Source organism: Salvelinus fontinalis, unplaced genomic scaffold, assembly GCF_029448725.1.
Source record: "Salvelinus fontinalis isolate EN_2023a unplaced genomic scaffold, ASM2944872v1 scaffold_0001, whole genome shotgun sequence".
NCBI lineage: Eukaryota > Metazoa > Chordata > Actinopteri > Salmoniformes > Salmonidae > Salvelinus > Salvelinus fontinalis.
This window is the reverse complement of record NW_026600210.1, coordinates 2,041,862-2,186,040: the sequence shown is the minus strand read 5'-3', so window position 1 is coordinate 2,186,040 and position 144,179 is coordinate 2,041,862. Positions and strand designations below refer to the sequence as shown.

At 46.3% G+C, this 144,179-nt stretch overlaps 1 protein-coding gene across 50 annotated transcripts; it reads left to right on the top strand.

Moving 5' to 3' along the window:
* The first annotated feature begins 27,443 nt into the window (after positions 1–27,443).
* dapk2b (death-associated protein kinase 2b) lies at positions 27,444–136,039 on the top strand. Of its 50 annotated transcripts, none has more exons than XM_055910063.1 (15): positions 27,444–27,593; positions 33,671–33,800; positions 67,857–68,078; positions 109,399–109,537; positions 119,301–119,433; positions 122,103–122,151; positions 126,267–126,293; positions 126,382–126,534; positions 129,012–129,057; positions 130,831–130,920; positions 131,100–131,183; positions 132,283–132,768; positions 132,899–132,936; positions 132,975–133,499; positions 133,674–136,039. In XM_055910063.1, the coding sequence occupies exons 2-12, from the start codon at positions 33,739–33,741 to the stop codon at positions 132,361–132,363; spliced, it is 1,086 nt and encodes a 361-aa protein (XP_055766038.1). In that variant the 5' UTR covers positions 27,444–27,593; positions 33,671–33,738; the 3' UTR covers positions 132,364–132,768; positions 132,899–132,936; positions 132,975–133,499; positions 133,674–136,039. The 50 variants fall into 50 exon arrangements, with proteins under 50 accessions (XP_055766038.1, XP_055766024.1, XP_055766061.1 ...); XM_055910049.1 differs by having other exon boundaries at positions 132,283–132,841; XM_055910086.1 differs by having other exon boundaries at positions 132,283–133,499; positions 133,674–133,706; positions 133,970–134,008; positions 134,071–136,039.
* Positions 136,040–144,179: the final 8,140 nt, after the last annotated feature.

Here is a 144,179-nt window from a genome sequence, read left to right as displayed (position 1 = left end):
AACGCTGGACCTGTCACCTCCATGTTCTCCACATACTCCCCACTCTCTGCAGCGCTGGACCTGTCACCTCCATGTTCTCCACATACTCCCCACTCTCTGCAACGCTGGACCTGTCACCTCCATGTTCTCCACATACTCCCCACTCTCTGCAACGCTGGACCTGTCACCTCCATGTCTCCACATACTCCCCACTCTCTGCAACGCTGGACCTGTCTCCTCCATGTTCTCCACATACTCCCCACTCTCTGCAGCGCTGGACCTGTCACCTCCATGTTCTCCACATACTCCCCACTCTCTGCAACGCTGGACCTGTCACCTCCATGCTCTCCACATACTCCCCACTCTCTGCAACGCTGGACCTGTCACCTCCATGTTCTCCACATACTCCCCACTCTCTGCAACGCTGGACCTGTCACCTCCACATACTCCCCACTCTCTGCAACGCTGGACCCGTCACCTCCATGTTCTCCACATACTCCCCACTCTCTGCAACGCTGGACCTGTCACCTCCACATACTCCCCACTCTCTGCAACGCTGGACCTGTCACCTCCACATACTCCCCACTCTCTGCAACGCTGGACCTGTCACCTCCACATACTCCCCACTCTCTGCAACGCTGGACCCGTCACCTCCATGTTCTCCACATACTCCCCACTCTCTGCAACGCTGGACCTGTCACCTCCACATACTCCCCACTCTCTGCAACGCTGGACCTGTCACCTCCACATACTCCCCACTCTCTGCAGCGCTGGACCTGTCTCCTCCACATACTCCCCACTCTCTGCAACGCTGGACCTGTCACCTCCATGTCTCCACATACTCCCCACTCTCTGCAACGCTGGACCTGTCTCCTCCATGTTCTCCACATACTCCCCACTCTCTGCAGCGCTGGACCTGTCACCTCCATGTTCTCCACATACTCCCCACTCTCTGCAGCGCTGGACCTGTCACCTCCATGTTCTCCACATGCTGAGCCCTGTGGCTTGGACCCGTCACCTCCATGTCTCCACATGCTGAGCCCTGTGACTTGGACCCGTCACCTCCATGTCTCCACATGCTGAGCCCTGTGGCTTGGACCCGTCACCTCCATGTCTCCACATGCTGAGCCCTGTGGCTTGGACCCGTCACCTCCATGTCTCCACATGCTGAGCCCTGTGGCTTGGACCCGTCACCTCCATGTCTCCACATGCTGAGCCCTGTGGCTTGGACCCGTCACCTCCATGTTCTCCACATGCTGAGCCCTGTGGCTTGGACCCGTCATCTCCATGTCTCCACATGCTGAGCCCTGTGGCTTGAACCCGTCACCTCCATGTCTCCACATGCTGAGCCCTGTGGCTTGGACCCGTCACCTCCATGTCTCCACATGCTGAGCCCTGTGGCTTGGACCCGTCACCTCCATGTTCTCCACATGCTGAGCCCTGTGGCTTGGACCCGTCACCTCCATGTCTCCACATGCTGAGCCCTGTGGCTTGGACCCGTCACCTCCATGTTCTCCACATGCTGAGCCCTGTGGCTTGGACCCGTCACCTCCATGTCTCCACATGCTGAGCCCTGTGGCTTGGACCCGTCACCTCCATGTCTCCACATGCTGAGCCCTGTGGCTTGAACCCGTCACCTCCATGTCTCCACATGCTGAGCCCTGTGGCTTGGACCCGTCACCTCCATGTTCTCCACATGCTGAGCCCTGTGGCTTGGACCCGGCACCTCCATGTCTCCACATGCTGAGCCCTGTGGCTTGGACCCGTCACCTCCATGTTCTCCACATGCTGAGCCCTGTGGCTTGGACCCGGCACCTCCATGTCTCCACATGCTGAGCCCTGTGGCTTGGACCCGTCACCTCCATGTTCTCCACATGCTGAGCCCTGTGGCTTGGACCCGTCACCTCCATGTTCTCCACATGCTGAGCCCTGTGGCTTGGACCCGGCACCTCCATGTCTCCACATGCTGAGCCCTGTGGCTTGGACCCGTCACCTCCATGTTCTCCACATGCTGAGTCCTGTGGCTTGGACCCGTCACCTCCATGTTCTCCACATGCTGAGCCCTGTGGCTTGTTGAGGACCAGTCACCTCCATGTTCTCCACATGCTGAGCCCTGTGGCTTGTTGTGGACCCAGGACCTCCATGTTCTCCACATGCTGAGACCTGTGGCTTGTACCCGTCACCTCCATGTTCTCCACATGCTGAGCCCTGTGGCTTGTTGTGGACCCAGGACCTCCATGTTCTCCACATGCTGAGCCCTGTGGCTTGTACCCGTCACCTCCATGTTCTCCACATGCTGAGCCCTGTGGCTTATTGTGGACCCAGGACCTCCATGTTCTCCACATGCTGAGCCCTGTGGCTTGTTGTGGACCCAGGACCTCCATGTTCTCCACATGCTGAGCCCTGTGGCTTGTTGAGGACCAGTCACCTCCATGTTCTCCACATGCTGAGCCCTGTGGCTTGTTGTGGACCCAGGACCTCCATGTTCTCCACATGCTGAGCCCTGTGGCTTGTACCCGTCACCTCCATGTTCTCCACATGCTGAGCCCTGTGGCTTGTTGAGGACCAGTCACCTCCATGTTCTCCACATGCTGAGCCCTGTGGCTTGTTGTGGACCCAGGACCTCCATGTTCTCCACATGCTGAGCCCTGTGGCTTGTACCCGTCACCTCCATGTTCTCCACATGCTGAGCCCTGTGGCTTGTTGTGGACCCAGGACCTCCATGTTCTCCACATGCTGAGCCCTGTGGCTTGTTGTGGACCCATCACCTCCATGTCTCCACATGCTGAGCCCTGTGGCTTGTTGTGGACCCATCACCTCCATGTCTCCACATGCTGAGCCCTGTGGCTTGTTGAGGACCAGTCACCTCCATGTTCTCCACATGCTGAGCCCTGTGGCTTGTTGTGGACCCAGGACCTCCATGTTCTCCACATGCTGAGCCCTGTGGCTTGTTGTGGACCCAGGACCTCCATGTTCTCCACATGCTGAGCCCTGTGGCTTGGACCCGTCACCTCCATGTTCTCCACATGCTGAGCCCTGTGGCTTGTTGTGGACCAAAACACTCTTGGCCAAATGTTCTTTCAATTACTTCCAATCTTTTGTAAAGGTGTTAATCTGTTTGTTGTGGCTGAGGGACATTGAGCTGAGAGGTTGCCATGACAACCACAGTGTTATTCTGTTTGTTGTGGCTGAGGGACATTGAGCTGAGAGGTTGCCATGACAACCACAGTGGTATTCTGTTTGTTGTGGCTGAGGGACATTGAGCTGAGAGGTTGCCATGACAACCACAGTGTTAATCTGTTTGTTGTGGCTGAGGGACATTGAGCTGAGAGGTTGACATGACAACCACAGTGTTAATCTGTTTGTTGTGGCTGAGGGACATTGAGCTGAGAGGTTGACATGACAACCACAGTGTTAATCTGTTTGTTGTGGCTGAGGGACATTGAGCTGAGAGGTTGACATGACAACCACAGTGTTAATCTGTTTGTTGTGGCTGAGGGACATTGAGCTGAGAGGTTGACATGACAACCACAGTGTTAATCTGTTTGTTGTGGCTGAGGGACATTGAGCTGAGAGGTTGACATGACAACCACAGTGTTAATCTGTTTGTTGTGGCTGAGGGACATTGAGCTGAGAGGTTGCCATGACAACCACAGTGTTATTCTGTCCCGTAGCCAGACAGCTGGGAATGCAGAGCTGGATCAATCTGAATCAGTATTTTTCTAATAAATCATTGTGCTCTTTTGGAGAGGAGGGACTGATTTTGTATTCGTAGATAACCTGACTGCTATAGCCCTCTCAAATTAAAGGTAGGTGGGTTTCTTGTTTCCAGATTAGCTGCTGCAATATACTATACAGTAACCAGCAGACCTTGTTGGTAGCCCCTGTCTGTCTACGAAGCACCCCTTTTTTTACCAAAACGTCTATTGATTGGCGCTTTACATAGAAACCTTGGACCAATAATAGTCCATCATTCCAGACTCCAGTACATTTCCAGAAATGCTGTCCCTCCCGTCCCGCTGAAGGAAGGATGAGGAACAGAGGCAGAACCCGGATTCACCTCAACCCTGTCACAGGGCAGGAGTTACTCTGCAGTTAACATACTGTCATATCACATCACGTGGTGTTAATAAGGGAATCTACTAGTCTGAGTATCACCTGTCTCTACCAGTCTATTTCTCTTCCTGTTTACATTTCCCCTTGACTTTTTCTTCACTTATTTTTGATGTGCTTTCCAGACCCGTCAAATGTTTCTTTGATATTTGTTCTGAAATGTTTCGTCACATCTACACTGACTAGACCAAACATTAGGAACCCGGTTCTAATATTCAGTCGCACCCCCACCCCCCTTTTTGCCCTCACAACAGCCTCAGTTCGTCGGGGCATGGACTCTACAAGGTGTCGAAAGCGTTCCACAGGGATGCTGGCCCATGTTGACTCCAATGCTTCCCACAGTTGTGTCCAGTTGGCTGGATGTCCTTTGGGTGGTGGACCATTCCTGATACACACGGGAAACTGTTGAGCGTGAAAAACCCAGCAGCGTTGCAGTTCTTGACACAAACCGGTGCGCCTGGCACCTACTACCAAACCCCGTTCAAAGGCACTTAAATATTTTGTCTTCCCTATTGACCCTCTGAATGGCACACATACACAATCCATGTCTCAATTGTCAAGGCTTAAAAAATCCTTCCTTCAATCCGTCTCCTCCTCTTCTTCATCTACACTGATTTAAAGTAGGTTTAACAAGTGACGTCAGTAAGGGATCGTAGCTTTCACCTGGATTGTCTGTCACGGAAAGATCAGGTGTTCTTAATGTTTTGTCCACTCAGTAACTGTTTCCACTTCATTTAGTATTAGATTATTGAGAGTGGCCGACTATATTCTTATATTGGCCGACTATATTGAATGTAACTTTTTTATTAAATACACATGGAGACTTGTGTCGCACAATGCCATATAAACAATGAAACGTTGTCTTTATAGTTATACTGTGAGAAGTGTTTTCTCTGAGAGCCGGTCTCTCTAGGAACCTTCTGATGCCGAGTGCTGTACCCATCCCATCGCGTTACCATGGTTTCACTCACCTATATAGGTTTATTATTAGACAGGATTGCACCCAACATTAAAAACACAAGTTATACTCACTTTAACTTCACACCTGTTGACCAATCACTTTTTTGTATTTGTTCCCATTTGTTTATTTGTTAATTTCTTTGAATCAAGTATCGTATCACCTTGTATCTCAGCTGGTTTCTTTCTGTATTCAATAAGCACTCCCGTTGTTATTGCTGTTGTAAGCTGTGTCTAACCCTGTGCATCACCACTCCTCAATCCTAACAATCTTTTCAAAGCAACACCTTGCACAATCATCTATGTCTAGTTCCATTGCAACCTTCCACAACATCTATCAATATTGAATAGCATTTCACACAGAATTCTTATTCAACTGATCGTGACAGAAATGGACCACTATCAACACAAATGAATATTTTATATGAGCTTTGTATGATCACCTAATAAACATTGTTATAGCTGTGCACATCTGTCTTAATCCTGTTATTGTTAATTACACGTTATAAACTTTCTACAGAGAAAGGATCCACTTCCCTGGACTTTCTCCACATTTTGTCTCTGGCCTAAACACAATGTCAAAGTGGAATTGTGTTTTTTTTTACAAATTAATAAAAAATGAAAAACTGAAATGTCTTGAGTCAATAAGTATTCAACCCCTTTGTCATGGCAAGGAGCCTAAATAAATTCAGGAGTAAACATGTCCTTAACAAGTCACATAATAAGTTGCATGGACTCACTCTGTGTGCAATAATAGTGTTTAACATGATTTATGAATGACTACATAGTCTCTGTAAGGTCCCTCAGTCCAGCAGTGAATTTCAAGCACAGATTCAACCACAAAGACCAGGGAGGTTTTCCAATGCCTCACAAAGAATGGCACTTATTGGTAGATGGTTAAATATATTTTTAAAACAGACATTGAATATCCCTTTGAGCATGGTGAAGTTATTAATTACACTTTGGATGGTGTATCAATACACCCAGACACTACAAAGATACAGCCATCCTTCCTAACTCAGTTGCCGGAGAGGAAAGAAACTGCTCAGGGATTTCACCATGAGGCCAATTGTGACTTTAAAACAGTTTACAGGAGCAAACTTAGGATGGATGAACAACATTGTAGTCAATTGACAGAGTGAAAAGAAGAAAGTCTGTACAGAATAAACATGCATTCTGTTTACAAGGCACCAAAGTAATTCACTTTATGTTCTGAATACAAAGTGTTATGTTTGCTGCAAATCCAACAACATCACTGAGTACCACTTCATATTTTCAAGCATAGTGGTGGCTGCAGCATGTTACGGGTATGCTTGTCATCGTTAAGGATGGGAGTTTTTCAGGATAAAAATAAAACAGAATGGCGCCAAGCACCGGGAAATCCTAAAACCTCAGCATGACAACGCCCCATACACAAAGCGAGGTCCAGAGAAATGGTTTGTCGAGATCGGTGTGGACGAACTTCACTGGCCTGCACAGAGCACTGACCTCAACCCCATCGAAAACATTTGGGATGAATTGGAACGCCGACTGTGAGCCAGACCTAATTGCCCAACATCAGTGCCCAACCTCACTAATGCTTCCATTCAGCCACAACAAATCCCCACAGCAATGTTCCCAGAAGAGTGGAGGCTGTTATAACAGCAAAGGGGGGACCAACTCCAAATGAATGCCCATGATTTTGGAATGAGATGTTCGACGAGCAGGTGTCCACATCATTTTGGTAATGTAGTGTATCAGAGGTGTGGACTGTAGTAGCTTGATGCATCGCTACAGTACCACAACAACGCCAGAATATACAGTAGTATGATCCATTGCAGTCATAAGCGGCAGGTTGCCTCGCTGTTAAGAGCTTTGGGCCAGTAACCGAAAGGTTGCTGGATGGAATCCTTGAGGCGACTAGGTGAGAAAAGTGTCAATGTGCCCTTGATCCTGTAAGTGGAGCTGGATAAGTCATGGATAAGGTATGTAAGTGGAGCTGGATAAGTCATGGATAAGGTATGTAAGTGGAGCTGGATAAGTCATGGATAAGGTATGTAAGTGGAGCTGGATAAGTCATGGATAAGGTATGTAAGTGGAGCTGGATAAGTCATGGATAAGGTATGTAAGTGGAGCTGGATAAGTCATGGATAAGGTATGTAAGTGGAGCTGGATAAGTCATGGATAAGGTATGTAAGTGGAGCTGGATAAGTCATGGATAAGGTATGTAAGTGGAGCTGGATAAGTCATGGATAAGGTATGTAAGTGGAGCTGGATAAGTCATGGATAAGCCATTCCAGTTCTAGTCGTTGTAACTCTGTCCATCTCTTCAGCCGTGGCGCAGGAAGTACAGCGTTGTCAAATAAGGTTGTGTTGCAGCACTGTTCAGCGCCGATAATGACATGTGGTGGTGCTACTACCCTGCTAGCCATGTGGTGGTGCTACTACCCTGCTAGCCATGTGGTGGTACTACTGCTCTGCTAGCCATGTGGTGGTGCTACTACCCTGCTAGCCATGTGGTGGTGCTACTGCTCTGCTAGCCATGTGGTGGTGCTACTACCCTGCTAGCCATGTGGTGGTGCTACTGCTCTGCTAGCCATGTGGTGGTGCTACTGCTCTGCTAGCCATGTGGTGGTGCTACTACCCTGCTAGCCATGTGGTGGTGCTACTACCCTGCTAGCCATGTGGTGGTGCTACTACTACTCTAATAGCCATGTGGTGGTGCTACTACCCTGCTAGCCATGTGGTGGTACTACTGTTCTGCTAGCCATGTGGTGGTGCTACTACCCTGCTAGCCATGTGGTGGTGCTACTACTACTCTAATAGCCATGTGGTGGTGCTACTACCCTGCTAGCCATGTGGTGGTACTACTGTTCTGCTAGCCATGTGGTGGTGCTACTACCCTGCTAGCCATGTGGTGGTGCTACTGCTCTGCTAGCCATGTGGTGGTGCTACTACTACTCTGATAGCCATGTGGTGGTGCTACTACCCTGCTAGCCATGTGGTGGTGCTACTGCTCTGCAAGCCTTGTGGTGGTGCTACTACTACTCTAATAGCCATGTGGTGGTGCTACTGCTCTGCTAGCCATGTGGTGGTGCTACTGCTCTGCTAGGCATGTGGTGGTGCAACTGCTCTGCTAGCCATGTGGTGGTGCTACTACTACTCTAATAGACATGTGGTGGTGCTACTACCCTGCTAGCCATGTGGTGGTGCTACTACCCTGCTAGCCATGTGGTGGTGCTACTGCTCTGCTAGCCAGGTGGTGCTACTGCTCTGCTAGCCATGTGGTGGTGCTACTGCTCTGCTAGCCATGTGGTGGTGCTACTACCCTGCTAGCCATGTGGTGGTGCTACTACTCTGCTAGCCATGTGGTGGTGCTACTGCTCTGCTAGCCATGTGGTGGTGCTACTACTGCTCTGCTAGCCATGTGGTGCTGCTACTGCTCTGCTAGCCATGTGGTGGTGCTACTGCTCTGCTAGCCATGTGGTGGTGCTACTACTGCTCTGCTAGCCATGTGGTGGTGCTACTCCTGCTCTAATAGCCATGTGGTTGTGCAACTACTACTTTGCTAGCCATGTGGTGGTGCTACTCCTGCTCTAATAGCCATGTGGTGGTGCTTCTACTGCTCTGATAGCCATGTGGTGGTACTACTACTGCTCTGCTAGCCAGCCATGTGGTGGTGCTACTACTACTCTGCTAGCCATGTGGTGGTGCTACTACTGCTCTGCTAGCCATGTGGTGGTGCTACTACTGCTCTGCTAGCCATGTGGTGGTGCTACTACTGCTCTGCTAGCCATGTGGTGCTACTACTGCTCTGCTAGCCATGTGGTGGTGCTACTACTACTCTGATAGCCATGTGGTGGTGCTACTACCCTGCTAGCCATGTGGTGGTGCTACTGCTACTCTAATAGCCATGTGGTGGTGCTACTACTACTCTGCTAGCCATGTGGTGGTGCTACTACTGCTCTGCTAGCCATGTGGGGGTGCTACTACTGCTCTGCTAGCCAGGTGGTGCTACTACTGCTCTGCTAGCCAGGTGGTGGTGCTGCTACTGCTCTGCTAGCCAGGTGGTGCTACTACTACTCTGCTAGCCATGTGGTGGTGCTACTGCTCTGCTAGCCATGTGGTGGTGCTACTACTGCTCTGCTAGCCAGGTGGTGCTACTACTGCTCTGCTAGCCAGGTGGTGCTACTACTGCTCTGCTAGCCAGGTGGTGCTACTACTGCTCTGCTAGCCAGGTGGTGGTGCTGCTACTGCCCTGCTAGCCAGGTAGTGCTACTACTGCTCTGCTAGCCAGCCATGTGGTGGTGCTACTACTGCTCTGCTAGCCATGTGGTGGTGCTACTGCTCTGCTAGCCATGTGGTGGTGCTACTACTGCTCTGCTAGCCATGTGGTGGTGCTACTGCTCTGCTAGCCATGTGGTGGTGCTACTACTACTCTGCTAGCCAGGTGGTGGTGCTACTACTACTCTGCTAGCCAGGTGGTGCTACTACTGCTCTGCCAGCCAGGTGGTGGTGCTACTGCTCTGCTAGCCATGTGGTGGTGCTACTACTGCTCTGCTAGCCATGTGGTGGTGCTACTACTGCTCTGCTAGCCATGTGGTGGTGCTACTACTGCTCTGCTAGCCATGTGGTGGTGCTACTACTGCTCTGCTAGCCATGTGGTGGTGCTACTACTGCTCTGCTAGCCATGTGGTGGTGCTGCTACTACTGCTCTGCTAGCCATGTGGTGGTGCTACTACTACTGCTCTAATAGCCATGTGGTGGTGCTACTAGTACTCTGCTAGCCATGTGGTGGTGCTACTCCTGCTCTAATAGCCATGTGGTGGTGCTACTACTGCTCTGCTAGCCAGGTGGTGCTACTACTGCTCTGCCAGCCATGTGGTGGTGCTACTACTGCTCTGCTAGCCAGGTGGTGCTACTACTGCTCTGCTAGCCAGGTGGTGGTGCTACTGCTCTGCTAGCCATGTGGTGGTGCTACTACTACTGCTCTAATAGCCATGTGGTGGTGCTACTGGTGCTACTCTGCTAGCCATGTGGTGGTGCTACTGCTCTGCTAGCCATGTGGTGGTGCTACTGCTCTGCTAGCCATGTGGTGGTGCTACTACTACTGCTCTAATAGCCATGTGGTGGTGCTACTCCTGCTCTGCTAGCCATGTGGTTGTGCTACTACTGCTCTGCTAGCCATGTGGTGGTGCTACTCCTGCTCTAATAGCCATGTGGTTGTGCTACTGCTCTGCTAGCCATGTGGTGGTGCTACTACTACTCTGCTAGCCAGGTGGTGCTACTACTACTCTGCTAGCCAGGTGGTGCTACTACTACTCTGCTAGCCAGGTGGTGGTGCTACTACTGCTCTGCTAGCCAGGTGGTGCTACTACTGCTCTGCCAGCCAGGTGGTGGTGCTACTGCTCTGCTAGCCATGTGGTGGTGCTACTACTGCTCTGCTAGCCATGTCTTGGTGCTACTACTACTGCTCTAATAGCCATGTGGTGGTGCTACTCCTGCTCTAATAGCCATGTGGTGGTGCTACTCCTGCTCTGCTAGCCATGTGGTGGTGCTACTCCTGCTCTGCTAGCCATGTGGTTGTGCTACTACTACTCTGCTAGCCATGTGGTGGTGCTACTCCTGCTCTAATAGCCATGTGGTGGTGCTACTGCTCTGCTAGCCAGGTGGTGGTGCTACTACTGCTCTGCCAGCCAGGTGGTGCTACTACTGCTCTGCCAGCCAGGTGGTGGTGCTACTACTGCTCTGCCAGCCAGGTGGTGCTGCTACTGCTCTGCCAGCCAGGTGGTGGTGCTACTGCTCTGCTAGCCATGTGGTGGTGGTGCTACTGCTCTGCTAGCCATGTGGTGGTGCTACTGCTCTGCTATACATGTGGTGGTGCTACTGCTCTGCTAGCCATGTGGTGGTGCTACTACTACTGCTCTAATAGCCATGTGGTGGTGCTACTACTACTGCTCTAATAGCCATGTGGTGGTGCTACTACTACTGCTCTAATAGCCATGTGGTGGTGCTACTCCTGCTCTGCTAGCCATGTGGTTGTGCTACTACTGCTCTAATAGCCAGCCATGTGGTGGTGCTACTACTACTCTGCTAGCCATGTGGTGCTACTACTACTGCTCTGCTAGCCATGTGGTGCTACTACTACTGCTCTGCTAGCCATGTGGTGGTGCTACTCCTGCTCTAATAGCCATGTGGTGGTGCTACTACTGCTCTGCTAGCCATGTGGTGGTGCTACTACTACTCTGCTAGCCATGTGGTGGTACTACTACTCTGCCAGCCATGCGGTGGTGCTACTACTGCTCTGCTAGCCATGCGGTGGTGCTACTACTACTCTGCTAGCCATGCGGTGGTGCTACTACTACTCTGCTAGCCATGCGGTGGTGCTACTACTACTCTGCTAGCCAGCCATGTGGTGGTGCTACTACTGCTCTGCTAGCCAGCCATGTGGTGGTGCTACTACTACTCTGCTAGCCATGTGGTGGTGCTACTACTACTCTGCTAGCCATGTGGTGGTGCTACTACTACTCTGCTAGCCATGTGGTGGTGCTACTACTACTCTGCTAGCCATGTGGTGGTGCTACTACTGCTCTGCTAGCCATGTGGTGGTGCTACTGCTCTGCTAGCCATGTGGTGGTGCTACTACTACTGCTTTAATAGCCATGTGGTGGTGCTACTCCTGCTCTGCTAGCCATGTGGTTGTGCTACTACTACTCTGCTAGCCAGGTGGTGCTACTACTACTCTGCTAGCCAGGTGGTGGTGCTACTACTGCTCTGCTAGCCAGGTGGTGCTACTACTGCTCTGCCAGCCATGTGGTGGTGCTACTACTGCTCTGCTAGCCATGTGGTGGTGCTACTGCTTTGCTAGCCATGTGGTGGTGCTGCTACTGCTCTGCTAGCCAGGTGGTGCTACTACTGCTCTGCTAGCCATGTGGGGGTGCTACTACTGCTCTGCTAGCCAGCCATGTGGTGGTGCTACTACTGCTCTGCTAGCCAGCCATGTGGTGGTGCTACTACTGCTCTGCTAGCCATGTGGTGGTGCTACTGCTCTGCTAGCCATGTGGTGGTGCTACTACTACTCTGCTAGCCAGGTGGTGCTACTACTACTCTGCTAGCCAGGTGGTGGTGCTACTACTGCTCTGCAAGCCAGGTGGTGCTACTACTACTCTGCTAGCCAGGTGGTGGTGCTACTACTGCTCTGCTAGCCAGGTGGTGGTGCTACTACTGCTCTGCTAGCCAGGTGGTGGTGCTACTACTGCTCTGCTAGCCAGGTGGTGGTGCTACTACTGCTCTGCTAGCCAGGTGGTGGTGCTACTACTGCTCTGCTAGCCATGTGGTGCTACTACTACTGCTCTGCTAGCCATGTGATGGTGCTACTCCTGCTCTAATAGCCATGTGGTGGTGCTACTACTGCTCTGCTAGCCATGTGGTGGTGCTACTGCTCTGCTAGCCATGTGGTGGTGCTACTACTACTCTGCTAGCCAGGTGGTGCTACTACTACTCTGCTAGCCATGTGGTGGTGCTACTACTGCTCTGCTAGCCAGGTGGTGGTGCTACTACTGCTCTGCTAGCCATGTGGTGGTGCTACTACTGCTCTGCTAGCCATGTGGTGGTGCTACTACTACTCTGCTAGCCAGGTGGTGCTACTACTACTCTGCCAGCCAGGTGGTGCTACTACTGCTCTGCCAGCCAGGTGGTGCTACTACTACTCTGCCAGCCAGGTGGTGCTACTACTACTCTGCTAGCCAGGTGGTGGTGCTACTACTGCTCTGCTAGCCAGGTGGTGCTACTACTACTCTGCTAGCCAGGTGGTGGTGCTACTACTGCTCTGCTAGCCATGTGGTGGTGCTACTCCTGCTCTGCTAGCCATGTGGTTGTGCTACTACTACTCTGCTAGCCATGTGGTGGTGCTACTCCTGCACTAATAGCCATGTGGTTGCTACTACTGCTCTGCTAGCCAGGTGGTGGTGCTACTACTGCTCTGCTAGCCAGGTGGTGCTACTACTGCTCTGCCAGCCATGTGGTGGTGCTACTACTGCTCTGCTAGCCATGTGGTGGTGCTGCTACTGCTCTGCTAGCCATGTGGTGGTGCTGCTACTGCTCTGCTAGCCATGTGGTGGTGCTGCTACTGCTCTGCTAGCCATGTGGTGGTGCTGCTACTGCTCTGCTAGCCATGTGGTGGTGCTGCTACTGCTCTGCTAGCCATGTGGTGGTGCTGCTACTGCTCTGCTAGCCAGGTGGTGCTGCTACTGCTCTGCTAGCCATGTGGTGGTGCTGCTACTGCTCTGCTAGCCAGGTGGTGCTGCTACTGCTCTGCTAGCCAGGTGGTGCTACTACTGCTCTGCTAGCCATGTGGGGGTGCTACTACTGCTCTGCTAGCCAGCCATGTGGTGGTGCTACTACTGCTCTGCTAGCCAGTCATGTGGTGGTGCTACTACTGCTCTGCTAGCCATGTGGTGGTGCTACTACTGCTCTGCTAGCCATGTGGTGGTGCTACTACTGCTCTGCTAGCCATGTGGTGGTGCTACTACTACTCTGCTAGCCAGGTGGTGCTACTACTACTCTGCCAGCCAGGTGGTGCTACTACTGCTCTGCCAGCCAGGTGGTGCTACTACTACTCTGCCAGCCAGGTGGTGCTACTACTACTCTGCTAGCCAGGTGGTGGTGCTACTACTGCTCTGCTAGCCAGGTGGTGCTACTACTACTCTGCTAGCCAGGTGGTGGTGCTACTACTGCTCTGCTAGCCATGTGGTGGTGCTACTCCTGCTCTGCTAGCCATGTGGTTGTGCTACTACTACTCTGCTAGCCATGTGGTGGTGCTACTCCTGCACTAATAGCCATGTGGTTGCTACTACTGCTCTGCTAGCCAGGTGGTGGTGCTACTACTGCTCTGCTAGCCAGGTGGTGCTACTACTGCTCTGCCAGCCATGTGGTGGTGCTACTACTGCTCTGCCAGCCATGTGGTGGTGCTACTACTGCTCTGCTAGCCATGTGGTGGTGCTGCTACTGCTCTGCTAGCCATGTGGTGGTGCTGCTACTGCTCTGCTAGCCATGTGGTGGTGCTGCTACTGCTCTGCTAGCCATGTGGTGGTGCTGCTACTGCTCTGCTAGCCATGTGGTGGTGCTGCTACTGCTCTGCTAGCCAGGTGGTGCTGCTACTGCTCTGCTAGCCATGTGGTGGTGCTGCTACTGCTCTGCTAGCCAGGTGGTGCTGCTACTGCTCTGCTAGCCAGGTGGTGCTACTACTGCTCTGCTAGCCATGTGGGGGTGCTACTACTGCTCTGCTAGCCAGCCATGTGGTGGTGCTACTACTGCTCTGCTAGCCAGTCATGTGGTGGTGCTACTACTGCTCTGCTAGCCAGTCATGTGGTGGTGCTACTACTGCTCTGCTAGCCATGTGGTGGTGCTACTACTACTCTGCTAGCCAGGTGGTGCTACTACTACTCTGCTAGCTAGGTGGTGCTACTACTGCTCTGCCAGCCAGGTGGTGCTACTACTACTCTGCCAGCCAGGTGGTGCTACTACTACTCTGCTAGCCAGGTGGTGGTGCTACTACTGCTCTGCTAGCCAGGTGGTGGTGCTACTACTACTGCTCTGCTAGCCATGTGATGGTGCTACTCCTGCTCTAATAGCCATGTGGTGGTGCTACTACTGCTCTGCTAGCCATGTGGTGGTGCTACTACTACTCTGCTAGCCATGTGGTGGTACTACTGCTCTGCTAGCCATGCGGTGGTGCTACTACTGCTCTGCTAGCCAGGTGGTGCTACTACTGCTCTGCCAGCCATGTGGTGGTGCTACTACTGCTCTGCTAGCCATGTGGTGGTGCTGCTACTGCTCTGCTAGCCATGTGGTGGTGCTGCTACTGCTCTGCTAGCCATGTGGTGGTGCTGCTACTGCTCTGCTAGCCATGTGGTGGTGCTGCTACTGCTCTGCTAGCCATGTGGTGGTGCTGCTACTGCTCTGCTAGCCAGGTGGTGCTGCTACTGCTCTGCTAGCCATGTGGTGGTGCTGCTACTGCTCTGCTAGCCATGTGGTGGTGCTGCTACTGCTCTGCTAGCCAGGTGGTGCTGCTACTGCTCTGCTAACCAGGTGGTGCTGCTACTGCTCTGCTAACCAGGTGGTGCTACTACTGCTCTGCTAGCCATGTGGGGGTGCTACTACTGCTCTGCTAGCCAGCCATGTGGTGGTGCTACTACTGCTCTGCTAGCCAGTCATGTGGTGGTGCTACTACTGCTCTGCTAGCCATGTGGTGGTGCTACTACTGCTCTGCTAGCCATGTGGTGGTGCTACTACTGCTCTGCTAGCCATGTGGTGGTGCTACTACTACTCTGCTAGCCAGGTGGTGCTACTACTACTCTGCCAGCCAGGTGGTGCTACTACTGCTCTGCCAGCCAGGTGGTGCTACTACTACTCTGCCAGCCAGGTGGTGCTACTACTACTCTGCTAGCCAGGTGGTGGTGCTACTACTGCTCTGCTAGCCAGGTGGTGCTACTACTACTCTGCTAGCCAGGTGGTGGTGCTACTACTGATCTGCTAGCCATGTGGTGGTGCTACTCCTGCTCTGCTAGCCATGTGGTTGTGCTACTACTACTCTGCTAGCCATGTGGTGGTGCTACTCCTGCACTAATAGCCATGTGGTTGCTACTACTGCTCTGCTAGCCAGGTGGTGGTGCTACTACTGCTCTGCTAGCCAGGTGGTGCTACTACTGCTCTGCCAGCCATGTGGTGGTGCTACTACTGCTCTGCTAGCCATGTGGTGGTGCTGCTACTGCTCTGCTAGCCATGTGGTGGTGCTGCTACTGCTCTGCTAGCCATGTGGTGGTGCTGCTACTGCTCTGCTAGCCATGTGGTGGTGCTGCTACTGCTCTGCTAGCCATGTGGTGGTGCTGCTACTGCTCTGCTAGCCAGGTGGTGCTGCTACTGCTCTGCTAGCCATGTGGTGGTGCTGCTACTGCTCTGCTAGCCAGGTGGTGCTGCTACTGCTCTGCTAGCCAGGTGGTGCTACTACTGCTCTGCTAGCCATGTGGGGGTGCTACTACTGCTCTGCTAGCCAGCCATGTGGTGGTGCTACTACTGCTCTGCTAGCCAGTCATGTGGTGGTGCTACTACTGCTCTGCTAGCCATGTGGTGGTGCTACTACTGCTCTGCTAGCCATGTGGTGGTGCTACTACTACTCTGCTAGCCAGGTGGTGCTACTACTACTCTGCTAGCTAGGTGGTGCTACTACTGCTCTGCCAGCCAGGTGGTGCTACTACTACTCTGCCAGCCAGGTGGTGCTACTACTACTCTGCTAGCCAGGTGGTGGTGCTACTACTGCTCTGCTAGCCAGGTGGTGGTGCTACTACTGCTCTGCTAGCCATGTGGTGCTACTACTACTGCTCTGCTAGCCATGTGATGGTGCTACTCCTGCTCTAATAGCCATGTGGTGGTGCTACTACTGCTCTGCTAGCCATGTGGTGGTGCTACTACTACTCTGCTAGCCATGTGGTGGTACTACTGCTCTGCTAGCCATGCGGTGGTGCTACTACTGCTCTGCTAGCCATGCGGTGGTGCTACTACTGCTCTGCTAGCCATGCGGTGGTGCTACTACTGCTCTGCTAGCCAGCCATGTGGTGGTGCTACTACTGCTCTGCTAGCCAGCCATGTGGTGGTGCTACTACTGCTCTGCTAGCCAGCCATGTGGTGGTGCTACTACTGCTCTGCTAGCCAGCCATGTGGTGGTGCTACTACTGCTCTGCTAGCCAGCCATGTGGTGGTGCTACTACTGCTCTGCTAGCCAGCCATGTGGTGGTGCTACTACTGCTCTGCTAGCCAGCCATGTGGTGGTGCTACTACTGCTCTGCTAGCCATGTGGTGGTGCTACTACTCCTCTGCTAGCCATGTGGTGGTGCTACTGCTCTGCTAGCCATGTGGTGGTGCTACTACTACTCTGCTAGCCAGGTGGTGCTACTACTACTCTGCTAGCCAGGTGGTGCTACTACTGCTCTGCCAGCCAGGTGGTGCTACTACTACTCTGCTAGCCAGGTGGTGCTACTACTACTCTGCTAGCCAGGTGGTGGTGCTACTACTGCTCTGCTAGCCAGGTGGTGGTGCTACTACTGCTCTGCTAGCCATGTGGTGCTACTACTACTGCTCTGCTAGCCATGTGGTGCTACTACTACTGCTCTGCTAGCCATGTGGTGCTACTACTACTGCTCTGCTAGCCATGTGATGGTGCTACTCCTGCTCTAATAGCCATGTGGTGGTGCTACTCCTGCTCTAATAGCCATGTGGTGGTGCTACTACTGCTCTGCTAGCCATGTGGTGGTACTACTACTCTGCTAGCCATGCGGTGGTGCTACTACTGCTCTGCTAGCCATGCGGTGGTGCTACTACTGCTCTGCTAGCCATGTGGTGGTACTACTACTCTGCTAGCCATGCGGTGGTGCTACTACTGCTCTGCTAGCCATGCGGTGGTGCTACTACTGCTCTGCTAGCCATGCGGTGGTGCTACTACTGCTCTGCTAGCCATGCGGTGGTGCTACTACTGCTCTGCTAGCCATGCGGTGGTGCTACTACTGCTCTGCTAGCCATGCGGTGGTGCTACTACTGCTCTGCTAGCCAGCCATGTGGTGGTGCTACTACTGCTCTGCTAGCCAGCCATGTGGTGGTGCTACTACTGCTCTGCTAGCCATGTGGTGCTACTACTACTCTGCTAGCCAGGTGGTGGTGCTACTACTGCTCTGCTAGCCTGGTGGTGGTGCTACTACTGCTCTGCTAGCCTGGTGGTGGTGCTACTACTGCTCTGCTAGCCAGGTGGTGGTGCTACTACTGCTCTGCTAGCCAGGTGGTGGTGCTACTACTGCTCTGCTAGCCATGTGGTGCTACTACTACTGCTCTGCTAGCCATGTGATGGTGCTACTCCTGCTCTAATAGCCATGTGGTGGTGCTACTACTGCTCTGCTAGCCATGTGGTGGTGCTACTGCTCTGCTAGCCATGTGGTGGTGCTACTACTACTCTGCTAGCCAGGTGGTGCTACTACTACTCTGCTAGCCATGTGGTGGTGCTACTACTGCTCTGCTAGCCAGGTGGTGGTGCTACTACTGCTCTGCTAGCCATGTGGTGGTGCTACTACTGCTCTGCTAGCCATGTGGTGGTGCTACTACTACTCTGCTAGCCAGGTGGTGCTACTACTACTCTGCTAGCCAGGTGGTGCTACTACTGCTCTGCCAGCCAGGTGGTACTACTACTCTGCCAGCCAGGTGGTGCTACTACTACTCTGCTAGCCAGGTGGTGGTGCTACTACTGCTCTGCTAGCCAGGTGGTGCTACTACTACTCTGCTAGCCAGGTGGTGGTGCTACTACTGCTCTGCTAGCCATGTGGTGGTGCTACTCCTGCTCTGCTAGCCATGTGGTTGTGCTACTACTACTCTGCTAGCCATGTGGTGGTGCTACTCCTGCACTAATAGCCATGTGGTTGCTACTACTGCTCTGCTAGCCAGGTGGTGGTGCTACTACTGCTCTGCTAGCCAGGTGGTGCTACTACTGCTCTGCCAGCCATGTGGTGGTGCTACTACTGCTCTGCTAGCCATGTGGTGGTGCTACTGCTCTGCTAGCCATGTGGTGGTGCTGCTACTGCTCTGCTAGCCATGTGGTGGTGCTGTTACTGCTCTGCTAGCCATGTGGTGGTGCTGCTACTGCTCTGCTAGCCAGGTGGTGGTGCTGCTACTGCTCTGCTAGCCAGGTGGTGCTGCTACTGCTCTGCTAGCCAGGTGGTGCTACTACTGCTCTGCTAGCCATGTGGGGGTGCTACTACTGCTCTGCTAGCCAGCCATGTGGTGGTGCTACTACTGCTCTGCTAGCCAGTCATGTGGTGGTGCTACTACTGCTCTGCTAGCCATGTGGTGGTGCTACTACTGCTCTGCTAGCCATGTGGTGGTGCTACTACTACTCTGCTAGCCAGGTGGTGCTACTACTACTCTGCTAGATAGGTGGTGCTACTACTGCTCTGCCAGCCAGGTGGTGCTACTACTACTCTGCCAGCCAGGTGGTGCTACTACTACTCTGCTAGCCAGGTGGTGGTGCTACTACTGCTCTGCTAGCCAGGTGGTGGTGCTACTACTGCTCTGCTAGCCATGTGGTGCTGCTACTACTGCTCTGCTAGCCATGTGATGGTGCTACTCCTGCTCTAATAGCCATGTGGTGGTGCTACTACTGCTCTGCTAGCCATGTGGTGGTGCTACTACTACTCTGCTAGCCATGTGGTGGTACTACTGCTCTGCTAGCCATGCGGTGGTGCTACTACTGCTCTGCTAGCCATGCGGTGGTGCTACTACTGCTCTGCTAGCCATGCGGTGGTGCTACTACTGCTCTGCTAGCCATGCGGTGGTGCTACTACTGCTCTGCTAGCCATGCGGTGGTGCTACTACTGCTCTGCTAGCCATGCGGTGGTGCTACTACTGCTCTGCTAGCCATGCGGTGGTGCTACTACTGCTCTGCTAGCCAGCCATGTGGTGGTGCTACTACTGCTCTGCTAGCCAGCCATGTGGTGGTGCTACTACTGCTCTGCTAGCCAGCCATGTGGTGGTGCTACTACTGCTCTGCTAGCCAGCCATGTGGTGGTGCTACTACTGCTCTGCTAGCCAGCCATGTGGTGGTGCTACTACTGCTCTGCTAGCCATGTGGTGGTGCTACTACTCCTCTGCTAGCCATGTGGTGGTGCTACTACTACTCTGCTAGCCAGGTGGTGCTACTACTACTCTGCTAGCCAGGTGGTGCTACTACTGCTCTGCCAGCCAGGTGGTGCTACTACTACTCTGCTAGCCAGGTGGTGCTACTACTACTCTGCTAGCCAGGTGGTGGTGCTACTACTGCTCTGCTAGCCAGGTGGTGGTGCTACTACTGCTCTGCTAGCCAGGTGGTGGTGCTACTACTGCTCTGCTAGCCATGTGGTGGTGCTACTCCTGCTCTAATAGCCATGTGGTGGTGCTACTACTACTCTGCTAGCCATGCGGTGGTGCTACTACTGCTCTGCTAGCCATGCGGTGGTGCTACTACTGCTCTGCTAGCCATGCGGTGGTGCTACTACTGCTCTGCTAGCCATGCGGTGGTGCTACTACTGCTCTGCTAGCCATGCGGTGGTGCTACTACTGCTCTGCTAGCCATGCGGTGGTGCTACTACTGCTCTGCTAGCCATGCGGTGGTGCTACTACTGCTCTGCTAGCCATGCGGTGGTGCTACTACTGCTCTGCTAGCCATGCGGTGGTGCTACTACTGCTCTGCTAGCCATGCGGTGGTGCTACTACTGCTCTGCTAGCCAGCCATGTGGTGGTGCTACTACTGCTCTGCTAGCCAGCCATGTGGTGGTGCTACTACTGCTCTGCTAGCCATGTGGTGGTGCTACTACTCCTCTGCTAGCCATGTGGTGGTGCTACTGCTCTGCTAGCCATGTGGTGGTGCTACTACTACTCTGCTAGCCAGGTGGTGCTACTACTGCTCTGCCAGCCAGGTGGTGCTACTACTACTCTGCTAGCCAGGTGGTGCTACTACTACTCTGCTAGCCAGGTGGTGGTGCTACTACTGCTCTGCTAGCCAGGTGGTGGTGCTACTACTGCTCTGCTAGCCATGTGGTGGTGCTACTACTACTCTGCTAGCCATGTGGTGGTGCTACTACTACTGCTCTAATAGCCAGGTGGTGGTGCTACTAATACTGCTTCGTAAACAACAGGTGTAGACTAAGAGAGAAATTATAACTTACAGGCCCTTCCCAAGAACCTCTCCCTCAATGTCAGCAACACATTATTACTTACAGGCCCTTCCCAAGAACCTCTCCCTCAATGTCAGCAACACAAAGTAGCTGATCGTGGACTGCAGGAAATGAAGGGCTCCTTGAAGGCTCCTGCCCCTGCTGACCAGGTGGTACTACTACTGCTCTATCTGAAAGGAAACACTTTGAAGTTTGTGTAAATGTAATAAATGTTTATTTATTTTTCATCTATTGAAATGCAAGAGAAAGGCCATCATATAATATTGCCATTTTGGCCACTAGATGACAGCAGTGTGTGCAAAGTTTCAGGTTGAACTAGTGAAGCATGACAATACTGGACAATATTTTGTATCAAGTCTGCCCAATTGGTCAATTGATACATTTTCAAGGACATAACTATAGAGAACATACAAAAATGATATGGTAATACACATTTTTAGTTTACACAGTCCCAAGAATGTCATACAGTATGGATCATTAGCTTATACACTAACTTTCACACATCTAGATGGCATGTTGGGTGTGGAGCCAGAGGCAGCAGTGGGTTCAAACTGCAGAACCCATTTGCTACATTTTATCTCTGGGACCCCCAGGATGACAAATCAGAGCCAGATTACTGAATGTAAGTACATTATTTACCTTCAGAGGTGAATGTATCAAACCAGTTGCCGTGCTAAGTTTTTTGTTGTTGTGCACTCTCCTCAAACAATAGCATGGTATTCTTTCACTGTAATAGCTACTGTAAATTGGACAGTGCAGTGAGATTAACAATAATTTAAGCTTTCTGCCGATATAAGACATGTCTATGTCCTGGAAAGTTTGCTGTTCCTTACAACGTCATGCTGATCACATTACAGCCTTCTGGTTAGTTCCACTGTCCCGGTATAGGGACACCGATCGCCTTCTGGTTAGCTCCACTGTCCCGGTATAGGAACACCGATCTCCTTCTGGTTAGCTCCACTGTCCCGGTATAGGGACACCGATCTCCTTCTGGTTAGCTCCACTGTCCCGGTATAGGGACACCGATCTCCTTCTGGTTAGCTCCACTGTCCCGGTATAGGGACACCGATCTCCTTCTGGTTAGCTCCACTGTACCGGTATAGGGACACCGATCGCCTTCTGGTTAGCTCCACTGTCCCGGTATAGGGACACCGATCGCCTTCTGGTTAGCTCCACTGTTCCGGTATAGGGACACCGATCGCCTTCTGGTTAGCTCCACTGTCCCGGTATAGGGACACCGATCGCCTTCTGGTTAGCTCCACTGTCCCGGTATAGGGACACCGATCTCCTTCTGGTTAGCTCCACTGTCCCGGTATAGGGACACCGATCGCCTTCTGGTTAGCTCCACTGTCCCGGTATAGGGACACCGATCGCCTTCTGGTTAGCTCCACTGTCCCGGTATAGGGACACCGATCGCCTTCTGGTTAGCTCCACTGTCCCGGTATAGGGACACCGATCGCCTTCTGGTTAGCTCCACTGTCCCGGTATAGGGACACCGATCGCCTTCTGGTTAGCTCCACTGTCCCGGTATAGGGACACCGATCGCCTTCTGGTTAGCTCCACTGTCCCGGTATAGGGACACCGATCGCCTTCTGGTTAGCTCCACTGTCCCGGTATAGGGACACCGATCGCCTTCTGGTTAGCTCCACTGTCCCGGTATAGGGACACCGATCGCCTTCTGGTTAGCTCCACTGTCCCGGTATAGGGACACCGATCGCCTTCTGGTTAGCTCCACTGTCCCGGTATAGGGACACCGATCGCCTTCTGGTTAGCTCCACTGTCCCGGTATAGGGACACCGATCGCCTTCTGGTTAGCTCCACTGTCCCGGTATAGGGACACCGATCTCCTTCTGGTTAGCTCCACTGTCCCGGTATAGGGACACCGATCTCCTTCTGGTTAGCTCCACTGTCCCGGTATAGGGACACCGATCGCCTTCTGGTTAGCTCCACTGTCCCGGTATAGGGACACCGATCGCCTTCTGGTTAGCTCCACTGTCCCGGTATAGGGACACCGATCGCCTTCTGGTTAGCTCCACTGTCCCGGTATAGGGACACCGATCGCCTTCTGGTTAGCTCCACTGTCCCGGTATAGGGACACCGATCGCCTTCTGGTTAGCTCCACTGTCCCGGTATAGGGACACCGATCGCCTTCTGGTTAGCTCCACTGTTCCGGTATAGGGACACCGATCGCCTTCTGGTTAGCTCCACTGTTCCGGTATAGGGACACCGATCGCCTTCTGGTTAGCTCCACTGTCCCGGTATAGGGACACCGATCGCCTTCTGGTTAGCTCCACTGTCCCGGTATAGGGACACCGATCGCCTTCTGGTTAGCTCCACTGTCCCGGTATAGGGACACCGATCGCCTTCTGGTTAGCTCCACTGTCCCGGTATAGGGACACCGATCGCCTTCTGGTTAGCTCCACTGTCCCGGTATAGGGACACCGATCGCCTTCTGGTTAGCTCCACTGTCCCGGTATAGGGACACCGATCGCCTTCTGGATAGCTCCACTGTCCCGGTATAGGAACACCGATCTCCTTCTGGTTAGCTCCACTGTCCCGGTATAGGGACACCGATCGCCTTCTGGTTAGCTCCACTGTCCCGGTATAGGGACACCGATCGCCTTCTGGTTAGCTCCACTGTCCCGGTATAGGGACACCGATCGCCTTCTGGTTAGCTCCACTGTCCCGGTATAGGGACACCGATCGCCTTCTGGTTAGCTCCACTGTCCCGGTATAGGGACACCGATCGCCTTCTGGTTAGCTCCACTGTCCCGGTATAGGGACACCGATCGCCTTCTGGTTAGCTCCACTGTCCCGGTATAGGGACACCGATCGCCTTCTGGTTAGCTCCACTGTCCCGGTATAGGGACACCGATCGCCTTCTGGTTAGCTCCACTGTCCCGGTATAGGGACACCGATCTCCTTCTGGTTAGCTCCACTGTCCCGGTATAGGGACACCGATCGCCTTCTGGTGGTTAGCTCCACTGTCCCGGTATAGGGACACCGATCGCCTTCTGGTGGTTAGCTCCACTGTCCCGGTATAGGGACACCGATCTCCTTCTGGTTAGCTCCACTGTCCCGGTATAGGGACACCGATCGCCTTCTGGTTAGCTCCACTGTCCCGGAATAGGGACACCGATCGCCTTCTGGTTAGCTCCACTGTCCCGGAATAGGGACACCGATCTCCTTCTGGTTAGCTCCACTGTCCCGGAATAGGGACACCGATCTCCTTCTGGTTAGCTCCACTGTCCCGGAATAGGGACACCGATCGCCTTCTGGTTAGCTCCACTGTCCCGGTATAGGGACACCGATCGCCTTCTGGTTAGCTCCACTGTCCCGGAATAGGAACACCGATCTCCTTCTGGTTAGCTCCACTGTCCCGGTATAGGAACACCGATCGCCTTCTGGTTAGCTCCACTGTCCCGGAATAGGAACACCGATCTCCTTCTGGTTAGCTCCACTGTCCCGGTATAGGGACACCGATCGCCTTCTGGTTAGCTCCACTGTCCCGGTATAGGGACACCGATCGCCTTCTGGTTAGCTCCACTGTCCCGGTATAGGGACACCGATCGCCTTCTGGTTAGCTCCACTGTCCCGGTATAGGGACACCGATCGCCTTCTGGTTAGCTCCACTGTCCCGGTATAGGGACACCGATCGCCTTCTGGTTAGCTCCACTGTCCCGGTATAGGGACACCGATCGCCTTCTGGTTAGCTCCACTGTCCCGGTATAGGGACACCGATCGCCTTTTGGTGGTTAGCTCCACTGTCCCGGTATAGGGACACCGATCTCCTTCTGGTTAGCTCCACTGTCCCGGTATAGGGACACCGATCGCCTTCTGGTTAGCTCCACTGTCCCGGTATAGGGACACCGATCGCCTTCTGGTGGTTAGCTCCACTGTCCCGGTATAGGGACACCGATCGCCTTTTGGTGGTTAGCTCCACTGTCCCGGTATAGGGACACCGATCGCCTTTTGGTGGTTAGCTCCACTGTCCCGGTATAGGGACACCGATCGCCTTCTGGTGGTTAGCTCCACTGTCCCGGCATAGGGACACCGATCGCCTTCTGGTTAGCTCCACTGTCCCGGTATAGGGACACCGATCGCCTTCTGGTTAGCTCCACTGTCCCGGTATAGGGACAACGATCGCCTTTCTGGTTAGCTCCACTGTCCCGGTATAGGGACAACGATCGCCTTTCTGGTTAGCTCCACTGTCCCGGTATAGGGACACCGATCGCCTTCTGGTTAGCTCCACTGTCCCGGTATAGGGACACCGATCGCCTTCTGGTTAGCTCCACTGTCCCGGTATAGGGACACCGATCGCCTTCTGGTTAGCTCCACTGTCCCGGTATAGGGACACCGATCGCCTTCTGGTTAGCTCCACTGTCCCGGTATAGGGACACCGATCGCCTTCTGGTTAGCTCCACTGTCCCGGTATAGGGACACCGATCGCCTTCTGGTTAGCTCCACTGTCCCGCTATAGGGACACCGATCGCCTTCTGGTTAGCTCCACTGTCCCGGTATAGGGACACCGATCGCCTTCTGGTTAGCTCCACTGTCCCGGTATAGGGACACCGATCGCCTTCTGGTTAGCTCCACTGTCCCGCTATAGGGACACCGATCGCCTTCTGGTTAGCTCCACTGTCCCGGTATAGGGACACCGATCGCCTTTTGGTTAGCTCCACTGTCCCGGAATAGGGACACCGATCGCCTTTTGGTGGTTAGCTCCACTGTCCCGGTATAGGGACACCGATCGCCTTCTGGTTAGCTCCACTGTCCCGGTATAGGGACACCGATCGCCTTCTGGTTAGCTCCACTGTCCCGGTATAGGGACACCGATCGCCTTCTGGTTAGCTCCACTGTCCCGGTATAGGGACACCGATCGCCTTCTGGTTAGCTCCACTGTCCCGGTATAGGGACACCGATCGCCTTCTGGGAGGCCGTCATCGTATAAAGGAACTTGTTCTTAACTGACTCGCCTAGTTATATAGAAAAATACCAGGTAATAACATGACTATATACAGGAAGTACCAGGTAATAATAACATGGCTATATACAGGGAGTACCAGGTAATAACATGGCTATATACAGGGAGTACGAGCTAATAACATGGCTATATACAGGGAGTACCAGGTAATAACATGGCTATATACAGAGAGTACCAGGTAATAACATGGCTATATACAGGGAGTACCAGGTAATAACATGGCTATATACAGGAAGTACCAGGTAATAACATGACTATATACAGGGAGTACCAGGTAATAACATGGCTATATACAGGGAGTACCAGGTAATAACATGGCTATATACAGGGAGTACCAGGTAATAACATGGCTATATACAGGGAGTACCAGGTAATAACATGGCTATATACAGGAAGTACCAGGTAATAACATGGCTATATACAGGGAGTACCAGGTAATAACATGGCTATATACAGGGAGTACCAGGTAATAACATGGCTATATACATGGAGTACCAGGTAATAACATGGCTATATACAGGGAGTACCGGGTAATAACATGGCTATATACAGGGAGTACCGGGTAATAACATGGCTATATACAGGGAGTACCAGGTAATAACATGGCTATATACAGGGAGTACCAGGTAATAACATGGCTATATACAGGGAGTACCAGGTAATAACATGGTTATATACAGGGAGTACCAGGTAATAACATGGCTATATACAGGGAGTACCAGGTAATAACATGGCTATATACAGGAAGTACCAGGTAATAACATGGCTATATACAGGGAGTACCAGGTAATGACATGGCTATATACAAAGAGACCCAGGTAATAACATGGCTATATACAGGGAGTACCAGGTAATAACATGGCTATATACAGGGAGTACCAGGTAATAACATGGCTATATACAAAGAGACCCAGGTAATAACATGGCTATATACAGGGAGTACCAGGTAATAACGTGGCTATATACAGGGAGTACCAGGTAATAACATGGCTATATACAGGAAGTACCAGCTAACAACATGGCTATACACAGGAAGTACCAGGTAATAACATGGCTATATACAGGGAGTACCAGGTAATAACATGGCTATATACAGGGAGTACCAGGTAATAACATGGCTATATACAGGAAGTACCAGCTAACAACATGGCTATACACAGGAAGTACCAGTACTGAGTATAGCCATGTTACTTTACCTCATTATTGTTATTCACTGTATATTTAATCTTCATATCACTGTTTAATGTATTTTGATGTTAACTCCGTGTTGTTGGAAAAGGACCCGTAAGTAAGAATTTTCTTGTCAGTCTTCTTCTGTTGTTTACAAAAGCATGTGCCAAATAAAATTTGATTTAGATTTGCTATGTCCACATTCTCTAGCCAGCTGGGTTCACTTAAGACGTTGCCTGTGTTGGAACATTGTGTGTCTGTAGTAACAGGAAAAGCATATGAATGTATATCCTACATCAACACTAATGATCTTTTGAGAAACCACTAAAGCTTTATCTAAAAAAAAAAAAAAAAAGATAGAAGAACACTTTTCAAGACATTCTGATTATCACTCTCTTTTTCTCAAACCCCACTTCCTGTGGGCTTCCTCAATGTCACAGTGCAGTTTCGTTGTGTAGCCAACAGATGGCATCCTTGTCAGACGTATACATGTGTGTCTGCTCCGAGCGACAGACCGGTCTGTGTCTGCTCCGAGCGACAGACCGGTCTGTGCTCGGAGGGGACAGTCACAACACACTGAAAACACAGCAGTCAAGAGTCACAGACAGGAGTAGCATGACTTACTACAGCAATAAGACCAGCTAGTTACTTTGATGTCATATAAGGTAAGAACATCAGGTACTTTGTTATAGCTTACCTAGTGTAGTTGTTACATAGTTCTGACAGGGAAACTGTGTCTTCAAGCTGTAGTGTTGTTACAGCCCTTTATTGATACATGGGTGGAGAACGTTTGTTCAACTCTTCAAGGCAACTTGAAAATCATTCATTATTCTTTCAAACGATCATGATTATAGTTTGACGTGTTAAATCTTCCGTAATTTCTGTAAAACTACTTTTATTTTTGCTTTTGAATATCCAGGTTTAATCCTTGGTAATTTGGCATTCAAATTCAGGCTTTGTGTTGTAATTTGCCTGATACTGAAGCCCTGTTATTCCAACAGTGGCATTTCGATTCAGGCTTAGTGTTGCTAGGCTCCTTGGCTAAAATGTTGTGAAAGAAAGGCAGACTGGGACACTATTCCTTATGTAGTGCACTACTTTTGACCAGGACCCATAGGGAGACCCATAGAGAGACCCATAGAGAGACCCATAGAGAGACCCATAGGGAGACAGACCCATAGAGAGACCCATAGAGAGACCCATAGGGAGACAGACCCATAGAGAGACCCATAGGGAGACAGACCCATAGAGAGACCCATAGAGAGACCCATAGAGAGACCCATAGGGAGACCCATAGGGAGACCCATAGAGAGACCCATAGAGAGACCCATAGGGAGACAGACCCATAGAGAGACCCATAGAGAGACCCATAGAGAGACCCATAGAGAGACCCATAGAGAGACCCATAGGGAGACAGACCCATAGGGAGACCCATAGGGAGACAGACCCATAGAGAGACCCATAGAGAGACCCATAGAGAGACCCATAGAGAGACCCATAGGGAGACAGACCCATAGAGAGACCCATAGAGAGACCCATAGGGAGACAGACCCATAGAGAGACCCATAGGGAGACAGACCCATAGGGAGACCCATAGGGAGACCCATAGGGAGACAGACCCATAGGGAGACCCATAGAGAGACCCACAGAGAGACCCATAGAGAGACCCACAGAGAGACCCACAGAGAGACCCATAGAGAAACCCATAGAGAGACCCATAGAGAGACCCATAGGGAGACAGACCCATAGAGAGACCCATAGGGAGACCCATAGGGAGACCCATAGGGAGACAGACCCATAGGGAGACCCATAGGGAGACCCATAGGGAGACAGACCCATAGGGAGACAGACCCATAGGGAGACAGACCCATAGGGAGACCCATAGGGAGACCCATAGAGAGACCCATAGAGAGACCCATAGAGAGACCCATAGAGAGACCCATAGAGAGACCCATAGAGAGACCCATAGGGAGACCCATAGGGAGACAGACCCATAGACAGACCCATAGAGAGACCCATAGAGAGACCCATAGAGAGACCCATAGAGAGACCCATAGGGAGACAGACCCATAGACAGACCCATAGACAGACCCATAGAGAGACCCATAGAGAGACCCAAAGAGAGACCCATAGAGAGACCCATAGGGAGACAGACCCATAGAGAGACCCATAGAGAGACCCATAGAGAGACCCATAGGGAGACCCATAGAGAGACCCATAGAGAGACCCATAGACAGACCCATAGGGAGACCCATAGAGAGACCCATAGAGAGACCCATAGAGAGACCCATAGAGAGACCCATAGACAGACCCATAGGGAGACCCATAGAGAGACCCATAGAGAGACCCATAGAGAGACCCATAGAGAGACCCATAGAGAGACCCATAGAGAGACCCATAGGGAGACAGACCCATAGACAGACCCATAGACAGACCCATAGAGAGACCCAAAGAGAGACCCATAGAGAGACCCATAGGGAGACAGACCCATAGAGAGACCCATAGGGAGACAGACCCATAGAGAGACCCATAGGGAGACCCATAGGGAGACCCATAGGGAGACCCATAGAGAGACCCATAGAGAGACCCATAGAGAGACCCATAGAGAGACCCATAGAGAGACCCATAGAGAGACCCATAGGGAGACCCATAGGGAGACAGACCCATAGGGAGACCCATAGAGAGACCCATAGAGAGACCCATAGAGAGACCCATAGGGAGACCCATAGGGAGACAGACCCATAGACAGACCCATAGACAGACCCATAGAGAGACCCATAGAGAGACCCATAGAGAGACCCATAGGGAGACCCATAGGGAGACAGACCCATAGAGAGACCCATAGAGAGACCCATAGGGAGACCCATAGGGAGACAGACCCATAGGGAGACCCATAGAGAGACCCATAGGGAGACCCATAGAGAGACCCATAGAGAGACCCACAGAGAGACCCACAGAGAGACCCATAGAGAGACCCATAGAGAGACCCATAGAGAGACCCATAGAGAGACCCATAGACAGACCCATAGAGAGACCCATAGAGAGACCCATAGAGAGACCCATAGGGAGACCCATAGGGAGACAGACCCATAGAGAGACCCATAGAGAGACCCATAGAGAGACCCATAGAGAGACCCATAGGGAGACCCATAGGGAGACAGACCCATAGAGAGACCCATAGAGAGACCCATAGAGAGACCCATAGAGAGACCCATAGGGAGACCCATAGGGAGACCCACAGAGAGACCCACAGAGAGACCCACAGAGAGACCCATAGAGAGACCCATAGAGAGACCCATAGAGAGACCCATAGAGAGACCCATAGGGAGACCCATAGGGAGACAGACCCATAGAGAGACCCATAGAGAGACCCATAGGGAGACCCATAGGGAGACAGACCCATAGGGAGACCCATAGAGAGACCCATAGAGAGACCCATAGAGAGACCCATAGGGAGACCCATAGGGAGACCCACAGAGAGACCCACAGAGAGACCCATAGAGAGACCCATAGAGAGACCCATAGAGAGACCCATAGGGAGACCCATAGGGAGACAGACCCATAGACAGACCCATAGAGAGACCCATAGAGAGACCCATAGAGAGACCCATAGGGAGACCCATAGGGAGACAGACCCATAGAGAGACCCATAGAGAGACCCATAGGGAGACCCATAGGGAGACAGACCCATAGGGAGACCCATAGAGAGACCCATAGAGAGACCCATAGAGAGACCCATAGAGAGACCCATAGAGAGACCCATAGGGAGACCCATAGGGAGACCCATAGGGAGACCCACAGAGAGACCCACAGAGAGACCCATAGAGAGACCCATAGAGAGACCCATAGAGAGACCCATAGGGAGACAGACCCATAGAGAGACCCATAGAGAGACCCATAGAGAGACCCATAGAGAGACCCATAGGGAGACAGACCCATAGGGAGACCCATAGGGAGACCCATAGGGAGAGCCATAGAGAGACCCATAGAGAGACCCACAGAGAGACCCACAGAGAGACCCATAGAGAAACCCATAGAGAGACCCATAGAGAGACCCATAGGGAGACAGACCCATAGAGAGACCCATAGGGAGACCCATAGGGAGACCCATAGGGAGACAGACCCATAGGGAGACCCATAGAGAGACCCATAGGGAGACCCATAGGGAGACCCATAGGGAGACCCATAGGGAGACCCATAGGGAGACAGACCCATAGGGAGACAGATCCATAGGGAGACAGACCCATAGGGAGACCCATAGGGAGACCCATAGGGAGACCCATAGAGAGACCCATAGAGAGACCCATAGAGAGACCCATAGGGAGACCCATAGACAGACCCATAGAGAGACCCATAGAGAGACCCAAAGAGAGACCCATAGAGAGACCCATAGGGAGACAGACCCATAGAGAGACCCATAGAGAGACCCATAGAGAGACCCATAGGGAGACCCATAGGGAGACCCATAGAGAGACCCATAGAGAGACCCATAGAGAGACCCATAGAGAGACCCATAGAGAGACCCATAGAGAGACCCATAGAGAGACCCATAGGGAGACCCATAGGGAGACAGACCCATAGGGAGACCCATAGGGAGACCCATAGAGAGACCCATAGAGAGACCCATAGAGAGACCCATAGAGAGACCCATAGGGAGACCCATAGGGAGACAGACCCATAGACAGACCCATAGAGAGACCCATAGAGAGACCCATAGAGAGACCCATAGGGAGACCCATAGGGAGACAGACCCATAGAGAGACCCATAGAGAGACCCATAGAGAGACCCATAGGGAGACCCATAGGGAGACAGACCCATAGGGAGACCCATAGAGAGACCCATAGAGAGACCCATAGAGAGACCCATAGAGAGACCCACAGGGAGACCCACAGAGAGACCCATAGAGAGACCCATAGAGAGACCCATAGAGAGACCCATAGAGAGACCCATAGAGAGACCCATAGAGACCCATAGGGAGACAGACCCATAGAGAGACCCATAGAGAGACCCATAGGGAGACCCATAGGGAGACAGACCCATAGAGAGACCCATAGAGAGACCCATAGAGAGACCCATAGAGAGACCCATAGAGAGACCCATAGGGAGACCCATAGGGAGACAGACCCATAGGGAGACCCATAGAGAGACCCATAGAGAGACCCATAGGGAGACCCATAGGGAGACAGACCCATAGGGAGACCCATAGAGAGACCCATAGGGAGACCCATAGAGAGACCCATAGGGAGACCCATAGGGAGACCCATAGAGAGACCCATAGAGAGACCCATAGAGAGACAGACCCATAGAGAGACCCATAGAGAGACCCATAGAGAGACCCATAGGGAGACAGACCCATAGGGAGACCCATAGGGAGACCCATAGGGAGACCCATAGAGAGACCCATAGAGAGACCCATAGAGAGACCCATAGAGAGACCCATAGGGAGACCCATAGAGAGACCCATAGAGAGACAGACCCATAGGGAGACAGACCCATAGGGAGACAGACCCATAGGGAGACAGACCCATAGAGAGACCCATAGAGAGACCCATAGGGAGACCCATAGAGAGACCCATAGGGAGACAGACCCATAGGGAGACCCATAGGGAGACAGACCCATAGGGAGACCCATGAGACCCATAGGGAGACCCATGAGACCCATAGAGAGACCCATAGAGAGACCCACAGGGAGACCCACAGGGAGACCCACAGGGAGACCCATAGAGAGACCCATGAGACCCATGAGACCCATAGAGAGACCCATAGAGAGACCCATACAGAGACCCATAGAGAGACCCACAGAGAGACCCACAGAGAGACCCACAGAGAGACCCACAGAGAGACCCACAGAGAGACCCACAGAGAGACCCATAGAGAGACCCATAGAGAGACCCATAGGGAGACCCATAGGGAGACCCACAGGGAGACCCACAGAGAGACCCACAGAGAGACCCACAGAGAGACCCACAGAGAGACCCACAGAGAGACCCACAGAGAGACCCACAGAGAGACCCACAGAGAGACCCATAGAGAGACCCATAGGGAGACCCATAGGGAGACCCATAGAGAGACCCATAGAGAGACCCACAGAGAGACCCACAGAGAAACCCACAGAGAGACCCATAGAGAGACCCATAGAGAGACCCATAGAGAGACCCATAGGGAGACCCACAGAGAGACCCACAGAGAGACCCATAGGGAGACCCACAGGGAGACCCATAGGGAGACCCATAGAGAGACCCATAGAGAGACCCATAGAGAGACCCATAGAGAGACCCATAGAGAGACCCATAGAGAGACCCATAGGGAGACCCATAGGGAGACCCATAGGGAGACCCATAGGGAGACCCATAGGGAGACCCATAGAGAGACCCATAGGGAGACCCATAGGGAGACCCATAGAGAGACCCATAGGGAGACCCATAGGGAGACCCATAGGGAGACCCATAGAGAGACCCACAGAGAGACCCATCATGTCCATTGGCCTGTAGTGTTAGGCTCAGCTTCAGAATGATCATTTCCTGGCTCTGCCTCAGAAGGATCCTATCCTGGCTTATGGAACACATGGAGTTGCACTTCCTTTTCGTTTGAGCTGGAATGTAGTGCAGCAAGCTGGGACATGTGGGTAGAGATGTCAGTGCTCATCTCACAATCGCTCGACAGTGCGTTGCTGCGCTGCTCTCATTCTCTCTTGTGTCGCTCAGAACTGAACAGGCAATTCTCTCTCGTTGTGTCGCTCAGAACTGAAGACAGAGTTACGCGTTTATCGTTTACGAGGACGTATCGACCCTCAATGAGGACATTTGGGCATGGCTGTTTTCAAGCAACAGAAAGTAGAGGACTTCTATGAGATTGGTGAAGAGCTGGGGAGGTGAGTGTGTTACTGTTTCTCCTGAACTGTTATTACTGTTTTATGAGCTCTTATAGGCCTGTTATGTAGCTCTATGCTCTGTGTTGTGTATGTAGATTATGCTGTATGTCAATATTATGAGCTGTTATATACATCTTATTTAGCTCTAAGATCAGTGTTTGTGTATTTAGTCTTTATTAGGACTCCTTCTTAGTGATAATCCCAGTCCCACATGTTGACTGGCCAGCCTGATCCTGGGGTGTGCTGTAAACGAGGACAACAGAGAAATGCAAACAGCTGGCTTGTTGATGTGTATAGGACAGGAGCTAGTTACAGTTTACAGCAAGAGTTAAATATAGGATATGATACTGTACTGGAGATCAATGAAGGACAGGATAATGGAGTTAAAGTAGGATAGGATACTGTAATGGAGATAAACGAAGGACAGGATAATGGAGTTAAAGTAGGATAGGATACTGTAATGGAGATAAAGTAGGACAGGATAATGGAGATAAACATACGATATGATAATGGAGTTAAAGTAGGATAGGATACTGTAATGGAGATAAACGAAGGACAGGATAATGGTGTTAAATGTAGGATAGGATACTGTAATGGAGATAAACGAAGGACAGGATAATGGTGTTAAATGTAGGATAGGATACTGTACTGGAGATAAATGAAGGACAGGATAATGGTGTTAAATGTAGGATAGGATACTGTAATGGAGATAAAGTAGGACAGGATAATGGAGATAAACATACTATATGATAATGGAGATAGCCATAGGACAGGATAATGGAGTAAAAGTAACACAGGATACTGTACTGGAGATAAATATAGGATAGGATACTGTAGTGGAGATAACCGTAGGGCAGGATAATGGAGATGAACATACTGTATGATAATGGAGATAACCGTATGACAGGATAATGGAGATAAGTATACTATATGATAATGGAGATAAACATGCTATATGATAATGGAGATAAACATACTATATGATAATGGAGATAAATGTAGAACAGGATAATGGAGATAAACATACTATATGATCATGGAGATAAATGTAGAACAGGATAATGGAGATAAACATACTATATGATCATGGAGATAAATGTAGAACAGGATAATGGAGATAAACATACTATATGATAATGGAGATAAACATACTATATGATCATGGAGATAAATGTAGAACAGGATAATGGAGATAAACATACTATATGATAATGGAGATAAACATACTATATGATAATGGAGATAAACATACTATATGATCATGGAGATAAACATACTATATGATAATGGAACATAATAATGAAGGTGATTTCCCAAACTGTTTATTACCACGTTATTCAACTTCCTGTCTATTTTCAGCCAATGTGGAAATGAACCTGTAGAAACCCAGTCTCTGGTTTAAAACAGTCCCCTCAACGGGCCCTATAGGCAGACTATCCTCCCAGTAAGGAACTGCTGTTGTAGAGTACATCGAGGGGAAATCCTTCTAAGGAAGTATACAATAATTCAAAAGAGGTTCGGAATGTGTTCAGCAGGAAGTTCATTAAGTCACGTGTGGGACGGACGGACGGACAGTATTGGAGGGTTCCATGAGAAGGTAGCCAACAAGCACTTCTAAAACAGCCAACAGGACTTGAAATATGATCTGTGGTCTACCACACTATAGTAACTTCCTGTTCTGCTATTTTCTGTGACCTGCTAGGGTTTGACTTTGTTCTCTTTAACACTGGGTTCAGTTCAGATGGCTCTTGCACTCTATTTGAACGCTGGTTATTGGAACATTCAGCTGTTACTGGGGAGATGGTTTTATTGTGTTCAATAGGGACTGTTTAGGACACACAAGACTTCACGAGTGGTTAGATTTGCATGTGTTGAACCCCATAAACACAAGGACAGCAACAAGACTGGGTTGGGAAGCCTCAGACAACTGAAATGAAAGAGGAAGAACTGTGTGTGTGTGTGGTGTGTGTGTGGTGTGTGTGTGTGTGTGTGTGTGTGTGTGTGTGTGTGTGTGTGTGTGTGTGTGTGTGTGTGTGTGTGTGTGTGTGTGTGTGTGAGTTTCCTCAACACCTCAGCAGCTGCTGTGTCAGTCATTAGAGAGAGAGAGAGGGGGGAGAGAGAGGGAGGGAGGAGAGAGAGGATGGGGAGAGAGAGGGGGGAAGGAGAGAGAGGGAGGAGAGAGAGGGGGGAAAAGAGAGAGGGAGGAGAGAGAGAGAGGGAGAGAGAGGGGAAAGAGAGAGAGAGGGAGAGAGGGGAAAGAGAGAGAGGAGAGAGGGAGACAGTCAGAGAGAGAAACAGATAGATAAGAAAGAAAGATAGAGAGACACAGATCACTTGCTTTGGCGATGTTCACATATGTTTCCCATGCCAAAAAAGCCCTTGACTTGAATTTAAGAGAATAGTTCCAACTTGAGCAGCAGCTGCTGAAAAAATGAGCTCCTACAAATATTGAAATTAACATGGTTTTTAGAGTGAAGTACATTGGAAAAAAAACAAAAGAAAACTGAAAGACTGAATGTGAGACAAAACAAGCAACAAATGAATAAGATAGGCCTATAAGATTGTGCAGTTAGCTTAGCTAGCTAGATTGTTAAGCAGTTGCTAGAGACTCTCCTAAAAGAAGATAGCTAGCTAACAAATCAGCTAGTTAACAACACAATAGAAAGACAACGGACATCAAAGTAAAGCAGTTCTCTAAAGACTCTAACACAAGAAACAAAGCTGGTTTTGTAAAAGGTTCTATTCTATTCTATGCTTCTATTCTATTCTATTTTATTCTATGCTTCTATTGCAATATTGTAGCCAACATCTCCAGAGTTGCTATGGAAATTATTTACCCACCAGACATCCAGACGGAGAAAGCTAAGAAAAGTTTCAAAGGTTTGTTGATGGGACAGAACCATGAATGCCCGTTTGCAGATCTTACCAGTTACAAAAACAAGAGCAAATGTAATATTTAATACCAAACGAGGGCACATATGGAAAAGGGTTATTTGCAACCATTTCCCTTTCTCAAAACAAAAGAGAGAGGCATCAGCCAAGGATGTCAGATCAGCTCATTTTGAAGAAGCTGACCAGAGCAACGTGAATTAAACAGTCAACTTCTACTACTCTGAGGTCGAACACGGTCCTTCAGAGAAGTACACCACATGATGCCGTCCACACCATGTGTCAGTCAGATCATCAGCCTACATGTGCTGAGGTAACCTCTGGCAAAAGACACCTAGAACTATCAGAGATAGGAGACGTGCGCCAACTACTGTATATAATATGCAGACTACTGGACGAGACAGACCCTTTAATTCACACAACATATAACACAAACACTAAATACCTTTTTGAATCCACATAATACATTTACAGAAAAAGGATCCCAACATTTTAAAGATCCCTGTCTGCATGGCACTCAAGGGTACAGAAAGCACCTCTTTCCTTAAACAGCTAGGCTGTCCACTATAGCTGTACCTAGCCAACTGCTTTGCCCTAGTCCCACTACAGCTGAAACAGAGCAGTACCTAGCCAACTGCTTTGCCCTAGTCCCACGACAGCTGAAACAGAGCTGTACCTAGCCAACTGCTTTGCCCTAGTCCCACTACAGCTGAAACAGAGCAGTACCTAGCCAACTGCTTTGTCCTAGTCTCACTACAGCTGAAACAGAGCAGTACCTAGCCACCTGCTTTGTCCTAGTCCCACTACAGCTGAAACAGAGCAGTACCTAGCCAACTGCTTTGCCCTAGTCCCACTACAGCTGAAACAGAGCAGTACCTAGCCAACTGCTTTGCCCTAGTCTCACTACAGCTGAAACAGAGCAGTACCTAGCCACCTGCTTTGTCCTAGTCTCACTACAGCTGAAACAGAACAGTACCTAGCCAACTGCTTTGCCCTAGTCTCACTACAGCTGAAACAGAGCAGTACCTAGCCACCTGCTTTGTCCTAGTCTCACTACAGCTGAAACAGAACAGTACCTAGCCAACTGCTTTGCCCTAGTCCCACTACAGCTGAAACAGAGCAGTACCTAGCCAACTGCTTTGCCCTAGTCCCACTACAGCTGAAACAGAGCAGTACCTAGCCAACTGCTTTGCCCTAGTCCCACTACAGCTGAAACAGTGATGTACCTAGCCAACTGCTTTGCCCTAGTTTCTGTCAGGCTACCGAATAACGGCGCCACCAGCTTACACCTACACCCGTTGATGTCCAAGCGTGCCACGACGGGCTGGTACTTAAGCAGCTTCCAGGGAAAGGCCTGCTCCATGTAGCCGTCCAATGAGCAGCCCACTTCCACAATAAGCACCTCCCCCTGGCCCCTCCCCCTTCCACAATAACCACCTCCCCCTGGCCTCCCCCCATCAACAACAACATCTTGTGTATTTGACTAACAGAATAACACATCATCATCAACATCAAACCAGCTTCCCCTTTACACAACAATGTGTAAGGGGAACAATCTTACCTCGCTGGCTCTCAGGTCAACACGCCAGTCGTGTCTAGCATTGTACAAAACCATGTATGAACAGGAATCATTCACAACATGGGAAATGGACTCACTGTTGGTTCACTAGTCCAGCCTTACTGCAGTGTTTCACTAGTCCAGCCTTACTACACTGCTGGTTCACTAGTCCAGCCTTACTACACTGGTTCACTAGTCCAGCCTTACTACACTGGTTCACTAGTCCAGCCTTACTGCACTGCTGGTTCACTAGTCCAGCCTTACTACACTGTTGGTTCACTAGTCCAGCCTTACTACACTGTTGGTTCACTAGTCCAGCCTTACTACACTGTTGGTTCACTAGTCCAGCCTTACTACACTGTTGGTTCACTAGTCCAGCCTTACTACACTGTTGGTTCACTAGTCCAGCCTTACTACACTGTTGGTTCACTAGTCCAGCCTTACTACACTGTTGGTTCACTAGTCCAGCCTTACTACACTGTTGGTTCACTAGTCCAGCCTTACTACACTGTTGGTTCACTAGTCCAGCCTTACTACACTGTTGGTTCACTAGTCCAGCCTTACTGCACTGTTGGTTCACTAGTCCAGCCTTACTCCACTGGTTCACTAGTCCAGCCTTACTACACTGTTGGTTCACTAGTCCAGCCTTACTACACTGGTGGTTCACTAGTCCAGCCTTACTGCACTGTTGGTTCACTAGTCCAGCCTTACTACGCTGTTGGTTCACTAGTCCAGCCTTACTACACTGTTGGTTCACTAGTCCAGCCTTACTACACTGTTGGTTCACTAGTCCAGCCTTGCTACACTGTTGGTTCACTAGTCCAGCCTTACTACACTGTTGGTTCACTAGTCCAGCCTTACTGCACTGTTGGTTCACTAGTCCAGCCTTACTGCACTGCTGGTTCACTAGTCCAGCCTTACTGCACTGTTGGTTCACTAGTCCAGCCTTACTACACTGGTTCACTAGTCCAGCCTTACTACACTGTTGGTTCACTAGTCCAGCCTTACTACACTGTTGGTTCACTAGTCCAGCCTTACTACACTGGTTCACTAGTCCAGCCTTACTACACTGTTGGTTCACTAGTCCAGCCTTACTGCACTGTTGGTTCACTAGTCCAGCCTTACTGCACTGTTGGTTCACTAGTCCAGCCTTACTGCACTGTTGGTTCACTAGTCCAGCCTTACTACACTGTTGGTTCACTAGTCCAGCCTTACTACACTGTTGGTTCACTAGTCCAGCCGTATTGCACTGCTGGTTCACTAGTCCAGCCTTACTACACTGTTGGTTCACTAGTCCAGCCTTACTACACTGTTGGTTCACTAGTCCAGCCTTACTACACTGTTGGTTCACTAGTCCAGCCTTACTACACTGTTGGTTCACTAGTCCAGCCTTACTGCACTGTTGGTTCACTAGTCCAGCCTTACTCCACTGTTTCACTAGTCCAGCCTTACTGCACTGTTGGTTCACTAGTCCAGCCTTACTACACTGTTGGTTCACTAGTCCAGCCTTACTACACTGTTGGTTCACTAGTCCAGCCTTACTACACTGTTGGTTCACTAGTCCAGCCTTACTGCACTGTTGGTTCACTAGTCCAGCCTTACTCCACTGGTTCACTAGTCCAGCCTTACTACACTGTTGGTTCACTAGTCCAGCCTTACTACACTGTTGGTTCACTAGTCCAGCCTTACTACACTGTTGGTTCACTAGTCCAGCCTTACTGCACTGTTGGTTCACTAGTCCAGCCTTACTCCACTGGTTCACTAGTCCAGCCTTACTACACTGTTGGTTCACTAGTCCAGCCTTACTACACTGGTGGTTCACTAGTCCAGCCTTACTACACTGGTGGTTCACTAGTCCAGCCTTACTACACTGTTGGTTCACTAGTCCAGACTTACTACACTGTTGGTTCACTAGTCCAGCCTTACTACACTGTTGGTTCACTAGTCCAGCCTTACTGCACTGTTGGTTCACTAGTCCAGCCTTACTGCACTGTTGGTTCACTAGTCCAGCCTTACTACACTGGTTCACTAGTCCAGCCTTACTACACTGGTTCACTAGTCCAGCCTTACTACACTGGTTCACTAGTCCAGCCTTACTACACTGGTTCACTAGTCCAGCCTTACTACACTGTTGGTTCACTAGTCCAGCCTTACTACACTGGTTCACTAGTCCAGCCTTACTACACTGGTTCACTAGTCCAGCCTTACCACACTGGTTCACTAGTCCAGCCTTACTACACTGGTTCACTAGTCCAGCCTTACTACACTGTTGGTTCACTAGTCCAGCATTACTGCACTGGTTCACTAGTCCCGCCTTACTACACTGTTGGTTCACTAGTCCAGCCTTACTACACTGTTGGTTCACTAGTCCAGCCTTACTACACTGTTGGTTCACTAGTCCAGCCTTACTACACTGTTGGTTCACTAGTCCAGCCTTATTGCACTGCTGGTTCACTAGTCCAGCCTTACTACACTGTTGGTTCACTAGTCCAGCCTTACTACACTGTTGGTTCACTAGTCCAGCCTTACTACACTGTTGGTTCACTAGTCCAGCCTTACTGCACTGTTGGTTCACTAGTCCAGCCTTACTACACTGGTGGTTCACTAGTCCAGCCTTACTACACTGGTGGTTCACTAGTCCAGCCTTACTACACTGGTGGTTCACTAGTCCAGACTTACTACACTGTTGGTTCACTAGTCCAGCCTTACTACACTGTTGGTTCACTAGTCCAGCCTTACTACACTGTTGGTTCACTAGTCCAGCCTTACTGCACTGTTGGTTCACTAGTCCAGCCTTACTACACTGGTTCACTAGTCCAGCCTTACTACACTGGTTCACTAGTCCAGCCTTACTACACTGGTTCACTAGTCCAGTCTTACTACACTGGTTCACTAGTCCAGCCTTACTACACTGTTGGTTCACTAGTCCAGCCTTACTACACTGGTTCACTAGTCCAGCCTTACTACACTGGTTCACTAGTCCAGCCTTACCACACTGGTTCACTAGTCCAGCCTTACTACACTGGTTCACTAGTCCAGCCTTACTACACTGTTGGTTCACTAGTCCAGCATTACTGCACTGGTTCACTAGTCCCGCCTTACTACACTGTTGGTTCACTAGTCCAGCCTTACTACACTGTTGGTTCACTAGTCCAGCCTTACTACACTGTTGGTTCACTAGTCCAGCCTTACTGCACTGTTGGTTCACAAGTCCAGCCTTACTACACTGTTTCACTAGTCCAGCCTTACTACACTGTTGGTTAAATAGTCCAGCCTACTGCACTGTTGGTTCACTAGTCCAGCCTTACTACACTGTTGGTTCACTAGTCCAGCCTTACTACACTGTTGGTTCACTAGTCCAGCCTTACTACACTGTTGGTTCACTAGTCCAGACTTACTACACTGTTGGTTCACTAGTCCAGCCTTACTACACTGTTTCACTAGTCCAGCCTTACTGCACTGTTGGTTCACTAGTCCAGCCTTACTACACTGATGGTTCACTAGTCCAGCCTTACTACACTGGTGGTTCACTAGTCCAGCCTTACTACACTGATGGTTCACTAGTCCAGCCTTACTGCACTGTTGGTTCACTAGTCCAGCCTTACTGCACTGTTGGTTCACTAGTCCAGCCTTACTACACTGTTGGTTCACTAGTCCAGCCTTACTACACTGTTGGTTAAATAGTCCAGCCTTACTACACTGTTGGTTCACTAGTCCAGCCTTACTGCACTGCTGGTTCACTAGTCCAGCCTTACTGCACTGTTGGTTCACTAGTACAGCCTTACTGCACTGTTGGTTCACTAGTCCAGCCTTACTACACTGGTGGTTCACTAGTCCAGCATTACTACACTGTTGGTTCACTAGTACAGCCTTACTACACTGTTGGTTCACTAGTCCAGCCTTACTACACTGTTGGTTAAATAGTCCAGCCTTACTACACTGTTGGTTCACTAGTCCAGCCTTACTGCACTGCTGGTTCACTAGTCCAGCCTTACTGCACTGTTGGTTCACTAGTCCAGCCTTACTGCACTGTTGGTTCACTAGTCCAGCCTTACTACACTGTTTCACTAGTCCAGCCTTACTACACTGTTTCACTAGTCCAGCCTTACTACACTGTTGGTTCACTAGTCCAGCCTTACTACACTGTTGGTTCACTAGTCCAGCCTTACTACACTGTTGGTTCACTAGTCCAGCCTTACTTCACTGTTGGTTCACTAGTCCAGCCTTACTACACTGTTGGTTCACTAGTCCAGCCTTACTACACTGTTGGTTCACTAGTCCAGCCTTACTACACTGTTGGTTCACTAGTCCAGCCTTACTACACTGTTGGTTCACTAGTCCAGCCTTACTACACTGTTGGTTCACTAGTCCAGCCTTACTACACTGTTGGTTCACTAGACCAGCCTTACTACACTGTTGGTTCACTAGTCCAGCCTTACTACACTGTTGGTTCACTAGTCCAGCCTTACTGCACTGTTTGTTCACTAGTCCAGCCTTACTGCACTGTTGGTTCACTAGTCCAGCCTTACTACACTGTTGGTTCACTAGTCCAGCCTTACTGCACTGTTGGTTCACTAGTCCAGCCTTACTACACTGTTGGTTCACAAGTCCAGCCTTACTGCACTGGTTCCCTAGTCCAGCCTTACTGCACTGTTGGTTCACTAGTCCAGCCTTACTTCACTGTTGGTTCACTAGTCCAGCCTTACTACACTGTTTCACTAGTCCAGCCTTACTACACTGTTGGTTCACTAGTCCATTCTTACTGCACTGTTGGTTCACTAGTCCAGCCTTACTACACTGTTGGTTCACAAGTCCAGCCTTACTACACTGTTTCACTAGTCCAGCCTTACTGCACTGTTGGTTCACTAGTCCAGCCTTACTACACTGTTGGTTCACAAGTCCAGCCTTACTGCACTGGTTCACTAGTCCAGCCTTACTGCACTGTTGGTTCACTAGTCCAGCCTTACTTCACTGTTGGTTCACTAGTCCAGCCTTACTACACTGTTTCAATAGTCCAGCCTTACTACACTGTTGGTTCACTAGTCCATTCTTACTGCACTGTTGGTTCACTAGTCCAGCCTTACTACACTGTTGGTTCACTAGTCCAGCCTTACTACACTGTTTCACTAGTCCAGCCTTACTGCACTGTTGGTTCACTAGTCCAGCCTTACTACACTGTTTCACTAGTCCAGCCTTACTACACTGTTGGTTCACTAGTCCAGCCTTACTACACTGTTTCACTAGTCCAGCCTTACTACACTGTTGGTTCACTAGTCCAGCCTTACTACACTGTTGGTTCACTAGTCCAGCCTTACTACACTGTTGGTTCACTAGTCCAGCCTTACTACACTGTTTCACTAGTCCAGCCTTACTACACTGTTTCACTAGTCCAGCCTTACTACACTGTTGGTTCACTAGTCCAGCCTTACTACACTGTTGGTTCACTAGCCTAGCCTTACTGCACTGTTGGTTCACTAGTCCAGCCTTACTACACTGTTGTTTCACTAGTCCAGCCTTACTACACTGCTGGTTCACTAGTCCAGCCTTACTGCACTGTTGGTTCACTAGTCCAGCCTTACTACACTGTTTCACTAGTCCAGCCTTACTACACTGGTTCACAAGTCCAGCCTTACTACACTGTTGGTTCACTAGTCCAGCCTTACTACACTGCTGGTTCACTAGTCCAGCCTTACTACACTGTTGGTTCACTAGTCCAGCCTTACTACACTGCTGGTTCACTAGTCCAGCCTTACTACACTGCTGGTTCACTAGTCCAGCCTTACTACACTGCTGGTTCACTAGTCCAGCCTTACTACACTGTTGGTTCACTAGTCCAGCCTTACTACACTGTTGGTTCACTAGTCCAGCCTTACTACACTGTTGGTTCACTAGTCCAGCCTTACTACACTGTTGGTTCACTAGTCCAGCCTTACTACACTGTTGGTTCACTAGTCCAGCCTTATTACACTGTTTCACTAGTCCAGCCTTACTACACTGTTGGTTCACTAGTCCAGCCTTACTACACTGTTGGTTCACTAGTCCAGCCTTACTACACTGTTGGTTCACTAGTCCAGCCTTACTACACTGTTGGTTCACTAGTCCAGCCTTACTACACTGTTTCACTAGTCCAGCCTTACTACACTGTTGGTTCACTAGTCCAGCCTTACTACACTGTTGGTTCACTAGTCCAGCCTTACTACACTGTTGGTTCACTAGTCCAGCCTTACTACACTGTTTCACTAGTCCAGCCTTACTACACTGTTGGTTCACTAGTCCAGCCTTACTACACTGTTGGTTCACTAGTCCAGCCTTACTACACTGTTGGTTCACTAGTCCAGCCTTACTACACTGTTGGTTCACTAGTCCAGCCTTACTACACTGTTGGTTCACTAGTCCAGCCTTACTACACTGTTGGTTCACTAGTCCAGCCTTACTACACTGTTGGTTCACTAGTCCAGCCTTACTACACTGGTTCACTAGTCCAGCCTTACTGCACTGTTGGTTCACTAGTCCAGCCTTACTACACTGTTGGTTCACTAGTCCAGCCTTACTGCACTGTTAGTTCACTAGTCCAGCCTTACTGCACTGTTGGTTCACTAGTCCAGCCTTACTACACTGGTTCACTAGTCCAGCCTTACTACACTGGTTCACTAGTCCAGCCTTACTGCACTGTTGGTTCACTAGTCCAGCCTTACTACACTGTTGGTTCACTAGTCCAGCCTTACTACACTGTTGGTTCACTAGTCCAGCCTTACTGCACTGTTGGTTCACTAGTCCAGCCTTACTACGCTGTTGGTTCACTAGTCCAGCCTTACTACACTGGTGGTTCACTAGTCCAGCCTTACTACACTGTTGGTTCACTAGTCCAGCCTTACTACACTGTTGGTTCACTAGTCCAGCCTTACTACACTGTTGGTTCACAAGTCCAGCCTTACTGCACTGTTGGTTCACTAGTCCAGCCTTACTGCACTGTTGGTTCACTAGTCCAGCCTTACTACACTGGTGGTGCACTAGTCCAGCCTTACTACGCTGTTGGTTCACTAGTCCAGCCTTACTACGCTGTTGGTTCACTAGTCCAGCCTTACTGCACTGTTGGTTCACTAGTCCAGCCTTACTACACTGTTGGTTCACTAGTCCAGCCTTACTACACTGGTGGTTCACTAGTCCAGCCTTACTGCACTGTTGGTTCACTAGTCCAGCCTTACTACACTGTTGGTTCACTAGTCCAGCCTTACTGCACTGTTGGTTCACTAGTCCAGCCTTACTGCACTGTTGGTTCACTAGTCCAGCCTTACTACACTGGTGGTTCACTAGTCCAGCCTTACTACACTGTTGGTTCACTAGTCCAGCCTTACTACACTGCTGGTTCACTAGTCCAGCCTTACTACACTGTTGGTTCACTAGTCCAGCCTTACTACACTGGTGGTTCACTAGTCCAGCCTTACTACACTGGTGGTTCACTAGTCCAGCCTTACTACACTGTTGGTTCACTAGTCCAGCCTTACTACACTGTTGGTTCACTAGTCCAGCCTTACTACACTGTTGGTTCACTAGTCCAGCCTTACTGCACTGTTGGTTCACTAGTCCAGCCTTACTACACTGGTGGTTCACTAGTCCAGCCTTACTACACTGTTTCACTAGTCCAGCCTTACTACACTGTTGGTTCACTAGTCCAGCCTTACTACACTGTTGGTTCACTAGTCCAGCCTTACTGCACTGTTGGTTCACTAGTCCAGCCTAACTACACTGGTTCACTAGTCCAGCCTTACTACACTGCTGGTTCCCTAGTCCAGCCTTACTACACTGCTGGTTCACTAGTCCAGCCTTACTACACTGGTTTACTAGTCCAACCTTACTGCACTGTTGGTTCACTAGTCCAGCCTTACTACACTGTTGGTTCACTAGTCCAGCCTTACTACACTGCTGGTTCACTAGTCCAGCCTTACTACACTGTTGGTTCACTAGTCCAGCCTTACTACACTGCTGTTTCACTAGTCCAGCCTTACTGTACTGCTGGTTCACTAGTACAGCCTTACTGCACTGCTGGTTCACTAGTCCAGCCTACTGCACTGCTGGTTTACTAGTCCAGCCTTACTGCACTGCTGGTTCACTAGTCCAGCCTTACTGCACTGCTGGTTCACTAGTCCAGCCTTACTGCACTGCTGGTTCACTAGTCCAGCCTTACTGCACTGCTGGTTCACTAGTCCAGCCTTACTGCACTGCTGGTTCACTAGTCCAGCCTTACTGCACTGCTGGTTCACTAGTACAGCCTTACTGCACTGTTGGTTCACTAGTCCAGCCTTACTACACTGTTGGTTCACTAGTCCAGCCTTACTACACTGTTTCACTAGTCCAGCCTTACTACACTGTTTCACTAGTCCAGCCTTACTACACTGTTTCACTAGTCCAGCCTTACTGCACTGTTGGTTTACTAGTCCAGCCTTACTGCACTGTTGGTTTACTAGTCCAGCCTTACTGCACTGTTGGTTCACTAGTCCAGCCTTACTACAATGTTGGTTCACTAGTCCAGCCTTACTACACTGTTTCACTAGTCCAGCCTTATTGCACTGCTGGTTCACTAGTCCAGCCTTACTGCACTGTTGGTTCACTAGTCCAGCCTTACTACACTGTTGGTTCACTAGTCCAGCCTTACTACACTGTTGGTTCACTAGTCCAGCCTTACTACACTGTTGGTTCACTAGTCCAGCCTTACTGCACTGTTGGTTCACTAGTCCAGCCTTACTACACTGTTGGTTCACTAGTCCAGCCTTACTACACTGTTGGTTCACTAGTCCAGCCTTACTGCACTGTTGGTTCACTAGTCCAGCCTTACTACACTGTTGGTTCACTAGTCCAGCCTTACTACACTGTTGGTTCACTAGTCCAGCCTTACTACACTGTTGGTTCACTAGTCCAGCCTTACTACACTGTTGGTTCACTAGTCCAGTCTTACTACACTGTTGGTTCACTAGTCCAGCCTTACTACACTGTTTCACTAGTCCAGCCTTACTACACTGGTTCACTAGTCCAGCCTTACTACACTGTTGGTTTACTAGTCCAGCCTTACTACACTGGTGGTTCACTAGTCCAGCCTTACTACACTGGTGGTTCACTAGTCCAGCCTTACTACACTGTTGGTTCACTAGTCCAGCCTTACTACACTGGTGGTTCACTAGTCCAGCCTTACTACACTGGTGGTTCACTAGTCCAGCCTTACTGCACTGTTGGTTCACTAGTCCAGCCTTACTACACTGTTGGTTCACAAGTCCAGCCTTACTACACTGTTGGTTCACTAGTCCAGCCTTACTACACTGTTGGTTCACTAGTCCAGCCTTACTGCACTGTTGGTTCACTAGTCCAGCCTTACTACACTGTTGGTTCACTAGTCCAGCCTTACTACACTGTTGGTTCACTAGTCCAGCCTTACTGCACTGTTGGTTCACTAGTCCAGCCTTACTGCACTGTTGGTTCACTAGTCCAGCCTTACTACACTGTTGGTTCACTAGTCCAGCCTTACTGCACTGTTGGTTCACTAGTCCAGCCTTACTGCACTGTTTCACTAGTCCAGCCTTACTGCACTGGTTCACTAGTCCAGCCTTACTACACTGTTGGTTCACTAGTCCAGCCTTACTGCACTGTTGGTTCACTAGTCTAGCCTTACTGCACTGTTGGTTCACTAGTCTAGCCTTACTGCACTGTTGGTTCACTAGTCCAGCCTTACTACACTGTTTCACTAGTCCAGCCTTACTACACTGTTGGTTCACTAGTCCAGCCTTACTACACTGTTGGTTCACTAGTCCAGCCTTACTACACTGTTGGTTCACTAGTCCCGCCTTACTACACTGTTGGTTCACTAGTCCAGTCTTACTACACTGGTTCACTAGTCCAGCCTTACTACACTGTTTCACCAGTCCAGCCTTACTACACTGTTGGTTCACCAGTCCAGCCTTACTACACTGGTTCACCAGTCCAGCCTTACTACACTGTTGGTTTACCAGTCCAGCCTTACTACACTGTTGGTTCACTAGTCCAGCCTTACTACACTGTTGGTTCACTAGTCCAGCCTTACTGCACTGTTGGTTCACTAGTCCAGCCTTACTACACTGTTGGTTCACTAGTCCAGCCTTACTGCACTGTTGGTTCACTAGTCCAGCCTTACTACACTGTTGGTTCACTAGTCCAGCCTTACTACACTGTTGGTTCACTAGTCCAGCCTTACTACACTGTTGGTTCACTAGTCCAGCCTTACTACACTGTTGGTTCACTAGTCCAGCCTTACTTCACTGTTGGTTCACTAGTCCAGCCTTACTACACTGTTGGTTCACTAGTCCAGCCTTACTTCACTGTTGGTTCACTAGTCCAGCCTTACTACACTGTTGGTTCACTAGTCCAGCCTTACTGCACTGTTGGTTCACTAGTCCAGCCTTACTGCACTGTTGGTTCACTAGTCCAGCCTTACTACACTGTTGGTTCACTAGTCCAGCCTTACTGCACTGTTGGTTCACTAGTCCAGCCTTACTACACTGTTGGTTCACTAGTCCAGCCTTACTACACTGTTGGTTCACTAGTCCAGCCTTACTACACTGGTTCACTAGTCCAGCCTTACTGCACTGTTGGTTCACTAGTCCAGCCTTACTACACTATTAGTTCACTAGTCCAGCCTTACTGCACTGTTGGTTCACTAGTCCAGCCTTACTGTACTGTTGGTTCACTAGTCCAGCCTTACTACACTGTTGGTTCACTAGTCCAGCCTTACTACACTGGTTCACTAGTCCAGCCTTACTACACTGGTTCACTAGTCCAGCCTTACTACGCTGTTGGTTCACTAGTCCAGCATTACTACACTGTTGGTTCACTAGTCCAGCCTTACTACACTGGTTCACTAGTCCAGCCTTACTACACTGTTGGTTCACAAGTCCAGCCTTACTACACTGTTTCACTAGTCCAGCCTTACTACACTGGTTCACTAGTCCAGACTTACTACACTGCTGGTTCACTAGTCCAGCCTTACTACACTGTTGGTTCACTAGTCCAGCCTTACTGCACTGTTGGTTCACTAGTCCAGCCTTACTACACTGTTGGTTCACTAGTCCAGCCTTACTACACTGTTGGTTCACTAGTCCAGCCTTACTGCACTGTTGGTTCACTAGTCCAGCCTTACTACACTGTTGGTTCACTAGTCCAGCCTTACTACACTGTTGGTTCACTAGTCCAGCCTTACTGCACTGTTGGTTCACTAGTCCAGCCTTACTACACTGTTTCACTAGTCCAGCCTTACTACACTGGTTCACTAGTCCAGACTTACTACACTGCTGGTTCACTAGTCCAGACTTACTACACTGCTGGTTCACTAGTCCAGCCTTACTACACTGTTGGTTCACTAGTCCAGCCTTACTGCACTGTTGGTTCACTAGTCCAGCCTTACTACACTGTTGGTTCACTAGTCCAGCCTTACTACACTGTTGGTTCACTAGTCCAGCCTTACTACACTGTTGGTTCACTAGTCCAGCCTTACTACACTGTTGGTTCACTAGTCAAGCCTTACTTCACTGTTGGTTCACTAGTCCAGCCTTACTACACTGTTGGTTCACTAGTCCAGCCTTACTGCACTGTTGGTTCACTAGTCCAGCCTTACTACACTGGTTCACTAGTCCAGCCTTACTACGCTGTTGGTTCACTAGTCCAGCATTACTACACTGTTGGTTCACTAGTCCAGCCTTACTACACTGGTTCACTAGTCCAGCCTTACTACACTGTTGGTTCACAAGTCCAGCCTTACTACACTGTTGGTTCACTAGTCCAGCCTTACTACACTGTTGGTTCACTAGTCCAGCCTTACTACACTGTTGGTTCACTAGTCCAGCCTTACTGCACTGTTGGTTCACTAGTCCAGCCTTACTACACTGTTGGTTCACTAGTCCAGCCTTACTACACTGTTGGTTCACTAGTCCAGCCTTACTGCACTGTTGGTTCACTAGTCCAGCCTTACTACACTGTTTCACTAGTCCAGACTTACTACACTGCTGGTTCACTAGTCCAGCCTTACTACACTGCTGGTTCACTAGTCCAGCCTTACTACACTGTTGGTTCACTAGTCCAGCCTTACTACACTGGTTCACTAGTCCAGCCTTACTGCACTGCTGGTTCACTAGTCCAGCATTACTGCACTGCTGGTTCACTAGTCCAGCATTACTACACTGTTGGTTCACTAGTCCAGCCTTACTACACTGTTGGTTCACTAGTCCAGCCTTACTACACTGTTGGTTCACTAGTCCAGCCTTACTACACTGCTGGTTCACTAGTCCAGCCTTACTACACTGCTGGTTCACTAGTCCAGCCTTACTACACTGTTTCACTAGTCCAGCCTTACTGCACTGTTGGTTCACTAGTCCAGCCTAACTACGCTGTTGGTTCACTAGTCCAGCCTTACTACGCTGTTGGTTCACTAGTCCAGCCTTACTACGCTGTTGGTTCACTAGTCCAGCCTTACTACACTGGTTCACTAGTCCAGCCTTACTACACTGTTGGTTCACTAGTCCAGCCTTACTTCACTGTTGGTTCACTAGTCCAGCCTTACTACACTGTTTCACTAGTCCAGCCTTACTTCACTGTTGGTTCACTAGTCCAGCCTTACTACACTGTTGGTTCACTAGTCCAGCCTTACTACACTGTTGGTTCATTAGTCCAGCCTTACTACACTAGTGTTTCACTAGTCCAGCCTTACTACACTGGTTCACTAGTCCAGCCTTACTACACTGTTTCACTAGTCCAGCCTTACTACACTGTTGGTTCACTAGTCCAGCCTTACTACACTGTTGGTTCACTAGTCCAGCCTTACTTCACTGCTGGTTCACTAGTCCAGCCTTACTACACTGCTGGTTCACTAGTCCAGCCTTACTACACTGCTGGATCACTAGTCCAGCCTTACTGCACTGCTGGTTCACTAGTCCAGCCTACTGCACTGCTGGTTCAGTAGTCCAGCCTTACTACACTGTTGGTTCACTAGTCCAGCCTTACTGCACTGTTGGTTCACTAGTCCAGCCTTACTACACTGTTGGTTCACTAGTCCAGTCTTACTACACTGGTTCACTAGTCCAGCCTTACTACACTGTTGGTTCACTAGTCCAGCCTTACTACAATGTTGGTTCACCAGTCCAGCCTTACTGCACTGTTGGTTTACCAGTCCAGCCTTACTACACTGTTGGTTCACTAGTCCAGCCTTACTGCACTGTTGGTTCACTAGTCCAGCCTTACTGCACTGTTGGTTCACTAGTCCAGCCTTACTGCACTGTTGGTTCACTAGTCCAGCCTTGCTGCACTGTTGGTTTACTAGTCCAGCCTTACTACACTGTTGGTTCACTAGTCCAGCCTTACTACGCTGTTGGTTCACTAGTCCAGCCTTACTACGCTGTTGGTTCACTAGTCCAGCCTTACTACGCTGTTGGTTCACTAGTCCAGCCTTACTTCACTGTTGGTTCACTAGTCCAGCCTTACTGCACTGTTGGTTCACTAGTCCAGCCTTACTACACTGTTGGTTCACTAGTCCAGCCTTACTACACTGGTTCACTAGTCCAGCCTTACTGCACTGTTGGTTCACTAGTCCAGCCTTACTACACTGTTTCACTAGTCCAGCCTTACTACACTGTTGGTTCACTAGTCCAGCCTTACTGCACTGTTGGTTCACTAGTCCAGCCTTACTGCACTGTTGGTTCACCAGTCCAGCCTTACTACACTGTTGGTTCACTAGTCCAGCATTACTGCACTGGTTCACTAGTCCAGCCTTACTGCACTGTTGGTTGACTAGTCCAGCCTTACTACACTGGTTCACAAGTCCAGCCTTACTACACTGTTGGTTCACTAGTCCAGCCTTACTACACTGTTGGTTCACTAGTCCAGCCTTACTACACTGTTGGTTCACTAGTCCAGCCTTACTACACTGTTGGTTCACTAGTCCAGCCTTACTACACTGTTTGTTCACTGGTCCAGCCTTACTACACTGTTGGTTCACTAGTCCAGCCTTACTGCACTGTTGGTTCACTAGTCCAGCCTTACTACACTGTTGGTTCACTAGTCCAGCCTTACTTCACTGTTGGTTCACTAGTCCAGCCTTACTACACTGTTGGTTCACTAGTCCAGCCTTACTGCACTGTTGGTTCACTAGTCCAGCCTTACTGCACTGTTGGTTCACTAGTCCAGCCTTACTGCACTGTTGGTTCACTAGTCCAGCCTTACTGCACTGTTGGTTCACTAGTCCAGCCTTACTACACTGTTGGTTCACTAGTCCAGCCTTACTGCACTGTTGGTTCACTAGTCCAGCCTTACTACACTGTTGGTTCACTAGTCCAGCCTTACTACACTGTTGGTTCACTAGTCCAGCCTTACTACACTGGTTCACTAGTCCAGCCTTACTGCACTGTTGGTTCACTAGTCCAGCCTTACTACACTATTTGTTCACTAGTCCAGCCTTACTGCACTGTTGGTTCACTAGTCCAGCCTTACTGTACTGTTGGTTCACTAGTCCAGCCTTACTACACTGTTGGTTCACTAGTCCAGCCTTACTACACTGGTTCACTAGTCCAGCCTTACTACGCTGTTGGTTCACTAGTCCAGCATTACTACACTGTTGGTTCACTAGTCCAGCCTTACTACACTGTTGGTTCACTAGTCCAGCCTTACTACACTGGTTCACTAGTCCAGCCTTACTACACTGTTGGTTCACAAGTCCAGCCTTACTACACTGTTTCACTAGTCCAGCCTTACTACACTGGTTCACTAGTCCAGACTTACTACACTGCTGGTTCACTAGTCCAGCCTTACTACACTGCTGGTTCACTAGTCCAGCCTTACTACACTGTTGGTTCACTAGTCCAGCCTTACTGCACTGTTGGTTCACTAGTCCAGCCTTACTACACTGTTGGTTCACTAGTCCAGCCTTACTACACTGTTGGTTCACTAGTCCAGCCTTACTGCACTGTTGGTTCACTAGTCCAGCCTTACTACACTGTTGGTTCACTAGTCCAGCCTTACTATACTGTTGGTTCACTAGTCCAGCCTTACTGCACTGTTGGTTCACTAGTCCAGCCTTACTACACTGTTTCACTAGTCCAGCCTTACTACACTGGTTCACTAGTCCAGACTTACTACACTGCTGGTTCACTAGTCCAGCCTTACTACACTGTTGGTTCACTAGTCCAGCCTTACTGCACTGTTGGTTCACTAGTCCAGCCTTACTACACTGTTGGTTCACTAGTCCAGCCTTACTACACTGTTGGTTCACTAGTCCAGCCTTACTACACTGTTGGTTCACTAGTCCAGCCTTACTACACTTTTGTTCACTAGTCCAGCCTTACTTCACTGTTGGTTCACTAGTCCAGCCTTACTACACTGTTGGTTCACTAGTCCAGCCTTACTTCACTGTTGGTTCACTAGTCCAGCCTTACTGCACTGTTGGTTCACTAGTCCAGCCTTACTACACTGTTGGTTCACTAGTCCAGCCTTACTACACTGTTGGTTCACTAGTCCAGCCTTACTACACTGGTTCACTAGTCCAGCCTTACTGCACTGTTGGTTCACTAGTCCAGCCTTACTACACTATTTGTTCACTAGTCCAGCCTTACTGCACTGTTGGTTCACTAGTCCAGCCTTACTGTACTGTTGGTTCACTAGTCCAGCCTTACTACACTGTTGGTTCACTAGTCCAGCCTTACTACACTGGTTCACTAGTCCAGCTTTACTACGCTGTTGGTTCACTAGTCCAGCATTACTACACTGTTGGTTCACTAGTCCAGCCTTACTACACTGGTTCACTAGTCCAGCCTTACTACACTGTTGGTTCACAAGTCCAGCCTTACTACACTGTTGGTTCACTAGTCCAGCCTTACTACACTGTTGGTTCACTAGTCCAGCCTTACTGCACTGTTGGTTCACTAGTCCAGCCTTACTACACTGTTGGTTCACTAGTCCAGCCTTACTACACTGTTGGTTCACTAGTCCAGCCTTACTGCACTGTTGGTTCACTAGTCCAGCCTTACTACACTGTTTCACTAGTCCAGCCTTACTACACTGGTTCACTAGTCCAGACTTACTACACTGCTGGTTCACTAGTCCAGCCTTACTACACTGTTGGTTCACTAGTCCAGCCTTACTACACTGGTTCACTAGTCCAGCCTTACTGCACTGCTGGTTCACTAGTCCAGCATTACTACACTGTTGGTTCACTAGTCCAGCCTTACTACACTGTTGGTTCACTAGTCCAGCCTTACTACACTGTTGGTTCACTAGTCCAGCCTTACTACACTGTTGGTTCACTAGTCCAGCCTTACTACACTGTTGGTTCACTAGTCCAGCCTTACTACACTGCTGGTTCACTAGTCCAGCCTTACTACACTGTTTCACTAGTCCAGCCTTACTGCACTGTTGGTTCACTAGTCCAGCCTTACTACGCTGTTGGTTCACTAGTCCAGCCTTACTACGCTGTTGGTTCACTAGTCCAGCCTTACTACGCTGTTGGTTCACTAGTCCAGCCTTACTACGCTGTTGGTTCACTAGTCCAGCCTTACTACACTGGTTCACTAGTCCAGCCTTACTACACTGTTGGTTCACTAGTCCAGCCTTACTTCACTGTTGGTTCACTAGTCCAGCCTTACTACACTGTTTCACTAGTCCAGCCTTACTTCACTGTTGGTTCACTAGTCCAGCCTTACTACACTGTTGGTTCACTAGTCCAGCCTTACTACACTGTTGGTTCATTAGTCCAGCCTTACTACACTAGTGTTTCACTAGTCCAGCCTTACTACACTGGTTCACTAGTCCAGCCTTACTACACTGTTTCACTAGTCCAGCCTTACTACACTGTTGGTTCACTAGTCCAGCCTTACTACACTGTTGGTTCACTAGTCCAGCCTTACTTCACTGCTGGTTCACTAGTCCAGCCTTACTACACTGCTGGTTCACTAGTCCAGCCTTACTACACTGCTGGTTCACTAGTCCAGCCTTACTGCACTGCTGGTTCACTAGTCCAGCCTACTGCACTGCTGGTTCAGTAGTCCAGCCTTACTACACTGTTGGTTCACTAGTCCAGCCTTACTGCACTGTTGGTTCACTAGTCCAGCCTTACTACACTGTTGGTTCACTAGTCCAGTCTTACTACACTGGTTCACTAGTCCAGCCTTACTACACTGTTGGTTCACTAGTCCAGCCTTACTACAATGTTGGTTCACCAGTCCAGCCTTACTGCACTGTTGGTTTACCAGTCCAGCCTTACTGCACTGTTGGTTCACTAGTCCAGCCTTACTGCACTGTTGGTTCACTAGTCCAGCCTTACTGCACTGTTGGTTCACTAGTCCAGCCTTACTGCACTGTTGGTTCACTAGTCCAGCCTTACTGCACTGTTGGTTTACTAGTCCAGCCTTACTACACTGTTGGTTCACTAGTCCAGCCTTACTACGCTGTTGGTTCACTAGTCCAGCCTTACTACGCTGTTGGTTCACTAGTCCAGCCTTACTACGCTGTTGGTTCACTAGTCCAGCCTTACTTCACTGTTGGTTCACTAGTCCAGCCTTACTGCACTGTTGGTTCACTAGTCCAGCCTTACTACACTGTTGGTTCACTAGTCCAGCCTTACTACACTGGTTCACTAGTCCAGCCTTACTGCACTGTTGGTTCACTAGTCCAGCCTTACTACACTGTTTCACTAGTCCAGCCTTACTACACTGTTGGTTCACTAGTCCAGCCTTACTGCACTGTTGGTTCACTAGTCCAGCCTTACTGCACTGTTGGTTCACCAGTCCAGCCTTACTACACTGTTGGTTCACTAGTCCAGCATTACTGCACTGGTTCACTAGTCCAGCCTTACTGCACTGTTGGTTCACTAGTCCAGCCTTACTACACTGGTTCACAAGTCCAGCCTTACTACACTGTTGGTTCACTAGTCCAGCCTTACTACACTGTTGGTTCACTAGTCCAGCCTTACTACACTGTTGGTTCACTAGTCCAGCCTTACTACACTGTTGGTTCACTAGTCCAGCCTTACTACACTGTTGGTTCACTAGTCCAGCCTTACTACACTGGTTCACTAGTCCAGCCTTACTGCACTGTTGGTTCAATAGTCCAGCCTTACTACACTGTTGGTTCACTAGTCCAGCCTTACTACACTGTTGGTTCACTAGTCCAGCCTTACTACACTGGTTCACTAGTCCAGCCTTACTACACTGTTGGTTCACTAGTCCAGCCTTACTACACTGTTGGTTCACTAGTCCAGCCTTACTGCACTGTTGGTTCACTAGTCCAGCCTTACTGCACTGTTGGTTCACTAGTCCAGCCTTACTGCACTGTTGGTTCACTAGTCCAGCCTTACTGCACTGTTGGTTCACTAGTCCAGCCTTACTACACTGTTGGTTCACTAGTCCAGCCTTACTACACTGTTGGTTCACTAGTCCAGCCTTACTACACTGTTGGTTCACTAGTCCAGCCTTACTACACTGTTGGTTCACTAGTCCAGCCTTACGACAAGGCTGTCCAATCAATTGAATTTACCACAGGTAACATCTCAACGATGATGAATGTAAACGTAAATAAGGTATTTCTGTTTTTTTAAATGTCTATTAACCTGTTTTCGCATTATGTTTGTAGATTGATTAAGAAAATAATTTTATCAATTTTTGAATGAGGCTGTAACGTAACAAAATGTGGAAAAAGTCAAGGGGTCTGAATACTTTCTGAATGCTCTGTGTGTGTACATACTATACAGAGACTGATACACTATACAGAGACTGATACACTATACAGAGACTGATACACTATACAGAGACTGATACACTATACAGAGACTGATACACTATACAGAGACTGATACACTATACAGAGACTGATACACTATACAGAGGCTGATACACTATACAGAGACTGATACACTATACAGAGACTGATACACTATACAGAGACTGATACACTATACAGAGACTGACACACTATACAGAGACTGACACACTATACAGAGACTGATACACTATACAGAGACTGATACAGTATACAGAGACTGATACAGTTCCATCCTAAGTTACCGTCAACGTGAGGCTTATTATGAAGCAGTCAGGGTCAAGGCTTATTGTGAAGCAGTCAGGGACAAGGCTTATTGTGAACCAGTCAGGGACAAGGCTTATTATGGAGCAGTCAGGGACAAGGCTTAATATGAATCAGTCAGGGACCAGGCTTATTATGAAGCAGTCAGGGACCAGGCTTATTATGAAGCAGTCAGGGACAAGGCTTATTATGGAGCAGTCAGGGACAAGGCTTATTATGGAGCAGTCAGGGACAAGGCTTATTATGAAGCAGTCAGGGACAAGGCTTATTATGGAGCAGTCAGGGGCAAGGCTTATTATGAAGCAGTCAGGGACAAGGCTTATTATGGAGCAGTCAGGGACAAGGCTTATTATGGAGCAGTCAGGGACCAGGCTTATTATGAAGCAGTCAGGGTCAAGGCTTATTATGAAGCAGTCAGGGACAAGGCTTATTATGAAGCAGTCAGGGACAAGGCTTATTGTGAAGCAGTCAGGGACAAGGCTTATTATAGAGCAGTCAGGGACCAGGCTTATTATGAAGCAGTCAGGGACCAGGCTTATTATAAAGCAGTCAGGGACAAGGCTTATTGTGAAGCAGTCAGGGACAAGGCTTATTATGGAGCAGTCAGGGACAAGGCTTTTAATGAAGCAGTCAGGGACAAGGCTTATTATGAAGCAGTCAGGGACAAGGCTTTAAATGAAGCAGTCAGGGACAAGGCTTATTATGAAGCAGTCAGGGACAAGGCTTATTGTGAAGCAGTCAGGGACAAGGCTTATTGTGAAGCAGTCAGGGACAAGGCTTATTGTGAAGCAGTCAGGGACCAGGCTTATTATGAAGCAGTCAGGGACCAGGCTTATTATGAAGCAGTCAGGGACCAGGCTTATTATGAAGCAGTCAGGGACCAGGCTTATTATGGAGCAGTCAGGGACCAGGCTTATTATGGAGCAGTCAGGGACAAGGCTTATTATGAAGCAGTCAGGGACAAAGCTTTTTATGAAGCAGTCAGGGGCAAGGCTTATTATGGAGCAGTCAGGGACAAGGCTTATTATGAAGCATTAAGGGACAAGGCTTATAGTGGAGCAGTCAGGGACAAGGCTTATTGTGAAGCAGTCAGGGACCAGGCTTATTATGAAGCAGTCAGGGACCAGGCTTATTATGAAGCAGTCAGGGACCAGGCTTATTATGAAGCAGTCAGGGACGAGGCTTATTATGAAGCAGTCAGGGACCAGGCTTATTGTGAAGCAGTCAGGGACAAGGCTTATTATGAAGCAGTCAGGGACAAGGCTTATTATGAAGCAGTCAGGGACAAGGCTTATTATGAAGCAGTCAGGGACAAGGCTTATTATGAAGCAGTCAGGGACAAGGCTTATTATGAAGCAGTCAGGGACAAGGCTTATTATGAAGCAGTCAGGGACAAGGCTTATTATGGAGCAGTCAGGGACAAGGCTTATTATGGAGCAGTCAGGGACAAGGCTTATTATGGAGCAGTCAGAGACAAGGCTTATTATGGAGCAGTCAGGGACAAGGTTTATTATGGAGCAGTCAGGGACAAGGTTTATTATGGAGCAGTCAGGGACCAGGCTTATTATGGAGCAGTCAGGGACCAGGCTTATTATGAAGCAGTCAGGGACCAGGCTTATTATGGAGCAGTCAGGGACCAGGCTTATTATGGAGCAGTCAGGGACCAGGCTTATTATGAAGCAGTCAGGGACCAGGCTTATTATGAAGCAGTCAGGGACCAGGCTTATTATGAAGCAGTCAGGGACCAGGCTTATTATGGAGCAGTCAGGGACCAGGCTTATTATGAAGCAGTCAGGGACCAGGCTTATTATGAAGCAGTCAGGGACCAGGCTTATTATGAAGCAGTCAGGGACAAGGCTTATTGTGAAGCAGTCAGGGACAAGGCTTATTGTGAAGCAGTCAGGGACAAGGCTTATTGTGAAGCAGTCAGGGACAAGGCTTATTGTGAAGCAGTCAGGGACAAGGCTTATTATGGAGCAGTCAGGGACAAGGCTTATTATGAAGCAGTCAGGGACAAGGCTTATTATGGAGCAGTCAGGGACAAGGCTTATTATGAAGCAGTCAGGGACCAGGCTTATTATGGAGCAGTCAGGGACCAGGCTTATTATGGAGCAGTTAGAGACAAGGCTTATTATGGAGCAGTCAGGGACAAGGCTTATTATGGAGCAGTCAGGGACAAGGTTTATTATGAAGCAGTCAGGGACAAGGCTTAACCAGCTCTGACAGCATATCGTCAAAGTCCTTATCAGGCTGATAATATAAACAATAGCCTGTATTGAACTTGGTTGCAGATCGCTAGAGAGCGTTTCTAAAGTGAGGAAAGACGGAGCTATATCTTGTGTAACATGGAAGTACATGGCGTGAGCAGGCCTAACACAGGCCCCTGTGGTACATTACAGAGGGACTGGCCATTATGGAGCAGGCATGATGCAAGCAGGAGAGGACACTGCAGCAAGCATGATGCAAGCAGGAGAGGACACTGCAGCAAGCATGATGCAAGCAGGACAGGAGAGGACACTGCAGCAGGCATGATGCAAGCAGGAGAGGACACTGCAGCAAGCATGATGCAAGCAGGAGAGGACACTGCAGCAAGCATGATGTAAGCAGGACAGGACACTGCATCAGGCACGATGCAAGCAGGACAGGAGAGGACACTGCAGCAAGCATGATGCAAGCAGGAGAGGACACTGCAGCAAGCATGATGCAAGCAGGAGAGGACACTGCAGCAGGCATGATGCAAGCAGGAGAGGACACTGCAGCAGGCATGATGCAAGCAGGACAGGAGAGGACACTGCAGCAAGCAGGATGCAAGCAGGACAGGAGAGGACACTGCAGCAAGCATGATGCAAGCAGGAGAGGACACTGCAGCAGGCATGATGCAAGCAGGAGAGGAGAGGACACTGCATCAGGCATGATGCAAGCAGGACAGGACACTGCAGAAGGCCTGATGCAAGCAGGATAGGACACTGCAGCAGGCATGATGCAAGCAGGACAGGAGAGGACACTGCAGCAAGCATGATGCAAGCAGGAGAGGACACTGCACCAGGCATGATGCAAGCAGGAGAGGACACTGCAGCAGGCATGATGCAAGCAGGAGAGGACACTGCAGCAAGCATGATGCAAGCAGGAGAGGACACTGCAGCAAGCATGATGCAAGCAGGAGAGGACACTGCAGCAGGCATGATGCAAGCAGGAGAGGACACTGCAGCAGGCATGATGCAAGCAGGAGAGGAGAGGACACTGCAGCAAGCATGATGCAAGCAGGAGAGGACACTGCAGCAGGCATGATGCAAGCAGGACAGGAGAGGACACTGCAGCAGGCATGATGCAAGCAGGACAGGACACTGCAGCAGGCATGATGCAAACAGGAGAGGACACTGCAGCAGGCATGATGCAAGCAGGAGAGGAGAGGACACTGCAGCAGGCATGATGCAAGCAGGACAGGACACTGCAGCAGGCATGATGCAAGCAGGAGAGGAGAGGACACTGCAGCAGGCATGATGCAAGCAGGACAGGACACTGCAGCAGGCATGATGCAAGCAGGACAGGAGAGGACACTGCAGCAGGCATGATGCAAGCAGGACAGGACACTGCAGCAGGCATGATGCAAGCAGGACAGGACACTGCAGCAGGCATGATGCAAGCAGGAGAGGAGAGGACACTGCAGCAAGCATGATGCAAGCAGGACAGGACACTGCAGCAGGCATGATGCAAGCAGGACAGGACACTGCAGCAGGCATGATGCAAGCAGGACAGGACACTGCAGCAAGCATGATGCATGCAGGAGAGGACACTGCAGCAGGCATGATGCAAGCAGGAGAGGAGAGGACACTGCAGCAGGCATGATGCAAGCAGGAGAGGAGAGGACACTGCAGCAGGCATGATGCAAGCAGGACAGGAGAGGACACTGCAGCAGGCATGATGCAAGCAGGAGAGGACACTGCAGCAGGCATGATGCAAGCAGGAGAGGACACTGCAGCAAGCAGGAGAGGACACTGCAGCAGGCACGATGCAAGCAGGAGAGGACACTGCAGCAGGCATGATGCAAGCAGGACAGGAGAGGACACTGCAGCAGGCATGATGCAAGCAGGAGAGGACACTGCATCAGGCATGATGCAAGCAGGACAGGACACTGCAGCAGGCATGATGCAAGCAGGAGAGGAGAGGACACTGCAGCAGGCATGATGCAAGCAGGACAGGACACTGCAGCAGGCATGATGCAAGCAGGAGAGGAGAGGACACTGCAGCAGGCATGATGCAAGCAGGACAGGACACTGCAGCAGGCATGATGCAAGCAGGACAGGAGAGGACACTGCAGCAGGCATGATGCAAGCAGGACAGGACACTGCAGCAGGCATGATGCAAGCAGGACAGGACACTGCAGCAGGCATGATGCAAGCAGGAGAGGAGAGGACACTGCAGCAAGCATGATGCAAGCAGGACAGGACACTGCAGCAGGCATGATGCAAGCAGGACAGGACACTGCAGCAGGCATGATGCAAGCAGGACAGGACACTGCAGCAAGCATGATGCAAGCAGGAGAGGACACTGCAGCAGGCATGATGCAAGCAGGAGAGGAGAGGACACTGCAGCAGGCATGATGCAAGCAGGAGAGGAGAGGACACTGCAGCAGGCATGATGCAAGCAGGACAGGAGAGGACACTGCAGCAGGCAGGATGCAAGCAGGAGAGGACACTGCAGCAGGCATGATGCAAGCAGGACAGGACACTGCATCAGGCATGATGCAAGCAGGAGAGGAGAGGACACTGCAGCAAGCATGATGCAAGCAGGAGAGGAGAGGACACTGCAGCAGGCATGATGCAAGCAGGACAGGACACTGCAGCAGGCATGATGCAAGCAGGAGAGGACACTGCAGCAAGCATGATGCAAGCAGGAGAGGACACTGCAGCAGGCACGATGCAAGCAGGAGAGGACACTGCAGCAGGCATGATGCAAGCAGGACAGGAGAGGACACTGCAGCAGGCATGATGCAAGCAGGAGAGGACACTGCATCAGGCATGATGCAAGCAGGACAGGACACTGCATCAGGCATGATGCAAGCAGGAGAGGAGAGGACACTGCAGCAAGCATGATGCAAGCAGGAGAGGAGAGGCATGATGCCAGCAGGATTAGTCAGCTTTGTTAGCAGCCCGTCAGTGTCAGGATGGTAACATTCTCAACGCAACAGAATACAGTGTCATCCTACCCTGACAGAGACGTCATACCCTGTATTTTAACTGGGTGACTAATCATTAGGGAACATGTTTAACCTCCTCTTTCACACCTTTAATCCCATGAACATACCAGCTGCGTTAGGCTCTGTGATGGCGAATTCAGTCTGTCCTTTATTGCTGCTGTGTTGTAATCCACCCTGTCAACGGGGACACGTTAAAAACACATTCTACGTGAACCACAGTCTCTCGCCCTGATGCTCAGCAAGTAGGTCCATGTTAGGTAAACTGTTTATTTAACCTGTATTTTATTTAACAAGGACTCATATTGGGAACCAGGTGTCTTTTTGGAAATGAGCCCTGTAGTAAAAATAAAATAATACTGGACACAATCAGTCAATAGGAAGAGGTTGATCATTTCAAATCAACCCTCACTGAACGTAGCTAGGCCCAGCCCTAGTTGTGGTAGCTATATCCTGGAACCGTTTACAACCACACATGCGAGAACAATACGTTTGTTGTAAGGAGCTTTGGGAAACACCTCTGTTGTGACCTCTTCTGGAGATATGGGAGTACGGGGGGGGGGGGGGGGGTTTCAGATATTTGGCAGAACATTTGATGGAGTGGGAGAATAGTTCTCTGGCTGCACTCTGCTCCCATCGGACACAAACCAAGCATTCGGACTTCCTCCCAAACTCTAAGTCTGTGTTATTTTATCGTCATAAGTAGTTAGCAGCCAAGCAGGGATAGAGGTCACCTTTGTTTAAGGTGAAATCGTCCCCCTGAATGTCCCGTTGTGGTGACCCATGGCTTACTGGGAGAGAGAGAGAAAGCTGCACTCTGCCAGAGACTTAGTTAGTTAGGTAAGATGGGGAAGTGGCTTGGCATGAAGCAGACTGGTACACGTTGCTACAGATCTGATCTGATCACGTTGCTACAGATCTGGTACACGTTGCTACAGATCTGGTACACGTTGCTACAGATCTGGTACACGTTGCTACAGATCTGATCTGGTCACGTTGCTACAGACCTGATCTGGTCACGTTGCTACAGATCTGATCTGGTCACGTTGCTACAGATCTGATCACGTTGCTACAGATCTGATCTGATCACGTTGCTACAGATCTGATCTGGTACACGTTGCTACAGATCTGATCTGATCACGTTGCTACAGATCTGGTACACGTTGCTACAGATCTGATCTGATCACGTTGCTACAGATCTGGTACACGTTGTTACAGATCTGATCTGGTCACGTTGCTACAGATCTGATCTGGTCACGTTGCTACAGATCTGGTCACGTTGCTACAGATCTGATCTGATCACGTTGCTACAGATCTGGTACACGTTGCTACAGATCTGATCTGATCACGTTGCTACAGATCTGGTACACGTTGCTACAGATCTGATCTGATCACGTTGCTACAGATCTGGTACACGTTGCTACAGATCTGATCTGATCACGTTGCTACAGATCTGGTACACGTTGCTACAGATCTGATCTGGTCACGTTGCTACAGATCTGATCTGATCACGTTGCTACAGATCTGATCTGATCACGTTGCTACAGATCTGATCTGATCACGTTGCTACAGATCTGGTACACGTTGCTACAGATCTGATCTGGTCACGTTGCTACAGATCTGATCTGATCACGTTGCTACAGATCTGATCTGATCACGTTGCTACAGATCTGATCTGATCACGTTGCTACAGATCTGGTACACGTTGCTACAGATCTGATCTGGTCACGTTGCTACAGATCTGATCTGGTCACGTTGCTACAGATCTGATCTGGTCACGTTGCTACAGATCTGATCACGTTGCTACAGATCTGATCTGATCACGTTGCTACAGATCTGATCTGATCACGTTGCTACAGATCTGATCTGGTCACGTTGCTACAGATCTGATCTGGTCACGTTGCTACAGATCTGGTCACGTTGCTACAGATCTGATCTGGTCACGTTGCTACAGACCTGATCACGTTGCTACAGATCTGATCACGTTGCTACAGACCCTGAGTTAGATGTCAACAATCTAGCTAACCCCCTAGCTGGTGCTGGTGTTAGACCCTGAGTTAGATTTCAACAATCTAGCTAACCCCCTAGCTGGTGCTGGTGTTAGACCCTGAGTTGGATTTCAACAATCTAGTTAACCCCCTAGCTGGTGCTGGTGTTAGACCCTGAGTTGGATTTCAACAATCTAGTTAACCCCCTAGCTGGTGCTGGTGTTAGACCCTGAGTTGGATTTCAACAATCTAGTTAACCCCCTAGCTGCAGCAAGGCATCTCACATTTTTATTTTACCTTTATTTAACTACAGTTATTACCTTTATTTAACTAGGCCAAGTCAGTTAAGAACAAATTCTTATTTTCAATGATGGCCTAGGAACAGTAACTGAGTGACTGTAACTGTTGTTCAACCATCAGACTAACTGTTGTTCAACCATCAGACTGTAACTGTTGTTCAACCATCAGACTGTAACTGTTATTCAACCATCAGACTGTAACTGTTATTCAACCATCAGACTAACTGTTGTTCAACCATCAGACTGTAACTGTTGTTCAACCATCAGACTGTAACTGTTGTTCAACCATCAGACTGTAACTGTTGTTCAACCATCAGACTGTAACTGTTGTTCAACCATCAGACTGTAACTGTTGTTCAACCATCAGACTGTAACTGTTGTTCAACCATCAGACTAACTGTTGTTCAACCATCAGACTGTAACTGTTGTTCAACCATCAGACTAACTGTTGTTCAACCATCAGACTGTAACTGTTGTTCAACCATCAGACTGTTGTTCAACCATCAGACTGTAACTGTTGTTCAACCATCAGACTAACTGTTGTTCAACCATCAGACTAACTGTTGTTCAACCATCAGACTAACTGTTATTCAACCATCAGACTAACTGTTGTTCAACCATCAGACTGTAACTGTTGTTCAACCATCAGACTGTAACTGTTGTTCAACCATCAGAATGTAACTGTTGTTCAACCATCAGACTAACTGTTGTTCAACCATCAGACTGTTGTTCAACCATCAGACTGTAACTGTTGTTCAACCATCAGACTGTAACTGTTGTTCAACCATCAGACTGTTGTTCAACCATCAGACTGTAACTGTTGTTCAACCATCAGACTAACTGTTGTTCAACCATCAGACTAACTGTTGTTCAACCATCAGACTAACTGTTGTTCAACCATCAGACTGTAACTGTTGTTCAACCATCAGACTAACTGTTGTTCAACCATCAGACTAACTGTTGTTCAACCATCAGACTAACTGTTGTTCAACCATCAGACTGTAACTGTTGTTCAACCATCAGACTGTAACTGTTGTTCAACCATCAGACTAACTGTTGTTCAACCATCAGACTAACTGTTGTTCAACCATCAGACTGTAACTGTTGTTCAACCATCAGACTAACTGTTGTTCAACCATCAGACTGTAACTGTTGTTCAACCATCAGACTGTAACTGTTGTTCAACCATCAGACTAACTGTTGTTCAACCATCAGACTGTAACTGTTGTTCAACCATCAGACTGTAACTGTTGTTCAACCATCAGACTAACTGTTGTTCAACCATCAGACTAACTGTTGTTCAACCATCAGACTGTAACTGTTGTTCAACCATCAGACTGTAACTGTTGTTCAACCATCAGACTGTAACTGTTGTTCAACCATCAGACTAACTGTTGTTCAACCATCAGACTGTAACTGTTGTTCAACCATCAGACTAACTGTTGTTCAACCATCAGACTGTAACTGTTGTTCAACCATCAGACTGTAACTGTTATTCAACCATCAGACTGTAACTGTTGTTCAACCATCAGACTAACTGTTGTTCAACCATCAGACTGTAACTGTTGTTCAACCATCAGACTAACTGTTGTTCAACCATCAGACTGTAACTGTTGTTCAACCATCAGACTAACTGTTGTTCAACCATCAGACTGTAACTGTTGTTCAACCATCAGACTAACTGTTGTTCAACCATCAGACTAACTGTTGTTCAACCATCAGACTAACTGTTGTTCAACCATCAGACTGTAACTGTTGTTCAACCATCAGACTGTAACTGTTGTTCAACCATCAGACTAACTGTTGTTCAACCATCAGACTGTAACTGTTGTTCAACCATCAGACTGTAACTGTTGATCAACCATCAGACTGTAACTGTTGTTCAACCATCAGACTGTAACTGTTGTTCAACCATCAGACTAACTGTTGTTCAACCATCAGACTGACTGTTGTTCAACCATCAGACTGACTGTTGTTCAACCATCAGACTAACTGTTGTTCAACCATCAGACTGTAACTGTTGTTCAACCATCAGACTAACTGTTGTTCAACCATCAGACTGTAACTGTTGTTCAACCATCAGACTAACTGTTGTTCAACCATCAGACTAACTGTTGTTCAACCATCAGACTGTAACTGTTGTTCAACCATCAGACTGTAACTGTTGTTCAACCATCAGACTAACTGTTGTTCAACCATCAGACTGTAACTGTTGTTCAACCATCAGACTAACTGTTGTTCAACCATCAGACTAACTGTTGTTCAACCATCAGACTAACTGTTGTTCAACCATCAGACTGTAACTGTTGTTCAACCATCAGACTGTAACTGTTGTTCAACCATCAGACTAACTGTTGTTCAACCATCAGACTAACTGTTGTTCAACCATCAGACTGACTGTTTTTCAACCATCAGACTAACTGTTGTTCAACCATCAGACTAACTGTTGTTCAACCATCAGACTAACTGTTGTTCAACCATCAGACTAACTGTTGTTCAACCATCAGACTGTAACTGTTGTTCAACCATCAGACTGTAACTGTTGTTCAACCATCAGACTAACTGTTGTTCAACCATCAGACTAACTGTTGTTCAACCATCAGACTGTAACTGTTGTTCAACCATCAGACTGTAACTGTTGTTCAACCATCAGACTAACTGTTGTTCAACCATCAGACTGTAACTGTTGTTCAACCATCAGACTGACTGTTGTTCAACCATCAGACTGTAACTGTTGTTCAACCATCAGACTAACTGTTGTTCAACCATCAGACTAACTGTTGTTCAACCATCAGACTAACTGTTGTTCAACCATCAGACTGTAACTGTTGTTCAACCATCAGACTAACTGTTGTTCAACCATCAGACTAACTGTTGTTCAACCATCAGACTGTAACTGTTGTTCAACCATCTCAGTCCCAAATTCCCCAAACATTCCCAGTCTATTGGATGAGGTCAGAGATGATGTCATCCTCTTTGTGTGCTCTCTGCATCCTTCTTCATCAATTTGACGATGTCATCCTCTTTGTGTGCTCTCTGCATCCCCAGTGGCCAGTTTGCCATCGTGAAGCGTTGCCGGGACAAGTGCTCGGGTCTGGAGTATGCTGCCAAGTTTGTGAAGAAGTGTCAGAGCCGGGCCAGCAGGAGGGGAGTCAGGAGGGAAGACATAGAGAGAGAGGTGGACATCCTACAGCTGATCACACATCCCAACATTGTAGCGCTGCATGACGTCTACGAGACCCGCACTGACGTGGTGCTGATACTGGAGCTGTGAGTGAAGAGGGACACACACACACACACACACACACACACACACACACACACACACACACACACAGCCACACGCACACACACACACACACACACGGCCACACACACACACGCACCCACACACACACACACACACAGCCACACGCACACACACACACACACACGCACGCACTCATACTGGAGCTGTGAGTGAAGAGGGACACGTACCCACACGCACGCACACACAGGCCAGTGGAGATGCCATCAGAGATGAATTTAGCAAGAAAGGAACAGTGAAGGCAGAGTAAATTAGAAGTTAATTCATAGGCTGTTAATCCAGCATTCGTTAGGACATAACCATCATCTCTAGTAATAAAATAGCTGTCTCTCTCTCGCTCCCCATATTCAAACGGTCCCTGTCAATTCATTTGAGATGCTATTATTTTAGCATTATACTGTAGGCCTAATATAACGTTTCTTAAAGTACCCTGTCTGGACGCCATCTCGAGCAAGGACTGGATGTACAGTATGTAGACCATCTACTAGACTGGATGTTCAGTATATAGACCATCTATTAGACTGGATGTACAGTATATAGACCATCTACTAGACTGGATGTACAGTATATAGACCATCTACTAGACTGGATGTACAGTATATAGACCATCTATTAGACTGGATGTACAGTATATAGACCATCTATTAGACTTATGTATCTCTGACACCTGAGAGTCCAGCCTGTGAGAGTCCAGCCTGTGAGAGTCCAGCCTGTGAGAGTCCAGCCTGTGAGAGAAGAGCCTGTGAGAGTCCAGCCTGTGAGAGTCCAGCCTGTGAGAGTCCAGCCTGTGAGAGAAGAGCCTGTGAGAGTCCAGCCTGTGAGAGTCCAGCCTGTGAGAGTCCAGCCTGTGAGAGTCCAGCCTGTGAGAGTCCAGCCTGTGAGAGTCCAGCCTGTGAGAGTCCAGCCTGTGAGAGTCCAGCCTGTGAGAGAAGAGCAGACATTAGTGTGATAAAAATCTAGAGAGGATGCTTTGTCCATGGTGTTATCAGCTGTCTAAATCAAAATGGTATTTTGTCACATCCTTCGTAAACAACAGGTGTAGACGAACAGTGAAATGCGTACAGGTCCTTCCCAACAATGATAAGATAACAGCATGAGGAATAGCTACATTTTCCCCCCAAACATCCGACTCCTCATAACTTCAGACTCTATCGGTTAGTTAGGGGACTAATTCCCCTCGAGCTCAACATTTAAACGGGCTGGAAAATAACGGTAAGTTTCCCGACCCTTCGAGCTAGCAGGACCTCTATACCAGGCGGTGTCAGAGGAAGGCAGAGTAAGAGTAGAGTAGGGGTGTTAACCCACGGTGTCCTGGCTAAATTCCCAATCTGGCCCTCAAACCATCATGGTCACCTAATAATCCCCAGTTTACAATTGGCTCATTCATCCCCCTCCTCTCCCCTGTAACTATTCCCCAGGTCGTTGCTGCAAATGAGAACGTGTTCTCAGTCAATTTACCTGGTAAAATAACGGTAAAATAAATAAATAAATTTAAAAAAGGCCCAAGTCATAGACTGTTCTCTCTGCTACCGGACGGCAAGAAACATCGATGCAGCAACAGGACACTCAACAGCTTCTGGGCTCAAGCCATAAACACTGCTAAATACTTAGTTAAATATTTAACCAAATAGCTACCAGGACTATCTGCATTTTGATGAACGGTTAATAAAAAAGAATACATCCTGTATAATCGGCATACGTTCCCCAGTTATTGGCCACCTTACTATTTTGTTCAATTACAAGATATATTAGTTTCATTTTGTTCAATTACAAGATATATTAGTTTCATTTTGTTCAATTACAAGATATAATAGTTTCATTTTGTTCAATTACAAGATATATTAGTTTCATTTTGTTCAATTACAAGATATATTAGTTTCATTTTGTTCAATTACAAGATGTATTAGTTTCATTTTGTTCAATTACAAGATGTATTAGTTTCATTTTGTTTATTTACAAGATATATTAGTTTCATTTTGTTTATTTACAAGATATATTAGTTTCATTTTGTTTATTTACAAGATATATTAGTTTCATTTTGTTTATTTACAAGATATATTAGTTTCATTTTGTTTATTTACAAGATATATTAGTTTCATTTTGTTTATTTACAAGATATATTAGTTTCATTTTGTTTATTTACAAGATATATTAGTTTCATTTTGTTCAAAAAAAGAGACACCAACCTCGTATCCGAAGTGTAAAATTATATTTTAAAAAAAGACTTGCCTGAAATTCGTTAGCTATATTTCATAGGTAAAAAGCTGGATATTAAATTTTTTGGTCTGTCGCGGAGTCAAATTTTACATTATACAGCGTGTCCCACAAAATGTGTAAATATATTACTTTAAAAAAAAACTCTCACAACTTAACTTACATAAATTGCAACGTAAATCGGTGGTCAGCTAGCTAGAAGGGTCGCAAAACTTACCGTTATTTTATAGATATATAGAAGGCATGGTGTGACAGACAGCCTGTCAGTAAGTGTTATAGAAGGCATGGTGACAGACAGCCTGTCAGTAAGTGTTATAGAAGGCATGGTGTGACAGACAGCCTGTCAGTAAGTGTTATAGAAGGCATGGTGACAGACAGCCTGTCAGTAAGTGTTATAGAAGGCATGGTGTGACAGACAGCCTGTCAGTAAGTGTTATAGAAGGCATGGTGACAGACAGCCTGTCAGTAAGTGTTATAGAAGGCATGGTGACAGACAGCCTGTCAGTAAGTGTTATAGAATGCATGGTGACAGACAGCCTGTCAGTAAGTGTTATTGAAGGCATGGTGTGACAGACAGCCTGTCAGTAAGTGTTATAGAAGGCATGGTGACAGACAGCCTGTCAGTAAGTGTTATAGAAGGCATGGTGACAGACAGCCTGTCAGTAAGTGTTATAGAAGGCATGGTGACAGACAGCCTGTCAGTAAGTGTTATAGAAGGCATGGTGACAGACAGCCTGTCAGTAAGTGTTATAGAAGGCATGGTGTGACAGACAGCCTGTCAGTAAATGTTATAGAAGACATGGTGACAGACAGCCTGTCAGTAAGTGTTATAGAAGGCATAGTGACAGACAGCCTGTCAGTAAGTGTTATAGAAGGCATGGTGTGACAGACAGCCTGTCAGTAAGTGTTATAGAAGGCATGGTGTGACAGACAGCCTGTCAGTAAGTGTTATAGAAGGCATGGTGTGACAGACAGCCTGTCAGTAAGTGTTATAGAAGGCATGGTGACAGACAGCCTGTCAGTAAGTGTTATAGAAGGCATGGTGTGACAGACAGCCTGTCAGTAAGTGTTATAGAAGACATGGTGACAGACATCCTGTCAGTAAGGGTTATAGAAGGCATGGTGACAGACAGACTGTCAGTAAGTGTTATAGAAGGCATGGTGACAGACAGCCTGTCAGTAAGTGTTATAGAAGGCATGGTGTGACAGACAGCCTGTCAGTAAGTGTTATAGAAGGCATGGTGTGACAGACAGCCTGTCAGTAAGTGTTATAGAAGACATGGTGACAGACATCCTGTCAGTAAGGGTTATAGAAGGCATGGTGACAGACAGACTGTCAGTAAGTGTTATAGAAGGCATGGTGACAGACAGCCTGTCAGTAAGTGTTATAGAAGGCATGGTGACAGACAGCCTGTCAGTAAGTGTTATAGAAGGCATGGTGACAGACAGCCTGTCAGTAAGTGTTATAGAAGGCATGGTGTGACAGACAGCCTGTCAGTAAGTGTTATAGAAGGCATGGTGACAGACAGCCTGTCAGTAAGTGTTATAGAAGGCATGGTGACAGACAGCCCGTCAGTAAGTGTTATAGAAGGCATGGTGTGACAGACAGCCTGTCAGTAAGTGTTATAGAAGGCATGGTGTGACAGACAGCCTGTCAGTAAGTGTTATAGAAGGCATGGTGACAGACAGCCTGTCAGTAAGTGTTATAGAAGGCATGGTGACAGACAGCCTGTCAGTAAGTGTTATAGAAGGCATGGTGACAGACAGCCTGTCAGTAAGTGTTATAGAAGGCATGGTGACAGACAGCCTGTCAGTAAGTGTTATAGAAGGCATGGTGACAGACAGCCTGTCAGTAAGTGTTATAGAAGGCATGGTGACAGACAGCCTGTCAGTAAGTGTTATAGATGGCATGGTGACAGACAGCCTGTCAGTAAGTGTTATAGAAGGCATGGTGACAGACAGCCTGTCAGTAAGTGTTATAGAAGACATGGTGACAGACAGCCTGTCAGTAAGTGTTATAGAAGGCATGGTGACAGACTGCCTGTCAGTAAGTGTTATAGAAGGCATGGTGACAGACAGCCTGTCAGTAAATGTTATAGAAGGCATGGTGTGACAGACAGCCTGTCAGTAAGTGTTATAGAAGGCATGGTGACAGACAGCCTGTCAGTAAGTGTTATAGAATGCATGGTGACAGGCAGCCTGTCAGTAAGTGTTATAGAAGGCATGGTGACAGACAGCCTGTCAGTAAGTGTTATAGAATGCATGGTGACAGACAGCCTGTCAGTAAGTGTTATAGAAGGCATGGTGACAGACAGCCTGTCAGTAAGTGTTATAGAAGGCATGGTGACAGACAGCCTGTCAGTAAATGTTATAGAAGGCATGGTGACAGACAGCCTGTCAGTAAGTGTTATAGAAGACATGGTGACAGACATCCTGTCAGTAAGTGTTATAGAAGGCATGGTCACAGACATCCTTTCAGTAAGTGTTATAGAAGGCATGGTGACAGACAGCCTGTCAGTAAGTGTTATAGAAGGCATGGTGACAGACAGCCTGTCAGTAAGTGTTATAGAAGGCATGGTGTGACAGACAGCCTGTCAGTAAGTGTTATAGAAGGCATGGTGTGACAGACAGCCTGTCAGTAAGTGTTATAGAAGACATGGTGACAGACATCCTGTCAGTAAGGGTTATAGAAGGCATGGTGACAGACAGACTGTCAGTAAGTGTTATAGAAGGCATGGTGACAGACAGCCTGTCAGTAAGTGTTATAGAAGGCATGGTGACAGACAGCCTGTCAGTAAGTGTTATAGAAGGCATGGTGACAGACAGCCTGTCAGTAAGTGTTATAGAAGGCATGGTGTGACAGACAGCCTGTCAGTAAGTGTTATAGAAGGCATGGTGACAGACAGCCTGTCAGTAAGTGTTATAGAAGGCATGGTGACAGACAGCCTGTCAGTAAGTGTTATAGAAGGCATGGTGTGACAGACAGCCTGTCAGTAAGTGTTATAGAAGGCATGGTGTGACAGACAGCCTGTCAGTAAGTGTTATAGAAGGCATGGTGACAGACAGCCTGTCAGTAAGTGTTATAGAAGGCATGGTGACAGACAGCCTGTCAGTAAGTGTTATAGAAGGCATGGTGACAGACAGCCTGTCAGTAAGTGTTATAGAAGGCATGGTGACAGACAGCCTGTCAGTAAGTGTTATAGATGGCATGGTGACAGACAGCCTGTCAGTAAGTGTTATAGAAGGCATGGTGACAGACAGCCTGTCAGTAAGTGTTATAGAAGACATGGTGACAGACAGCCTGTCAGTAAGTGTTATAGAAGGCATGGTGACAGACAGCCTGTCAGTAAGTGTTATAGAAGGCATGGTGACAGACAGCCTGTCAGTAAATGTTATAGAAGGCATGGTGTGACAGACAGCCTGTCAGTAAGTGTTATAGAAGGCATGGTGACAGACAGCCTGTCAGTAAGTGTTATAGAATGCATGGTGACAGACAGCCTGTCAGTAAGTGTTATAGAAGGCATGGTGACAGACAGCCTGTCAGTAAGTGTTATAGAATGCATGGTGACAGACAGCCTGTCAGTAAGTGTTATAGAAGGCATGGTGACAGACAGCCTGTCAGTAAGTGTTATAGAAGGCATGGTGACAGACAGCCTGTCAGTAAATGTTATAGAAGGCATGGTGACAGACAGCCTGTCAGTAAGTGTTATAGAAGACATGGTGACAGACATCCTGTCAGTAAGTGTTATAGAAGACATGGTGACAGACAGCCTGTCAGTAAGTGTTATAGAAGGCATGGTGTGACAGACAGCCTGTCAGTAAGTGTTATAGAAGGCATGGTGTGACAGACAGCCTGTCAGTAAGTGTTATAGAAGGCATGGTGTGGCAGACAGCCTGTCAGTAAGTGTTATAGAAGACATGGTGACAGACAGCCTGTCAGTAAGTGTTATAGAAGACATGGTGACAGACAGCCTGTCAGTAAGTGTTATAGAAGGCATGGTGTGACAGACAGCCTGTCAGTAAGTGTTATAGAAGACATGGTGTGACAGACAGCCTGTCAGTAAGTGTTATAGAAGGCATGGTGTGACAGACAGCCTGTCAGTAAGTGTTATAGAAGGCATGGTGTGACAGACAGCCTGTCAGTAAGTGTTATAGAAGGCATGGTGACAGACAGCCTGTCAGTAAGTGTTATAGAAGGCATGGTGACAGACAGCCTGTCAGTAAGTGTTATAGAAGGCATGGTGACAGACAGCCTGTCAGTAAGTGTTATAGAAGGCATGGTGTGACAGACAGCCTGTCAGTAAGTGTTATAGAAGGCATGGTGACAGACAGCCTGTCAGTAAGTGTTATAGAAGGCATGGTGACAGACAGCCTGTCAGTAAGTGTTATAGAAGGCATGGTGACAGACAGCCTGTCAGTAAGTGTTATAGAAGGCATGGTGTGACAGACAGCCTGTCAGTAAGTGTTATAGAAGGCATGGTGTGACACACAGCCTGTCAGTAAGTGTTATAGAAGGCATGGTGACAGACAGCCTGTCAGTAAGTGTTATAGAAGGCATGGTGACAGACAGCCTGTCAGTAAGTGTTATAGAAGGCATGGTGACAGACAGCCTGTCAGTAAGTGTTATAGAAGGCATGGTGTGACAGACAGCCTGTCAGTAAGTGTTATAGAAGGCATGGTGTGACAGACAGCCTGTCAGTAAGTGTTATAGAAGACATGGTGACAGACATCCTGTCAGTAAGGGTTATAGAAGGCATGGTGACAGACAGACTGTCAGTAAGTGTTATAGAAGGCATGGTGACAGACAGCCTGTCAGTAAGTGTTATAGAAGGCATGGTGACAGACAGCCTGTCAGTAAGTGTTATAGAAGGCATGGTGACAGACAGCCTGTCAGTAAGTGTTATAGAAGGCATGGTGTGACAGACAGCCTGTCAGTAAGTGTTATAGAAGGCATGGTGACAGACAGCCTGTCAGTAAGTGTTATAGAAGGCATGGTGTGACAGACAGCCTGTCAGTAAGTGTTATAGAAGGCATGGTGACAGACAGCCTGTCAGTAAGTGTTATAGAAGGCATGGTGACAGACAGCCTGTCAGTAAGTGTTATAGAAGGCATGGTGACAGACAGCCTGTCAGTAAGTGTTATAGAAGGCATGGTGACAGACAGCCTGTCAGTAAGTGTTATAGAAGGCATGGTGACAGACAGCCTGTCAGTAAGTGTTATAGAAGGCATGGTGACAGACAGCCTGTCAGTAAGTGTTATAGATGGCATGGTGACAGACAGCCTGTCAGTAAGTGTTATAGAAGGCATGGTGACAGACAGCCTGTCAGTAAGTGTTATAGAAGACATGGTGACAGACAGCCTGTCAGTAAGTGTTATAGAAGGCATGGTGACAGACAGCCTGTCAGTAAGTGTTATAGAAGGCATGGTGACAGACAGCCTGTCAGTAAATGTTATAGAAGGCATGGTGTGACAGACAGCCTGTCAGTAAGTGTTATAGAAGGCATGGTGACAGACAGCCTGTCAGTAAGTGTTATAGAATGCATGGTGACAGACAGCCTGTCAGTAAGTGTTATAGAAGGCATGGTGACAGACAGCCTGTCAGTAAGTGTTATAGAATGCATGGTGACAGACAGCCTGTCAGTAAGTGTTATAGAAGGCATGGTGACAGACAGCCTGTCAGTAAATGTTATAGAAGGCATGGTGACAGACAGCCTGTCAGTAAGTGTTATAGAAGACATGGTGACAGACAGCCTGTCAGTAAGTGTTATAGAAGGCATGGTGACAGACAGCCTGTCAGTAAGTGTTATAGAAGGCATGGTGACAGACAGCCTGTCAGTAAATGTTATAGAAGGCATGGTGTGACAGACAGCCTGTCAGTAAGTGTTATAGAAGGCATGGTGACAGACAGCCTGTCAGTAAGTGTTATAGAATGCATGGTGACAGACAGCCTGTCAGTAAGTGTTATAGAAGGCATGGTGACAGACAGCCTGTCAGTAAGTGTTATAGAATGCATGGTGACAGACAGCCTGTCAGTAAGTGTTATAGAAGGCATGGTGACAGACAGCCTGTCAGTAAATGTTATAGAAGGCATGGTGACAGACAGCCTGTCAGTAAGTGTTATAGAAGACATGGTGACAGACATCCTGTCAGTAAGTGTTATAGAAGGCATGGTCACAGACAGCCTGTCAGTAAGTGTTATAGAAGGCATGGTGACAGACAGCCTGTCAGTAAGTGTTATAGAAGGCATGGTGTGGCAGACAGCCTGTCAGTAAGTGTTATAGAAGACATGGTGACAGACAGCCTGTCAGTAAGTGTTATAGAAGACATGGTGACAGACAGCCTGTCAGTAAGTGTTATAGAAGGCATGGTGTGACAGACAGCCTGTCAGTAAGTGTTATAGAAGGCATGGTGTGACAGACAGCCTGTCAGTAAGTGTTATAGAAGGCATGGTGTGGCAGACAGCCTGTCAGTAAGTGTTATAGAAGACATGGTGACAGACAGCCTGTCAGTAAGTGTTATAGAAGACATGGTGACAGACAGCCTGTCAGTAAGTGTTATAGAAGGCATGGTGTGACAGACAGCCTGTCAGTAAGTGTTATAGAAGACATGGTGACAGACAGCCTGTCAGTAAGTGTTATAGAAGACATGGTGTGACAGACAGCCTGTCAGTAAGTGTTATAGAAGGCATGGTGTGACAGACAGCCTGTCAGTAAGTGTTATAGAAGGCATGGTGACAGACAGCCTGTCAGTAAGTGTTATAGAAGGCATGGTGACAGACAGCCTGTCAGTAAGTGTTATAGAAGGCATGGTGACAGACAGCCTGTCAGTAAGTGTTATAGAAGGCATGGTGTGACAGACAGCCTGTCAGTAAGTGTTATAGAAGGCATGGTGACAGACAGCCTGTCAGTAAGTGTTATAGAAGGCATGGTGACAGACAGCCTGTCAGTAAGTGTTATAGAAGGCATGGTGACAGACAGCCTGTCAGTAAGTGTTATAGAAGGCATGGTGACAGACAGCCTGTCAGTAAGTGTTATAGAAGGCATGGTGACAGACAGCCTGTCAGTAAGTGTTATAGAAGGCATGGTGACAGACAGCCTGTCAGTAAGTGTTATAGAAGGCATGGTGACAGACAGCCTGTCAGTAAGTGTTATAGAAGGCATGGTGTGACAGACAGCCTGTCAGTAAGTGTTATAGAAGGCATGGTGACAGACAGCCTGTCAGTAAGTGTTATAGAAGGCATGGTGACAGACAGCCTGTCAGTAAGTGTTATAGAAGGCATGGTGACAGACAGCCTGTCAGTAAGTGTTATAGATGGCATGGTGACAGACAGCCTGTCAGTAAGTGTTATAGAAGGCATGGTGACAGACAGCCTGTCAGTAAGTGTTATAGAAGACATGGTGACAGACAGCCTGTCAGTAAGTGTTATAGAAGGCATGGTGACAGACAGCCTGTCAGTAAATGTTATAGAAGGCATGGTGTGACAGACAGCCTGTCAGTAAATGTTATAGAAGGCATGGTGTGACAGACAGTCTGTCAGTAAGTGTTATAGAAGGCATGGTGACAGACAGCCTGTCAGTAAGTGTTATAGAATGCATGGTGACAGACAGCCTGTCAGTAAGTGTTATAGAAGGCATGGTGACAGACAGCCTGTCAGTAAGTGTTATAGAAGGCATGGTGACAGACAGCCTGTCAGTAAGTGTTATAGAAGGCATGGTGACAGACAGCCTGTCAGTAAGTGTTATAGAAGACATGGTGACAGACAGCCAGTCAGTAAGTGTTATAGAAGACATGGTGACAGACAGCCTGTCAGTAAGTGTTATAGAAGGCATGGTGACAGACAGCCTGTCAGTAAGTGTTATAGAAGGCATGGTCACAGACATCCTTTCAGTAAGTGTTATAGAAGGCATGGTGACAGACAGCCTGTCAGTAAGTGTTATAGAAGGCATGGTGTGGCAGACAGCCTGTCAGTAAGTGTTATAGAAGACATGGTGACAGACAGCCTGTCAGTAAGTGTTATAGAAGACATGGTGACAGACAGCCTGTCAGGAAGTGTTATAGAAGGCATGGTGTGACAGACAGCCTGTCAGTAAGTGTTATAGAAGGCATGGTGACAGACAGCCTGTCAGTAAGTGTTATAGAAGGCATGGTGACAGACAGCCTGTCAGTAAGTGTTATAGAAGGCATGGTGACAGAAAGCCTGTCAGTAAGTGTTATAGAAGGCATGGTGACAGACAGCCTGTCAGTAAGTGTTATAGAAGGCATGGTGTGACAGACAGCCTGTCAGTAAGTGTTATAGAAGGCATGGTGTGACAGACAGCCTGTCAGTAAGTGTTATAGAAGGCATGGTGACAGACAGCCTGTCAGTAAGTGTTATAGAAGGCATGGTGACAGACAGCCTGTCAGTAAGTGTTATAGAAGGCATGGTGACAGACAGCCTGTCAGTAAGTGTTATAGAAGGCATGGTGTGACAGACAGCCTGTCAGTAAGTGTTATAGAAGGCATGGTGACAGACAGCCTGTCAGTAAGTGTTATAGAAGGCATGGTGACAGACAGCCTGTCAGTAAGTGTTATAGAAGGCATGGTGACAGACAGCCTGTCAGTAAGTGTTATAGATGGCATGGTGACAGACAGCCTGTCAGTAAGTGTTATAGAAGGCATGGTGACAGACAGCCTGTCAGTAAGTGTTATAGAAGACATGGTGACAGACAGCCTGTCAGTAAGTGTTATAGAAGGCATGGTGACAGACAGCCTGTCAGTAAATGTTATAGAAGGCATGGTGTGACAGACAGCCTGTCAGTAAATGTTATAGAAGGCATGGTGTGACAGACAGTCTGTCAGTAAGTGTTATAGAAGGCATGGTGACAGACAGCCTGTCAGTAAGTGTTATAGAATGCATGGTGACAGACAGCCTGTCAGTAAGTGTTATAGAAGGCATGGTGACAGACAGCCTGTCAGTAAGTGTTATAGAAGGCATGGTGACAGACAGCCTGTCAGTAAGTGTTATAGAAGGCATGGTGACAGACAGCCTGTCAGTAAGTGTTATAGAAGACATGGTGACAGACAGCCAGTCAGTAAGTGTTATAGAAGACATGGTGACAGACAGCCTGTCAGTAAGTGTTATAGAAGGCATGGTGACAGACAGCCTGTCAGTAAGTGTTATAGAAGGCATGGTCACAGACATCCTTTCAGTAAGTGTTATAGAAGGCATGGTGACAGACAGCCTGTCAGTAAGTGTTATAGAAGGCATGGTGTGGCAGACAGCCTGTCAGTAAGTGTTATAGAAGACATGGTGACATACAGCCTGTCAGTAAGTGTTATAGAAGACATGGTGACAGACAGCCTGTCAGGAAGTGTTATAGAAGGCATGGTGTGACAGACAGCCTGTCAGTAAGTGTTATAGAAGGCATGGTGACAGACAGCCTGTCAGTAAGTGTTATAGAAGGCATGGTGACAGACAGCCTGTCAGTAAGTGTTATAGAAGGCATGGTGACAGAAAGCCTGTCAGTAAGTGTTATAGAAGGCATGGTGACAGACAGCCTGTCAGTAAGTGTTATAGAAGGCATGGTGTGACAGACAGCCTGTCAGTAAGTGTTATAGAAGGCATGGTGTGACAGACAGCCTGTCAGTAAGTGTTATAGAAGGCATGGTGACAGACAGCCTGTCAGTAAGTGTTATAGAAGGCATGGTGTGACAGACAGCCTGTCAGTAAGTGTTATAGAAGGCATAGTGTGACAGACAGCCTGTCAGTAAGTGTTATAGAAGGCATGGTGACAGACAGCCTGTCAGTAAGTGTTATAGAAGGCATGGTGACAGACAGCCTGTCAGTAAGTGTTATAGAAGGCATGGTGACAGACAGCCTGTCAGTAAGTGTTATAGAAGGCATGGTGACAGACAGCCTGTCAGTAAGTGTTATAGAAGGCATGGTGACAGACAGCCTGTCAGTAAGTGTTATAGAAGGCATGGTGACAGACAGCCTGTCAGTAAGTGTTATAGAAGGCATGGTGTGACAGACAGCCTGTCAGTAAGTGTTATAGAAGGCATAGTGTGACAGACAGCCTGTCAGTAAGTGTTATAGAAGGCATGGTGACAGACAGCCTGTCAGTAAGTGTTATAGAAGGCATGGTGACAGACAGCCTGTCAGTAAGTGTTATAGAAGGCATGGTGACAGACAGCCTGTCAGTAAGTGTTATAGAAGGCATGGTGTGACAGACAGCCTGCCAGTAAGTGTTATAGAAGGCATGGTGACAGACAGCCTGTCAGTAAGTGTTATAGAAGGCATGGTGACAGACAGCCTGTCAGTAAGTGTTATAGAAGGCATGGTGACAGACAGCCTGTCAGTAAGTGTTATAGAAGGCATGGTGTGACAGACAGCCTGTCAGTAAGTGTTATAGAAGGCATGGTGACAGACAGCCTGTCAGTAAGTGTTATAGAAGGCATGGTGACAGACAGCCTGTCAGTAAGTGTTATAGAAGGCATGGTGACAGACAGCCTGTCAGTAAGTGTTATAGAAGGCATGGTGACAGACAGCCTGTCAGTAAGTGTTATAGAAGGCATGGTGACAGACAGCCTGTCAGTAAGTGTTATAGAAGGCATGGTGACAGACAGCCTGTCAGTAAGTGTTATAGAAGGCATGGTGACAGACAGCCTGTCAGTAAGTGTTATAGAAGGCATGGTGTGACAGACAGCCTGTCAGTAAGTGTTATAGAAGGCATGGTGACAGACAGCCTGTCAGTAAGTGTTATAGAAGGCATGGTGACAGACAGCCTGTCAGTAAGTGTTATAGAAGGCATGGTGACAGACAGCCTGTCAGTAAGTGTTATAGAAGGCATGGTGACAGACAGCCTGTCAGTAAGTGTTATAGATGGCATGGTGACAGACAGCCTGTCAGTAAGTGTTATAGAAGGCATGGTGACAGACAGCCTGTCAGTAAGTGTTATAGAAGACATGGTGACAGACAGCCTGTCAGTAAGTGTTATAGAAGGCATGGTGACAGACAGCCTGTCAGTAAATGTTATAGAAGGCATGGTGTGACAGACAGCCTGTCAGTAAATGTTATAGAAGGCATGGTGTGACAGACAGTCTGTCAGTAAGTGTTATAGAAGGCATGGTGACAGACAGCCTGTCAGTAAGTGTTATAGAATGCATGGTGACAGACAGCCTGTCAGTAAGTGTTATAGAAGGCATGGTGACAGACAGCCTGTCAGTAAGTGTTATAGAAGGCATGGTGACAGACAGCCTGTCAGTAAGTGTTATAGAAGGCATGGTGACAGACAGCCTGTCAGTAAGTGTTATAGAAGACATGGTGACAGACAGCCAGTCAGTAAGTGTTATAGAAGACATGGTGACAGACAGCCTGTCAGTAAGTGTTATAGAAGGCATGGTGACAGACAGCCTGTCAGTAAGTGTTATAGAAGGCATGGTCACAGACATCCTTTCAGTAAGTGTTATAGAAGGCATGGTGACAGACAGCCTGTCAGTAAGTGTTATAGAAGGCATGGTGTGGCAGACAGCCTGTCAGTAAGTGTTATAGAAGACATGGTGACAGACAGCCTGTCAGTAAGTGTTATAGAAGACATGGTGACAGACAGCCTGTCAGGAAGTGTTATAGAAGGCATGGTGTGACAGACAGCCTGTCAGTAAGTGTTATAGAAGGCATGGTGACAGACAGCCTGTCAGTAAGTGTTATAGAAGGCATGGTGACAGACAGCCTGTCAGTAAGTGTTATAGAAGGCATGGTGACAGAAAGCCTGTCAGTAAGTGTTATAGAAGGCATGGTGACAGACAGCCTGTCAGTAAGTGTTATAGAAGGCATGGTGTGACAGACAGCCTGTCAGTAAGTGTTATAGAAGGCATGGTGTGACAGACAGCCTGTCAGTAAGTGTTATAGAAGGCATGGTGACAGACAGCCTGTCAGTAAGTGTTATAGAAGGCATGGTGTGACAGACAGCCTGTCAGTAAGTGTTATAGAAGGCATAGTGTGACAGACAGCCTGTCAGTAAGTGTTATAGAAGGCATGGTGACAGACAGCCTGTCAGTAAGTGTTATAGAAGGCATGGTGACAGACAGCCTGTCAGTAAGTGTTATAGAAGGCATGGTGACAGACAGCCTGTCAGTAAGTGTTATAGAAGGCATGGTGACAGACAGCCTGTCAGTAAGTGTTATAGAAGGCATGGTGACAGACAGCCTGTCAGTAAGTGTTATAGAAGGCATGGTGTGACAGACAGCCTGTCAGTAAGTGTTATAGAAGGCATGGTGTGACAGACAGCCTGTCAGTAAGTGTTATAGAAGGCATGGTGACAGACAGCCTGTCAGTAAGTGTTATAGAAGGCATGGTGACAGACAGCCTGTCAGTAAGTGTTATAGAAGACATGGTGACAGACAGCCTGTCAGTAAGTGTTATAGAAGGCATGGTGTGACAGACAGCCTGTCAGTAAGTGTTATAGAAGACATGGTGACAGACAGCCTGTCAGTAAGTGTTATAGAAGACATGGTGTGACAGACAGCCTGTCAGTAAGTGTTATAGAAGGCATGGTGTGACAGACAGCCTGTCAGTAAGTGTTATAGAAGGCATGGTGACAGACAGCCTGTCAGTAAGTGTTATAGAAGGCATGGTGACAGACAGCCTGTCAGTAAGTGTTATAGAAGGCATGGTGACAGACAGCCTGTCAGTAAGTGTTATAGAAGGCATGGTGACAGACAGCCTGTCAGTAAGTGTTATAGAAGGCATGGTGTGACAGACAGCCTGTCAGTAAGTGTTATAGAAGGCATGGTGACAGACAGCCTGTCAGTAAGTGTTATAGAAGGCATGGTGACAGACAGCCTGTCAGTAAGTGTTATAGAAGGCATGGTGACAGACAGCCTGTCAGTAAGTGTTATAGAAGGCATGGTGACAGACAGCCTGTCAGTAAGTGTTATAGAAGGCATGGTGACAGACAGCCTGTCAGTAAGTGTTATAGAAGGCATGGTGACAGACAGCCTGTCAGTAAGTGTTATAGAAGGCATGGTGACAGACAGCCTGTCAGTAAGTGTTATAGAAGGCATGGTGTGACAGACAGCCTGTCAGTAAGTGTTATAGAAGGCATGGTGTGACAGACAGCCTGTCAGTAAGTGTTATAGAAGACATGGTGACAGACATCCTGTCAGTAAGGGTTATAGAAGGCATGGTGACAGACAGACTGTCAGTAAGTGTTATAGAAGGCATGGTGACAGACAGCCTGTCAGTAAGTGTTATAGAAGGCATGGTGACAGACAGCCTGTCAGTAAGTGTTATAGAAGGCATGGTGACAGACAGCCTGTCAGTAAGTGTTATAGAAGGCATGGTGACAGACAGCCTGTCAGTAAGTGTTATAGAAGGCATGGTGACAGACAGCCTGTCAGTAAGTGTTATAGAAGGCATGGTGACAGACAGCCTGTCAGTAAGTGTTATAGAAGGCATGGTGACAGACAGCCTGTCAGTAAGTGTTATAGAAGGCATGGTGACAGACAGCCTGTCAGTAAGTGTTATAGAAGGCATGGTGACAGACAGCCTGTCAGTAAGTGTTATAGATGGCATGGTGACAGACAGCCTGTCAGTAAGTGTTATAGAAGGCATGGTGACAGACAGCCTGTCAGTAAGTGTTATAGAAGACATGGTGACAGACAGCCTGTCAGTAAGTGTTATAGAAGGCATGGTGACAGACAGCCTGTCAGTAAGTGTTATAGAAGGCATGGTGACAGACAGCCTGTCAGTAAATGTTATAGAAGGCATGGTGTGACAGACAGCCTGTCAGTAAGTGTTATAGAAGGCATGGTGACAGACAGCCTGTCAGTAAGTGTTATAGAATGCATGGTGACAGACAGCCTGTCAGTAAGTGTTATAGAAGGCATGGTGACAGACAGCCTGTCAGTAAGTGTTATAGAATGCATGGTGACAGACAGCCTGTCAGTAAGTGTTATAGAAGGCATGGTGACAGACAGCCTGTCAGTAAGTGTTATAGAAGGCATGGTGACAGACAGCCTGTCAGTAAATGTTATAGAAGGCATGGTGACAGACAGCCTGTCAGTAAGTGTTATAGAAGACATGGTGACAGACATCCTGTCAGTAAGTGTTATAGAAGGCATGGTCACAGACATCCTTTCAGTAAGTGTTATAGAAGGCATGGTGACAGACAGCCTGTCAGTAAGTGTTATAGAAGGCATGGTGTGGCAGACAGCCTGTCAGTAAGTGTTATAGAAGACATGGTGACAGACAGCCTGTCAGTAAGTGTTATAGAAGACATGGTGACAGACAGCCTGTCAGTAAGTGTTATAGAAGGCATGGTGTGACAGACAGCCTGTCAGTAAGTGTTATAGAAGGCATGGTGTGACAGACAGCCTGTCAGTAAGTGTTATAGAAGGCATGGTGTGGCAGACAGCCTGTCAGTAAGTGTTATAGAAGACATGGTGACAGACAGCCTGTCAGTAAGTGTTATAGAAGACATGGTGACAGACAGCCTGTCAGTAAGTGTTATAGAAGGCATGGTGTGACAGACAGCCTGTCAGTAAGTGTTATAGAAGACATGGTGACAGACAGCCTGTCAGTAAGTGTTATAGAAGACATGGTGTGACAGACAGCCTGTCAGTAAGTGTTATAGAAGGCATGGTGTGACAGACAGCCTGTCAGTAAGTGTTATAGAAGGCATGGTGACAGACAGCCTGTCAGTAAGTGTTATAGAAGGCATGGTGACAGACAGCCTGTCAGTAAGTGTTATAGAAGGCATGGTGACAGACAGCCTGTCAGTAAGTGTTATAGAAGGCATGGTGACAGACAGCCTGTCAGTAAGTGTTATAGAAGGCATGGTGTGACAGACAGCCTGTCAGTAAGTGTTATAGAAGGCATGGTGACAGACAGCCTGTCAGTAAGTGTTATAGAAGGCATGGTGACAGACAGCCTGTCAGTAAGTGTTATAGAAGGCATGGTGACAGACAGCCTGTCAGTAAGTGTTATAGAAGGCATGGTGACAGACAGCCTGTCAGTAAGTGTTATAGAAGGCATGGTGACAGACAGCCTGTCAGTAAGTGTTATAGAAGGCATGGTGACAGACAGCCTGTCAGTAAGTGTTATAGAAGGCATGGTGTGACAGACAGCCTGTCAGTAAGTGTTATAGAAGGCATGGTGACAGACAGCCTGTCAGTAAGTGTTATAGAAGGCATGGTGACAGACAGCCTGTCAGTAAGTGTTATAGAAGGCATGGTGACAGACAGCCTGTCAGTAAGTGTTATAGAAGGCATGGTGACAGACAGCCTGTCAGTAAGTGTTATAGATGGCATGGTGACAGACAGCCTGTCAGTAAGTGTTATAGAAGGCATGGTGACAGACAGCCTGTCAGTAAGTGTTATAGAAGACATGGTGACAGACAGCCTGTCAGTAAGTGTTATAGAAGGCATGGTGACAGACAGCCTGTCAGTAAATGTTATAGAAGGCATGGTGTGACAGACAGCCTGTCAGTAAATGTTATAGAAGGCATGGTGTGACAGACAGTCTGTCAGTAAGTGTTATAGAAGGCATGGTGACAGACAGCCTGTCAGTAAGTGTTATAGAATGCATGGTGACAGACAGCCTGTCAGTAAGTGTTATAGAAGGCATGGTGACAGACAGCCTGTCAGTAAGTGTTATAGAAGGCATGGTGACAGACAGCCTGTCAGTAAGTGTTATAGAAGGCATGGTGACAGACAGCCTGTCAGTAAGTGTTATAGAAGACATGGTGACAGACAGCCAGTCAGTAAGTGTTATAGAAGACATGGTGACAGACAGCCTGTCAGTAAGTGTTATAGAAGGCATGGTGACAGACAGCCTGTCAGTAAGTGTTATAGAAGGCATGGTCACAGACATCCTTTCAGTAAGTGTTATAGAAGGCATGGTGACAGACAGCCTGTCAGTAAGTGTTATAGAAGGCATGGTGTGGCAGACAGCCTGTCAATAAGTGTTATAGAAGACATGGTGACAGACAGCCTGTCAGTAAGTGTTATAGAAGACATGGTGACAGACAGCCTGTCAGTAAGTGTTATAGAAGACATGGTGACAGACAGCCTGTCAGTAAGTGTTATAGAAGGCATGGTGTGACAGACAGCCTGTCAGTAAGTGTTATAGAAGGCATAGTGTGACAGACAGCCTGTCAGTAAGTGTTATAGAAGGCATGGTGACAGACAGCCTGTCAGTAAGTGTTATAGAAGGCATGGTGACAGACAGCCTGTCAGTAAGTGTTATAGAAGGCATGGTGACAGACAGCCTGTCAGTAAGTGTTATAGAAGGCATGGTGACAGACAGCCTGTCAGTAAGTGTTATAGAAGGCATGGTGACAGACAGCCTGTCAGTAAGTGTTATAGAAGGCATGGTGACAGACAGCCTGTCAGTAAGTGTTATAGAAGGCATGGTGACAGACAGCCTGTCAGTAAGTGTTATAGAAGGCATGGTGTGACAGACAGCCTGTCAGTAAGTGTTATAGAAGGCATGGTGTGACAGACAGCCTGTCAGTAAGTGTTATAGAAGGCATGGTGACAGACAGCCTGTCAGTAAGTGTTATAGAAGGCATGGTGACAGACAGCCTGTCAGTAAGTGTTATAGAAGGCATGGTGACAGACAGCCTGTCAGTAAGTGTTATAGTAGGCATGGTGTGACAGACAGCCTGTCAGTAAGTGTTATAGAAGGCATGGTGACACACAGCCTGTCAGTAAGTGTTATAGAAGGCATGGTGACAGACAGCCTGTCAGTAAGTGTTATAGAAGACATGGTGACAGACAGCCTGTCAGTAAGTGTTATAGAAGGCATGGTGACAGACAGCCTGTCAGTAAGTGTTATAGAAGGCATGGTGTGACAGTCAGCCTGTCAGTAAGTGTTATAGAAGGCGTGGTGTGACAGGCAGCCTGTCAGTAAGTGTTATAGAAGGCGTGGAGTGACAGACAGCCTGTCAGTAAGTGTTATTGAAGGCATGGTGTGACAGACAGCCTGTCAGTAAGTGTTATAGAAGGCGTGGTGTGACAGGCAGCCTGTCAGTAAGTGTTATAGAAGACATGGTGACAGACAGCCTGTCAGTAAGTGTTATAGAAGGCATGGTGACAGACAGCCTGTCAGTAAGTGTTATAGAAGGCGTGGTGTGACAGACAGCCTGTCAGTAAGTGTTATAGAAGACATGGTGACAGACAGCCTGTCAGTAAGTGTTATAGAAGGCATGGTGACAGACAGCCTGTCAGTAAGTGTTATAGAAGGCATGGTGACAGACAGCCTGTCAGTAAGTGTTATAGAAGGCATGGTGACAGACAGCCTGTCAGTAAGTGTTATAGAAGGCATGGTGACAGACAGCCTGTCAGTAAGTGTTATAGTAGGCATGGTGTGACAGACAGCCTGTCAGTAAGTGTTATAGAAGGCATGGTGTGACAGACAGCATGTCAGTAAGTGTTATAGAAGGCATGGTGTGACAGACAGCCTGTCAGTAAGTGTTATAGAAGGCATGGTGACAGACAGCCTGTCAGTAAGTGTTATAGAAGGCATGGTGTGGCAGACAGCCTGTCAGTAAGTGTTATAGAAGGCATGGTGTGACAGACAGCCTGTCAGTAAGTGTTATAGAAGGCACGGTGTGACAGACAGCCTGTCAGTAAGTGTTATAGAAGGCATGGTGTGACAGACAGCCTGTCAGTAAGTGTTATAGAAGGCATGGTGACAGACAGCCTGTCAGTAAGTGTTATAGAAGGCATGGTGACAGACAGCCTGTCAGTAAGTGTTATAGAAGGCATGGTGACAGACAGCCTGTCAGTAAGTGTTATAGAAGGCGTGGTATCAGACAGCCATTCAGTAAGTGTTATAGAAGGCATGGTGACAGACAGCCTGTCAGTAAGTGTTATAGAAGGCGTGGTGTGACAGTCAGCCTGTCAGTAAGTGTTATAGAAGGCGTGGTGTGACAGGCAGCCTGTCAGTAAGTGTTATAGAAGGCGTGGTGTGACAGACAGCCTGTCAGTAAGTGTTATAGAAGGCGTGGTGTGACAGGCAGCCTGTCAGTAAGTGTTATAGAAGACATGGTGACAGACAGCCTGTCAGTAAGTGTTATAGAAGGCATGGTGACAGACAGCCTGTCAGTAAGTGTTATAGAAGGCATGGTGTGACAGACAGCCTGTCAGTAAGTGTTACAGAAGGCATGGTGACAGACAGCCTGTCAGTAAGTGTTATAGAAGGCATGGTGACAGACAGCCTGTCAGTAAGTGTTATAGAAGGCATGGTGACAGACAGCCTGTCAGTAAGTGTTATAGAAGGCATGGTGACAGACAGCCTGTCAGTAAGTGTTATAGAAGGCATGGTGACAGACAGCCCGTCAGTAAGTGTTATAGAAGGCATGGTGTGACAGACAGCCTGTCAGTAAGTGTTATAGAAGGCATGGTGTGACAGACAGCCTGTCAGTAAGTGTTATAGAAGGCATGGTGACAGACAGCCTGTCAGTAAGTGTTATAGAAGGCATGGTGACAGACAGCCTGTCAGTAAGTGTTATAGAAGGCATGGTGTGACAGACAGCCTGTCAGTAAGTGTTATAGAAGGCATGGTGACAGACAGCCTGTCAGTAAGTGTTATAGAAGGCATGGTGACAGACAGCCTGTCAGTAAGTGTTATAGAAGGCATGGTGACAGACAGCCTGTCAGTAAGTGTTATAGATGGCATGGTGACAGACAGCCTGTCAGTAAGTGTTATAGAAGGCATGGTGACAGACAGCCTGTCAGTAAGTGTTATAGAAGACATGGTGACAGACAGCCTGTCAGTAAGTGTTATAGAAGGCATGGTGACAGACTGCCTGTCAGTAAGTGTTATAGAAGGCATGGTGACAGACAGCCTGTCAGTAAATGTTATAGAAGGCATGGTGTGACAGACAGCCTGTCAGTAAGTGTTATAGAAGGCATGGTGACAGACAGCCTGTCAGTAAGTGTTATAGAAGGCATGGTGACAGGCAGCCTGTCAGTAAGTGTTATAGAAGGCATGGTGACAGACAGCCTGTCAGTAAGTGTTATAGAATGCATGGTGACAGACAGCCTGTCAGTAAGTGTTATAGAAGGCATGGTGACAGACAGCCTGTCAGTAAGTGTTATAGAAGGCATGGTGACAGACAGCCTGTCAGTAAATGTTATAGAAGGCATGGTGACAGACAGCCTGTCAGTAAGTGTTATAGAAGACATGGTGACAGACATCCTGTCAGTAAGTGTTATAGAAGGCATGGTCACAGACATCCTTTCAGTAAGTGTTATAGAAGGCATGGTGACAGACAGCCTGTCAGTAAGTGTTATAGAAGGCATGGTGACAGACAGCCTGTCAGTAAGTGTTATAGAAGGCATGGTGTGACAGACAGCCTGTCAGTAAGTGTTATAGAAGGCATGGTGTGACAGACAGCCTGTCAGTAAGTGTTATAGAAGACATGGTGACAGACATCCTGTCAGTAAGGGTTATAGAAGGCATGGTGACAGACAGACTGTCAGTAAGTGTTATAGAAGGCATGGTGACAGACAGCCTGTCAGTAAGTGTTATAGAAGGCATGGTGACAGACAGCCTGTCAGTAAGTGTTATAGAAGGCATGGTGACAGACAGCCTGTCAGTAAGTGTTATAGAAGGCATGGTGTGACAGACAGCCTGTCAGTAAGTGTTATAGAAGGCATGGTGACAGACAGCCTGTCAGTAAGTGTTATAGAAGGCATGGTGACAGACAGCCTGTCAGTAAGTGTTATAGAAGGCATGGTGTGACAGACAGCCTGTCAGTAAGTGTTATAGAAGGCATGGTGTGACAGACAGCCTGTCAGTAAGTGTTATAGAAGGCATGGTGACAGACAGCCTGTCAGTAAGTGTTATAGAAGGCATGGTGACAGACAGCCTGTCAGTAAGTGTTATAGAAGGCATGGTGACAGACAGCCTGTCAGTAAGTGTTATAGAAGGCATGGTGACAGACAGCCTGTCAGTAAATGTTATAGAAGGCATGGTGTGACAGACAGCCTGTCAGTAAGTGTTATAGAAGGCATGGTGACAGACAGCCTGTCAGTAAGTGTTATAGAATGCATGGTGACAGACAGCCTGTCAGTAAGTGTTATAGAAGGCATGGTGACAGACAGCCTGTCAGTAAGTGTTATAGAATGCATGGTGACAGACAGCCTGTCAGTAAGTGTTATAGAAGGCATGGTGACAGACAGCCTGTCAGTAAGTGTTATAGAAGGCATGGTGACAGACAGCCTGTCAGTAAATGTTATAGAAGGCATGGTGACAGACAGCCTGTCAGTAAGTGTTATAGAAGACATGGTGACAGACATCCTGTCAGTAAGTGTTATAGAAGACATGGTGACAGACAGCCTGTCAGTAAGTGTTATAGAAGGCATGGTGTGACAGACAGCCTGTCAGTAAGTGTTATAGAAGGCATGGTGTGACAGACAGCCTGTCAGTAAGTGTTATAGAAGGCATGGTGTGGCAGACAGCCTGTCAGTAAGTGTTATAGAAGACATGGTGACAGACAGCCTGTCAGTAAGTGTTATAGAAGACATGGTGACAGACAGCCTGTCAGTAAGTGTTATAGAAGGCATGGTGTGACAGACAGCCTGTCAGTAAGTGTTATAGAAGACATGGTGACAGACAGCCTGTCAGTAAGTGTTATAGAAGACATGGTGTGACAGACAGCCTGTCAGTAAGTGTTATAGAAGGCATGGTGTGACAGACAGCCTGTCAGTAAGTGTTATAGAAGGCATGGTGACAGACAGCCTGTCAGTAAGTGTTATAGAAGGCATGGTGACAGACAGCCTGTCAGTAAGTGTTATAGAAGGCATGGTGACAGACAGCCTGTCAGTAAGTGTTATAGAAGGCATGGTGACAGACAGCCTGTCAGTAAGTGTTATAGAAGGCATGGTGTGACAGACAGCCTGTCAGTAAGTGTTATAGAAGGCATGGTGACAGACAGCCTGTCAGTAAGTGTTATAGAAGGCATGGTGACAGACAGCCTGTCAGTAAGTGTTATAGAAGGCATGGTGTGACAGACAGCCTGTCAGTAAGTGTTATAGAAGGCATGGTGTGACAGACAGCCTGTCAGTAAGTGTTATAGAAGGCATGGTGACAGACAGCCTGTCAGTAAGTGTTATAGAAGGCATGGTGACAGACAGCCTGTCAGTAAGTGTTATAGAAGGCATGGTGACAGACAGCCTGTCAGTAAGTGTTATAGAAGGCATGGTGTGACAGACAGCCTGTCAGTAAGTGTTATAGAAGGCATGGTGTGACAGACAGCCTGTCAGTAAGTGTTATAGAAGACATGGTGACAGACATCCTGTCAGTAAGGGTTATAGAAGGCATGGTGACAGACAGACTGTCAGTAAGTGTTATAGAAGGCATGGTGACAGACAGCCTGTCAGTAAGTGTTATAGAAGGCATGGTGACAGACAGCCTGTCAGTAAGTGTTATAGAAGGCATGGTGACAGACAGCCTGTCAGTAAGTGTTATAGAAGGCATGGTGTGACAGACAGCCTGTCAGTAAGTGTTATAGAAGGCATGGTGACAGACAGCCTGTCAGTAAGTGTTATAGAAGGCATGGTGACAGACAGCCTGTCAGTAAGTGTTATAGAAGGCATGGTGTGACAGACAGCCTGTCAGTAAGTGTTATAGAAGGCATGGTGTGACAGACAGCCTGTCAGTAAGTGTTATAGAAGGCATGGTGACAGACAGCCTGTCAGTAAGTGTTATAGAAGGCATGGTGACAGACAGCCTGTCAGTAAGTGTTATAGAAGGCATGGTGACAGACAGCCTGTCAGTAAGTGTTATAGAAGGCATGGTGACAGACAGCCTGTCAGTAAGTGTTATAGATGGCATGGTGACAGACAGCCTGTCAGTAAGTGTTATAGAAGGCATGGTGACAGACAGCCTGTCAGTAAGTGTTATAGAAGACATGGTGACAGACAGCCTGTCAGTAAGTGTTATAGAAGGCATGGTGACAGACAGCCTGTCAGTAAGTGTTATAGAAGGCATGGTGACAGACAGCCTGTCAGTAAATGTTATAGAAGGCATGGTGTGACAGACAGCCTGTCAGTAAGTGTTATAGAAGGCATGGTGACAGACAGCCTGTCAGTAAGTGTTATAGAATGCATGGTGACAGACAGCCTGTCAGTAAGTGTTATAGAAGGCATGGTGACAGACAGCCTGTCAGTAAGTGTTATAGAATGCATGGTGACAGACAGCCTGTCAGTAAGTGTTATAGAAGGCATGGTGACAGACAGCCTGTCAGTAAGTGTTATAGAAGGCATGGTGACAGACAGCCTGTCAGTAAATGTTATAGAAGGCATGGTGACAGACAGCCTGTCAGTAAGTGTTATAGAAGACATGGTGACAGACATCCTGTCAGTAAGTGTTATAGAAGGCATGGTCACAGACATCCTTTCAGTAAGTGTTATAGAAGGCATGGTGACAGACAGCCTGTCAGTAAGTGTTATAGAAGGCATGGTGTGGCAGACAGCCTGTCAGTAAGTGTTATAGAAGACATGGTGACAGACAGCCTGTCAGTAAGTGTTATAGAAGACATGGTGACAGACAGCCTGTCAGTAAGTGTTATAGAAGGCATGGTGTGACAGACAGCCTGTCAGTAAGTGTTATAGAAGGCATGGTGTGACAGACAGCCTGTCAGTAAGTGTTATAGAAGGCATGGTGTGGCAGACAGCCTGTCAGTAAGTGTTATAGAAGACATGGTGACAGACAGCCTGTCAGTAAGTGTTATAGAAGACATGGTGACAGACAGCCTGTCAGTAAGTGTTATAGAAGGCATGGTGTGACAGACAGCCTGTCAGTAAGTGTTATAGAAGACATGGTGACAGACAGCCTGTCAGTAAGTGTTATAGAAGACATGGTGTGACAGACAGCCTGTCAGTAAGTGTTATAGAAGGCATGGTGTGACAGACAGCCTGTCAGTAAGTGTTATAGAAGGCATGGTGACAGACAGCCTGTCAGTAAGTGTTATAGAAGGCATGGTGACAGACAGCCTGTCAGTAAGTGTTATAGAAGGCATGGTGACAGACAGCCTGTCAGTAAGTGTTATAGAAGGCATGGTGACAGACAGCCTGTCAGTAAGTGTTATAGAAGGCATGGTGTGACAGACAGCCTGTCAGTAAGTGTTATAGAAGGCATGGTGACAGACAGCCTGTCAGTAAGTGTTATAGAAGGCATGGTGACAGACAGCCTGTCAGTAAGTGTTATAGAAGGCATGGTGACAGACAGCCTGTCAGTAAGTGTTATAGAAGGCATGGTGACAGACAGCCTGTCAGTAAGTGTTATAGAAGGCATGGTGACAGACAGCCTGTCAGTAAGTGTTATAGAAGGCATGGTGACAGACAGCCTGTCAGTAAGTGTTATAGAAGGCATGGTGTGACAGACAGCCTGTCAGTAAGTGTTATAGAAGGCATGGTGACAGACCGCCTGTCAGTAAGTGTTATAGAAGGCATGGTGACAGACAGCCTGTCAGTAAGTGTTATAGAAGGCATGGTGACAGACAGCCTGTCAGTAAGTGTTATAGAAGGCATGGTGACAGACAGCCTGTCAGTAAGTGTTATAGATGGCATGGTGACAGACAGCCTGTCAGTAAGTGTTATAGAAGGCATGGTGACAGACAGCCTGTCAGTAAGTGTTATAGAAGACATGGTGACAGACAGCCTGTCAGTAAGTGTTATAGAAGGCATGGTGACAGACAGCCTGTCAGTAAATGTTATAGAAGGCATGGTGTGACAGACAGCCTGTCAGTAAATGTTATAGAAGGCATGGTGTGACAGACAGTCTGTCAGTAAGTGTTATAGAAGGCATGGTGACAGACAGCCTGTCAGTAAGTGTTATAGAATGCATGGTGACAGACAGCCTGTCAGTAAGTGTTATAGAAGGCATGGTGACAGACAGCCTGTCAGTAAGTGTTATAGAAGGCATGGTGACAGACAGCCTGTCAGTAAGTGTTATAGAAGGCATGGTGACAGACAGCCTGTCAGTAAGTGTTATAGAAGACATGGTGACAGACAGCCAGTCAGTAAGTGTTATAGAAGACATGGTGACAGACAGCCTGTCAGTAAGTGTTATAGAAGGCATGGTGACAGACAGCCTGTCAGTAAGTGTTATAGAAGGCATGGTCACAGACATCCTTTCAGTAAGTGTTATAGAAGGCATGGTGACAGACAGCCTGTCAGTAAGTGTTATAGAAGGCATGGTGTGGCAGACAGCCTGTCAGTAAGTGTTATAGAAGACATGGTGACAGACAGCCTGTCAGTAAGTGTTATAGAAGACATGGTGACAGACAGCCTGTCAGGAAGTGTTATAGAAGGCATGGTGTGACAGACAGCCTGTCAGTAAGTGTTATAGAAGGCATGGTGACAGACAGTCTGTCAGTAAGTGTTATAGAAGGCATGGTGACAGACAGCCTGTCAGTAAGTGTTATAGAAGGCATGGTGACAGAAAGCCTGTCAGTAAGTGTTATAGAAGGCATGGTGACAGACAGCCTGTCAGTAAGTGTTATAGAAGGCATGGTGTGACAGACAGCCTGTCAGTAAGTGTTATAGAAGGCATGGTGTGACAGACAGCCTGTCAGTAAGTGTTATAGAAGGCATGGTGACAGACAGCCTGTCAGTAAGTGTTATAGAAGGCATGGTGTGACAGACAGCCTGTCAGTAAGTGTTATAGAAGGCATAGTGTGACAGACAGCCTGTCAGTAAGTGTTATAGAAGGCATGGTGACAGACAGCCTGTCAGTAAGTGTTATAGAAGGCATGGTGACAGACAGCCTGTCAGTAAGTGTTATAGAAGGCATGGTGACAGACAGCCTGTCAGTAAGTGTTATAGAAGGCATGGTGACAGACAGCCTGTCAGTAAGTGTTATAGAAGGCATGGTGACAGACAGCCTGTCAGTAAGTGTTATAGAAGGCATGGTGTGACAGACAGCCTGTCAGTAAGTGTTATAGAAGGCATGGTGTGACAGACAGCCTGTCAGTAAGTGTTATAGAAGGCATGGTGACAGACAGCCTGTCAGTAAGTGTTATAGAAGGCATGGTGACAGACAGCCTGTCAGTAAGTGTTATAGAAGGCATGGTGACAGACAGCCTGTCAGTAAATGTTATAGAAGGCATGGTGACAGACAGCCTGTCAGTAAGTGTTATAGAAGACATGGTGACAGACATCCTGTCAGTAAGTGTTATAGAAGGCATGGTCACAGACATCCTTTCAGTAAGTGTTATAGAAGGCATGGTGACAGACAGCCTGTCAGTAAGTGTTATAGAAGGCATGGTGTGGCAGACAGCCTGTCAGTAAGTGTTATAGAAGACATGGTGACAGACAGCCTGTCAGTAAGTGTTATAGAAGACATGGTGACAGACAGCCTGTCAGTAAGTGTTATAGAAGGCATGGTGTGACAGACAGCCTGTCAGTAAGTGTTATAGAAGGCATGGTGTGACAGACAGCCTGTCAGTAAGTGTTATAGAAGGCATGGTGTGGCAGACAGCCTGTCAGTAAGTGTTATAGAAGACATGGTGACAGACAGCCTGTCAGTAAGTGTTATAGAAGACATGGTGACAGACAGCCTGTCAGTAAGTGTTATAGAAGACATGGTGACAGACAGCCTGTCAGTAAGTGTTATAGAAGACATGGTGTGACAGACAGCCTGTCAGTAAGTGTTATAGAAGGCATGGTGTGACAGACAGCCTGTCAGTAAGTGTTATAGAAGGCATGGTGACAGACAGCCTGTCAGTAAGTGTTATAGAAGGCATGGTGACAGACAGCCTGTCAGTAAGTGTTATAGAAGGCATGGTGACAGACAGCCTGTCAGTAAGTGTTATAGAAGGCATGGTGACAGACAGCCTGTCAGTAAGTGTTATAGAAGGCATGGTGACAGACAGCCTGTCAGTAAGTGTTATAGAAGGCATGGTGACAGACAGCCTGTCAGTAAGTGTTATAGAAGGCATGGTGACAGACAGCCTGTCAGTAAGTGTTATAGAAGGCATGGTGTGACAGACAGCCTGTCAGTAAGTGTTATAGAAGGCATGGTGACAGACAGCCTGTCAGTAAGTGTTATAGAAGGCATGGTGACAGACAGCCTGTCAGTAAGTGTTATAGAAGGCATGGTGACAGACAGCCTGTCAGTAAGTGTTATAGAAGGCATGGTGACAGACAGCCTGTCAGTAAGTGTTATAGATGGCATGGTGACAGACAGCCTGTCAGTAAGTGTTATAGAAGGCATGGTGACAGACAGCCTGTCAGTAAGTGTTATAGAAGACATGGTGACAGACAGCCTGTCAGTAAGTGTTATAGAAGGCATGGTGACAGACAGCCTGTCAGTAAATGTTATAGAAGGCATGGTGTGACAGACAGCCTGTCAGTAAATGTTATAGAAGGCATGGTGTGACAGACAGTCTGTCAGTAAGTGTTATAGAAGGCATGGTGACAGACAGCCTGTCAGTAAGTGTTATAGAATGCATGGTGACAGACAGCCTGTCAGTAAGTGTTATAGAAGGCATGGTGACAGACAGCCTGTCAGTAAGTGTTATAGAAGGCATGGTGACAGACAGCCTGTCAGTAAGTGTTATAGAAGGCATGGTGACAGACAGCCTGTCAGTAAGTGTTATAGAAGACATGGTGACAGACAGCCAGTCAGTAAGTGTTATAGAAGACATGGTGACAGACAGCCTGTCAGTAAGTGTTATAGAAGGCATGGTGACAGACAGCCTGTCAGTAAGTGTTATAGAAGGCATGGTCACAGACATCCTTTCAGTAAGTGTTATAGAAGGCATGGTGACAGACAGCCTGTCAGTAAGTGTTATAGAAGGCATGGTGTGGCAGACAGCCTGTCAGTAAGTGTTATAGAAGACATGGTGACAGACAGCCTGTCAGTAAGTGTTATAGAAGACATGGTGACAGACAGCCTGTCAGTAAGTGTTATAGAAGGCATGGTGTGACAGACAGCCTGTCAGTAAGTGTTATAGAAGGCATAGTGTGACAGACAGCCTGTCAGTAAGTGTTATAGAAGGCATGGTGACAGACAGCCTGTCAGTAAGTGTTATAGAAGGCATGGTGTGACAGACAGCCTGTCAGTAAGTGTTATAGAAGGCATGGTGACAGACAGCCTGTCAGTAAGTGTTATAGAAGGCATGGTGACAGACAGCCTGTCAGTAAGTGTTATAGAAGGCATGGTGACAGACAGCCTGTCAGTAAGTGTTATAGAAGGCATGGTGACAGACAGCCTGTCAGTAAGTGTTATAGAAGGCATGGTGACAGACAGCCTGTCAGTAAGTGTTATAGAAGGCATGGTGACAGACAGCCTGTCAGTAAGTGTTATAGAAGGCATGGTGACAGACAGCCTGTCAGTAAGTGTTATAGAAGGCATGGTGTGACAGACAGCCTGTCAGTAAGTGTTATAGAAGGCATGGTGTGACAGACAGCCTGTCAGTAAGTGTTATAGAAGACATGGTGACAGACATCCTGTCAGTAAGGGTTATAGAAGGCATGGTGACAGACAGACTGTCAGTAAGTGTTATAGAAGGCATGGTGACAGACAGCCTGTCAGTAAGTGTTATAGAAGGCATGGTGACAGACAGCCTGTCAGTAAGTGTTATAGAAGGCATGGTGACAGACAGCCTGTCAGTAAGTGTTATAGAAGGCATGGTGACAGACAGCCTGTCAGTAAGTGTTATAGAAGGCATGGTGACAGACAGCCTGTCAGTAAGTGTTATAGAAGGCATGGTGACAGACAGCCTGTCAGTAAGTGTTATAGAAGGCATGGTGACAGACAGCCTGTCAGTAAGTGTTATAGAAGGCATGGTGACAGACAGCCTGTCAGTAAGTGTTATAGAAGGCATGGTGACAGACAGCCTGTCAGTAAGTGTTATAGATGGCATGGTGACAGACAGCCTGTCAGTAAGTGTTATAGAAGGCATGGTGACAGACAGCCTGTCAGTAAGTGTTATAGAAGACATGGTGACAGACAGCCTGTCAGTAAGTGTTATAGAAGGCATGGTGACAGACAGCCTGTCAGTAAGTGTTATAGAAGGCATGGTGACAGACAGCCTGTCAGTAAATGTTATAGAAGGCATGGTGTGACAGACAGCCTGTCAGTAAGTGTTATAGAAGGCATGGTGACAGACAGCCTGTCAGTAAGTGTTATAGAATGCATGGTGACAGACAGCCTGTCAGTAAGTGTTATAGAAGGCATGGTGACAGACAGCCTGTCAGTAAGTGTTATAGAATGCATGGTGACAGACAGCCTGTCAGTAAGTGTTATAGAAGGCATGGTGACAGACAGCCTTTCAGTAAGTGTTATAGAAGGCATGGTGACAGACAGCCTGTCAGTAAGTGTTATAGAAGACATGGTGACAGACATCCTGTCAGTAAGTGTTATAGAAGGCATGGTCACAGACATCCTTTCAGTAAGTGTTATAGAAGGCATGGTGACAGACAGCCTGTCAGTAAGTGTTATAGAAGGCATGGTGACAGACAGCCTGTCAGTAAGTGTTATAGAAGGCATGGTGACAGACAGCCTGTCAGTAAGTGTTATAGAAGGCATGGTGACAGACAGCCTGTCAGTAAGTGTTATAGAAGGCATGGTGACAGACAGCCTGTCAGTAAGTGTTATAGAAGGCATGGTGACAGACAGCCTGTCAGTAAGTGTTATAGAAGGCATGGTGACAGACAGCCTGTCAGTAAGTGTTATAGAAGGCATGGTGACAGACAGCCTGTCAGTAAGTGTTATAGATGGCATGGTGACAGACAGCCTGTCAGTAAGTGTTATAGAAGGCATGGTGACAGACAGCCTGTCAGTAAGTGTTATAGAAGACATGGTGACAGACAGCCTGTCAGTAAGTGTTATAGAAGGCATGGTGACAGACAGCCTGTCAGTAAGTGTTATAGAAGGCATGGTGACAGACAGCCTGTCAGTAAATGTTATAGAAGGCATGGTGTGACAGACAGCCTGTCAGTAAGTGTTATAGAAGGCATGGTGACAGACAGCCTGTCAGTAAGTGTTATAGAATGCATGGTGACAGACAGCCTGTCAGTAAGTGTTATAGAAGGCATGGTGACAGACAGCCTGTCAGTAAGTGTTATAGAATGCATGGTGACAGACAGCCTGTCAGTAAGTGTTATAGAAGGCATGGTGACAGACAGCCTTTCAGTAAGTGTTATAGAAGGCATGGTGACAGACAGCCTGTCAGTAAATGTTATAGAAGGCATGGTGACAGACAGCCTGTCAGTAAGTGTTATAGAAGACATGGTGACAGACATCCTGTCAGTAAGTGTTATAGAAGGCATGGTCACAGACATCCTTTCAGTAAGTGTTATAGAAGGCATGGTGACAGACAGCCTGTCAGTAAGTGTTATAGAAGGCATGGTGTGGCAGACAGCCTGTCAGTAAGTGTTATAGAAGACATGGTGACAGACAGCCTGTCAGTAAGTGTTATAGAAGACATGGTGACAGACAGCCTGTCAGTAAGTGTTATAGAAGGCATGGTGTGACAGACAGCCTGTCAGTAAGTGTTATAGAAGGCATGGTGTGACAGACAGCCTGTCAGTAAGTGTTATAGAAGGCATGGTGTGGCAGACAGCCTGTCAGTAAGTGTTATAGAAGACATGGTGACAGACAGCCTGTCAGTAAGTGTTATAGAAGACATGGTGACAGACAGCCTGTCAGTAAGTGTTATAGAAGGCATGGTGTGACAGACAGCCTGTCAGTAAGTGTTATAGAAGACATGGTGACAGACAGCCTGTCAGTAAGTGTTATAGAAGACATGGTGTGACAGACAGCCTGTCAGTAAGTGTTATAGAAGGCATGGTGTGACAGACAGCCTGTCAGTAAGTGTTATAGAAGGCATGGTGACAGACAGCCTGTCAGTAAGTGTTATAGAAGGCATGGTGACAGACAGCCTGTCAGTAAGTGTTATAGAAGGCATGGTGACAGACAGCCTGTCAGTAAGTGTTATAGAAGGCATGGTGACAGACAGCCTGTCAGTAAGTGTTATAGAAGGCATGGTGTGACAGACAGCCTGTCAGTAAGTGTTATAGAAGGCATGGTGACAGACAGCCTGTCAGTAAGTGTTATAGAAGGCATGGTGACAGACAGCCTGTCAGTAAGTGTTATAGAAGGCATGGTGACAGACAGCCTGTCAGTAAGTGTTATAGAAGGCATGGTGACAGACAGCCTGTCAGTAAGTGTTATAGAAGGCATGGTGACAGACAGCCTGTCAGTAAGTGTTATAGAAGGCATGGTGACAGACAGCCTGTCAGTAAGTGTTATAGAAGGCATGGTGTGACAGACAGCCTGTCAGTAAGTGTTATAGAAGGCATGGTGACAGACAGCCTGTCAGTAAGTGTTATAGAAGGCATGGTGACAGACAGCCTGTCAGTAAGTGTTATAGAAGGCATGGTGACAGACAGCCTGTCAGTAAGTGTTATAGAAGGCATGGTGACAGACAGCCTGTCAGTAAGTGTTATAGATGGCATGGTGACAGACAGCCTGTCAGTAAGTGTTATAGAAGGCATGGTGACAGACAGCCTGTCAGTAAGTGTTATAGAAGACATGGTGACAGACAGCCTGTCAGTAAGTGTTATAGAAGGCATGGTGACAGACAGCCTGTCAGTAAATGTTATAGAAGGCATGGTGTGACAGACAGCCTGTCAGTAAATGTTATAGAAGGCATGGTGTGACAGACAGTCTGTCAGTAAGTGTTATAGAAGGCATGGTGACAGACAGCCTGTCAGTAAGTGTTATAGAATGCATGGTGACAGACAGCCTGTCAGTAAGTGTTATAGAAGGCATGGTGACAGACAGCCTGTCAGTAAGTGTTATAGAAGGCATGGTGACAGACAGCCTGTCAGTAAGTGTTATAGAAGGCATGGTGACAGACAGCCTGTCAGTAAGTGTTATAGAAGACATGGTGACAGACAGCCAGTCAGTAAGTGTTATAGAAGACATGGTGACAGACAGCCTGTCAGTAAGTGTTATAGAAGGCATGGTGACAGACAGCCTGTCAGTAAGTGTTATAGAAGGCATGGTCACAGACATCCTTTCAGTAAGTGTTATAGAAGGCATGGTGACAGACAGCCTGTCAGTAAGTGTTATAGAAGGCATGGTGTGGCAGACAGCCTGTCAGTAAGTGTTATAGAAGACATGGTGACAGACAGCCTGTCAGTAAGTGTTATAGAAGACATGGTGACAGACAGCCTGTCAGTAAGTGTTATAGAAGGCATGGTGTGACAGACAGCCTGTCAGTAAGTGTTATAGAAGGCATAGTGTGACAGACAGCCTGTCAGTAAGTGTTATAGAAGGCATGGTGACAGACAGCCTGTCAGTAAGTGTTATAGAAGGCATGGTGACAGACAGCCTGTCAGTAAGTGTTATAGAAGGCATGGTGACAGACAGCCTGTCAGTAAGTGTTATAGAAGGCATGGTGACAGACAGCCTGTCAGTAAGTGTTATAGAAGGCATGGTGACAGACAGCCTGTCAGTAAGTGTTATAGAAGGCATGGTGACAGACAGCCTGTCAGTAAGTGTTATAGAAGGCATGGTGACAGACAGCCTGTCAGTAAGTGTTATAGAAGGCATGGTGTGACAGACAGCCTGTCAGTAAGTGTTATAGAAGGCATGGTGTGACAGACAGCCTGTCAGTAAGTGTTATAGAAGGCATGGTGACAGACAGCCTGTCAGTAAGTGTTATAGAAGGCATGGTGACAGACAGCCTGTCAGTAAGTGTTATAGAAGGCATGGTGACAGACAGCCTGTCAGTAAGTGTTATAGAAGGCATGGTGACAGACAGCCTGTCAGTAAGTGTTATAGTAGGCATGGTGTGACAGACAGCCTGTCAGTAAGTGTTATAGAAGGCATGGTGACACACAGCCTGTCAGTAAGTGTTATAGAAGGCATGGTGACAGACAGCCTGTCAGTAAGTGTTATAGAAGACATGGTGACAGACAGCCTGTCAGTAAGTGTTATAGAAGGCATGGTGACAGACAGCCTGTCAGTAAGTGTTATAGAAGGCATGGTGTGACAGTCAGCCTGTCAGTAAGTGTTATAGAAGGCGTGGTGTGACAGGCAGCCTGTCAGTAAGTGTTATAGAAGGCGTGGAGTGACAGACAGCCTGTCAGTAAGTGTTATTGAAGGCATGGTGTGACAGACAGCCTGTCAGTAAGTGTTATAGAAGGCGTGGTGTGACAGGCAGCCTGTCAGTAAGTGTTATAGAAGACATGGTGACAGACAGCCTGTCAGTAAGTGTTATAGAAGGCATGGTGACAGACAGCCTGTCAGTAAGTGTTATAGAAGGCGTGGTGTGACAGGCAGCCTGTCAGTAAGTGTTATAGAAGACATGGTGACAGACAGCCTGTCAGTAAGTGTTATAGAAGGCATGGTGACAGACAGCCTGTCAGTAAGTGTTATAGAAGGCATGGTGACAGACAGCCTGTCAGTAAGTGTTATAGAAGGCATGGTGACAGACAGCCTGTCAGTAAGTGTTATAGAAGGCATGGTGACAGACAGCCTGTCAGTAAGTGTTATAGTAGGCATGGTGTGACAGACAGCCTGTCAGTAAGTGTTATAGAAGGCATGGTGTGACAGACAGCATGTCAGTAAGTGTTATAGAAGGCATGGTGTGACAGACAGCCTGTCAGTAAGTGTTATAGAAGGCATGGTGACAGACAGCGTGTCAGTAAGTGTTATAGAAGGCATGGTGTGGCAGACAGCCTGTCAGTAAGTGTTATAGAAGGCATGGTGTGACAGACAGCCTGTCAGTAAGTGTTATAGAAGGCACGGTGTGACAGACAGCCTGTCAGTAAGTGTTATAGAAGGCACGGTGTGACAGACAGCCTGTCAGTAAGTGTTATAGAAGGCATGGTGACAGACAGCCTGTCAGTAAGTGTTATAGAAGGCATGGTGACAGACAGCCTGTCAGTAAGTGTTATAGAAGGCATGGTGACAGACAGCCTGTCAGTAAGTGTTATAGAAGGCGTGGTATCAGACAGCCATTCAGTAAGTGTTATAGAAGGCATGGTGACAGACAGCCTGTCAGTAAGTGTTATAGAAGGCGTGGTGTGACAGTCAGCCTGTCAGTAAGTGTTATAGAAGGCGTGGTGTGACAGGCAGCCTGTCAGTAAGTGTTATAGAAGGCGTGGTGTGACAGACAGCCTGTCAGTAAGTGTTATAGAAGGCGTGGTGTGACAGGCAGCCTGTCAGTAAGTGTTATAGAAGACATGGTGACAGACAGCCTGTCAGTAAGTGTTATAGAAGGCATGGTGACAGACAGCCTGTCAGTAAGTGTTATAGAAGGCATGGTGTGACAGACAGCCTGTCAGTAAGTGTTACAGAAGGCATGGTGACAGACAGCCTGTCAGTAAGTGTTATAGAAGGCATGGTGACAGACAGCCTGTCAGTAAGTGTTATAGAAGGCATGGTGACAGACAGCCTGTCAGTAAGTGTTATAGAAGGCATGGTGACAGACAGCCTGTCAGTAAGTGTTATAGAAGGCATGGTGACAGACAGCCTGTCAGTAAGTGTTATAGAAGGCATGGTGACAGACAGCCTGTTGGTAAGTGTTATAGAAGGCATGGTGTGACAGACAGCCTGTCAGTAAGTGTTATAGAAGGCATGGTGACAGACAGCCTGTCAGTAAGTGTTATAGAAGGCATGGTGACAGACAGCCTGTCAGTAAGTGTTATAGAAGGCATGGTGTGACAGACAGCCTGTCAGTAAGTGTTATAGAAGGCATGGTGTGACAGACAGCCTGTCAGTAAGTGTTATAGAAGGCATGGTGTGACAGACAGCCTGTCAGTAAGTGTTATAGAAGGCATGGTGACAGACATTCTGTCAGTAAGTGTTATAGAAGGCATGGTGACAGACAGCCTGTCAGTAAGTGTTATAGAAGGCATGGTGACAGACAGCCTGTCAGTAAGTGTTATAGAAGGCATGGTGACAGACAGCCTGTCAGTAAGTGTTATAGAAGGCATGGTGACAGACAGCCTGTCAGTAAGTGTTATAGAATGCATGGTGACAGACAGCCTGTCAGTAAGTGTTATAGAAGGCATGGTGACAGACAGCCTGTCAGTAAGTGTTATAGAAGGCATGGTGACAGACAGCCTGTCAGTAAGTGTTATAGAAGGCATGGTGACAGACAGCCTGTCAGTAAGTGTTATAGAAGACATGGTGACAGACAGCCAGTCAGTAAGTGTTATAGAAGACATGGTGACAGACAGCCTGTCAGTAAGTGTTATAGAAGGCATGGTGACAGACAGCCTGTCAGTAAGTGTTATAGAAGGCATGGTCACAGACATCCTTTCAGTAAGTGTTATAGAAGGCATGGTGACAGACAGCCTGTCAGTAAGTGTTATAGAAGGCATGGTGTGGCAGACAGCCTGTCAGTAAGTGTTATAGAAGACATGGTGACAGACAGCCTGTCAGTAAGTGTTATAGAAGACATGGTGACAGACAGCCTGTCAGTAAGTGTTATAGAAGGCATGGTGTGACAGACAGCCTGTCAGTAAGTGTTATAGAAGGCATAGTGTGACAGACAGCCTGTCAGTAAGTGTTATAGAAGGCATGGTGACAGACAGCCTGTCAGTAAGTGTTATAGAAGGCATGGTGACAGACAGCCTGTCAGTAAGTGTTATAGAAGGCATGGTGACAGACAGCCTGTCAGTAAGTGTTATAGAAGGCATGGTGACAGACAGCCTGTCAGTAAGTGTTATAGAAGGCATGGTGACAGACAGCCTGTCAGTAAGTGTTATAGAAGGCATGGTGACAGACAGCCTGTCAGTAAGTGTTATAGAAGGCATGGTGACAGACAGCCTGTCAGTAAGTGTTATAGAAGGCATGGTGTGACAGACAGCCTGTCAGTAAGTGTTATAGAAGGCATGGTGTGACAGACAGCCTGTCAGTAAGTGTTATAGAAGGCATGGTGACAGACAGCCTGTCAGTAAGTGTTATAGAAGGCATGGTGACAGACAGCCTGTCAGTAAGTGTTATAGAAGGCATGGTGACAGACAGCCTGTCAGTAAGTGTTATAGAAGGCATGGTGACAGACAGCCTGTCAGTAAGTGTTATAGTAGGCATGGTGTGACAGACAGCCTGTCAATAAGTGTTATAGAAGGCATGGTGACACACAGCCTGTCAGTAAGTGTTATAGAAGGCATGGTGACAGACAGCCTGTCAGTAAGTGTTATAGAAGACATGGTGACAGACAGCCTGTCAGTAAGTGTTATAGAAGGCATGGTGACAGACAGCCTGTCAGTAAGTGTTATAGAAGGCATGGTGTGACAGTCAGCCTGTCAGTAAGTGTTATAGAAGGCGTGGTGTGACAGGCAGCCTGTCAGTAAGTGTTATAGAAGGCGTGGAGTGACAGACAGCCTGTCAGTAAGTGTTATTGAAGGCATGGTGTGACAGACAGCCTGTCAGTAAGTGTTATAGAAGGCGTGGTGTGACAGGCAGCCTGTCAGTAAGTGTTATAGAAGACATGGTGACAGACAGCCTGTCAGTAAGTGTTATAGAAGGCATGGTGACAGACAGCCTGTCAGTAAGTGTTATAGAAGGCGTGGTGTGACAGGCAGCCTGTCAGTAAGTGTTATAGAAGACATGGTGACAGACAGCCTGTCAGTAAGTGTTATAGAAGGCATGGTGACAGACAGCCTGTCAGTAAGTGTTATAGAAGGCATGGTGACAGACAGCCTGTCAGTAAGTGTTATAGAAGGCATGGTGACAGACAGCCTGTCAGTAAGTGTTATAGAAGGCATGGTGACAGACAGCCTGTCAGTAAGTGTTATAGTAGGCATGGTGTGACAGACAGCCTGTCAGTAAGTGTTATAGAAGGCATGGTGTGACAGACAGCATGTCAGTAAGTGTTATAGAAGGCATGGTGTGACAGACAGCCTGTCAGTAAGTGTTATAGAAGGCATGGTGACAGACAGCCTGTCAGTAAGTGTTATAGAAGGCATGGAGTGGCAGACAGCCTGTCAGTAAGTGTTATAGAAGGCATGGTGTGACAGACAGCCTGTCAGTAAGTGTTATAGAAGGCACGGTGTGACAGACAGCCTGTCAGTAAGTGTTATAGAAGGCACGGTGTGACAGACAGCCTGTCAGTAAGTGTTATAGAAGGCATGGTGACAGACAGCCTGTCAGTAAGTGTTATAGAAGGCATGGTGACAGACAGCCTGTCAGTAAGTGTTATAGAAGGCATGGTGACAGACAGCCTGTCAGTAAGTGTTATAGAAGGCGTGGTATCAGACAGCCATTCAGTAAGTGTTATAGAAGGCATGGTGACAGACAGCCTGTCAGTAAGTGTTATAGAAGGCGTGGTGTGACAGTCAGCCTGTCAGTAAGTGTTATAGAAGGCGTGGTGTGACAGGCAGCCTGTCAGTAAGTGTTATAGAAGGCGTGGTGTGACAGACAGCCTGTCAGTAAGTGTTATAGAAGGCGTGGTGTGACAGGCAGCCTGTCAGTAAGTGTTATAGAAGACATGGTGACAGACAGCCTGTCAGTAAGTGTTATAGAAGGCATGGTGACAGACAGCCTGTCAGTAAGTGTTATAGAAGGCATGGTGTGACAGACAGCCTGTCAGTAAGTGTTACAGAAGGCATGGTGACAGACAGCCTGTCAGTAAGTGTTATAGAAGGCATGGTGACAGACAGCCTGTCAGTAAGTGTTATAGAAGGCATGGTGACAGACAGCCTGTCAGTAAGTGTTATAGAAGGCATGGTGACAGACAGCCTGTCAGTAAGTGTTATAGAAGGCATGGTGACAGACAGCCTGTCAGTAAGTGTTATAGAAGGCATGGTGACAGACAGCCTGTTGGTAAGTGTTATAGAAGGCATGGTGTGACAGACAGCCTGTCAGTAAGTGTTATAGAAGGCATGGTGACAGACAGCCTGTCAGTAAGTGTTATAGAAGGCATGGTGACAGACAGCCTGTCAGTAAGTGTTATAGAAGGCATGGTGTGACAGACAGCCTGTCAGTAAGTGTTATAGAAGGCATGGTGTGACAGACAGCCTGTCAGTAAGTGTTATAGAAGGCATGGTGTGACAGACAGCCTGTCAGTAAGTGTTATAGAAGGCATGGTGTGACAGACAGCCTGTCAGTAAGTGTTATAGAAGGCATGGTGTGACAGACAGCCTGTCAGTAAGTGTTATAGAAGGCATGGTGACAGACATTCTGTCAGTAAGTGTTATAGAAGGCATGGTGACAGACAGCCTGTCAGTAAGTGTTATAGAAGGCATGGTGACAGACAGCCTGTCAGTAAGTGTTATAGAAGGCATGGTGACAGACAGCCTGTCAGTAAGTGTTATAGAAGGCATGGTGACAGACAGCCTGTCAGTAAGTGTTATAGAAGGCATGGTGACAGACAGCCTGTCAGTAAGTGTTATAGAAGGCAGGGTGACAGACAGCCTGTCAGTAAGTGTTATAGAAGGCATGGTGACAGACAGCCTGTCAGTAAGTGTTATAGAAGGCATGGTGTGACAGACAGCCTGTCAGTAAGTGTTATAGAAGGCATGGTGACAGACAGCCTGTCAGTAAGTGTTATAGAAGGCATGGTGACAGACAGCCTGTCAGTAAGTGTTATAGAAGGCATGGTGACAGACAGCCTGTCAGTAAGTGTTATAGAAGGCATGGTGACAGACAGCCTGTCAGTAAGTGTTATAGAAGGCATGGTGACAGACAGCCTGTCAGTAAGTGTTATAGAAGGCAGGGTGACAGACAGCCTGTCAGTAAGTGTTATAGAAGGCATGGTGACAGACAGCCTGTCAGTAAGTGTTATAGAAGGCATGGTGTGACAGACAGCCTGTCAGTAAGTGTTATAGAAGGCATGGTGACAGACAGCCTGTCAGTAAGTGTTATAGAAGGCATGGTGACAGACAGCCTGTCAGTAAGTGTTATAGAAGGCATGGTGACAGACAGCCTGTCAGTAAGTGTTATAGAAGGCATGGTGACAGACAGCCTGTCAGTAAGTGTTATAGAAGGCATGGTGACAGACAGCCTGTCAGTAAGTGTTATAGAAGGCATGGTGTGACAGACAGCCTGTCAGTAAGTGTTATTGAAGGCATGGTGTGACAGACAGCCTGTCAGTAAGTGTTATAGAAGGCATGGTGACAGACAGCCTGTCAGTAAGTGTTATAGAAGGCATGGTGACAGACAGCCTGTCAGTAAGTGTTATAGAAGGCATGGTGACAGACAGCCTGTCAGTAAGTGTTATAGAAGGCATGGTGACAGACAGCCTGTCAGTAAGTGTTATAGAAGGCATGGTGACAGGCAGCCTGTCAGTAAGTGTTATAGAAGGCATGGTGACAGACAGCCTATCAGTAAGTGTTATTGAAGGCATGGTGTGACAGACAGCCTGTCAGTAAGTGTTATAGAAGGCATGGTGACAGACAGCCTGTCAGTAAGTGTTATAGAAGGCATGGTGTGACAGACAGCCTGTCAGTAAGTGTTATAGAAGGCATAGTGACAGACAGCCTGTCAGTAAGTGTTATAGTAGGCATGGTGACAGACAGCCTGTCAGTAAGTGTTATAGAAGGCATGGTGACAGACAGCCTGTCAGTAAGTGTTATAGAAGGCATGGTGTGACAGACAGCCTGTCAGTAAGTGTTATAGAAGGCATAGTGACAGACAGCCTGTCAGTAAGTGTTATAGAAGGCATGGTGACAGACAGCCTGTCAGTAAGTGTTATAGAAGGCATGGTGTGACAGACAGCCTGTCAGTAAGTGTTATAGAAGGCATGGTGTGACAGACAGCCTGTCAGTAAGTGTTATAGAAGGCATAGTGACAGACAGCCTGTCAGTAAGTGTTATAGTAGGCATGGTGACAGACAGCCTGTCAGTAAGTGTTATAGAAGGCATGGTGACAGACAGCCTGTCAGTAAGTGTTATAGAAGGCATGGTGTGACAGACAGCCTGTCAGTAAGTGTTATAGAAGGCATAGTGACAGACAGCCTGTCAGTAAGTGTTATAGAAGGCATAGTGACAGACAGCCTGTCAGTAAGTGTTATAGAAGGCATGGTGACAGACAGCCTGTCAGTAAGTGTTATAGAAGGCATGGTGACAGACAGCCTGTCAGAGCCCTAAACGTGTGTGTTTGTGTTTCAGGGTGTCTGGAGGAGAGCTGTTTGACTTCCTGGCTCAGAAGGAGTCTCTGAGCGAAGAGGAGGCTACCCAGTTCATCAAACAGATCCTGAACGGAGTACAGTTCCTCCACGGCAAGAGAATAGCACACTTTGACCTCAAGGTACTTTACATGCTCATGACGTTTTAGCGATATGGAACGTGTGTGATGAAGTTAAGCTGTTGGTTGGAAATAGTTCCTCCAAGGATTGTGGTGAGCTGTCATCAGTGTAGTGTGTCACTAAATTAGGGCGGTACTACCACACAGACAGTCGTGAGTCGTGACCGCAGTACGTCGTGAGTCGTGACCGCAGTAAGTCTTGAGTCGTGACCGCAGTAAGTCTTGAGTCGTGACCGCAGTAAGTCGTGAGTCGTGACCGCAGTACGTCGTGAGTCGTGACCGCAGTCGGTCGTGAGTCATTTACATTACATTTACATTTAAGTCATTTAGCAGACGCTCTTATCCAGAGCGACTTACAAATTGGTGCATTCACCTTATGACATCCAGTGGAACAGCCACTTTACAATAGTGCATCTAGATCTTTTAAGGGGGGGGGGGGGGGGGGCAGAAGGATTGCTTTATCCTAGGTATTCCTTGAAGAGGTGGGGTTTCAGGTGTCTCCGGAAGGTGGTGATTGACTCCGCTGTCCTGGCATCGTGAGGGAGTTTGTTCCACCATTGGGGTGCCAGAGCAGCGAACAGTTTTGACTGGGCTGAGCGGGAACTGTACTTCCTCAGTGGTAGGGAGGCGAGCAGGCCAGAGGTGGATGAACGCAGTGCCCTTGTTTGGGTGTAGGGCCTGATGAGTCGTGACCGCCGTCAGTCGTGAGTCGTGACCGCAGTAAGTCTTGAGTCGTGACCGCAGTCAGTCGTGAGTCGAGACCGCAGTCAGTCGTGAGTCGTGACCGCAGTCAGTCGTGAGTCGAGACCGCAGTCAGTCTTGAGTCGTGACCGCAGTCAGTCGTGAGTCGTGACCGCAGTAAGTCTTGAGTCGTGACCGCAGTCAGTCGTGAGTCGTGACCGCAGTCAGTCGTGAGTCGTGACCGCAGTCGGTCGTGAGTCGTGACCGCAGTAAGTCTTGAGTCGTGACCGCAGTCAGTCGTGAGTCGTGACCGCAGTCGGTCGTGAGTCGTGACCGCAGTAAGTCTTGAGTCGTGACCGCAGTCAGTCGTGAGTCGTGACCGCAGTAAGTCTTGAGTCGTGACCGCAGTCGGTCGTGAGTCGTGACCGCAGTCAGTCGTGAGTCGTGACCGCAGTCGGTCGTGAACGTTGAGTCATGGTAATCTCCTACTATGTGCTCTTTACATGAATAGGGCTGATGCATTGGTACTACCCACCTCTTTAACAACCATCCTGTACTGGCCTGGTGCTCTATTGTCCCCCTAATCACTCTGACATCAATCTAAACAGTATCTTTTAAAACTCACTGTTAGGCTCCATTTTTGGACCTGACTGTGATCGATCAACAGCAGGTTGAAACTCCGCAGAGAACCTGGTCGTTGTGGATCTTGTTTCAAAGCCAAACATAACGAAATGGACAGCGCTTTCTAAGGTGATGATTCATTCAAAGCATTTAAGATGTCGTGTGGGTCTTCTGCATAGGTCATAGGTCAGGTCATAGGCCCAAAAAGCCTGAATTAAAATGGTGATTGTGCCGTTATCCAGAGCATTCGGAAAGTATTCAGACCCCTTGACTTTTTCCACATTTTGTTACGTTACAGCCCTCGAAAATATATATATTTTTATTTATCCCTCATCAATCTACACACAATACAGCATCATGACAAAGCAAAAACGATTCCAAATAAATTTGATTTGTTTTTTCTAAAATATTTTAAGACATTGTTTCGGCAGTGGCATAAGTTAATATTGTAGGTAAACTGAATAAAGAATTATATCATGATGTTTCTTTAGATCTGCCTGAAGTAAATAAGGGATTTATTGTGATGGAGTATATTACATTTATTTATTAGACTTATTATTTTGTTTGTAGATGTTGCCAAGGGGCGCATCACGGCTTGTATGGAGGCCTGGAGGTGCTAAACGTGTTAATGTTCATTAACGGACAATTACCGTGAGACCGGCAGTCACGGACAATTACCATGAGACCGGCAGTCACGGACAATTACAATTCTTTCTGACCCATAGCAGACAGACAGACATTCTCCCTGTGCTCCCTGACCCATAGCAGACAGACAGACATTCTCCCTGTGCTCTCTGACCTGTAGCAGACAGACAGACATTCACCCTGTGCTCCCTGACCTGTAGCAGACAGACAGACATTCTCCCTGTGCTCTCTGACCCATAGCAGACAGACAGACAATCTCCCTGTGCTCTCTGACCCATAGCAGACAGACAGACATTCTCCCTGTGCTCTCTGACCCATAGCAGACAGACAGACATTCTCCCTGTGCTCTCTGACCTGTAGCAGACAGACAGACATTCTCCCTGTGCTCCCTGACCTGTAGCAGACAGACAGACATTCTCCCTGTGCTCTCTGACCTGTAGCAGACAGACAGACATTCACCCTGTGCTCCCTGACCTGTAGCAGACAGACAGGCATTCTCCCTGTGCTCCCTGACCTGTAGCAGACAGACAGACATTCTCCCTGTGCTCTCTGACCCATAGCAGACAGACAGACAATCTCCCTGTGCTCTCTGACCCATAGCAGACAGACAGACATTCTCCCTGTGCTCTCTGACCCATAGCAGACAGACAGACATTCTCCCTGTGCTCTCTGACCTGTAGCAGACAGACAGACATTCTCCCTGTGCTCCCTGACCTGTAGCAGACAGACAGACATTCTCCCTGTGCTCTCTGACCTGTAGCAGACAGACAGACATTCTCCCTGTGCTCCCTGACCTGTAGCAGACAGACAGACATTCTCCCTGTGCTCCCTGACCTGTAGCAGACAGACAGACATTCTCCCTGTGCTCCCTGACCTGTAGCAGACAGACAGACATTCTCCCTGTGCTCCCTGACCTGTAGCAGACAGACAGACATTCTCCCTGTGCTCTCTGACCCATAGCAGACAGACAGACATTCTCCCTGTGCTCTCTGACCCATAGCAGACAGACAGACATTCTCCCTGTGCTCCCTGACCCGTAGCAGACAGACAGACATTCTCCCTGTGCTCTCTGACCTGTAGCAGACAGACAGACATTCTCCCTGTGCTCTCTGACCCATAGCAGACAGACAGACATTCTCCCTGTGCTCTCTGACCCATAGCAGACAGACAGACAATCTCCCTGTGCTCTCTGACCCATAGCAGACAGACAGACATTCTCCCTGTGCTCTCTGACCCATAGCAGACAGACAGACAATCTCCCTGTGCTCTCTGACCCATAGCAGACAGACAGACATTCTCCCTGTGCTCTCTGACCCATAGCAGACAGACAGACAATCTCCCTGTGCTCTCTGACCCATAGCAGACAGACAGACATTCTCCCTGTGCTCTCTGACCCATAGCAGACAGACAGACATTCTCCCTGTGCTCTCTGACCTGTAGCAGACAGACAGACAATCTCCCTGTGCTCCCTGACCTGTAGCAGACAGACAGACATTCTCCCTGTGCTCTCTGACCCATAGCAGACAGACAGACAATCTCCCTGTGCTCTCTGACCCATAGCAGACAGACAGACAATCTCCCTGTGCTCTCTGACCCATAGCAGACAGACAGACATTCTCCCTGTGCTCTCTGACCCATAGCAGACAGACAGACATTCTCCCTGTGCTCTCTGACCTGTAGCAGACAGACAGACAATCTCCCTGTGCTCCCTGACCTGTAGCAGACAGACAGACATTCTCCCTGTGCTCTCTGACCCATAGCAGACAGACAGACATTCTCCCTGTGCTCTCTGACCCATAGCAGACAGACAGACAATCTCCCTGTGCTCTCTGACCCATAGCAGACAGACAGACATTCTCCCTGTGCTCTCTGACCCATAGCAGACAGACAGACATTCTCCCTGTGCTCTCTGACCTGTAGCAGACAGACAGACAATCTCCCTGTGCTCCCTGACCTGTAGCAGACAGACAGACATTCTCCCTGTGCTCTCTGACCTGTAGCAGACAGACAGACATCCTCAACAGACGGTATTTGTATTAATAACATGGCTAACTTAGCTAGCTAACATACATTTTGAGAAAACAAGTTATATCAACTGGCTAGCTAGCTACCGTTGCCAACGTTTGGTGGTCAATGAGATAGCACCAGCTAACCATCTGAGCTAGCAAACAACATAACAAAAGTATAATTTAGATTTGAAAAATACTCCAACAGGCTGTGAATTTCAGGAATCACCGTAGCAACTACCCCAAGTTCACGCTTATTTAGCTTTTTAAACATTTTTGCTACGTTTGATGAAAACTGTCCGTTTTGCCATGGCTCTCATTGGCTTTCACGAGTTTGAAAGAAAAGCCTGTCAAAGGTGTCGGACTCGACGACAGTTGATATCCATTGGAGCGCTGCGATTGGTTGCCCAAAATTCTCGGTCAGGGTTTAGCGAAGGGTTAACTATAATCATTCTTTGAACTCACTGTACCTCAGTTCACAATATAATGTTCTTCCTTTTAATGCGGACGCTAAGATGGACAATTAAAATCAGGTAATTCAAAGCACATCTCATGTTGCTTGACTAGTGACCCTGTTTATCAACAGGGGCTCTGTAGTACCTAATGTTCTGGTGACCCTGTTTATCAACAGGGGCTCTGTAGTACCTAATGTTCTGGTGACCCTGTTTATCAACAGGGGCTCTGTAGAACCTAATGTTCTGGTGACCCTGTTTATCAACAGGGGCTCTGTAGTACCTAATGTTCTGGTGACCCAGGGGCTCTGTAGAACCTAATGTTCTGGTGACCCAGGGGCTCTGTAGTACCTAATGTTCTGGTGACCCTGTTTATCAACAGGGGCTCTGTAGTACCTAATGTTCTGGTGACCCTGTTTATCAACAGGGGCTCTGTAGTACCTAATGTTCTGGTGACCCAGGGGCTCTGTAGAACCTAATGTTCTGGTGACCCTGTTTATCAACAGGGGCTCTGTAGTACCTAATGTTCTGGTGACCCAGGGGCTCTGTAGAACCTAATGTTCTGGTGACCCAGGGGCTCTGTAGTACCTAATGTTCTGGTGACCCTGTTTATCAACAGGGGCTCTGTAGTACCTAATGTTCTGGTGACCCAGGGGCTCTGTAGTACCTAATGTTCTGGTGACCCAGGGGCTCTGTAGTACCTAATGTTCTGGTGACCCAGGGGCTCTGTAGTACCTAATGTTCTGGTGACCCTGTTTATCAACAGGGGCTCTGTAGTACCTAATGTTCTGGTGACCCTGTTTATCAACAGGGGCTCTGTAGTACCTAATGTTCTGGTGACCCTGTTTATCAACAGGGCTCTGTAGTACCTAATGTTCTGGTGACCCTGTTTATCAACAGGGGCTCTGTAGTACCTAATGTTCTGGTGACCCTGTTTATCAACAGGGGCTCTGTAGTACCTAATGTTCTGGTGACCCAGGGGCTCTGTAGTACCTAATGTTCTGGTGACCCAGGGGCTCTGTAGTACCTAATGTTCTGGTGACCCTGTTTATCAACAGGGGCTCTGTAGTACCTAATGTCCTGGTGACCCTGGGGCTCTGTAGTACCTAATGTTCTGGTGACCCTGTTTATCAACAGGGGCTCTGTAGTACCTAATGTTCTGGTGACCCTGTTTATCAACAGGGGCTCTGTAGTACCTAATGTTCTGGTGACCCTGTTTATCAACAGGGGCTCTGTAGAACCTAATGTTCTGGTGACCCTGTTTATCAACAGGGGCTCTGTAGTACCTAATGTTCTGGTGACCCTGTTTATCAACAGGGGCTCTGTAGTACCTAATGTTCTGGTGACCCTGTTTATCAACAGGGGCTCTGTAGTACCTAATGTTCTGGGGACCCTGTTTATCAACAGGGGCTCTGTAGAACCTAATGTTCTGGTGACCCAGGGGCTCTGTAGTACCTAATGTTCTGGTGACCCTGTTTATCAACAGGGGCTCTGTAGTATCTAATGTTCTGGTGACCCTGTTTATCAACAGGGGCTCTGTAGAACCTAATGTTCTGGTGACCCAGGGGCTCTGTAGTACCTAATGTTCTGGTGACCCTGTTTATCAACAGGGGCTCTGTAGTACCTAATGTTCTGGTGACCCTGTTTATCAACAGGGGCTCTGTAGTACCTAATGTTCTGGTGACCCTGTTTATCAACAGGGGCTCTGTAGTACCTAATGTTCTGGTGACCCAGGGTCTCTGTAGAACCTAATGTTCTGGTGACCCAGGGGCTCTGTAGTACCTAATGTTCTGGTGACCCAGGGGCTCTGTAGTACCTAATGTTCTGGTGACCCTGTTTATCAACAGGGGCTCTGTAGAACCTAATGTTCTGGTGACCCTGTTTATCAACAGGGGCTCTGTAGTACCTAATGTCCTGGTCACCCTGCTTATCAACAGGGGCTCTGTAGTACCTAATGTTCTGGTGACCCTGTTTATCAACAGGGGCTCTGTAGTACCTAATGTTCTGGTGACCCAGGGGCTCTGTAGTATCAAATGTTCTGGTGACCCTGTTTATCAACAGGGGCTCTGTAGTACCTAATGTCCTGGTGACCCTGGGGCTCTGTAGTACCTAATGTTCTGGTGACCCTGTTTATCAACAGGGGCTCTGTAGTACCTAATGTTCTGGTGACCCTGTTTATCAACAGGGGCTCTGTAGTACCTAATGTTCTGGTGACCCTGTTTATCAACAGGGGCTCTGTAGTACCTAATGTCCTGGTGACCCTGTTTATCAACAGGGGCTCTGTAGTACCTAATGTTCTGGTGACCCTGTTTATCAACAGGGGCTCTGTAGTACCTAATGTTCTGGTGACCCAGGGGCTCTGTAGTATCAAATGTTCTGGTGACCCTGTTTATCAACAGGGGCTCTGTAGTACCTAATGTCCTGGTGACCCTGGGGCTCTGTAGTACCTAATGTTCTGGTGACCCTGTTTATCAACAGGGGCTCTGTAGTACCTAATGTTCTGGTGACCCTGTTTATCAACAGGGGCTCTGTAGTACCTAATGTCCTGGTGACCCTGTTTATCAACAGGGGCTCTGTAGTATCAAATGTTCTGGTGACCCTGTTTATCAACAGGGGCTCTGTAGTACCTAATGTTCTGGTGACCCTGTTTATCAACAGGGGCTCTGTAGTACCTAATGTTCTGGTGACCCAGGGGCTCTGTAGTACCTAATGTTCTGGTGACCCAGGGGCTCTGTAGTACCTAATGTTCTGGTGACCCTGTTTATCAACAGGGGCTCTGTAGAACCTAATGTTCTGGTGACCCAGGGGCTCTGTAGTACCTAATGTTCTGGTGACCCTGTTTATCAACAGGGGCTCTGTAGTACCTAATGTTCTGGTGACCCTGGGGCTCTGTAGTACCTAATGTTCTGGTGACCCAGGGGCTCTGTAGTACCTAATGTTCTGGTGACCCTGTTTATCAATAGGGGCTCTGTAGTACCTAATGTTCTGGTGACCCTGTTTATCAACAGGGGCTCTGTAGTACCTAATGTTCTGGTGACCCTGTTTATCAACAGGGGCTCTGTAGTACCTAATGTTCTGGTGACCCTGTTTATCAACAGGGGACTCTGTAGTACCTAATGTTCTGGTGACCCTGTTTATCAACAGGGGCTCTGTAGTACCTAATGTTCTGGTGACCCTGTTTATCAACAGGGGCTCTGTAGTACCTAATGTTCTGGTGACCCTGTTTATCAACAGGGGCTCTGTAGTACCTAATGTTCTGGTGACCCTGTAGTACCTAATGTTCTGGTGACCCTGTTTATCAACAGGGGCTCTGTAGTACCTAATGTTCTGGTGACCCAGGGGCTCTGTAGTACCTAATGTTCTGGTGAACCTGTTTATCAACAGGGGCTCTGTAGTACCTAATGTTCTGGTGACCCTGTTTATCAACAGGGGCTCTGTAGTACCTAATGTTCTGGTGACCCAGGGGCTCTGTAGTACCTAATGTTCTGGTGACCCAGGGGCTCTGTAGTACCTAATGTTCTGGTGACCCAGGGGCTCTGTAGCACCTAATGTTCTGGTGACCCTGTTTATCAACAGGGGCTCTGTAGTACCTAATGTTCTGGTGACCCAGGGGCTCTGTAGAACCTAATGTTCTGGTGACCCAGGGGCTCTGTAGAACCTAATGTTCTGGTGACACAGGGGCTCTGTAGTACCTAATGTTCTGGTGACCCAGGGGCTCCTTAGTACCTAATGTTCTGGTGACCCAGGGGCTCTGTAGTACCTAATGTTCTGGTGACCCAGGGGCTCTGTAGTACCTAATGTTCTGGTGACCCAGGGGCTCTGTAGAACCTAATGTTCTGGTGACCCTGTTTATCAATAGGGGCTCTGTAGTACCTAATGTTCTGGTGACCCTGTTTATCAACAGGGGCTCTGTAGTACCTAATGTTCTGGTGACCCTGTTTATCAACAGGGGCTCTGTAGTACCTAATGTTCTGGTGACCCTGTTTATCAACAGGGGCTCTGTAGTACCTAATGTTCTGGTGACCCTGTTTATCAACAGGGGCTCTGTAGTACCTAATGTTCTGGTGACCCAGGGGCTCTGTAGTACCTAATGTTCTGGTGACCCAGGGGCTCTGTAGTACCTAATGTTCTGGTGACCCAGGGGCTCTGTAGTACCTAATGTTCTGGTGACCCTGTTTATCAACAGGGGCTCTGTAGTACCTAATGTTCTGGTGACCCAGGGGCTCTGTAGAACCTAATGTTCTGGTGACCCAGGGGCTCTGTAGAACCTAATGTTCTGGTGACCCAGGGGCTCTGTAGTACCTAATGTTCTGGTGACCCAGGGGCTCCTTAGTACCTAATGTTCTGGTGACCCAGGGGCTCTGTAGTACCTAATGTTCTGGTGACCCAGGGGCTCTGTAGTACCTAATGTTCTGGTGACCCAGGGGCTCTGTAGAACCTAATGTTCTGGTGACCCTGTTTATCAACGGGGGCTCTGTAGTACCTAATGTTCTGGTGACCCTGTTTATCAACAGGGGCTCTGTAGAACCTAATGTTCTGGTGACCCTGTTTATCAACAGGGGCTCTGTAGTACCTAATGTTCTGGTGACCCAGGGGCTCTGTAGTACCTAATGTTCTGGTGACCCTGTTTATCAACAGGGGCTCTGTAGTACCTAATGTTCTGGTGACCCTGTTTATCAACAGGGGCTCTGTAGTACCTAATGTTCTGGTGACCCAGGGGCTCTGTAGTACCTAATGTTCTGGTGACCCAGGGGCTCTGTAATACCTAATGTTCTGCTGACCCAGGGGCTCTGTAGTACCTAATGTTCTTGTGACCCTGTTTATCAACAGGGGCTCTGTAGTACCTAATGTTCTGGTGACCCAGGGGCTCTGTAGTACCTAATGTTCTGGTGACCCAGGGGCTCTGTAATACCTAATGTTCTGCTGACCCAGGGGCTCTGTAGTACCTAATGTTCTGGTGACCCTGTTTATCAACAGGGGCTCTGTAGTACCTAATGTTCTGGTGACCCAGGGGCTCTGTAGTACCTAATGTTCTGGTGACCCAGGGGCTCTGTAGTACCTAATGTTCTGGTGACCCAGGGGCTCTGTAGTACCTAATGTTCTGGTGACCCAGGGGCTCTGTAATACCTAATGTTCTGCTGACCCAGGGGCTCTGTAGTACCTAATGTTCTGGTGACCCTGTTTATCAACAGGGGCTCTGTAGTACCTAATGTTCTGGTGACCCAGGGGCTCTGTAGTACCTAATGTTCTGGTGACCCAGGGGCTCTGTAGTACCTAATGTTCTGGTGACCCAGGGGCTCTGTAGTACCTAATGTTCTGGTGACCCAGGGGCTCTGTAGAACCTAATGTTCTTGCTTTCAGCCTGAGAACATCATGCTGTTGGATAAGAACGTCGATCTACCACGCATCAAGCTCATAGACTTTGGTCTGGCTCATCAGATGGACCAGGTCGGGACGGACTTTAAAAAGATCTTTGGAACACCTGAATTTGTGGGTAAGTATTTCAAGACATTGAGGAGGACTCCATGTATACCAGGCTTCATCTACATTTTATTGACTGATATTTGATAATAGACTATGTTGGAGAGAACGTGTAGTGTTGTGTCATTGTGTAGTGTGTTGTGATAATGTGTATGTATTGTGATAATGTGTATGTGTTGTGATAATGTGTATGTATTGTGTAGTGGAGTGACTGTAGTGTGTTGTGATAATGTGTATGTATTGTGATAATGTGTATGTATTGTGTAGTGGAGAGACTGTAGTGTGTTGTGATAATGTGTATGTATTGTGTAGTGGAGAGACTGTAGTGTGTTGTGATAACGTGTTGTGATAATGTGTATGTATTGTGATAATGTGTGTGTATTGTGATAATGTGTATGTGTTGTGATAATGTGTATGTATTGTGATAATGTGTATGTATTGTGATAATGTGTATGTATTGTGTAGTGGAGAGACTGTAGTGTATTGTGATAATGTGTATGTATTGTGTAGTGGAGAGACTGTAGTGTATTGTGATAATGTGTATGTATTGTGATAATGTGTATGTATTGTGATAATGTGTATGTATTGTGTAGTGGAGAGACTGTAGTGTATTGTGATAATGTGTATGTATTGTGATAATGTGTATGTGGTGTGTAGTGTTGTCGATGTGTTGTGTAGTGTAGTGTATTGTGATAACGTTGTAGTGTTGTCAATGTGTAGTGTTGTCAATGTGTAGTGTGTTGTGATAATGTGTATGTATTGTGATAATGTGTATGTATTGTGATAATGTGTATGTATTGTGTAGTGGAGAGACTGTAGTGTGTTGTGATAATGTGTATGTATTGTGATAATGTGTATGTGGTGTGTAGTGTTGTCGATGTGTTGTGTAGTGTAGTGTGTTGTGATAATGTTGTAGTGTTGTCAATGTGTAGTGTTGTCAATGTGTAGTGTGTTGTGATAATGTGTATGTATTGTGATAATGTGTATGTGTTGTGATATTGTGTATGTATTGTGTAGTTGTGATAACGTGTATGTGTTGTGTAGTGGAGAGACTGTAGTGTGTTGTGATAATGTGTATGTATTGTGATAATGTGTATGTATTGTGTAGTGGAGAGACTGTAGTGTGTTGTGATAATGTGTATGTATTGTGATAATGTGTATGTATTGTGATAATGTGTATGTATTGTGATAATGTGTATGTATTGTGATAATGTGTATGTATTGTGTAGTGGAGAGACTGTAGTGTGTTGTGATAATGTGTATGTATTGTGATAATGTGTATGTATTGTGTAGTGGAGAGACTGTAGTGTGTTGTGATAATGTGTATGTATTGTGATAATGTGTATGTATTGTGTAGTGGAGAGACTGTAGTGTGTTGTGATAATTTGTATGTATTGTGATAATGTGTATGTATTGTGATAATGTGTATGTATTGTGATAATGTGTATGTATTGTGATAATGTGTATGTATTGTGTAGTGGAGAGACTGTAGTGTGTTGTGATAATGTGTATGTATTGTGATAATGTGTATGTATTGTGTAGTGGAGAGACTGTAGTGTATTGTGATAATGTGTATGTATTGTGATAATGTGTATGTATTGTGTAGTGGAGAGACTGTAGTGTATTGTGATAATGTGTATGTATTGTGATAATGTGTATGTGTTGTGATAATGTGTATGTATTGTGATAATGTGTATGTATTGTGTAGTGGAGAGACTGTAGTGTGTTGTGATAATGTGTATGTATTGTGATAATGTGTATGTATTGTGATAATGTGTATGTATTGTGATAATGTGTATGTATTGTGATAATGTGTATGTATTGTGTAGTGGAGTGACTGTAGTGTATTGTGATAATGTGTATGTATTGTGATAATGTGTATGTATTGTGTAGTGGAGAGACTGTAGTGTGTTGTGATAATGTGTATGTATTGTGTAGTGGAGAGACTGTAGTGTATTGTGATAATGTGTATGTATTGTGATAATGTGTATGTATTGTGTAGTGGAGAGACTGTAGTGTATTGTGATAATGTGTATGTGTTGTGATAATGTGTATGTATTGTGATAATGTGTTGTGTAGTGGAGAGACTGTAGTGTGTTGTGATAATGTGTATGTGGTGTGTAGTGTTGTCGATGTGTTGTGTAGTGTAGTGTGTTGTGATAATGTTGTAGTGTTGTCAATGTGTAGTGTTGTCAATGTGTAGTGTGTTGTGATAATGTGTATGTATTGTGATAATGTGTATGTGTTGTGATATTGTGTATGTATTGTGTAGTTGTGATAACGTGTATGTGTTGTGTAGTGGAGAGACTGTAGTGTGTTGTGATAATGTGTATGTGTTGTGTAGTTGAGAGACTGTAGTGTATTTTGATAATGTGTATGTATTGTGATAATGTAGTGCTGTGATAATGTATTGTGATAATGTAGTGCTGTGATAATGTATTGTGATAATGTAGTGTTGTGATAATGTGTACGTATTGTGAATGTAGTGTGATAATGTAGTGTTGTGATAATGTGTATATATAGTGATAATGTGTATGTATTGTGATAATGTAGTGTTTTGATAATGTATTGCGATGATGTGTACGTATTGTGATAATGTGTATGTAGTGTGATAATGTGTATATATTGTGATAATGTGTATGTATTGTGATAATGTAGTGTTGTGATAATGTGTTTTTCCAGCTCCAGAAGTCGTCAACTATGAGCCTCTGGGTTTAGAAGCAGACATGTGGTAAGAGCTGATAACTACCTCATTGGTTTAATTTATACAACATGCTTTCACAGATGCACACATAGATACACACATATAGAGACTTACTTAGGCAAGTCATCTAAGAACACATTCTTATTTACAATGACGGCCGGGGAACAGTGGGTTAACTGCCTCATTCAGGGGGCAGAACGACAGATTTTTACCTTGTCAGCTCGGGGGATTCGATCTTGCAACCTTTCGGTTACTAGTCCAACGCTCTAACCACTAGGCTCCCTGCCACCCCACTGTGAGACACACAGACACACATAGATACACAGATAGATACACACACACACACACACACACACACACACACACACACACACACACACACACACACACACACACACACACACACACACACACACACACACACACACACACACACACACACACACACACACACACACACACACACACACACACACACACACACTACCAGTTTGAACACACCTACTCATTCAAGGGGATTTCTTTTATTTTTTCTACATTGTAGAATAATAGTGAAGACATCAAAACGATGAAATAACACATGTGGAATCAAGTAGTAACCAAAAAAGTGTTAAACAAATCAAAATATATTTTAGATTCTTCAAAGTAGCCACCCTTTGCCTTGATGACAGCTTTGCACACTTGGCATTCCCTCAACCAGCTTCACCTGGAATGCTTTTCCAACAGTCTTGGAGGAGTTATGCTGAGCACTTGTCAGCTGCTTTTCCTTCCCTCTGCGGTGCAACTCATCCCAAACCATCTCAATTGGGTTGAGGTCGGGTGATTGTGGAGGCCAGGTCATCTGACGCAGCACTCCACTCTCCTTCTTGGTCAAATAGCCTTTACACAGTCTAGAGGTGTGTTGGATCATTGTCCTGTTGAAAAACAAATGATAGTCCCACTAAGCCCAAACCAGATGGGATGGCGTATTGCTGCAGTATGCTGTGGTAGCCATGCTGGTTAATTGTGCATTGAATTCTAAATAAATCACAGGCAGTGTCACCAGCAAAGCACCCCCACACCATCACACCTCCTCCTCCTTGCTTCACGGTGGGAACCACACATGTGGAGATCATCTGTTTACCTACTCTGCGTCTCACAAAGACACAGCAGGTGGTTGGAACAAAAAATCTCAAATTTGACTCATCAGACTAAAGGACAGATTTCCACTGGTCTAATGTCCTCTGCTCGTGTTACGTGGCCCAAGCATGTCTCTTCTTATTATTGGTGTCCTTTAGTAGTGGTTTCTTTGCAGCAATTTGACCATGAAGGTCTGATTCACGCAGTCTCCTCTGAACAGTTGATGTTGAGATGTGTCTGTTACTTGAACACTGTGAAGCATTTATTTGAGCTGCAATCTGAGGCTGGTAACTCTAATGAACTTATCCTCTGCAGCAGAGGTAACTCTGGGTCTTCCTTTCCTGTGGCGGTCCTCATGAGAGCCAGTTTCATCATAGCGCTTGATGGTTTTTGCGACTGCTCTTGAAGAAACTTTATAAGTTCTTGACATTTTTCCCGGATTGACTGACCTTCATGTCTTAAAGTAATGATGGACTGTCGTTTCTCTTTGCTTATTTGAGCTGTTCTTGCAATAACATGGACTTGTTTCTTAACCAAATAGGGCTGTCTTCTGTATACCAACCCTACCTTGTCACAACACAACTGATTGGCTCAAATTAGAAGGAAAGAAATTCCACAAATTAACTTTTAACAAGGCACACCTGTTAATTGAAATGCATTCCAGGTGACTAACTCATGAAGCTGGTTGAGAGAATGCCAAGAGTGTGCCAAGCTGTCATCAAGGCAAAGGGTGGCTACTTTGAAGAATCTAAAATATATTTTGATTTGTTTAACACTTCTTTGGTTACTACATGACTCCATGTGTTTTATTTAATACGTTTTGATGTCTTCACTATTATTCTACAATGTAGAAAATAGTACAAATAAAGAAAACCCCTTTTGACTGGTATTGTAGATACACACACAGATTCATACACACACATAGATACACACACAGATAGATACACACACACATAGATACACACACAGATAGATACACACACACACATAGATACACACACACATAGATACACACACAGATTCATACACACACAGATTCATACACACACATAGATACACACACAGATAGATACACACACACATAGATACACACACATAGATACACACACATAGATACACACACACATAGATATACACACATAGATACACACACATAGATACACACACACATAGATACACACACACATAGATACACACACATAGATACACACACATAGATACACACACACATAGATACACACACACATAGATACACACACACATAGATACACACACATAGATACACACACACATAGATATACACACATAGATACACACACATAGATACACACACATAGATACACACACACATAGATACACACACACATAGATACACACACATAGATACACACACATAGATACACACACAGATGGATACACACACAGAAATATACACACACATAGATACACACACACACATAGATACACACACAGATATATACACACACATAGATACACACACACATATATACACACACACATATATACACACACATATATACACACAGATAGATACACACACACATAGATACACACACACATAGATACACACACACATAGATACACACACATAGATACACACACACATAGATACACACATAGATACACACACACACACATAGATACACACACATATATACACACACATATATATACACACAGATAGATACACACACAGATATATACACACATATAGATAAACACACAGATAGATACACACATATAGATAAACACACAGATAGATACACACATATAGATAAACACACAGATAGATACACACACAGATAGATACACACATATAGATAAACACACATATATACACACATATAGATAAACACACATATAGATAAACACACAGATAGATACACACACACACATAGATACACACACATAGATACACACACACATAGATATACACACATAGATACACACACATAGATACACACACATAGATATACACACACAGATAGATACACACACATAGATACACACACAGATAGATACACACACAGATAGATACACACACATAGATACACACTCATAGATACACACATATAGATATACACACATAGATATACACACATAGATATACACACATAGATATACACACATAGATATACACACACATAGATACACACACATAGATACACACACATAGATATACACACACAGATAGATACACACACATAGATACACACACATAGATACACACACAGATAGATACAGATACATAAATATACACTCATAGATAGATACACACATATAGATACAGATACATAGATATACACATATAGATACAGATACATAGATATACACAGATAGATACACACATAGATAGATACACACATATATATACACACACATAGATATACACACAGATATAGATATATTTACACAGATAGATACAGATACATAGATATACACAGATAGATACACACACATAGATACAGATACATAGATATACACAGATAGATACACACACATAGATACATAGATACACACATATAGATACACACACATAGATACAGATACATAGATATACACAGATAGATACACACACATAGATACAGATACATAGATATACACAGATAGATACACACACATAGATACAGATACATAGATATACACAGATAGATACACACACATAGATACATAGATACACACATATAGATACACACACATAGATACAGATACATAGATATACACAGATAGATACACACATATAGATACAGATACATAGATATACACATATAGATACAGATACATAGATATACACAGATACATAGATATACACAGATAGATACACACATATAGATACAGATACATAGATACACACATATAGATACAGATACATAGATATACACATATAGATACACACAGACACAGTGTGTTCCATCCACCAACCTCACTACAGACACCAGTACCGTCGACAGGCTGTGAATCATTTCATCAGATGACCCTTGTGTTCTCCTCTTCTGTCCCAGGAGCATCGGCGTCATCACCTACATACTGTAAGTAGAAACGGTGAAAACCTCTTTAAGAAATACATGTATCGATCGGACAGTTTGGACGGTGTCTGTAACGACTCTTTGTTTTCAGGTTGAGCGGAGCGTCGCCGTTCCTTGGCGACTCAAAGCAGGAGACTCTGGGGAACATCTCAGCCGTAGCCTACGAGTTTGATGACGACTTGTTCAGCAGGACCAGTGAGCTGGCCAAAAGCTTTATACGACAACTGCTGGAGAAAGACACCAGGTTAGCGGTTAGAGTCACGCTGGAGGTCAGAGGTCAGATGAGAATGAAGACCAGTATGTAGAGTTCTGAGCTAGCCAGCTGCAGAGGAGAGATATGAACCAGTGCTGATGCGATTCATCAAAATGTAGGTTATTTTTTCAGTTTTTAAACAACTAATTGACCGACTTCGGTAAAATTATTTGAATTCCATTTTCTTCAGGATTTTCCTGTGAGCTCAATGCGCACATTGTGTAGTTTCTCTGGAGATGAATCAGATCCAGCCTGAACTGTGTGATGTAGTAGGGAGTTGTAGTTTCTCTAGAGATAAATCAGATCCAGTCTGAACTGTGTGATGTAGTAGGGAGTTGTAGTTTCTCTCGAGATAAATCAGATCCAGCCTGAACTGTGTGATGTAGTAGGGAGTTGTAGTTTCTCTAGAGATAAATCAGATCCAGTCTGAACTGTGTGATGTAGTAGGGAGTTGTAGTTTCTCTAGAGATAAATCAGATCCAGCCTGAACTGTGTGATGTAGTAGGGAGTTGTAGTTTCTCTAGAGATAAATCAGATCCAGCCTGAACTGTGTGATGTAGTAGGGAGTTGTAGTTTCTCTAGAGATAAATCAGACCCAGCCTGAACTGTGTGATGTAGTAGGGAGTTGTAGTTTCTCTAGAGATAAATCAGACCCAGACTGAACTGTGTGATGTAGTAGGGAGTTGTAGTTTCTCTAGAGATAAATCAGATCCAGACTGAACTGTGTGATGTAGTAGGGAGTTGTAGTTTCTCTAGAGATAAATCAGATCAAGCCTGGACTGTGTGATGTAGTAGGGAGTTGTAGTTTCTCTAGAGATAAATCAGATCCAGCCTGAACTGTGTGATGTAGTAGGGAGTTGTAGTTTCTCTAGAGATAAATCAGATCCAGCCTGAACTGTGTGATGTAGTAGGGAGTTGTAGTTTCTCTAGAGATAAATCAGATCAAGCCCAGACTGTGTGATGTAGTAGGGAGTTGTAGTTTCCAACAGGACAATAATTCGACATAGTTTAAGTGCAGAAAACGTAGTAATTAACTACAATGACCATAATCCATTGCGCCGCCTCCTTGTCCGGTCTGTGTGTTTCTTTTAGTGTGGGGCAGACACACAAAACATGCACGAGATAGAGGGCAGTTTTTTCACAAGTTATCTTAACCTGAAAATACATCATCCAAGTCATTGATAGTTGCTATTCAGCAGTCATAAAAGTCTTATTTACTTTGAAGAACTAGTAAAACAGTGATGTTGTCAGACAGCAGCTCTACAGAGATGAGCTGAAATAACTAATGTAATAAACATACTGAAATATTAACGTGAATAAATGATGGTTAATAAATGATCGGCAGTAATGGACAGTCACGACCATCATGGGACTATGAGGAATTGTTTTATTCTGTGTTGTTACAGCGTTCAACCCACATAATGCATAGCGCATTTAATTATATTTAAAACAAAATCTACACCGAAAACAAGATTATTTTTTTATAATCAAACCGAAACGACCTCAAAAAGCACTGATTGCTCAGCGCTAGTGTGTGTTACTTAACATCAATCGATCACATTTATTTATAAAGCCTTTCTTACATCAGTGATGTCACATGGTGCTGTACAGAAACCCAGCCTAAAACCCCAAACAGCAAGCAATGCAGGTGTAGAAGCACGGTGGCTAGGAAAAACTCCCTAGAAAGGCCAAAACCTAGGAAGAAACCTAGAGAGGAACCAGGCTATGAGGGGTGGCCAGTCCTCTTCTGGCTGTGCCGGGTGGAGATTATAACAGAACATGGCCAAGATGTTCAAATGTTCATAGATGACCAGCATGGTCAAATAATAATAATCACAGTGGTTGTAGAGGGTGCAACAGGTCAGCACCTCAGGAGTAAATGTCAGTTGGCTTTTCATAGCATATCATTCAGAGTTAGAGACAGCAGGTGCGGTAGGGAGAGAGTCAAAAACAGCAGGTTTGGGACAGATAGCACGTCCGGTGAACAGGTCAGGGTTCCTTAGCCGCAGGCAGAACAGTTGAAACTGGAGCAGCAGCACGGCCAGGTGGACTGGGGACAGCAAGGAGTCATCAGGCCAGGTGGTCCTGAGGCATGGTCCTAGGGCTCAGGTCCTCCGGGTGGGGAGGGAGAGAATTAAAGGGAGCATACTTAATAAGGATCTACCCCTGTTTTTCCAATTTTAGCCCAAAATGACATACCCAAATCTAACTGCCTGTAGCTCAGGACTAGCATCCCTCCAGTATTCATCTTTCTTTGTTCATTAATTAGTCACTGGACTTGTTTCCTTGAGGGACAGACACACAACATCCAGCTGGGAAAGGAACCTACAGTACATGCATACCCCAGAGGTTGTCAGTGTCGAGGCAGGATGGGACTTGTCAACCATCAACACTTCTTTATGTGTGTGTGTGTGCGCGCGTCCCCTCGCTAAGCTAACAAACCTTTACTGTTGTTCTTTGCCTTTCAGAAAACGGTTGACAATCCATGGTGCTCTGAAACATCCCTGGATACAGGTAATGACACGGTTTGTTATATTTGTTGAACACTTTGAAGCTCGACTATAACGTTCTGTTCTGCTGAGATTGAAATGTTGACGCCCTAACTGACTTTTTCCCCTCATATTGTTTTCGGTGGCTATACACAGCAAGAGATGCATTAGTCATTTGATTATTAAGAACTTCAACGACTGTTATACAGTTAGATATCTTGCGTTCGTAAATTCACTCTGGCGATCTACTCCGATTTCAGAGGACTGCTGAATCTACGAAAGCGCAACACCTGCTGAATATGACCGGTGTCAGTAAATGTAGGCAAAAAGAAAATGCCTAACCAGCTCTGCTACGACGAGTAAAACGTACAAACCGTAATAGTTAGTCAAGAACGCTCTGGATAACGCCTAACTAGCCTAACCAGCTCTGCTACGGCCGGTAAAACGTAAAAACCGTAATAATTAGTCAAGAACGCTCTGGATAACATGTAAACAGCTTAACCAGCTCTGCTACGGCCGGTAAAACGTAAAAACCGTAATAGTTAGTCAAGAACGCTCTGGATAACATGTAAACAGCTTAACCAGCTCTGCTACGGCCGGTAAAACGTAAAAACCGTAATAGTTAGTCAAGAACGCTCTGGATAACATGTAAACAGCTTAACCAGCTCTGCTACGGCCGGTAAAACGTAAAAACCGTAATAGTTAGTCAAGAACGCTCTGGATAACGCCTAACGAACCTAACCAGCTCTGCTACGGCCGGTAAAACGTAAAAAACGTAATAGTCAAGAACGCTCTGGATAACGTGTAAACAGCCTAACCAGCTTAACCAGCTCTGCTACGGCCGGTAAAACGTACAAACCGTAATAGTTAGTCAAGAACGCTCTGGATAACGCCTAACTAGCCTAACCAGCTCTGCTACGGCCGGTAAAACGTAAAAGTTAGTCAAGAACGCTCTGGATAACGTGTAAACAGCCTAACCAGCTCTGCTACGGCCGGTAAAATGGTCAGAGTTAGCTGTTCTCTCATTTGTGTTTGGAAGTAGCTAGCTAGCAAGCTAGCCAAATTTAGCCAGTTATCTTGGGTGCTTGGTTGGGACAAGCATGCATTGGCAGGCAAGCTGCAGAAGGAAGAGTAGGCCACAATTCCCCATTGTTTATCAGTGCCATTTTGACGGCCAACTAGCTGAAAAAGTTTGAGAGGGTTTATCTAATGTTCCTTCGTTAGATTTTAGCTCATCTTGCTCTGGCTAGCATTAGTTGTTGATCTTGTGGTTGTGCATAACTGAAGGAGAGAGATACGACCTTTTCATGGTTGTTCGATCAATAGGACTGTAAAGTTCCCAAATGGAAGAGGCCTTAATATCACTGGACAGTTTTATCTCCATCTCTTCATTCAAAGACACGATCATGGACACTCTCCTAGCCCCCGTCCCCATGCCATTGAAAATAAGAATTTGTCCTTAACTGACTTGCCTAGTTAAATAAACAAAATAAAACCTGTTTTATTAATCCTTAGCCCTTCTTTGAAGACGTAGAAGGCCCATTCTTCCCCACTGTGGTTGGGTTTGTACTATTTTTTAGAATGTCTATTTTTCACCACTATGTTGTTCTGAAATATTAACACAGAAATACGGGACATGTTGAACTCTTATCATGGCGGTGAATTTGGACATTATTCTGGTCTTGTCTCGGTTTGCCCCGGTCTTGAATCGGACCCAACGCTGCTGCTTAGCATAGATCACCTAGGTGATATAGGGTATAGGACCCTGTCTTTAACCGTGTGTGTTGTCTCCCCGCAGCCGTTGGACTCCAGACAGGCCCTGGTCAAGAGACAGTCTGTAGTCAACCTGGAGAACTTCAGGAGACAATACGCCCGACGCAGATGGAAGGTAAAAACAGACCTTACACGGCAATAGGAGTGTATGGAAAGAAACCTTTGGGGGAATGAATTGATGGACTTGGTTGCTCTCCTAATCACAACTGTGTGTCTGCCTCAGGGCCTACATTCCCCCCAGCCTGGTTTGTGTAGATGGAGCCTCGTATCACTCTGAACTCTTCCCCCCTACAGCTTTCCTTCAGAATAGTGTCTCTCTGTAACCATTTAACTCGTATGATGAAGAAAGGTCATCCCAAGCTGGCAGCCCAGGACGAGGTACGTACAACAGGAGCTCACAGTGTAGTCCACATGGGGGGGCTGGTGGCAACCTTAATCGGGGAGGACAGGATCGTGGTAATGAGTGGAATGGAGTCAAATCAAACATGGTTTCCATTTGCTCTGTTCCAGTCATTATTATGAGCCGTCCTCCCCTCTTCAGCCTCCACTGCTGTAGTCTACATTTAGATTGTAGTCATCTTATCCAGAGTTAAGTTTGATGTTTTTCTACATTAGTTATCACTGGTACCAGCAGGTATATGGGTTAACTAATTCAGATCTACAGCAGGTTTATGGGCTAACTAGATCAGATCTACATTAGTTATCACTGGTACCAGCAGGTCTATGGGCTAACTAGATCAGATCTACATTAGTTATCACTGGTACCAGCAGGTCTATGGGTTAACTAGATCAGATCTACATTAGTTATCACTGGTACCAGCAGGTCTATGGGTTAACTAGATCAGATCTACATTAGTTATCACTGGTACCAGCAGGTCTATGGGTTAACTAGATCAGATCTACATTAGTTATCACTGGTACCAGCAGGTCTATGGGCTAACTAGATCAGATCTACATTAGTTATCACTGGTACCAGCAGGTCTATGGGTTAACTAGATCAGATCTACAGCAGGTCTATGGGTTAACTAGATCAGATCTACAGCAGGTCTAACTAGATCAGATCTACAGCAGGTCTAACTAGATCAGATCTACAGCAGGTCTAACTAGATCAGATCTACAGCAGGTCTAACTAGATCAGATCTACAGCAGGTCTATGGGACTGGCAGCATGACTCTATTACAGTATGTGTTGTTAGCAGTATACAGTAGGCAACAGTACAGTCCCTGTGAAAGGTGTTATAAATATGCCGCCTGGGTACCATCACAGTGCTTCTGTTTTCCACAGACATGTTAGTTCTCAAACTAAAATAAGTAACACTTAAAACTCAATTGATGGTTTTACACTGTACATTCAGTTGTTTTGGGAACAGAAGTGTGACAGCGTTCTCTGAAATGCTTAAGGAACCATATGAGGCATGTTGTTGAGCGGTAAGGGTTGTTTCTGGCTCGGGTTAAGGTCTGTTGTTTCATACTTCCAGAGGGACTGTGAGAGCGACCAGGAGACGGACGTGATCATGAAGAAAAGACCCAGAACCAGGAAGAGAAGCAACACTTCCTGAAACCTGACACTCTTTTCTGATTTGTTGAACGTGTGTCTGTAGCACACACGATTGGTCCGAAAGCAGCTCACAGAGACTACTTCTAAAACTGCTGTCCATACAATATATTTTATGTGTTGCACAGCATTCTGGGGCAATAGATGAAACGCGTTGACAGTGTTTCCTATGGAGTCATTTCAGGACCAACAGAAATGTCCCTGCCTTCTGTAAAGCTATCTAGATTGTAGGAATGTACATGTACAATTGACAGGTTAGGATAGGGGTACAGGTTAGGATAGGGGTACAGGTTAGGATAGGGTACAGGTTAGGATAGGGTACAGGTTAGGATAGGGTACAGGATAGGGTACAGGTTAGGATAGGGTACAGGTTAGGATAGGATAGGGTACAGGTTAGGATAGGGTACAGGTTAGGATAGGACAGGGTACAGGTTAGGATAGGGTACAGGTTAGGATAGGGTACAGGTTAGGATAGGGTACAGGTTAGGATAGGGGTACAGGTTAGGAAAGGATAGGGTACAGGATAGGATAGGGTACAGGTTAGGATAGGATAGGATAGGGTACAGGATAGGATAGGGTACAGGTTAGGATAGGGTACAGGTTAGGATAGGATAGGGTACAGGATAGGATAGGATAGGGTACAGGTTAGGATAGGGTATAGGACAGGATAGGATAGGGTACAGGTTAGGATAGGATACAGGATAGGATAGGATAGGGTACAGGATAGGATAGGGTACAGGATAGGATAGGATAGGGTACAGGTTAGGATAGGATAGGGTACAGGTTAGGATAGGGTACAGGTTAGGATAGGATACAGGATAGGATAGGATAGGGTACAGGATAGGATAGGGTACAGGATAGGATAGGATAGGGTACAGGATAGGATAGGGTACAGGATAGGATAGGATAGGGTACAGGTTAGGATAGGGTACAGGTTAGGATAGGGTACAGGTTAGGATAGGATAGGGTACAGGTTAGGATAGGATAGGGTACAGGTTAGGATAGGATAGGGTACAGGATAGGATAGGATAGGGTACAGGTTAGGATAGGGTACAGGTTAGGATAGGATACAGGTTAGGATAGGATAGGGTACAGGTTAGGATAGGATACAGGTTAGGATAGGATAGGGTACAGGATAGGGTACAGGATAGGATAGGATAGGGTACAGGCTAGGATAGGATAGGGTACAGGTTAGGATAAGGTACAGGTTAGGATAGGATAGGGTACAGGTTAGGATAGGGTACAGGTTAGGATAGGATAGGATACAGGATAGGGGTACAGGATAGGATAGGATAGGGTACAGGCTAGGAAAAGATAGGGTACAGGTTAGGATAGGATAGGGTACAGGTTAGGATAGGGTACAGGTTAGGATAGGATACAGGTTAGGATAGGATAGGGTACAGGTTAGGATAAGATACAGGTTAGGATAGGATAGGGTACAGGATAGGATAGGGTACAGGTTAGGATAGGATACAGGTTAGGATAGGATAGGGTACAGGTTAGGATAGGGTACAGGTTAGGATAGGATACAGGTTAGGATAGGATAGGGTACAGGTTAGGATAGGATACAGGTTAGGATAGGATAGGGTACAGGTTAGGATAGGATACAGGTTAGGATAGGATAGGGTACAGGTTAGGATAGGGTACAGGTTAGGATAGGATAGGATAGGGTACAGGATAGGGGTACAGGATAGGATAGGATAGGGTACAGGTTAGGATAGGATAGGGTACAGGTTAGGATAGGATAGGGTACAGGATAGGATAGGGTACAGGTTAGGATAGGATAGGGTACAGGTTAGGATAGGATAGGGTACAGGATAGGATAGGATAGGGTACAGGTTAGGATAGGATAGGGTACAGGTTAGGATAGGATAGGGTACAGGATAGGATAGGATAGGGTACAGGTTAGGATAGGGTACAGGTTAGGATAGGGTACAGGTTAGGATAGGATACAGGTTAGGATAGGATAGGGTACAGGTTAGGATAGGATACAGGTTAGGATAGGATAGGGTACAGGATAGGATAGGGTACAGGTTAGGATAGGATAGGGTACAGGTTAGGATAGGGTACAGGTTAGGATAGGATAGGATAGGGTACAGGATAGGGGTACAGGATAGGATAGGATAGGGTAAAGGATAGGATAGGGTACAGGTTAGGATAGGATAGGGTACAGGTTAGGATAGGGTACAGGTTAGGATAGGATAGGATAGGGTACAGGATAGGGGTACAGGATAGGATAGGATAGGATACAGGATAGGATAGGATAGGGTACAGGATAGGGTACAGGTTAGGATAGGGTACAGGTTAGGATATGATAGGGTACATGTTAGGATAGGGTACAGGTTAGGATAGGGGTACAGGTTAGGATAGGATAGGATAGGGTACAGGTTAGGATAGGGGTACAGGTTAGGATAGGATAGGGTACAGGATAGGGTACAGGTTAGGTTAGGATAGGGTACAGGTTAGGATAGGATAGGATAGGGTACAGGTTAGGATAGGGTACAGGTTGGGATAGGATAGGATAGGGTACAGGATAGGATAGGATAGGTTAGGATAGGTTAGGATACAGGTTAGATTTAGGGTACAGGTTAGGGGTACAGGTTAGATTTAGGGTACAAGTTAGGGGTACAGGTTAGATTTAGGGTACAAGTTAGGGTTACAGTGGAAAGGAAATAGGACAGCTCACATATAATTTAATGTTGTTATCCAATTGTCTTAAATAACCAACTTCCTCATTCTGCTAATGTCCTCATAAGTGACTATCTTCCTCATTCTGCTGTTGTCCTCATAAGTGACTATCTTCCTCATTCTGCTGTTGTCCTCATAAGTGACTAACTTCCTCATTCTGCTGTTGTCCTCATGAGTGACTAACTTCCTCATTCCCATGTACTGTACATGTAAAAAACAGAGTTAGTAAAGATGTGTATTATCTCTCTTGAAAACTGGCCTTATGACTGAAATGTTCAAGTTTTGATATATTTGAATATATTCATGAAATGGGGATTTTGTGTCTTAAGTGGGTCGTACATGCTGACCACACTGCTTGCGTTGCCAAATAAATCTGCACATACATGTTAATCAATAATTTTATCCAAACTTCTCGCGCACATCAACGAGCGTCTGCGTAGCCAGGCGCTAAAATAGAACTTGGTTCTATTTGTGACGCCTCTCCCATCTCCTCATTGGTTGTTAGGAGCATCTACCCACGTGGGTGATTGAAAGATGAACTGAGGGCCACCCTCCAGTCCAGTAGGTGGTGGTAATGCACCTTCAAGCTTGGTTGCCAACCGCCATGTAAAGTCCAAAGAAGAAGAGATGACTAGAAACGAACTTCCCCTTTTATCTGTGGATTAATTGTCAGGGTAGAGAACATACAAAGATCCAGGAAAAAAATGTACCTTGTGTATTTCAAGTAAAATAGCAACCCAATGTTTAATTTTATCCCAGAACAAATGATTCATGTGTTTCGACCTGTCCCCAAATGAATAGACTTCGTTCAGAGTTTGTTTTGATATTTCCACCTGATTGGGTCTGGTTGGACAACATCCACATGTGCATGCAAGCGCGTGCCCGGTGTAGTCAGCATGTTCGTTCTTGTGATTCAATGCTGGAGGCTTCGCTGTTCAACAAAAAGGATGTATTTGTTTAAAAAAAAATAAACAACTTTGTTAAAACTTGAAGTCAGCAATGTGGGTTAATGGATATTATCTCCTTGTTAGGCCACGTGGTCAGAGCCTGTGTTTGGGTTAATGGTTATTATCACCTTGTTAGGCCACGTGGTCAGAGCCTGTGTTTGGGTTAATGGATATTATCTCCTTGTTAGGCCACGTGGTCAGAGCCTGTGTTTGGGTTAATGGATATTATCACCTTGTTAGGCCACGTGGTCAGAGCCTGTGTTTGGGTTAATGGTTATTATCACCTTGTTAGGCCACGTGGTCAGAGCCTGTGTTTGGGTTAATGGTTATTATCTCCTTGTTAGGCCACGTGGTCAGAGCCTGTGTTTGGGTTAATGGTTATTATCGCCTTGTTAGGCCACGTGCTCAGAGCCTGTGTTTGGGTTAATGGATATTATCGCCTTGTTAGGCCACGTGCTCAGAGCCTGTGTTTGGGTTATTATCTCCTTGTTAGGCCACGTGGTCAGAGCCTGTGTTTGGGTTAATGGTTATTATCTCCTTGTTAGGCCACGTGGTCAGAGCCTGTGTTTGGGTTAATGGTTATTATCTCCTTGTTAGGCCACGTGGTCAGAGCCTGTGTTTGGGTTAATGGTTATTATCGCCTTGTTAGGCCACGTGGTCAGAGCCTGTGTTTGGGTTATTATCTCCTTGTTAGGCCACGTGCTCAGAGCCTGTGTGTGGGTTGATGGTTATTATCACCTTGTTAGGCCACGTGGTCAGAGCCTGTGTTTGGGTTAATGGATATTATCTCCTTGTTAGGCCACGTGGTCAGAGCCTGTGTTTGGGTTAATGGTTATTATCGCCTTGTTAGGCCACGTGCTCAGAGCCTGTGTTTGGGTTAATGGATATTATCTCCTTGTTAGGCCACGTGCTCAGAGCCTGTGTTTGTGTATCTACAGTAGTTCTATCCATTCATTAACAGGTGAACAGTAATAACAGATTAACATTAACAGGTGAACAGTAATAACAGATTAACATTAACAGTAGTGACAGTAATAACAGGTGAACAGTAATAACAGGTGAACAGTAATAACAGGTGAACAGTAATAACAGGTGAACAGTAATAACAGATTAACATTAACAGGTGAACAGTAATAACAGGTGAACAGTAATAACAGATTAACATTAACAGGTGAACAGTAATAACAGGTGAACTGTAATAACAGGTGAACAGTAATAACAGATTAACATTAACAGGTGAACAGTAATAACAGGTGAACAGTAATAACAGGTGAACAGTAATAACAGGTGAACAGTAATAACAGTAACAACAGATTAACATTAACAGGTGAACAGTAATAACAGGTGAACAGTAATAACAGATTAACATTAACAGTAATAACAGATTAACATTAACAGGTGAACAGTAATAACAGGTGAACAGTAATAACAGATTAACATTAACAGGTGAACAGTAATAACAGATTAACATTAACAGGTGAACAGTAATAACAGGTGAACAGTAATAACAGATTAACATTAACAGGTGAACAGTAATAACAGGTGAACAGTAACAACAGGTGAACAGTAACAACAGATTAACATTAACAGGTGAACAGTAATAACAGATTAACATTAACAGGTGAACAGTAATAACAGGTGAACAGTAATAACAGATTAACATTAACAGGTGAACAGTAGGAACAGATTAACATTAACAGGTGAACAGTAATAACAGATTAACATTAACAGGTGAACAGTAATAACAGATTAACATTAACAAGTGAACAGTAATAACAGATTAACATTAACAGGTGAACAGTAATAACAGGTGAACAGTAATAACAGATTAACATTAACAGGTGAACAGTAATAACAGGTGAACAGTAACAAAAGATTAACATTAACAGGTGAACAGTAATACAAGATTAACATTAACAGGTGAACAGTAATAACAGATTAACATTAACAGGTGAACAGTAATAACAGATTAACATTAACAGGTGAACAGTACTAACAGGTGAACATTAACAGGTGAACAGTAATAACAGATTAACATTAACAGGTGAACAGTAATAACAGATTAACATTAACAGGTGAACAGTAATAACAGATTAACATTAACAGGTGAACAGTAACAACAGGTAAACAGTAACAACAGGTGAACAGTAACAACAGGTGAACAGTAATAACAGATTAACATTAACAGGTGAACAGTAATAACAGATTAACATTAACAGGTGAACAGTAATAACAGGTGAACAGTAATAACAGGTGAACAGTAATAACAGTAATAACAGATTAACATTAACAGGTGAACAGTAACAACAGGTAAACAGTAACAACAGGTGAACAGTAATAACAGGTGAACAGTAATAACAGGTGAACAGTAATAACAGATTAACATTAACAGGTGAACAGTAATAACAGGTGAACAGTAATAACAGGTGAACAGTAATAACAGATTAACATTAACAGGTGAACAGTAATAACAGGTGAACAGTAATAACAGGTGAACAGTAATAACAGGTGAACAGTAATAACAGTAACAACAGATTAACATTAACAGGTGAACAGTAATAACAGATTAACATTAACAGGTGAACAGTAATAACAGGTGAACAGTAATAACAGGTGAACAGTAATAACAGATTAACATTAACAGGTGAACAGTAATAACAGATTAACATTAACAGGTGAACAGTAATAACAGGTGAACAGTAACAACAGATTAACATTAACAGGTGAACAGTAATAACAGATTAACATTAACAGGTGAACAGTAATAACAGGTGAACAGTAATAACAGATTAACATTAACAGGTGAACAGTAATAACAGGTGAACAGTAACAACAGATTAACATTAACAGGTGAACAGTAGTAACAGATTAACATTAACAGGTGAACAGTAATAACAGATTAACATTAACAGGTGAACAGTAATAACAGATTAACATTAACAAGTGAACAGTAATAACAGATTAACATTAACAGGTGAACAGTAATAACAGGTGAACAGTAATAACAGATTAACATTAACAGGTGAACAGTAATAACAGGTGAACAGTAACAAAAGATTAACATTAACAGGTGAACAGTAATACAAGATTAACATTAACAGGTGAACAGTAATAACAGATTAACATTAACAGGTGAACAGTAATAACAGATTAACATTAACAGGTGAACAGTACTAACAGGTGAACATTAACAGGTGAACAGTAATAACAGATTAACATTAACAGGTGAACAGTAATAACAGGTGAACAGTAACAAAAGATTAACATTAACAGGTGAACAGTAATACAAGATTAACATTAACAGGTGAACAGTAATAACAGATTAACATTAACAGGTGAACAGTAATAACAGATTAACATTAACAGGTGAACAGTACTAACAGGTGAACATTAACAGGTGAACAGTAATAACAGATTAACATTAACAGGTGAACAGTAACAACAGATTAACATTAACAGGTGAACAGTAATAACAGATTAACATTAACAGGTGAACAGTAACAACAGGTAAACAGTAACAACAGGTGAACAGTAACAACAGGTGAACAGTAATAACAGATTAACATTAACAGGTGAACAGTAATAACAGATTAACATTAACAGGTGAACAGTAATAACAGGTGAACAGTAATAACAGGTGAACAGTAATAACAGGTGAACAGTAATAACAGTAATAACAGATTAACATTAACAGGTGAACAGTAACAACAGGTAAACAGTAACAACAGGTGAACAGTAATAACAGGTGAACAGTAATAACAGGTGAACAGTAATAACAGATTAACATTAACAGGTGAACAGTAATAACAGGTGAACAGTAATAACAGGTGAACAGTAATAACAGATTAACATTAACAGGTGAACAGTAATAACAGGTGAACAGTAATAACAGGTGAACAGTAATAACAGGTGAACAGTAATAACAGGTGAACAGTAATAACAGTAACAACAGATTAACATTAACAGGTGAACAGTAATAACAGATTAACATTAACAGGTGAACAGTAATAACAGGTGAACAGTAATAACAGGTGAACAGTAATAACAGATTAACATTAACAGGTGAACAGTAATAACAGATTAACATTAACAGGTGAACAGTAATAACAGGTGAACAGTAACAACAGATTAACATTAACAGGTGAACAGTAATAACAGATTAACATTAACAGGTGAACAGTAATAACAGGTGAACAGTAATAACAGATTAACATTAACAGGTGAACAGTAATAACAGGTGAACAGTAACAACAGATTAACATTAACAGGTGAACAGTAGTAACAGATTAACATTAACAGGTGAACAGTAATAACAGATTAACATTAACAGGTGAACAGTAATAACAGATTAACATTAACAAGTGAACAGTAATAACAGATTAACATTAACAGGTGAACAGTAATAACAGGTGAACAGTAATAACAGATTAACATTAACAGGTGAACAGTAATAACAGGTGAACAGTAACAAAAGATTAACATTAACAGGTGAACAGTAATAAAAGATTAACATTAACAGGTGAACAGTAATAACAGATTAACATTAACAGGTGAACAGTAATAACAGATTAACATTAACAGGTGAACAGTACTAACAGATTAACATTAACAGGTGAACAGTAATAACAGGTGAACAGTAATAACAGATTAACATTAACAGGTGAACAGTAATAACAGATTAACATTAACAGGTGAACAGTAATAACAGATTAACATTAACAGGTGAACAGTAACAACAGGTAAACAGTAACAACAGGTGAACAGTAACAACAGGTGAACAGTAATAACAGATTAACATTAACAGGTGAACAGTAATAACAGGTGAACAGTAATAACAGGTGAACAGTAATAACAGTAATAACAGATTAACATTAACAGGTGAACAGTAACAACAGGTAAACAGTAACAACAGGTGAACAGTAATAACAGGTGAACAGTAATAACAGATTAACATTAACAGGTGAACAGTAATAACAGGTGAACAGTAATAACAGATTAACAGTAATAACAGGTGAACAGTAATAACAGGTGAACAGTAATAACAGGTGAACAGTAATAACAGATTAACAGGTGAACATTAACAGGTGAACAGTAAGAACAGGTGAACAGTAATAACAGATTAACATTAACAGGTGAACAGTAATAACAGGTGAACAGTAATAACAGATTAACATTAACAGGTGAACAGTAATAACAGGTGAACAGTAATAACAGGTGAACAGTAACAACAGGTGAACAGTAATAACAGGTGAACAGTAATAACAGGTGAACAGTAATAACAGGTGAACATTAACAGGTGAACAGTAATAACAGATTAACATTAACAGGTGAACAGTACTAACAGGTGAACATTAACAGGTGAACAGTAATAACAGGTGAACAGTAATAACAGATTAACATTAACAGGTGAACAGTAATAACAGGTGAACATTAACAGGTGAACATTAACAGGTGAACAGTAAAACAGGTGAACAGTAATAACAGATTAACATTAACAGGTGAACAGTAATAACAGATTAACATTAACAGGTGAACAGTAACAACAGGTAAACAGTAACAACAGGTGAACAGTAACAACAGGTGAACAGTAATAACAGATTAACATTAACAGGTGAACAGTAATAACAGGTGAACAGTAATAACAGGTGAACAGTAATAACAGATTAACATTAACAGGTGAACAGTAATAACAGGTGAACAGTAATAACAGGTGAACAGTAATAACAGTAATAACAGATTAACATTAACAGGTGAACAGTAACAACAGGTAAACAGTAACAACAGGTGAACAGTAATAACAGGTGAACAGTAATAACAGGTGAACAGTAATAACAGGTGAACAGTAATAACAGATTAACATTAACAGGTGAACAGTAATAACAGGTGAACAGTAATAACAGGTGAACAGTAATAACAGATTAACAGTAATAACAGGTGAACAGTAATAACAGGTGAACAGTAATAACAGGTGAACAGTAATAACAGTAATAACAGATTAACAGTAATAACAGATTAACAGTAATAACAGGTGAACAGTAATAACAGGTGAACAGTAATAACAGATTAACAGGTGAACATTAACAGGTGAACAGTAATAACAGGTGAACAGTAATAACAGATTAACATTAACAGGTGAACAGTAATAACAGATTAACATTAACAGGTGAACAGTAATAACAGGTGAACAGTAATAACAGATTAACATTAACAGGTGAACAGTAATAACAGGTGAACAGTAATAACAGATTAACATTAACAGGTGAACAGTAATAACAGGTGAACAGTAATAACAGATTAACATTAACAGGTGAACATTAATAACAGATTAACATTAACAGGTGAACATTAATAACAGGTGAACAGTAATAATAGATTAACATTAACAGGTGAACAGTAATAACAGATTAACATTAATAACAGGTGAACAGTAATAACAGATTAACATTAACAGGTGAACAGTAATAACAGGTGAACAGTAATAACAGGTGAACAGTAATAACAGATTAACAGTAATAACAGATTAACATTAACAGGTGAACAGTAATAACAGTTGAACAGTAATAACAGGTGAACAGTAATAACAGATTAACAGTAATAACAGGTGAACAGTAATAACAGGTGAACAGTAATCACAGGTGAACAGTAATAACAGATTAACATTAACAGGTGAACAGTAATAACAGATTAACATTAACAGGTGAACAGTAATAACAGATTAACATTAACAGGTGAACAGTAATAACAGGTGAACAGTAATAACAGATTAACATTAACAGGTGAACAGTAATAACAGGTGAACAGTAATAACAGATTAACATTAACAGGTGAACATTAATAACAGATTAACATTAACAGGTGAACATTAATAACAGGTGAACAGTAATAATAGATTAACATTAACAGGTGAACAGTAATAACAGATTAACATTAACAGGTGAACAGTAATAACAGGTGAACATTAACAGGTGAACAGTAATAACAGGTGAACAGTAATAACAGATTAACATTAACAGGTGAACAGTAATAATAGATTAACATTAACAGGCGAACAGTAATAACAGATTAACATTAACAGGTGAACAGTAATAACAGGTGAACAGTAATAACAGTAATAACAGATTAACATTAACAGGTGAACAGTAACAACAGGTAAACAGTAACAACAGGTGAACAGTAATAACAGGTGAACAGTAATAACAGGTGAACAGTAATAACAGATTAACATTAACAGGTGAACAGTAATAACAGGTGAACAGTAATAACAAGTGAACAGTAATAACAGGTGAACAGTAATAACAGGTGAACAGTAATAACAGATTAACAGGTGAACATTAACAGGTGAACAGTAAGAACAGGTGAACAGTAATAACAGATTAACATTAACAGGTGAACAGTAATAACAGGTGAACAGTAATAACAGATTAACATTAACAGGTGAACAGTAATAACAGGTGAACAGTAATAACAGGTGAACAGTAACAACAGGTGAACAGTAACAACAGGTGAACAGTAACAACAGGTGAACAGTAATAACAGGTGAACAGTAATAACAGGTGAACAGTAATAACAGGTGAACAGTAATAACAGATTAACATTAACAGGTGAACAGTACTAACAGGTGAACATTAACAGGTGAACAGTAATAACAGGTGAACAGTAATAACAGATTAACATTAACAGGTGAACAGTAATAACAGGTGAACATTAACAGGTGAACATTAACAGGTGAACAGTAAAACAGGTGAACAGTAATAACAGATTAACATTAACAGGTGAACAGTAATAACAGATTAACATTAACAGGTGAACAGTAACAACAGGTAAACAGTAACAACAGGTGAACAGTAACAACAGGTGAACAGTAATAACAGATTAACATTAACAGGTGAACAGTAATAACAGGTGAACAGTAATAACAGGTGAACAGTAATAACAGATTAACATTAACAGGTGAACAGTAATAACAGGTGAACAGTAATAACAGGTGAACAGTAATAACAGTAATAACAGATTAACATTAACAGGTGAACAGTAACAACAGGTAAACAGTAACAACAGGTGAACAGTAATAACAGGTGAACAGTAATAACAGGTGAACAGTAATAACAGATTAACATTAACAGGTGAACAGTAATAACAGGTGAACAGTAATAACAGGTGAACAGTAATAACAGATTAACAGTAA

What these genes read in the sequence shown, in the direction of transcription:
- dapk2b (XM_055910042.1), top strand. Translation starts at nt 33,739, where the DNA reads ATGGCTGTTTTCAAGCAACAGAAAGTAGAGGACTTCTATGAGATTGGT. An exon ending in TGGAACACCTGAATTTGTGG is followed by an intron (nt 119,434 to 122,102) that starts GTAAGTATTTCA and finishes GTGTTTTTCCAG; the next exon opens with CTCCAGAAGTCGTCAACTAT. An exon ending in CTGCTGGAGAAAGACACCAG is followed by an intron (nt 126,535 to 129,011) that starts GTTAGCGGTTAG and finishes TTTGCCTTTCAG; the next exon opens with AAAACGGTTGACAATCCATG.